This window comes from Ambystoma mexicanum, chromosome 3p (genome assembly GCF_040938575.1).
Source record: "Ambystoma mexicanum isolate Mex_15411 chromosome 3p, UKY_AmexF1_1, whole genome shotgun sequence".
In the NCBI taxonomy this organism is placed as follows: Eukaryota; Metazoa; Chordata; class Amphibia; order Caudata; family Ambystomatidae; genus Ambystoma; species Ambystoma mexicanum.
This window is the reverse complement of record NC_090925.1, coordinates 272,762,432-272,906,610: the sequence shown is the minus strand read 5'-3', so window position 1 is coordinate 272,906,610 and position 144,179 is coordinate 272,762,432. Positions and strand designations below refer to the sequence as shown.

Sequence of the window (144,179 nt, the reverse complement as noted above, 5' to 3'; positions counted from 1 at the left end):
GAAGCGGAAGGCACTCCTGTTAAAGAGGAAAAATGAGCCTGTTTGGAAAAGGAATCAACCGTAACCATAATAGCTGTCTTCCCCTGAGTACGAGGTAGATCTATGATAAAGTCCATTGATAGATTCTCCCAGGGTCGAGAAGGTAAATCGGCTTGCTTAAGAAGTCCTAAAGGTCCCTGTCTGGAAACCTTTGTATTAGCACATACCGAACAGGAGTTAACATATGAGTTAACATCAGCTCTCATAGAAGGCCATGAAAACCTTCTCTCCAATAGTTTGTAGGTGGCCTTTTGACCCCTATGACCAGCTAATGGGAAATCATGACAAAAATGTAGCGCCTTGGCTTGAAGTTGTGAAGAAGGGAGGAAGAGAGCTGAATCATGGAACCATAAACCATCTCTCTCCCGAAGACCTTTAGACATTAGCTTCTGTCTAGTCCATGTCTTGTACTCCTTCCTAACCTTCTGAAGAAAGCAGTTGATCACTGCTATGAATCTTGTGGTAGGTAACATCCTTTCCTTCTCCGTCGGTTTGACTTCCGTCTCTTGATCTTCCGTCCAACTTCTAGAAAGGGCGTCAGCTACTCCATTTTGTGAGCCTGGTATGTATGTAATCTGGAAATCAAAGTTGGAGAAATAGTATGCCAATCTGGCATGACGGGAATTGCGGCATTCCATCTGCTGAAGAACCCGCAGATTCCTGTGGTCTGTGCGAATCAGAAATGGATGTGTGGCCCCTTGTAATACATGTCTCCACTCCTCGCAAGCCTTTTCCATAGCTAGAAGTTCTCGCTCAAGTACAGAATAGTTTTGTTCACTGACTGTAAGAGTTCTTGAGTAGTAGGCAATGGGATGTTCAACTCCTTCATTATCTTCTTGTAATAATACAGCTCCGAGGGCTCCGCCTGAAGCATCGGCTTCCACTATAAAAGATTTTGACTGATCCGGTTGAATCAGTACCGGAGCCGTGATAAATAGTCTCTTGAGGTCCAAAAGGCTGATTGAGCAGAAGGATTCCATTCAAAAACACTTCCTTTCTTGAGAAGCAATGTCAGAGGAAGTACCTTCTCCGAGAAGTGAGGAATGAATCGACGATAGAAATTAGCCAGGCCAAGAAATCTTTGAATATCCTTAGGAGAAGATGGTTCAGGCCACCTGAGAATGGCCTTTACCTTCTCCAGATCCATCCTTATTCCATTAGAGGATAAAATGAAGCAGAGGTACGGTACTTCGGTAGACTCAAATATGCACTTCTCGACCTTAGCGTACAGACGATTGTCCTTGAGTCTCTGCAGTACTTTCTTAACCAGGTTCCGATGTTCAGTTAGAGTGGAAGAGTAGACCAGAATGTCATCTAAGTACACTACTACGGAAGTTCCTAGCATATCAGCGAAAATATGGTCCATGAACCGCTGAAACACCGATGGGGCGTTGACTAATCCAAACGGCATTACACAATACTCGAACAACCCCAACGGTGTTCGGAACATGGTCTTCCATTCATCACCTGCATGGATCCTGAGTAGATGGTAGGCTCTGCGTAGATCAATCTTAGTGAAGATCTTGGAGTCCTTAACAGTTTCAAGAATGTCCCTTATCAATGGCATGGGATAACGATCCCGAACATTAATTCTGTTTAGTTCTCGATAGTCTATACATGGACATAATTCTTTCGTTCCCTTCTTTGCAACGAAGAAAAGCGATGCACCTCCGAAGGATCTTGACTTCCGAATGAGTCCGTTTTGAAGATTGGACTCTAGATATTCCTTCAAGACCGTCTTTTCCTGCTGGGATAACGGATACATCCTACCGAAAGGTAGTGGGACTTCTTCCTTTAGGTCGATCCTGCAGTCTTCAGGTCGGTGAGGTGGGAGGAGTTTGGGAACAACATCTTCGAAAACCTCTTTGTATTCTTGATACTGCACGGGAATGGCAGAAATAGAAACTGTAGACTGATTGATAGAGCATGCCGAGACTTCAACCCGTTGCTCCTTGATGCAATTCCTTCCACAGAAATCTGAGTTAAAACTCAGACGATTAGCACTCCAGTCATTCGAAGGATTGTGAAGTCTTAACCAAGAAATGCCAAGTATTACTGGAAAATGAGCAGCTCTGATAGTGTCAAAGATTATCTCTTCGGTATGATTCTTCATGGTCATCTGTAATGGTACTGTTTCCATGGTAACAGGCCTGACGACAAAGGACGTCCATCAACACCTTCCACAGGAATGGGCTTCCCCTTCTGTCTGAGCGGAATACCCTTGCCTTGTGCCCAAGAAGAGTCTATAAAGTTGCCTGCAGTACCGCAGTCTAACATGGCTAATACTGGAAACGAGACTCCATTAGTAGAGTTCAATGTAACTTGAAATATCATTGGTCGGTTGTCTTCTCATGTGTTAGTGGTGTTGCAAGGGCTTGTGCCACCTTCCCCGTAGTCTCCCTTGCGTAGACTTGGGGTTGCTTGTTTCCCGAACGCCGAGATGGAATCACTGTACAGTCCTTCAACTGATGGTCTGGAGACCCACAATACATGCACAAATTGAGTTCTCTCCTTCGTCTTCTCTCCTTAGTAGACAGAGGCCCTCTGGTTGCACCAATCTGCATTGGTTTCTCTGTAGAAACACGATCCTTAGGTTGTGTACTAGCTTGGGTGTTCCATTGGAGTCCTCGACCCTTCCGTTTCTCTTGGCGTCTCTCCTGCAACCTGAAATCTATCCGGAGTACCAAGGAAACCAGATCGGAAAATGTCTCGGGCCTAGGTCGATGCATTACACCAATGTTCCTAAAAAAAGCAATCCCTCCAAAATACAGCTGAGGATGGTTAAGGCTGTCTAAATACAGAACTCTCAAACTGGACTTTCATATCCAGCAAACTTCAATAAAAGGTAAAATATTTTCTTAGGTGGCATCCCTGACATTATAAAAGAAATGAATATCCTGTGCGAAGAGTTACAATTAGCAGTTTTTTTTTTTTGTTCTCCAGAGATTTCCAGTTGGCATTGCAAGAAGATTTAGGGAATCCTGGAAATGTAATGAATATGATATGGTGAGAAGACCACCGATACAAGTGTAAAAAGCCATACACAGTTGAATATTTGATGATTGATAATCAATAATGCATACACAAGCATTGTTTTCCTTATATTTAATTTTATTTATAATTTTCTAGATGAAATCACAATCACAAATATATGATGTTATCATAGCCCCCTAATGATCCCCATCACTAATGTGGTGAAACACATATAGAGGCAGAGGTATTGAGGCAGCTACGAGACATTTGTGATTTTATGAGGCATGTATGAAATATCTATTATTTTGATGCAAATCATGAGAACCAATAATGAGAAATGTTGATGTAAAACACGATTTGATGCAACTAATGTGCATCCAAGAACCTATATATGGAGAATGTAACTAATAAAACAGAAAATAACCTACTCAAACATAATGCATCTTTTTTTCATCTTAATACATGAGGAATGCACTTATACTAACTAATTGCCAGGTGCAGAAGCACACCCATTTATCTTTCATATATATTGGGCAGACACAATATTTTGGGTTGTGATCTAGCAACAGCACCTTTGTCAAATATTGAGATTATCGCCGAACCCATTAACATATGTTTGCAAATATATTGAAACATAGAGATTATAAATACAGTATCCGAGGACCATGCAAGCACTCTCACTGTGCATCGATCATCACTTTTTCTTCCGAACCCAGGGAAACCAGCCATCCCTTTGTGGATTGGAATGAATATTGAAAGAATGATCTGGGTGCGGTAGAGCATGAAGGAATGATCGCTGAAGAAAGTAAGATTGTCTATTTTATGCTGTGGGTTCAGAGGGTTGGAGGAAGTTCAGGGAAATTCCCCAACCACAATCTGTCAAAGAAGGTGATATGAATGTATATGAGGTCACCGTAAAGCAATTAAAGTGGGTACGTGGAGATCCTACTTTAGAGGAAACATTGGCCAAAGCCAAAACATTTGAAAACACAGTGTTGCATGCAACAGCCATTGGGAACAAGAAGGATGAAGCTAGTAGCAGCAAGTAAATCTCAAATTCGAGGAAACCTAAGAGTGAAGGTGAATGAAATGAAGAGTCAAGCAAGTTCACAACAACATCTCTACAATCTGCAAAGTACACAGAGAGAAGGAAAAAAGCAAAGCAAGTGGACAAAGAAAGGGTTTGATGTTGTAGTTGTAGAAGAGTTGGACTACATGCAAATTCAAGGCCCATTTTGATGCCATTTGCAGCAGAAAGAAAACAGTTGCAGATGTGTAGGAGGACGAGCAATCACATAAAGAATAGATTATGATAATCTGGAAAACTGAAGCATTTGCAGAAATTATGTGTCAAAGTTACATACTGCAATTGAAGTAATTACAGTATCAGTGATGGTAGATAGCCACTAACCCAACTCCATTGTCATGATAAACAAATGGAGAGATTTAGAGAAGTGAAAATGTGCTTATACAAATCAGGCATAAAAAATTATGTTGGTTTCAAAGGTAAATAAATGTATGTTTGTATGTATGTTTATTATCTGTAATGCGCCGGAATACCCTAGGGTAACAAGGCGCAGCAGATACAGGAATTTGCGAAACTTAGTTGCAGACAATAAAATATATACATGGCATATACACAGTAATAATGAAAGAAAAGCAGGGAATATATACATATATAAAGTTAACACATGTATGTACGGTATGTCCGAATGACAAGAGGGAGATGCAGATCATGGCCCAGTATGTTTAGACAGCGGCTTTCTTCAGCCAAGACATAATCTTGGATCGGACATTTTGGTAGGGTAAGTCCATTCTGAGAGTGGGTGGTAGGGAGTGCCACAGTTTAGCCCCTTTCACTGGGAAGCTGTTACCTCCTATGGTGGAGGGTTTGTAGTTGGGGACGGAGAGGCAGTCTCTGTATACTGTCGTTGTCAGTCTCAAGGATGTCTGTCTGTGAAATCTCTTGATCAGGTAGAAAGAGGGCGCGTTATTGAGGGACTTGTGGGTGAGTGAAGCAGTTTTTAGGGAGATTTTATCTATGATAGGGATCCAGTTGTTCTGTTGGCTGTGTACTGTGATGTGGTTTCTTCTGGAGATACCCAGGGCCGTTCTAAGTGCGTTATTCTGGAGAATTTATAGTTTGCTGGTGGTGGCTCTGGAGGACCCAAGATAAAGTGCGTTGCAGTAGTCTAAGCGGGATAGTATGATGGCTCTGGCCAGGGTCAGGCAGCTGGTGTCAGATAGAAAAGGTTTGGCTGCACGGATCAAGTTACATGTGTAAGCCATGGAGGAGGCTAGTGAGTTGGAATCCAGGGAGAAGCCCAGTGTTTTGACTTTTGTCCCACTCTGATAGTGTTGCCATCGATCATGAAGGATGAGTAGGCTGGGCTTAATTTCTTTTGGCTGGCAGTGGTACCCAAGGTGATGAGTTCAGTTTTATCATCATTCAGGCATAGTCCATGAGTGGCCATCCATGCCTGGATGATGATGTAAACCCTATTCACCAAGGCCAAATTCCTTTTCATAATCTCCAGAAAGCGGAAGGAGGATCTTCCGTTAATACCGCTAATAGATTATTTCCATGCCTTGACAGAATTTTGCAACAGGAAAGCAACTATCAAAATTTACATGACAAAGAAAGGTGTGGCCATTCTGTGGTATAGAGAAAAGGATGTTTAAAACATTACACAGAGCCCAATAAAGGAAGAACCAGTGTTAAGCTTGCCAAAAGAGCAAACCACATTCAAGGAAATGTATCCTTCAGTATTCACATTTTCGATTGGTTGCCTTCAAGGATATGCACCTCCAAATCATAAGGAAGGAAAGAACACAAACAATGGCATATGAGTGTTGGAATATTCCCCTAGCGTTAAAAGAGGTGGTAGAGAAGGAATTGGAACATTTAACCAATGAGAAGTTCATAGAACTGATAGAATCTGTGGAGTGAACAACCAAACAATTGATTGCCCTCAAAAATAAAGAGAATAAAAACTAGTGTGTTGACCTTTGTGATTTGAATAAGAACATTTTAGTAGACATTACTGACTGTCATACATCATAGAAATTCTGAATTCTGTAAAATGGGATTGATGTATTTATGCCATAAGATCTCTCAGTGGCCTACCATCAGATCCAATCGACAGAAGAATGTAAACACCTTACATCATTCATAACACCATTTTGGATCTTCAGATACTGCAGGATGCCATTTGGGTTAACACTGGCTGCAGTATTGTTTCAGAGAACCACAAGTCACCTTTTAAAAGGAACTGAATGCACTGTGGTATACCAGGATGATTTTAGAAAATAACGATAAGGGGAAGGTTTAACATGACGTATGGCTGCACATAGTGTTAGACAGAATTTAAAGCAAAGGATTGACTATTGTTTCTTTCAAGTGCACTTTTGGAAACAAGGAAGTGGAATATCTGGATAAGGTCATACATTTGCAGGGCAACAAACTGAAGGAAGAAGTTATGTAGGTGATCAAAGAGGCCCCGTGACCGATGAGTAAGGGTGTTACTTACCGCTCCGTATGCTGATTGGAGCATAGGTAAGACGACCTCGCGGAGGGAGGGAGGGTTTAATAGGTTCGAGTTAATAGGTTCAGCCTCTAGGATTCCAGCTCCCCTGAATTATGTGATTCAGGCTTCCTCTAAAGAGAGGCTCTTTTCTACGATGTACCTCTCTGCCATTTGAGTAAAAACCAGCAGAGATGTCTATCGCCTAAAAGAGCGGGAAAAACATGCACCGCCAATAACCAATGCTGCATACAAAATACAGAATGATTAGAAGCAATAAGGCAATATGGAATTAAACCAGACAATCAGATAATTCTTTAAGTACCTAGACAATTGTTGAGGTGGTGTTGCAAATTAAATGATGAACCTACAAGAAAACCCAAGACTATGAGTATGCACAAGTGGTAATCGCAACCTCACTATGACTGGTACAACACCCAACAGACATGATAAGTGGAATTCCTAAGGATAAATGGAATACCAGTTGAAAAGGAGTACAACGGCAGGTACAAAACAACAAATGGGAAGGTTAGTAGAGGAAGAGTATACCCGGGCGGCACAAGGGTCGCACTAGTGACGGATTGGTGCATACACTGGAAAGCGTCACTTCTAAGCACTCGGTTAGGGTAGAGAAGGCAATTCATTTAATGAGATTGTTCCAGGAATCCACACGAATGAGAAGGACTGATGTAGTTTCAGGTAATGAACAATAAAGGGGAATTGGGACGAGCTTTACCTTGTCTACAACACAAATTACTGCCACGGGTTGAATGAAGGAGATAGAAGCAATCTGTGGCCCGCTGTAGCATCCGCTAAGAATTGCCTAACACAGACGGGCACAACAACAGGCAAAGTTGGCGGGGCACTGTGTAAGGTGCAGCGTGGAAATCCACATTGGAAAGGTAACTCAAATTGCGTAGGGAGGCAAGAGGGAGTACCAAACCAGACAGGGCGAAGGCATGATAGAAATCCAAGGACAGTCCGAGGTCGGCAGCAGGGTTCACAGATCAGGCTGGAGGAAAAGGCAATTGCAATCCAAGGACAGTCCGAAGTCGGCAACCGAGTTCATAAATCAGGCTGGATGAAATGGCAGTGACAATCCAAGAAGACAAAAGGAGGGTCGAAGCACCGGGAAGTCAAGTAATCAAGAGGAAAAGGAAATAAGCACCGGAGCGGGATGGAACCGAAGGAACGTAATGCCACAATTAGCAGCAACAAGCCGCTGAGTTGTTTCGGCTTTTATGATGCGGGGGGTGGGGCCTCCTTACGCGTTCTCTGCACACGGGACATCTCAGCTGATGCGGCGTCCTTTGTTGCACGGCCAGGCCCCATGGCAACCGATACCGAAGCCACACCGAAGTTCTGGAATGCACTTGCCCCTGTATATAGCTACCAGAAAAGGGAGGCACTGCAGGTCTGGGCTGATATGTAACAGCATCCGCCCCCAAAGACACCGTCCACCCCCTGGTGGAATGTAATTCCCTCAAAATCATAGGACAATGCAAATTAGCAAGAGGCTCCCAAGTACGTTCTTCTGGACCAAAACCCTTCCAATCGACCAGATAAAGGATAGTACCCCTGGATACCCTGTAGTCCAGGATGCGAGATACCTCATATTCCTCTTCGCCGTCTACCACAACAGGGGATGGACGCACCGGGAGCCGAGTGGAAGGAACAAAAGGCTTAATGAGGGAAACGTGAAAGACAGGATGTATACGTCAGGCAACGACAACCGGACTGCATCAGGAGTGATGACCTTGTTAATGGAAAAAGGACCCACGAAGCGAGGCAACAACGAGCGTTTAACGGCAATCCATAAATTAAGGGAAGATAACCACACCTTCATACCGGTCTGATGGGCAGGTGCCGGCAAAAGATGTGCATCAGCTGACTTCTTTGCGCGGTCTTGGGCCCTAAGGAGATGACATCGTACATCTTTGTGCACTTGATCCAGATCGCAGACGCAGTCACGAGCATCCGGATTGGAACCTGGCAATAATGGATCAAGCGGCAATCTCCTGGGATGACATCCATAGAGGGCAAAGAATGGAGAAACTCCAGTGGAGGTGTGCATAGAATTATTGTACGCAAATTCGGCTTGTGGCAATGCCGTGAGCCAGGTTTGTTGAAACTGAAGACAGAGACAGCGTAAGTACTGTTCGATAGTGGCATTAACCCTTTCAGTTAGCCCATCTGTTTGCGGACGGTAAGATGACGAGTATCTATCATCGATGCCAAGGGAAGCCGTAAGAGCTTTCCAGAAGCGTGAAGTAAACTGCGTTCCCCTGTCGGAAACAATGGCAGACGGTAACCCAAAATAGCGAAACACATTAGACATGAACAACCTGGCCAGTTCGGGTGCTGAAGGCAATCCGGAGCAAGGGACGAATATAGCATACTTTGTAAAGTAGTCCACTACCACCCAAATTGTGTTGTGTCCTTGAATTTCGGGTAATTCGACAATGAAATCCATCAACACCATCTGCCAGGGTTTATATGGAACCGGTAAGGGATGTAATAAACCTACTGGTTTGGTTCTGGAAGTTTTGCATTGAGTACATATGGCACACATTTTTATGTAGTCTTGTACATCGCGTGTCATGGAAGACCACCAAGCCCAATGTCGTAATGCTTCCAACGTTTTCTGGTTACCTCAATGCGCAGCAACAAGTGAATCATGAGACCACTGGAGGGCTAAAGTGCGATCTTGGCAAGGCAGAATGAAAACACGTCCCGGAATGAACGGTAAATCTTGTACCAGATCCAAGTTCATTTCTGAGATCTCATTTGGATGAGTAGAGGCCCAATCTGTAATAACGGATCGCAAGGAGGGTTGAACAGAACATCCACATACGACCCTGTGTGGTAGAAGTGGCTTATGTTCAGTCTGTATGAGCCATTCACCCACACAAGAGCGAGAGAGAGTGTCAGCTGATACCTGAGCCTTGGCAGGACGATAGGTAATAACAAATTGGTATTGTGAGAAAAACAAATGCCAACGTACCTGCCTGGCAGTGAGACATTTCATGGATTTGAAGGCCAACAAACTCCTATGATCTGAATAAACGGTTACAGGGTGTCGAGCACCAAGAAGATGGTGCCTCCATTCCAAGAAGGCATCCCGGATGGCCAGAAGTTCACATTCTGTAATTGAGTAGTTACTCTCATATGGTGTCAGTTTGCGAGAGAAGTAGGTGATGGGATGTATGTCACCCGAATGAGAGCACTGTTGTGACAAAACAGAACCAACTGCATATCCTGAGACATCCGCTTCTACAAAGAATGGGAGATACGGGTCTGGGTGCATAAGAACAGGAGCAGTAGTGAAAGCAGATTTCAATTGGTCAAATGCCTTCTGTACCTCCGGTGACCATACATATGAGACTTTGGCACTAGTCAGGGAGGTAAGAGGAGCTGACAGATCCGAAAATCCATACACAAAACGCCTGTAAAAATTAGCGAAACACAAGAAAGACTCTAGGGCCTTAACTGACTTGGGTATAGGCCAGTCTAGGATAGCCTTCACTTTGGATTGACTCATCCGAACCCCATGGTTCGTTACATTGTACCCCAAGAACTCCACTTCGGAGGCATGAAAGATGCATTTTTCTGCTCTTACGAATAATTTATGGTCTCGTATGGGTTGAAGCACAGTTTTGACATGTTGGACATGTTCGGAGTGATGCTGTGAGTAAATTAGAATGTCGTCTAAATACACCACGACGTACTGATCCGAAACATCATGGAAAATGTCATTCATGAAGGCCTGAAAAGTGGCAGGGACATTGCAAGGCCCGAAGGGCATCACCAAATATTCATATAGACTGTTATGTGTTTTAAATGCGGTCTTCCATTCGTCCCCCTCTCTCATGCGTACCAAGTTGTACGCTCCTCTAAGGTCTAGTTTCGTAAAGATCTGCGATGAGCCCAACTGATTTAGGAAAACAGAGATCAATGGAAGGGGATATTGGTTCTTTATTGTTACCACGCTCAAGGCGCGGTAATCAATACAGGGACGCAGGTCTCCTTCTTTTTTTGGAACAAAGACGAGAGGAGAAGCGACTGGAGATTTTGAAGAGCATATAAACCCCATAGCAAGTGCCTTACCTATGTACTCCTTGAGTACAGCATCTTCTTTGAGAGTGAGGGAGTACACTCTCCCAGCTGGTATCCTTCCCCACGGTGCAAGATCTATTGGACAATCATAGACCCGATGTGGGGGTAGTGTTTCTGCCAATCCTTTGTCAAATACGTCCATGTATTCTGCATATTGAGATGGTACCGTGGGTGTGGAAGAATTAGCAATCTCCCCAAAATGCATGGAAGGAGAAGCTAGCACTCTAGCCGGACCGTCTTGAGTTATCCGAGCAATGAAGTGCATTGGGTATTACAAATGCTAGATGGGAATTGGATCTGTTTGCGTTGACCAGTCAATGGCAGGGTTGTGGAATTGCAGCCACGGAATACCAAGAATGACTTTATATGCTGCAGCCTTGATAATGACAAAGGATATTTCTTCCGTATGTCCATCCTCAGTACTCATAATTAAAGGAACCGTCTGATGGGTGACCTGGCCAGAAGCAAGAATAGACCCGTCTATGATATTGACAGTTTCAGGATGTTTTTTGCAGAGTAAGGGTATTCCTGACGCAGAGACATAACCTTGATCAATATGATTGCCTGTTGCACCGGAATCTATGATCGATGTAGCTTTTAACGACACTCCCTGGGCTGCGGAAAAATCAACAGGGAGATGAAACAGCTGAACAGGATCCTGCAAATGTGAGTCCAGAGTGAAACATCCCGACGTAGGGACTCCATCTACTGTCAGGATTTGGCGTTTCCCGCCTTATGTTTGGGTTTTTTAGGACACTCGGGTAGCAAATGATCTGAGGCTCCGCAGTACATACACAAGTTGTGTGACCTGCGATATTCCCATTGAGCAGACGTCAGTGGACCCCTAACTGCTCCTATCTGCATGGGTTCAGGGGCAGGTAGGTTTGTGGACGTGGCTTCAGCTGCTGCCGGGGCGAGCAAAGTTGTTCTCTTTTCCCCACGTCTTTCGCCTTGCAGGCATCAATTTGGAGGACTAAATTAAGTAATTCTCCAAATACAGTGGGAACGACTGGAACAGTGGACAAAATGTCCTTCAGTTCATCAGATAGACCTTGATAGAAGAGTGCCGATTTCTTCTCTTCAGGCCAGTCGGTTTCAGCAGCCAACTGATTAAAGCGGGGTAAATAAACCAGTAGGGAGTTATTCCCCTGTCTGTGTTTCAGTAACTCCAGGTCGGTGGCTTGAGTGGTGTATCTCGTATCAAATACTTTACTTATCATGGTAAGAAGGGCATCACAATTATAGAGCACATGACTGTTAGATTCCAACAATGGATTTGCCCATGCGGCTGCAGTACCACCTAGGAGTGATAACACAAACGTAGCCTTAGTGGTGGAAGAAGAAATAGAGGCCGGACGACAGAGGAAGTGCAATTTGCACTGATTGACGAAAGTTCTGTATTGCTTTGGATCACCCAGAAAACGTTCTGGGGGGGGGGGGCAGAGGAAACTGAGTGGTAAGCATTACAGGATCTGGTTCCTGATTGGGAGCTGAAAACCCTGACCCTGAAGCCGTAGGTCCAGTGCCACTGGATTGTGAGGCTGGAGTAGTCACCAAAGACTGAATAGCATCCACCCGCTGACGCAATGCCGCCTGTGCATTGGTCAAATCAGTACGTAGATCCGTGACCATTTGCACTATCTGATTCAAGGCATCGGTTGTCGCTGTAGACATTATGTAGGCTGCTAATTCTGTTACTTACCGCTCCGTATGCTGATTGGAGCATAGGTAAGACGACCTCGCGGAGGGAGGTAGGGTTTAATAGGTTCGAGTTCAGCCTCCAGGATTCCAGCTCCCCTGAATTCTGTGATTCAGGCTTCCTCTAAAGAGGGGCTCTTTTCTATGATGTACCTCTCTGCCGTTTGAGTAAAATCCAGCAGAGATGTCTATCACCTAAAAGAGCGGGCAAAACACGCACCGCCAATAACCAATGCTGCAAATAAAATACAGTATGATTAGAAGCAATAAGGCAATAATGAATTAAACCAGACAATCAGATAATTCTTTAAGTACCTAGACAATGGTTGAGGTAGTGTTGGAAATTAAATTATGAACCTACAAGAAAACCCAAGACTATGAGTATGCACAAGTGGTAACCACAACCTCACTATGACTGGTACAACACCCAACAGACATGATAAGTGGAATTCCTAAGGATAAATGGAATACCAGTTGAAAAGGTGTACAACGGCAGGTACAAAACAACAAATGGGAAGGTTAGTAAATGAAGAGTATACCCGGGCGGCACGAGGGTCGCACTATTGACGGGTTGGTGCATACACTGGAAAGCGTCACTTCTATGCACTCGGTTAGGGTAGAGAAGGCAGTTAATATAATGAGATTATCCAGGAATCCACACGTATGAGAAGGACTGATGCAGTTTCAGGTAATGAACAATAAAGGAGAATTGGGACAAGCTTTACCTTGTCTACAACACACAATACTGCCACGGGTTGAATGAAGGAGATAGAAGCAATCTGTGGCCCACTGTAGCATCTGCTAAGAATTGCCAAACACAGACGTGCACAACCGCAGGCAAAGTTGGCGGGGCACTCTGTAAGTAGCGTGGAAATCCGCGTTGGACAGGTAACTCAAATTGCGTAGGGGGGCAAGAGGGAGTAACCAAACCAGACAGGGCGAAGGCACGATAGAAATCTAAGGACAGTCTGAGGTCGGCAGCAGGGTTCACAGATCAGGCTGGAGGAAAAGGCTATTGCAATCCAAGGACAGTCCGAAGTCGGCAACAGAGTTCATAAATCAGGCTGGAGGAAAATGCAGTGACAATTCAAGAAGACAAAAGGTGGGTCGAAGCACCGGGAAGTCAAGTAATCAAGAGGAAAAGGAAATAAGCACCAGAGCGGGATGGAACCGAAGGAATGAAACGCCACAATTAGCAGCAACAAGCCACTGAGTCGCTTTGGCTTTTAGGGTGCAGGGGGGGCAGGGCCTCCTTACGTGTTCTCTGCGCATGGGATGTCTCAGCTGATACTGCGTCCTCTGCTGCACGGCCAGGCGCCAGGGCAACCGATACCGAAGCCACAACGAAGTCCTGGAACACGCTTGCCCCTGTATATAGCTACCATAAAAGGGAGGCACTGCAGGTCTGGGCTGATATGTAACAAAGGGTTGTTTTTGGGTTTAGCGGAGTACTACAATACATTTGTCAAGAACATTGCAGACATTGCTTTGCCATTGCCAAATTGATAGAGAAAGAAAAATGCGAGAGGGCAGTTGGAAGGATTAAGGAAGAGATTTGCTTGGATGCTGAGCTAAATGGGTTCATAAATGGGGAGCCAATAGTGATAACAGTGAATGCATTTCAAAAGATTAAGGGGAAGTGTTCTCACAAAGAATTAAATGGGTGTTGAGGTCTATAAGTCATGCATCACATTCAATAACTGAGATAGAATCCAGAGACTCAGTGATCGAATGTGAACTGTTGGCATTTATAAAGGGAATGCATAATTTTCGGGATGGCATTTGGAAAAGGCCCTGTGTGGTAAGAATGGGCCAGAAGCCATTGATTGTAGTGTAGTGGAAATTGAAAAACTTCGAATTTTGCGTGCCATACCACTAACTGCGGGGTGGACACATCATCATCATCATTTCTGTCACTTTTGTAAATTGCTACAGATATTTCAATATTTATGGCAAATGGGATAAGTGTTAGGTTTAGGCACTTTGTGTTATTTTGTGTAGAGGCGATACCTTTGTAGATTTGCATGCCCGCAGAAACATAACGATGAAACATTGTCACACGGAAGGCCCCTCCACAATCAGGTGAAGCAGGCGATCAATATGTGCACATGGATTATAGCTGTTTGAATGAGAGAAGATCATAATAGGAATAAAATTCACACAATGGTATACATGTATGGGAAGTTTTTGTTCACATTTATTGTAAGATATTAACTATATGAGGTGTGGTTGCTCTATGTATCAAGGGGTGTTTTCTCAATCATGGAAAATGCCCATCAGCAGTCAGGGAACAGGTTCTGCAAGCTGGTCAATGGGGTGGTTGTGGTCAGTTTGTAGATGGCTCAAGTGCTGGAGGGCAAAAGGAAGATATGATCTCTGGTAAACAGGAGAGTTCATTGTTTTAAAGGATAGGCATGTATGAAACCCACAGGGTTGTTTGAACAGATGGCTTCACCCAGGACACTTACAGAGATCAGTAGTAATACATTTTAGGAGAGTGTTTGTGTTGTCAAAGAGTGGGTGGAATTCATGTGAATAAGAAGGGTCAATAGTCATAAAAATCAGACACCGGACAGGTTTGGGCAATGCGGTTAGCAAACACGAATAGGTTAAAGGAAATCTACGTGTCTTTCTCTCATCTTCATGTGCTTAAGTATTTTTAAGGCAGGTCTGTGTGGGTCGTTAATAGGAATTCTGTTATTTTGTAACTAAGAGGCAAAGCTGCCATGAAATATGGAGAGGTTTTTGGGAAGGGGTGTGTTGAAAATGTAAACCTTTGAATTATAAATATTAGGGGATTGTGTTGTATTGTCTGTGTCCAATGAACTGTGTGGGTTTTAGATTTCTCTGTGCAGGGCAACCAATCATGTTTGAGGGAGGCCTTTGTAACGGCATCTGCAGGAGTGTATTAACTGTTGCAAACTGTACATAATATGTGTTCTTTGTGTGGTTCAGGGACACCAGGGTTAGTATGACTGTTAGATGTCATCTAAGCCCCTTCCCAGCTGTTGTACAATAAACTTGCTTTATGGACAAAAAGTTCACTTACTAATTATAGAGGTGGGCCTAATTTGGGTAAAGGAGTGAAGTTAAAGGTCCACTCTTACAAAAGGATATACCACATTTAGCCCAGTTAAGCTTAAATGTACAATATTTTGATTATAGATTAGAATATGTGCCAGTAGTCCAGAACAGATTTGCTTATTTTCTATCATGAATGCCTATTGGAAGTAGTAAGAATGAGGACATGCAAATGGATGCATTAGAAGTTAATGTGTTCGTAGATTCAGGGTTGGTGATATTCAGGTAAGAGTGGGAAGAAGAATCTATAAAGGATGAAACCTTGCTCAATTTGAGAAATTGAATTATCAATGGGTGGCCAGAAAAGAAACAGCAAGGAGAAGAGTTCTGTCTGTATTGTAAAGCAAGAGAAGGATTGTTGGTGTAAGGCAGGATGCTACTTTGGGGACATATGTTAGCACCACCAGCTGTTGGTGCAGATACCAGGTATGCCAGAATTTGACTGGGGATTCTTCCGACTCTCAAGGGACGAACAACTCCTTCCCAGGAATAATGGAGGACACAGCCAAAGGCAAGTTAGAACTGTGATTTATTACACAAAACATAAAGGGAACATACCGGACCATCACAATTCCTGAGTACATCTCAATTTTCTAAAGTGCGTTTCACATTTATGATGCCATATGTCATCATCATCTGGGTCTCCTCAAAAACCTATCCCCACTACTGATTGGGTGCTGAGAGTAGTAACATGTATAGCTAGCCCATATAGAGGTTATCATACCAGCCCTTGCATGTCAGGTGACTGACCTACCCCGTCCCCAAAAACGATCTATTACATTGTTGCAGGGTCAAAGACTTACCATTGGCCCTTGCCATTTGCCAGCCACCCCATGATTTCTTTCTTGTGGTTGGCTGTATCTGGTCTCTCCAGATGGGACCCAGTTTGGTTCTCAGACCTCTTTGCACCTCTTCAAGGTGATGTAAAATGACAGTGTCTGAAATGTATCTGGTAGTAGACACTGCCTAAGAGAGAGTGCTCCCCTTTGCAACACATGTTTCACTTCTCATCTGGGTTGCTGAGAACGGCTCATCTTTCCACAATGGGTGGATGCTCATTGTCTACTTTGGCTGCATCATGTGGTTGTTGACCACAAACTTGAGCTCTTGTGTCTGCATTTATGAGGATTTATTCAATTTTTTCTGTAGCTGACCACTTTGTCGTCTGTAGTTTGGAATGTGACTGTTTAACTCTGACTCTGGCTATGAGCTCGGCCTGAGCTTCACACAGCCTGAGCCTGCTCCTCTTGTCTGGTGTTCTGTGACTTGAGGCCTTCTGTAATTTTCCTTAGACCTACAATATGATTTCTACATACTCGTGCTGTGCTATGATTCCTATAGATTAGTAATTTGGGGTCCTGCCAGGGTCCATATATACTCCTGTAGTCCCGTAGGATTAATTGTCATAAGCATCTGCAAGCTTGCTCAGAATCTCTTGTTTCCTTGCATTTCTGCGTTACTGCATTTGGCTCATGAGAAAAATAATAAAAGCTTTGACAGTATGCATACGTATCTGTCCTCTATCTACAGAGCTGTGTAAGCATGTTCTTTGTGTATGCAAGTGTGTGTTTGTGTAAACTGTGCATGGCTGCAAGTGTTCTTCGTGGCTAAGACTCCTACATCACGGTATCACTTATGACATCAGCACAGTGGCTTCTCTGCAATTAATCAATACAGTCCATTACAATGTTCCGGTGCACGATCTCCGTCGGGTTCTCTGGATCTGGAAGGCTCTGCACTGGGTAAGGTTGGAATGGCTGTCTGATGGGAAATCACCCTACATATGTGTCAGCCAGTGGTGCGCTTGGGGTTCATCCAAAAAATGATGAGTGACTTTGAGTGTACTTGACTCTTTGGCTCGTCTTCCTCATGGGGATTAGGAGGGGCATTCCTGGGACTCTCACTTTGCAGCGTTCCTGAGAATGAGGTTAACTAAGAAGGCCCAAGATGTACACCCTGGTATCACCACTAAGAAGAGGAATGTAAGAGATAGGCAATGTTGGCCACTGATATATGTGTTAATATAGATGTTGGCCAGGGACTGCTGGGCTAGAAATAATTCAACAAGAGCAGCAAAGTGTAGAAACAAGAAATGACCATGATTCCTCCACCTTCAGAGGTGTGGGAGCATCTACCCTGGCTCCAAGTATCGCTATTCTCTATATGGAGGCTTTTGAAAAACACTGCATCTATAATGATACCAATCCATATAAAGCAAATATACTGCTATGGAGAAGGTACATAGATGATGTGCTTATCATCTGGAGAGGAGAAGAAAATACCGCTAGCAGGTTTTTCGAGTGGATCAACCGACAAAACCAACATCTGAAAATCATGGAAAATTTAAGCAAAGTGGAGATCAACTATCTGGATGTGACTATCAAAGTAAATACAGAGAAGGGAAAACTGTACGTGAAACCATACAAAAAGCCCACGGATCGCAATGCCCTATTACACTATACCAGCTTTCATCCGACACACACACAGGATAATTTACCCTTTGGCCAGTTTCTACGGCTGAAAAAGAACAGTATGAATAATGCAGACTATAAAGATGGAGCCCTGAGACTGAGAAGTGATCTACAGAAGAGAGGCTATCCTACTAGGCTGACGAAAAGGGCCATGAAGGGAGCCGACAATAACAACAGAGAGGCTATTCTGGAACAAAATCCTAGAAGAAAAAACAAAGAGAACATAGTGTTTGTTAACACTTATAGTACCCTGTCTAACAGAATACAGAAGATCGTCCATCGAAATTGGAGAATTCTGGAAAAAGGTAAAGTACCATTACAGAGACCACTGATGGCATTCCGAAGAAGCAGGTCGATAAAAGATCAGATCATGAGAAACGACATTACTAAGCAGATCAAACCACAGTTGACCCTAACAGAAACATGAGGATTGCGGGCTCCAGAAGGACACTATCCATGTGGGTCCTGTGTCTGCTGTCAACAAACCAAAAAAACAACGGAAATTGACTTAGGTCTTAAAAGCCTTTGGAAACAAAAAGTGCTGACGAATTGTAACTCTAGTTTTGTTGTGTATGTGATCTGGTGCCCCTGTAAAAAGATCTACATAGGGAAGACAGAAAGAAAAATCAAAACACGCATCACAGAACACAAAAGCTGCATAAAAAATAGAGCGCATTCTGCTCCCCTAGTGGAACACTTTATAGAGATGGTACATAAAGTGGAAGATTTGAGATGGTCACTAGTATATTTGGTGAAGCAAACAAATGATTCTAATCTTGACAGAAGAAAATTAGCTACAAAAGAGAAAGAATTGATTTTCTTTACAAAAAGCACAGAGCTGGGTCTGAATGAGAAAACAGAGTGATAATTCACTGACCCCTTGAAGACATGGGTGAAACAGTAAGATGGCCCCCGCAGCCGCCAAAATATACCTTCGCTAGGCGAGTGTGGGTGCCGCACAGCCTGGTTTAGAGCGTGGGGTCAGGTTGACAGCGTCTCACCTGGACTGCAGATGAGTGAGTAGGGGGCCGAAGGCAGCCAATGTAAACAAATGCGTTAAAAAGGAGGCGAACAGTGAACGTAGCGTCCCTGGATCACGTGACAAATTTGTCACATGGTCAGAGAAATAGTATATAAAGACGTACAACATAAGGGAATGCAGGCAACCACAAATGGCCAGAGGTGGAGAGAGATGCCAGCTGTGTGAGACAACGTGATACAGCCTGAGACAGACGGGGCAAAAGCTGAAACCGTGGAATCTGGAAAGAGCGGAAAACAAAAAAGAAAAGACACAGGTATGAACATCAAACTGGCGCAGCTAGCGAGGGATGAGAGAGGCTTCAAAAAGAAGATAATCTATAAAGAGTAAGTGCGCTTTGTGTTTGTCTATTGTAGAAAAATAGATACGGAGTACATGGCATAAAGGAAGGATTGGACGACTTTGCTCAAGCCTAAGAGTAGAGAGTAAGACCGCAGAAGCTGCTAGCACACTCTACCATTAGGAACCGGATCTACAATAAGATCAAGTCAGTATGAGAAAATTTAAGATGAAATGATGCAAGAGGGGAACAGCCAATGAAAGATAAATGGCCAAACAATAGAAAAATGGTAAAGATAAATAAGTACTATTTACTTTAAATAGGGGAAGAGCACAGAGATTGTTCCAAGAAAGTATCCGGTAGCCAGCTACCCAGGTCGCCATAACAGAGTAACATGTCTAAAGGTGACAGACCAAGAGGACAATAAAAGAAGAAGTGAATAAGATTGAGGTAATCGGATGAGAATTTATCCTAGATAATTAATAATTGACATCAGTTAATTATCGGGTGAGACCAAACAGATAATAATTTAATTAAATATTGGAAAACCTACCCTGCTTTGGAATTCTTGATAAGTAGCCTGTATTTGTCAGATGGAGGGACGGAGTGTTTTAATGGATGTGTAGAAGGAGCTAGTTAAATAATTTACTCCCGAGTGCCGCTAGTAAAGGCAGTAGGTGATACATAATAGAAATGTAAACCGGGATGTGATTCGAACACTAAAATTTGAATATCCCATTCTTGCTTCCCGTAGTTATCCGTTTGATGGTTGGACATCATGGAATGGACCTCATTGATAGTGGATCCTTAGAAAAAATTCTAAAAGAAGACATACATTATTGTACATCAAAATGAAATGTGGTATCAAAAAGTTTTTACCCCTGAATAATTTCCTAGTGAGTTGTATGAAAGTGTGTAAGGAATGAAACATGTCGGGTATGGTTTGAATGCAGTATGAAAGTAAGCATGGGTGATATGAATACAGAGTGAAATGTTTTATGGACTGGGATGCAGTTCTCTATGAGAGAGGGGAGCAAACAACTGATCCCTATGAAATTTTTATCTCAAAGAAATTGTTAAAGAATGAATTACTACAGGTTATTAGATGTGCATAGTGAAATTGTAAATCATTCAGATATATGTGTGTGTGTTTAACAATTGTATAGAGAAGTCCTACAATTATAGAAAAGTAAATTGTAAAAAAGTGTTTTTATTAACAATGTGTTTAAAAAACAATAAATGAATATTTTTGATACAAACTGGTGTGGTATATGACAATATAATGACTATAAATCATATATAAGAGGTACATCACAAATGGATAGTGGGGAAGCAAGTGACCCTATAAACATAGTGTATTGTTTAATCAAAAGTTTGATGGAGGGCTGTTTATAAGTGGTCGGTAAAAAAGTACCTCCGGTCTCTTCTAGTTTTATTGTGGGAGCATCTAGGCATTGATATACTGGGACTATTCCATTTACTAGGGCCGAGAGTGAAGTTCATTGGGTTAATGGTGGACCATTACTTGAAATGGCCAGAAGCTAAATTGGTGTCCCACACACAGTCAGAAGACATTATTGAATTTTTGTAACAAACTTTTAGATGGGAAGGTTATCCACTAAATATAATCAGTAACAATGGGCCACAATTCAGGAGCAAGGAATTGTCTGAATATGCAAGAAAAAAAGTATTGAGGAGAAAGTGCACAGCAAACTATCACCCAGAAACCAATGGTTTGACAGAATGGTTAAAAAACGTGGTGGTAGAAACATAGAATGAACAAGGAGAAATGGTATGGATGAGTTCATTCACTGGACGAGATGGTTTGGAATATAAGGTCATCTTCAAATAGTATAACAGGGGTGTCTCTTGTTTGATGAGAGGGACACATCCCAGTTTAGTTTGCGCTAAATCCATACTGAGTGAATTCCATATGTATTGTAGTGAAGAGTCAGGAAAGAATGTGCTAGAGAACGTATTGAGGTGTAGGTTTATTAGGAGATTGCCAAACAAGGTTTTTGCTTGTAGATGCATAGGCAGAAGAATTAGAGTGGAATATGTAGTTATGAAAAGGAAGGGCAGGCTAGTGGAAAATGGTATGTCAAACCATTTAGAGCCCTTGGTGGTACCTTCTCTAGTTAGGAAAGATTGGAAGATCTGTTGATATGGAATTTGGATAGGCTTTACCTGTGTATTGGAGCAAAGGCTAGCGGGAATGATGATAACACAAATGGAGGTGATTGGGTCGGGAAAGGAGAATTGGCAAGGTGAAGAGATTGACATCACATCAGACAATTCTGTCTTATCCTTCCTACACCTGTCTGTGCACTTGCACGATCTGAATGTGCCATGCCTTGAAGACATTCTATCTGTTTTCTATTGTTGCCCCTCCTTTCATGGTTGTGCCTTGAAACACGTGTGTGTAGGCGCATTACAAATGAACAATAAATAAAATAAATAAATACATAAATGTTAGAAGTACACCATGCACCTGCTGATGAACAAATGGAAGTGCTGGTGCATTTAAGATGGATCACCAAGCTGCCAGTTTGTGACCCAAAGATTAAGGATGTAGTTGGTAGGATGCTGTTAAATGTATGCATGCATACCTTTCTCTCACTTTGTCCATTTCTATTTTCTATTTTCTATCATCCCTATGCACCTTCTTACCAATATTTCTCAAGTATCATCTTTACACAATGGCCCTCATTACGACCCTGGCGGAAATCGGAAAACGATGGCGGAAATGCAATACCGCCATCGAATAGCGCTCGGTGCGACTATGACCCGTCACCGCAAAGTACGAAGCCATTAGCGACACCGTAGTGAACGCCAACGCCAACTGCACCAAGCACGCACGCGCGCGCCATGCCAAACCGTAAATACCACCATGGCGCAAGGGTACGCTAATTCCGACCCTAGCGGACATGTACCTAACGCCATCAAGCATGGCGGAATGTACCATTCCGCCATGGTGAGAAGTACGGCATCGCGAATCACCCGTAAACGGCCCCACTGAGTGCCTGTACACCGCTCCCTGCCCACAAAGTACAACTCCCCGTAGGTGCAATGAAGTCACAACAACCAGTGAAATGTACAAGTCACCCATGCATGCCAACGAACAAAAGAAACACAAGAGGGGCCAATGGGAGCAGCAGGGCACAGATGGCACGAATACAGAAGCCAATCCAATGGACATGACCACAGTCCCCCCCCCCCGAAACGCACGCAAACACAGGCAACTGTGACCAGCAATATTCCGAAAATCACATCATTCCACCAGTCCACCTGGCTGACCGGCATCTGTTACACAAAACCCAATCCCCCGCCCCTGAGCATGACAACATTCAAACAGTCATATTGGCAGCCCCCATCCCTGACCTCACTGGGCTTCGTAGGCAAACGCGCCCAGTACAGTACCACGCAACTAGACTCCGAAGCTGGAACCCAATGCAGATCTCCTCCCAATACATCGCTCCCCAAATAGGAATATGCCACATCACTTGCAAAGAAGAACGCTACACGGGCCAAATCAGAATAGAAATTTAATGCACAACAAAATCACCAAGCCCATACAGCCATTAGGCCATGAACTCCAAAACACATTTCACCATTGTGGGCTGCATCCGCAAGAAATGACCAGCCACTACATGTGTGACGCCCTGTTCCATCATGGTACACAGAGCCACATCCACGTACGAAAAGGCAACATGGAAGCGCACAGAACCGCAGGGCCGTCCCAATGGGGAGGCACTAGTCCAGCTGAAAGGCCGAAATGTTGCTCCGAGCCACCAGTACTGCGTAAGGGCATGTGGCCCATTGGCGATCGTCCCATAAGATCGTAATGCTGCTCCACTGATTAACACGAAGCAGCAGGTGTCGGGAGTAAAAGCCATCTGCAGGAGTGGCATACAGATGGCAGTGGCAAAAGGGGAGGAGATACCTGTCAACCAAAAGAAAAGAAAAAGAACAGAATGGCAATCAGAACTACATCCGAACAACTCACTTCAATGATCACACTAAATCCACAGCCATATGCATGCTAGCCCACTCCAAAGGATCATCACCACCCCAAAACCACTTGCGACTCATAACCATCTATATCGAGGTGTAAACACCATCACAAACGAGTGTACCTGTGCATGCGTCTGTCAAAACAGAATCCATCAGATGGGAATGTTAACGTGCATGGACACAAGTGGCTGAAGGCGCGTCGAGACAGGGAGGGCTCAACAAGGCCACATAGACGATGGTCCCACTATGGCAGCCCTGCATCACATAGCGCAGGGGAGGCGGATACATTCCAAGAAGCCCTGTTCATGGCAAACTCTGTATCAAATCACCTGCCCATGCATCCATTCATCATTCCCTCATCCCGTAATCAAAACGCCTGTTTCCATACTCACATAACATGTGAAATTTCCATTGAGTCTGTGCGTTATGCAGCCTGCAAAATCCACTGTGCCCCAGCCCGTAATTCCAGTGTTGTGAAGTAACATGTATTTGGGAACGTCCGGCCTCATCGCCCACGTCGCTATTGCGCATCCCAAACTATTCATATCAATCATTGCACCCTCGCCATGGCCCCTGTCTCAAGGACATTGAACAATAGAACGTTATATTTGCAGTCAGACCTGTGGGCATCTCCTCGCCGCTAGCTGAAAACCGAAAGCGCCGCCCTTCGAATTCCTCATTTGCAACATCACGTCGAAGAGGCATCTGTGGCCGTTTGAAATCACTAATTAATCCATCTAGTGCGGCTGTGTGTGAAAATGGCAACTGCCTTCACCCACAAATGGGACGCCCCGCCCGTCGTTGCAACTCGGTACAGTGATGCATGAGGGCCCACCGTTACTCGAGTACTACGTTCCACTGACCCTTCACAAGTCTGTTCGCGACTGCACAGATAGTATGTGAAACAATGGGACCACAGCAGAATGAACATATCAACCAATGTTACACGGCCGTCGGGTACAAATACATGATTGCAATAGCAAGATGCCATTACTCGAATTGCAGCGTTGTGTGCGGGACGTGCTCGGCCAAAGGGGAGAGCAGTTTGCACAGGTGGAATGAATCACCACAGGTGGAGGCCATACAGCCTGAAAACACATAAATTGCACACCCAGTCTCCTCCCACAACCACACCCACTCCGAAATGCTACCGGCAGGACGCGCGATGTTGGCCCTGGGGGACCTGATAGCACTGCAAGTACTCCAACTCCAAGAAGAAGACGAACACCAACTACAACCGGCCGCACGGAGGAGACGCAGGAGGAGGAGGCCAAGGCAGGGCCAGCAAGGGCCGCCAGCACAGCCACGACCACCACGCAGGCAGCCCGCAATCCCACGCCTCCGAGCACATCCGTTCAACCTCACTGATGAGCAGATCCACACCCTCTACCGTTTGGACCGGGACACCATAGCCGCCATTGTGGACATGACACAGGCTGACCTTGTCAGCATGATAGATAGCCCAACCGCCATCCCACCCCTACTGAAGGTGGTGTCTGTACTCCACTTCCTGGCCACAGGCACCTACCAGCACACAGTAGGACAGTTGCATGGCATTTCTCAGCCACTGTTCTCACGGACACTATTGCAAGTGCTCGATGCCCTCCTGAAGCACGCAGACGACTACATCTCTCTACCACGCTCGGAGCAGGAAATTACCAACACAAAAGTGGGATTCCATGCACTTGCCGGCATACCGGGTTGCATTGGTGCCATCGACTGCACCCATGTGGAATTGGTCGTCCCACATGCCATGGAGGCCCAGTACCGCAACCGAAAACAATTTCATTCCCTGAATGTACAAATGGTGTGTGACTCCAACAGGATCATTACACATTGTTGTGCCAGATTCCCTGGATCAACCCATGATTCCATGGTCTTGAGGAACTCTACTATACCACGCTACAAGGAGCGACATGCAGGGAACAGATCCTGGCTACTCGGTGAGTCTCATTTCATGCATGATGATGTGGGGTATGTGATGCGGCAATGACCTGGCAGGAAGGGGGGTGGGGGGTGTGCGTACGTAGCAATGGCATTCCACATCATACGTTTCTCGTCCACATAAAGGTGATGCTGGGTATCCACTGAAGAGATGGCTCCTCACACCAGTCCGGAACCCACGGGACCAGCATGAGGAGGACTACAACCATGCCCACTCACGTACCCGTGTAGTCATTGAACAGGCATTCGGCCTACTGAAGACCCGTTTCCGCTGCCTCAGCAGGTCTGGCGGGGCACTCCTGTACCGCCATGAGAAGGTTGCAAAGATGGTCATGGCATGTGTCATGCTCCACAACATGTGCGTACGTAGAAATGTGCCCATGCCCCCTGACGCAGAACTGCAAGCACCTGATGATGGTCATGATGAGGGTGGGGATGTGGCAGCACCTCAAGGAGTCTGCGAGGCACCGGAGGCCCGTGACATTCGTCAGCATCTCATTGATGCATGCTTCTAGCACTCATGCCTGGTGGCTGATACATGGACACGGGACTCGTGGCACTGTGTGTGTCTGGTACATGCACAATATGGACTGTACGCCTATGATGGCCTAGTACACAAAGATCAATGTCCACACATCTCATTGGTTGATCGTGCACTGTTTATGGCATATGTGATATCATGTTGAACACCCTATCGATCCGCCACCCAAGTGAGCCCAACACACCCCCTCCACCCTCCTACCTCCCCCCCGAACACCAGTGTCCAAAGATGCTCATTGTCAGTGGGCTGTCGCTATTGCAAGCCCCCTCTGCGGGTATCAGGGGCACCCCTGCCTGTGGAGCGCAGGTTCCTCCCAGATCTACGTTGGGGGCTGCCCTGGACGGAACTTGCAACGGATGATGTCTCTGCCTGCTCACGTCCATGCATGTCCCTAAGGGTTTGCGAGAGCTCAGTGAGCACACGGCGCACTGCGGCAAGTTCGGCACATACGTCTTTGGACGTCGCATGCAGTTCCCCCCTCAGGCTCTCGGTGCTTCTCTCCATTTGGACTCTCAGGCTCTCGGTGCTACTCTCCATTTGTGCCCTTAGTGTCTCTGTACCTCTCTCCATTTCTGCCCTAAGTGTCTCAGTTGATGTTTCTATGTCTGCCTTAGTGCCCCCACATTCATCGGCATGGTCCTTGAGGAGCGTGGCCAGTCGCTGCTGTTGCACGATTAACTGGTCGAGGGACTGTTGCCTCTGCTGGGCCATGGCCATTTGCGGGGGTGTCACAGAGGGGCTGTTGACCTCATGTTGCCTTCTACGGGGCTTGTGGGGGATGGCCAGTCGTCGTCTTGTGGGTGCCCCTGCGTGGTATCCTCATGTTGTACGGGATGGGACAGACAGGGGGATTGGGACAGGTCATGGATGGATCTGACTTCGACATCCCCGTTTTCTGTGTCCGAGCATGCTGCCATCAATGGGGTGTCACCTATGGTGCTGCTGCCACCAGAGGCAGTGCCTTCTGTGGCATCCATTGGGGGGACCTGTGGTGGTGGTGGTGTGGGCATGCTGGCTGCTGGGGTGCCTGTTGATGTTCCCTCCTCTGTGCTGCCACCTGATTTGTGCTGCTGCCGTGTCTTGATGCGTGCAGCTGAGGTGGAGGGTCTTTGGCCGTTGGTCTTGGCCCTCTTTGCAGGTGTGCTGGTAGGGGTGTCCTGATGATCGTCGTTTGGATCGGACCCTGTGGTGGAGTAAAGGAGGGCGAGAGTTATTAATGGGTCTGTGGAAATTGGAATGGCATTGTATCACATGCATTGGGGTGGTACCTGAGGGTGATTTGGGTCGGGGCCTTGGAGGTGCTTTCATTTGTGTGTGGAGTGAGGGTGCAGTTGTTTGGCAGCCTGCAGTTAGGGTGTGCCTGCTGCACGTGTAGTGCGTGTTTTAGGGGTTTTTAATTAATTATGTATTTATTGTGGGTTTTAAAGTGCGCTATCAGGCCGATGTGTGTGGACGTTCTCCTGGACATGTGTTTCTGTTGCACTATGTGGACACATGGTACTTCGCATGATTGGACATTGGGGATTTAGCATTGTTTTATCTGGCCCACCTACCTGAATCTTCGGATGTCTGCACTCCTTTCTCCATCCCTCCGACTCCCTCAATGCTCTCCATTCCGATGGTGGAGGCACAGATTTCTTCCCAGGGGGTCAACTTGATGGGTGATTCAGGACCTCCCCCGGTGGCTGTGGCAATGTTGCGGTTGGCAGAGAGTATGCTGCGGACGCGTATCCGCAGGTCGTCCCATCGCTTTCTGCATTGCTGTGGGTTGCGGGGTGCGGTCCCCACCGCACTTACCCGCTGTGCCACCAGAGCCCATATGGCCTTCTTGTTCGCAAGTGACGTCCTGGTCATTTGCGTGGAGAAGACGACGGCTGCATTCTCCTGGAGGGTCTCTGTTAGCACGGTGAGTTCCTCACGGGAGAAGTGGACCTGCCGCTTGCGGTCGCACGCTTTCTTCGCTGCTTTTCCCATTTTTCTTGGTTTCGCTAGGGTGGATGACGGGTTGGGGCGTGTCTCAGGGTAGTGTTTTTGGTGGTTGTGTGGTTTTAGTGGTTTTATAGGTGTACGGCGGGATGTTTCCCGTTCCGGGCCCATGTTTTTACTTCCGTTTCCGTATATTTCCGGTCACCGTACTTTCCGGTAGGCGCACACTGCGGTGACCGCTAAGAGGGGTGGCGGTATTGCACCTAGGGCGCCGTACGGCGGCGGTGTGGGCCGTTTTGGGGTCATTTCCGCCATCGCGGACTTTGCACTTCCGCCATGGCGTGGTGCTCGTGCCCGATGGGTCGGAATGGGCCGCACTTTGCTCCTTCGTGCAATGGCGGAAACGCTATTTCCGCTGTGGCGGTCCGGTCAGTCACTTTCCGCCAGGGTCGTAATGAGGGCCAATGTGTTTATTAATAAGGGGGAAGATGAGTTGAAGTCTCATTTGCAAACTTAGAGTGTTCGTGAAGAAATCTCTGGCAACTAGAATGCTTCTAGGAATATCTCCAACATTTTGTCTAGGTTGTAGAGAATTCAGAATGCAGCTGTGAAATTGTTGCTCAGGTTACACAAATGTGATTATAGGTCACCATGGCTGGCCTTATTGCAATGGCTTACAACTAGACACTGCATCGCCTTCAAGTCTCTAAACCTGTTGCATTAGACATGATATCATCAGAATCTATGTTTTCTGTTAGGCAGAGTTCATTTGTGTCGTTTCCAAGAGGCTCTCTGTCATCATTTTACAAGCCTACTTAAAACTGCCACTTACAGTATGGAAAACATTGAAAGTCATTATATTTTTTAGTCTTGAAGTCTAAACTATGGATTGTCATGTCTGAATCTGTAAGCACAGAGCCCACATGTTTACACTTTCAGAATAATTGAAGACACCTCTCTTTAATGTACCATCTGATTGTGTTTCTTTTTCCCTCCGCTTGATATGACTGAATTCTGCCACAGTGTTATTTCTACAATATCGCCCATATGACCTTGTGGTGAATGTTTGTACATTATAAAAAACTGTTTCTAACATAACATAAGACAACATATTAAATTTACACCAACTGGTAACTCCACCTTTTTCTGTAGAAGTAGATGACTTTTTTTCTAATTTACAAACCACCTCCACCATTGTCTTGGTCCTCCAGATGTTCTTCATCTGGCCTGGCTGCCCTCTAACAGATAAATCAACTCATTCCTCAACCATTTGTGACTTACTGACCCTGAAGGTTTGTTCATCTGGTCCTACACACACTGAAGGCCACACTATGGACAAGATCCTGACATCCACTCTTGTGTATGTTTCATACATCTGCATCAGTCCACTTTGTTGGTCTGATCAATACCTGTGACCATCAGTACTGATAAGACCTGGAGAAGACCAGAGGATTACCCTACTATCACATAGCAGGTTTATCATGGTGTATCCTATGAAGACAGTATTGATTGCCCTGTTTTGGACATCATATGAAGCCAAATGTGTGCACAGCACTCCATGAGTCCCTTTAACCATTTTTATGAAGAACTCAAAAGAACAATGGACATCATTGCACCGGTCATTCACAAGAAAGCCAAGCCTCCCACTAAATTCAATTTCTGATGCTTCTTGAAATAAACCAAGCTATTGAGTGTCATTGGTGCAGAACTAAAGACCCTGTGAAATCCTTCCTCCATGATCGTCGAGCCAAGGCTGCCAACTTCTGTTGAACTGTTTCATATTTATAAAGAGATTACATTCCCTACAGCATCTCAGATTTGGCAAATTGATTGCAATTATTCTTTTTCAAGTAAATAGAAACCAACAATGTGTATATTTATAGCCTGCATAGGTAATTTGCCCCTAAAAGCCCAAAGCTGGAGATGTAAGATATATTTTGGGATTATATCTATTATTTTCTTTGTATTTTATAGTGGTATCTTTGCTATGGTGGTATTTGATGGTATTTGTGGTGTTTGTGGTAAACTTGTTGGGGTATTTCTACAGTGGTGAGACTAATTTCAGAATATTGCCTAATAATAATCTTTACCAGGGTCACTAACAACCACAAATACTGGACTTAATACACCCTGAATAGATGGCTCATGCCCTCTAGTGGTATCTTTTCTTATGTACAATACCACACTATGCCCTTTTGGCTGACAAATGTAAAGCATGCAATTGAAATACTGAACATTCATCCAATCTCTCTAGATAAACAGCTCACTGCAGCTACTTTGCTTTGAAATATTTCTTACCGCACATCTGCATCTATATAAGCATGTCCAATGAAAGGGACTGAATGAGGAATCATATAATGAGGCTAAATTACGTTTTGAATTTGTCCTATCGTAATATAGAATTATGCAAGTTACACATAGTGACAGTTATGGCCACATTATACTTCACAGTGCAAGTAAATTTCTTTTTGCAAAGGCTTTCCTTGCTATATCTGCGCAAAGCCCTGGCAATTGACCTTCTCCTAGTGAAACTTGGTAAGAAAAATACTCTTTAAAACAAAACAGCAAAACTTTGAGAAATACGAACACAGTAGTACATGCAAGTTGAAATTAGAATATTTAATACAGCATCTAAAATGAAGTGAACTACTTAATCTGGGCTACCGAGTATCTTTCACATAACCAGCACCTCACTTAACCTCATATTTGCCTAAATCTGTTGGCGGTATTCCCGACTCAGCTTGGCAGTGAAATCTTCCTCAGCCTTTCTGCCTGACTTGCATAGGGACACCCAGATAAGTATTCCCAAGACTGCAGCTTTTCTAACGATTGTTAACCCAGGAGACAGCTTCAGATTTAGCCTTAGCCCAGCAGAAAGTCAGCTTGCAGCCACGAAACTCTGCTCAGCAACCACAGTTTCTGCCTCCTTCCTCTGTCTGTGCCTATGAGGAATGCCCCTCTACCATGCCTCCCAAACCCTTTTCTATGACACCCCCTTTCAATCACGAGCACCTCCCATTGTCCAGACCTACCCACATCACATGCCTTTTCTCTGTGCCTTCCTTATTGTGCTCACTGCATTGCTGAAGAGAAACATGTTTCATTTTCCGCTTGCTCTTCCTGCTCCAAAACAAAGGTATGTTTTAGCAGAACAGAAATCAGATTTTCCAGCAACCAGACAGCGCAGATTCAGCCTGTACATTTCCCATTTTCAGAGCATTATGCGTTTTCATCAGTCTGCATTCAGCTTATTGCATGAGCTAATGTGCACTAGATGTTATTATGGGAATCCGTTACATGTTAAATGGGGTTGGGTTAATTAGTATGATACATTTAGGTTTGTATTATATTTGGTGCAGTTCAGTTCATTGAAAAAACATCCTGAAGCAAAGTGCTATTTCCAGTATGTTCTCTATGCATTGGCATCTTTTAAATTCTGCCTGAGACTTTCACTCTTGAGTCCAGCAATGAGTTTCACCGCCTGGGCCCCAGTTGAAGTTCAAACCCTCACTAAAATGTGCATGCTGAAATGATGAGTCTAACTGTTGAAATGTAGAGTCATAGTATTGAAATTGAACTCATACTCCTACATAGCTCAATTTCCTTCCTTCGGCCAGTCTCTAAAACCAACCCCATGACAATTGTAATAAAACACAGAGATGGTAGAACCCTACCTGGCCATAACTATAAAGGATAACATTGCAAACCTTGAACCTGCTGTGAAAAACTTGGTTAACAGTTCAATAGAAACATGCATCTTCTTATACATCTTAAAGAAAGCTTGAATCTGTTTTGTACTTAGCCTTAGTCACTGTTAGGTGTGAAATTAGCCTTGGTGCCAAATTGGTTTGACAGAAACTCCTAGGCCTCAGCCTGGATGATTTTTCTTTTGGGGGAAAAAACAGAGCACAATATTCATATCTTTGCATCCCCTCTCCCCACATGTATAATTGTGTTCTTTGCGAGCTACAGTATTATTTCACATTCAGTTTTCCCAATGTCATTTTCTGCAAAAGCAGTTTTAACCAGGTTCTTTTTCTCTCATGTTCATTTCACAAAGTGTGTTTTTTTTTTTCTGCACAGAGCTTCCTTGGCATTTTACTTTCTGAAAGACGTTTTAGAGATCTGGTCAGTTACTGGAAACAGAGATATGCTTGAAAATGGTTTCTTGGTAATTGACACAATGCAAGAAAGAGCATCTTTCCTTTGAAGTACTTTGCGTGTGTTAGTTCATTTCAAAAAGAAAATCCAAGCCTCACAGACTTGAAACAGAATTCTATTGCTTTTCATGGACTTTCTCAGATAAAACAATGCCGTTCTGGGAGGGATGGCCTTATTTGATGGTGTTCAAATGCTATACACAGAAAGGGCTTTGTTTTAATAGAACAAAAATAATCAATGTTAAGAATGAAAGTAGAACCAGAGTTAAGGCTCACTCAGCGTCTTACCAATGCAAATTCTTAAAATGTGACACCTCCCAGTAGGGAGTGAGACTAGGAGAAAGGGTTGCAAGATTAGCAGGGTTTTTAAATAAAGTTGGCATCCAGAGAACTCTGCTGCACTGAGAGCGGTCTGGCAAACAATACAGTTACATGGAATTATAAAGCAAAACAGCATCATTGGTGTCATCACTAACATATGGTACTAAATTAGAACAGGATTGGTTACATAGCTAGGCAACATATAGTAGTGTAGGCACTGCTACTCACGGATAGGCTGCCCATTTGGCGGGAGGATGAGCATCATGAGGCCCAGCTGTCTGTGTCTGGGAGGGGTGAGGGTTAAGTCACAGCGAGGTAGAGTTGATACTAACTAAGCTGGCATGAGAAACTACCACTAGACATATAATAAACAACAATCATTAGTATACCTTTCAGTAAATCTTGAAAACCCATAAATTGCATATACCTGATTATATAATCTTTCATTGCGACTTTTATGGGGCACATGGCTTAGGGGGCTTGTCCCCTGTGATAACCTATGCGAATGGGCGGGTCTTCACACATCAAGGCGAGTGGGGAGTATAATGACATATGTTAGTTTTAGGGCACAATGTACTACGAAAGAGGTCTGGATTTAGTGGGGCACTCTGGGGTGGGTTGCACAGCAGGGTCACACTTCTGTTACATCAAGAGAATACCTTAGGAGGGCACATGGTTACATTGGCAGTAATTTTCCAACAGCAGGGACAAGAGCATATGAGCAGGTTTGTGGAGATGGATGAGCTACAAGGCATGGTTCAGGCCGGTTCACACACAGGACAGTGATTACACAGAAAGGGTGAGATGATACAGTGTATTATGTGTTGCAATTATCCCGGCACATCCGTGAGAAAGGGATCTGTGAAGCTTTAAGACAGTGGAGGAAAAGGTGAAGGCCATGAGTGCACTGTGTGCGGTGCTGCAGTGGGGAGAGAAGCCTTTTCGTAGTATCAGAGTGAGGCCTAGTCCAAAGATGGAGTCGAGGGCACACAAAATGGAAGCCAAGTGTATCCCACAATAGCCACAATTATGCTCATGTTAGCATAAGGGCAGTGGAGGCATCCCCCCGCTAATGCATGAGCAAGTGGTCCAAATCGTGCAGAATGTGCGAGGGGGGTCCAAACGACCCCTCACTCCCACACATTCCCCCCATTCATTACATTTTAAATAACAAACAAATCGTATGGTTATTTTCATTCCGATAGTACTCTGCTTCTTGCACTGCCTCATCCCATGCGGGTGTCCCTTTAATTGGTATCCAAGCCCTACAAACACTTATTAAGCTCTGACCTCTTCTAGCATATTCATCATGTGTACAGGTCATATATATTCCCTCATCCCCATCTAGATCTACCCAGACCTCTCTATACCATTGTAGTTCCCGTGGTTCCTTAATTGTTGTGTGATATGAATTATCCACCCTATCCCCATGGTGACGGTATACTGCCGTCATGCAGTACTTAGAGGGCCCTGACTCTCCAGTTTGGATCTGTGCATCTTTCATAGTTGCTACTGTTGTCGATTTGCCCATTGTTACCATCATCATTGCAGAACTAGGCATTGATTTTGCACATTGCATGCCCACCTGGCACACGCAGAAAAATATTAGCACATAAACGATAAGTGGAACAAAAATGTTCATCATCACTCTGAGCCAAGACAGTATTCAATTAAAAATGTTGTCAAACCAGTTGCTTGGCTCTATTCCTCCTTCCTTCCACATTCTTTCCCCCAAGCTATGCACGGCTGAGAGGAAGTGGGAAAGGGTCCCATTGTCTGCATCTTCAGAAGATACGAATGTACAGCAGACACTCCCGATTTTTCTGCAAACACCGCCGTCCATTGCTGTGAGGAGATCCAGGACGTACAGGTTCTGTATTGTCACTAACCGCAAGGCGCGGAGTTCCACCTTGATCACATCGAATCCCTCTTCAGTGTCGTTGGCCAGTTGGATTAGCTCCCAGCGGACAATCTGCAGCCATTTGGCATTTGCCCACTCCTGGAGTCCTGGCACCAGGAGGGAAGCAAAAAACGTCTCGGAGGAATTGAAGAGTGTATATTTATCTGGAATTTCGGCCAGGAGCTCTGATGATTGGCTGGAAATCTAGTTGGATGACCATCTTTTGCGGGACACTCTGTCCTGCAGCTCGTTTTCAGACATAATGTCGTATGCGGAAGGCTCTGTTGTTGCTAGCTGGGGTGCTGTCGATATGCCAGCCAAACCTCTCCCCCTTGGATATTACTTTCTGGAAACACCATTAATGCCGAATGCAATGTGGCCAGGGCACAGCTGTCCCTCGATGATGGCGGGAGATGCAGGTATACTTGCTTGCCACATACCCAATACGTGTCCATGAGTGCTGCTGTAGCCTTTTTCATTTCTGGGATGATGATTGTTTTGTTACATTGTCTGTTCAAGCCCATTTGTACCTTCTCTTCACCATGGAAACAAAGTTCATGTTCAATTTCTTTCTGTGTTTTGATGGGTTTCTCGAGAGCTGTGACCCACATGAGCTTTGCGATGTGTTGGGACCAGACCGGAGTGCATGTCTTTATGACCCATTGAAAGTTCTCCACAGTGAGACCTCGCAATGCCTCTGTCTTGCACCTGATTGTCTCATCATGCCATTGGTTTTCTCTGAACTGTGTCCGTCTGATAACAATTTTTGTTTCTTTGATGCAAATCACTCCTTGCGGCTTATTCGTGCAGGTTTATTCATTATGCAGCATTTCTATTGTAACTGTGTGTGAATGGACGGTGCTTTGAGTCCTACACAATACGAGATGAACTAAACATTGGGCATCCGACAAGGGCACTTCTTGAGGTATAAGAACTTTAGGTGTGCCGGAGGGTTAAGGAATGAGAGAGCAGACTTAACAGCTCTTATTTGTTGCTTGTTTGGCTGTTGCACTCATGTCTGAGTACCATTTGTTTGATTGATCCGAGGGGAAGGGGTCTTCAATCTCATCTAATCCCAGGCCAAGGTATGCATCGTAGCTTTTATCTCCTGCCCCCCTTTTCTGCCTCCTCTTCCCCCCATGACTATTATCTAACATTTTCACTCTCTGGTACTTTATGGGAAAGACGTTAGCGCACGTTGCATCGCTCAGTTCACTGCAGCTTGCCAAGACTGTGATACTGGGGGGTTTTGGGTGATTGAGGTTAAAGTGCATTACAGTGCCATGTGAGGTAGGTTCTATGGTTGCATGTGAATTTGTGTAGGTTAGGTCAGGCTCACTGAACCAGGAATAAACACCATCATATTTGTTAGTCTCATTATCATTATCGAAACCCATAGCAGCAAGTGGAAAAACATGGGTTTTTACAGTTTTGTTTTTATACAACGTTGTGATATTATCCTTTGAAGAGCCATTATGTGTCCAAATTGTCTTAACTCCAGCCCATATAAGGCTTGATCCCTCTCGTATCAGGTTCACCCCACTTTCCCCCTCTTTCATATCCCAATTATGAAAGTGAAAGTCCAGTACATACCGACGCAAAATAATATCACACAAAACACTATTGCTGCCAATGATAAACTGCACTCGTAGTTGCAATATTTATTCACGCTATTCTCTACCCTATCACTATCTATATTTGAGTCGTTGTTAGTGAGGGTCCTCCTCTCTGTCATATTTTCACCTGAAGGGGCAATATAAAAGTGTTAAGTACACCAGAAAATACATTATGTTTATATACGTTTTTAGATTTTTCCATTGATATTCACACTGCTATTCACATGTATTTACTAATACTTTTCTAGTTACTGTACTTGACCAAAAAAACTTTTTCGGAAGTTATATCGTAACTTTTTTGCTTTTCTACTTTGTATTCCATTAATTTGTATTAAAAGAGCAGCAAAATAATCTGAAAAGGTAAACCAATAGGAGGACAAAGAAAAATAGTAGGAGATAGGAAGGGAGAGATATGCTGTACACTTAATTTTCTTCCCAAACTCTTTTATATACATTGGTCATTTTTGCACACCTTTTTCCTTCATGCACTCTTTTTCCTTAGTTATTTTCATTTTTCCCCTTTTATTTGTCATATTTTTTCTTCTCTAATTTAGGGAGTTGCAGCGTCTTTGCTCTGCTCTTGTTCACTTGGGAGCGTGGTACTATCGTGTGCTCTTCTCACATCTGAGAGATGCACCCAGTACTTCAGTCCCTTCACTTTCACTGCAGTTGGCGTGCAATATATTACTTTGTAGGGGCCATGAAATCGCGGGAGTTCCATCTCCGCACGAAACTTCACACATATACATTTTCTCCTGGCATTCGCTGCCCCGTGGGGCTGTCTTGTGCTGGCATTGATGTATCTGTTTCATTATTCTGTGTGAATGCAGGTGCTATTTGCCTTGCTATACTTCGTACTGCACTTGTCAGTTGGGTGAGGTATTCCTTAAATTAATCATCTAGCACTGTGGCAGCTCTGTGAGCATCTGATGCTCTTCTTACTGGACATAGTGGCATATGTATGCGCCATCCCATCACTATTTCGTGTGGGCTCAAATGATGGTCCTTACTTGGCTGAGTTCTGAGTTGGAACAGTGCTAGGGGTAAGCAATACACCCAGTTCTTTTTAAGTGTGTTGCATAGCTTCAACAGTTTACTTTTGAGTAGGCCGTTGATTTTTTCTACCAATACCGTTTGCTTGCAGGTGGTAAATCAAACATAATTTGTGCTTTACCCCTAACAATGTGCTCACTTCCTTGAAGAGGTCATTTACGAAATGGGTGCCGTTATCTGACCTGATCACATTGCATATGCCCCACCTAGAGAAAACCTCTCATACCAAAAACTTTGCTGCACACTTTGCATCATGGTGGGTGTATGGCCCAGCCTCGACCCACCTGGAGAAGGGGCAGACTATATACAATGAGGCATCTTGCCATGTTACATCTTTCTCCCATATCAGAATAGTCAATATGGAGCTCTCTGAAAGGTCCTACAGGGTGTGGCAGTGTTCCTCGTAATGTCTTGAGGGTCATACCTGAATTGTATGCCTGGCATGTGGTGCATTCTATTGTTCATTTTGATAAGTGCTCCTGTAAATTGGGGACAAACCATTCCTCCTGAATGTCTGCTGCAATATTTTATTTTGTTACATGTGTTGGAAAATGCAGCTGTTGAAATTCTATTTGTAATAATTCTACAGGCATCACTACCTTTCCTGTCATTTCCTGCCACCATATTAAATCTGTGGATGACTGTTTACATCCTATTTTTTCCCATAATTCCCGCTCATCTGAGGCTGCGCATCTTTGTAACTCAATTCTCTGTAGTAAGGGGGTGCAGTTGTGCCCCTCCTCTTGCCCTTCTTGGTTCTGTGTCTTTACAGTTCACTCTAGTGGCTGGAGGACATTAAAGTAAGCTGCTTCTTTTGCGGCTCATCATTTCCTGGGTCCATTTTAGAGGGAATTCTTTCTGTATGATGTCATTAAGTGGGCTGAGGCCCTTTATCATTTTCCAAGCCCCACCCTTGAGATTGCGTCCATGTTGTCGGTGTATGTCTGGCATTTTACCAATGCTACCACTGACGGTTCTGCTAGCTCTTCAATTAAATCATTCAACAGTGCTGCGTGTTGTACAGGTGAACCATCTGCTCTCCTAAACCCTCTTCTTTGTCATCATGACAACCCTGAATCTACCATTGTTGTCACGTATGCCGAGTCAGAATATATTGTCACTGTACATCCTTTGGCTGTATTTAGTATTTGTATTTGTATTTTGTTTATTTGTATAGCGCACAAGGCCCGAGGGCAACCGGGTGCATTATTTAGTTACAGGCAGGTTACATACAGGCACAATAATTTACATTAAAATATACAAAATATACATGGTTACAGACACAATATTTACCTAAAAATATAGAGAATATTCATGATACATTGGCGAAGGTGTACAGGTTACACAGTCTGTGCAAACTATACAGTCAAGATATAATGCAAAGGCGGCCTATGATGCTGATATGAAAGTTCCGGTCAAGGTCATGCCTAGTCAAGGGTGGACAACCAAACATTAGCCTTGCACTTGAAGGCAGGGAATGATGGTTCAGCTCTGAGTGGATTGGGTAGAGTGTTTCAAAGCTTAGCAGCGAGGAATGGGAAGCTGCGACCACCAGATTTTTGGAGGTTGAAGCATGGGATGACAAGGCAATTAGCGTGTGTGCTTCTGAGGGGTCTAGCAGCTGAATCAATTGTGAACCTGTTGGAGATGTACCTGGGGGCTTGGTTCGCGATACTTTTGTGTGTGAGTGCCAGAGCTTTGGGGGAGATTCTTTGGGTAACTGAAAGCCAACTGAGGTTACGTCTGTGTTCTGAGATGTGTGAGGTCCTAGAGATGTGAAGGGCTGCTCTAATAGCATTGTTTTGGGTAATTTGGAGTTTTCTGATATTGCATTGGTTAGTGCCTAAATAGAGGGCATTGCAGTAGTCAACTTTGGATAGGACCAATGTCTAGGCTAGGGTAGTACAATTGGAAGGTGACAGAAAGGGGTAGCACGCTGTGATGAGCTTGCATGTGTAAGATGCATCTGAGGAGACTGCATTGGTTTTTCTAGTTAATGAGAGGGTGGAATCAAGGTACATACCTAGTGTTTTAGTGTCCTTGGTCACTTTGATGGAATTACCATCGATGGTAAAGGACTTGAATGCAGAGTCGAGTTTACTGAGTTTCTGGGGAGAGCCGAGGATGAGGATGACTTGATAAATGGCATTAATAGCTAGGGAGTCAGTTTTGTAATCGCCTGTAATGGGAATAAGTATTTGTGTGTCACCAGCGTAATTAGTGTACGTGATGCCCATGCGGTCCAGTATGTCAAATAAGGGTTTTGTGAAGACATTGTAAAGTGTCGGGGACACGCAAGATCCTTGGGGACTCCACATGTGACAGGGGAAGGTTCTGCAGTGGCGGTGGGGGAGAAGACCCAAATGGATCTGTTGTCCAGGAAGGAGGTGATCCAGGCTGTAGCTTTCTCAGAAAAGTTGGCTGCAGTTTTGAGGTGGTGGCAGAGGATTTGATGGTTGACTAAATCGAATGCTGTGGAAAGGTCTAATAAGAGTAGGTAATGGGTAGTTCTGCAATTAGCGCAATCAACTCTGCTGCTTGTGCTGAGTAGTGTGATGGGAGGCGTTTCTGTACTATAACTTTGTACTCCTCCCCTTCTATTCTTACCACTGCTGCTCCTACATGTTTTTCTCCTGTCTCACTGTCAATTGATGCTGACCCATCCACAAACTATATCTCTCCTTCCTCCAGGGCGTTTTCACTTGCTTTTGGAATATCATCTTCCTCCCCCTCGTAGGTGTCACAATCGTGTTCTTGCATATCTTCTACTGTACAGGGCTCTGTAATGAAAGTAGCAGGGTTCAGACTTTTACATCTCAGTACATGGACATTTGGGCTGGATATTATGATCTCGTAATCTGTTGTTCTTTGTGTTGTGAGTGTTGATTTTGATCTTTCCAGAATGGCAAAGAGTGATTGTTCTGCATACAGTGTCACTGAGCATCCTATTACAATTGTGGCGCTTTTCTCTATCGCAAAAGGCACTGCTGCAAGAGCTTGTTCTCACGCGAAGTGGCCCTGAATCACTGTGTTTAGTGTGCCGCTGTAGTAGGCCAATGGCTTGTGGCCTAGTGATGTCTTTTCTGTAAGCACTGCTGTCATCAGTATTCCATTTGCAGTGTGAAAAGAGGTAGAACTCCCGGTCATAATCGGGGTTCGCTAAAACCTGGGTGTGTGTGATGAGATCTCTTAATTTGAAGTATTGTGTCATCATTTCCTGGGTCCATTTTAGTGGGGCGCTGTTCTTTTGTGCTTATTTCAATGCTTGTAATAACGGGCGTGTGTAGGCTGCATAATCCAGAATCCATGCACTGCAGTAATTACACATGCCGAGAAATTTCTGCATGTCTTTCACTGTCTTGAGGATTATTGCATGGTGGATTGCTGCCGCTCTGTCAGGTATACTTCTTTTACCATTTTTTGAAATCATCTGTCCCAGGTACAACACTTCACCTAGGCAATATTGAAGCGTGCCCTTGTTCACGTTGTACCCTTTTGTGGCTAGTAAATTTAGCAGTGTAATAGAGTCTGCCCTGCAATGTTCCGCACTCTTGCTGCAGATGAACAGATCATCCACATATTGAATTATTGTGCTCTCTAGATCCACATTACCAATGACTGTGTGCAAAATTCTATTGAAGATGCTGTGGCTCTCACAGTACCCTTGTGGCAATCTACAATGTTCATATCTGTTTCTCCCCAGAGTGAAGGCTGTGAGATACTTACAACTGGGGTCAAGTGGCACTGAGAAAAAAGTGTTTTTCAAATGTACAACTGTGAAACAGGTTGCCTCCTTTGGGATGCTACACAAGATGGACGCTGGGTTAGGCACTAGAGGGAATTCTTTCTATATATTAAGTGGGCTGAGGCCTTGTATCATTTCCCAAGCCCCACCCTTGCCTTTTTAATCGGGAAAATTGCTGTGTTACAGGTTGAATTTGATGGCACTATTATACCCTGATGTAATAACGCATTTATAGTTTCTTTTCTTCCCTCCTCTGCTTCCCTTGATAATGGATACTCCTTCACTCTAGGTGGGATTGCACCTGGTTTCAATTTTATTTTATAGGCGTGACCTCTTGGAAAAGGCCTACTTCATGTGGTCCTGTTCTCCATAATTCTGTTATTACTTTTTCCATATCAGCTTTAAATATAGAGGGTGGTGCACTGACACTAGCCATGAGGGGGTTATGTATTTCCCTGTGCTGAATCATTATGTCACATGGTACACTTATCTCCATTATAATTTCTCCATCACTTTCATTGTCAGTAAACAATTCTTCATCAGTTAAATCACGCAAAGCTATGGTTGGGCCTATACACAGCACTGTTCTCCACTCGCATCCATGTGTGTCCAGTCCTATCACCGCAATACGTTTGCTTGACACTTGTACCTCTTCCAAATCAATAGACATTATTGTACCTGGCACAATATCTGAGTTTACAATGGAGCGGAAGACAAAATCCGATGGCACTCTCCATTCCTTGCATGTTGTCTCAGGCACCACTCTAGCATTTACTCATATTCCATAAATGAACATATCAATATCGATGGGCACCCCTCGTACTGCAATTTCATTGGTCATAGTGCTGAACATTAACATGGGTCTTACTGGACATACCCTTGGGGTGGAGCATACTATCCTCCTTTCTGTGAAGGAGATGGTCATATTCAATTTGCTCAGGAGGTCCCTTCCCAACACATTTATTGGTGAGTCTTCATGGTACAGTAGGGGTGCTCGCACCATGATGTCTAAATATTTTGTGTAAGGAACTTTAAAAATAGCCCCAGAGAACCCCTGCATTTCCAAATTTGTTCCCGAGAACGGGAACCGGCCTTCGATGAGGCACGATTTTTCAGCTCCTGAGTCCTCCATAAAGATGAACTGTTTGTTGCCAATCTCTGCACCCACCAGTGGTTCCTCTTCTGCACATAGGGTAGTTGATAGGACTGGACACACAAGTGCTTTCTGTGGGCTGTGCTATTCTGGATATATTTATGTTCTGGGAACTGAAAAGACATTATCCCCCATTACAGCTATGCCGCGAAAAGGCGCCAGCGTGCCGTTTGCAGTTATTGCTAAAATGTTTGTATTCGCATTTCCCATTTTGTTTTGATGTGCTACTTGTTGCTGCATGCCTTGCTGTTGGTGTTGTTGCCTAGATACCATGTTTTGGACACTCTGCTGGAGCTCATTACAATACTGTTCATGTTGTTACAGACCCTAAGGTGACGTGTCACCAATCAAAATACACAATAGTCTACCCTCCTTCCTCAACAATGGCTCACTTTTACAGTAAGCAACTATATCTAACTGATTTCGTGCTATTCAAATTTTGCTTCCTGCAAAGACCGTGAACAGAGCAAAGAGAGAGGAGAAATAATGAACACACGTTTAAAATGAATCTCAGCCTGCCTCATTTTGCACATGGAGAACACATTATAATGTTAAGGAGTTACAATCTTGTTAGTATTTGTTAATTAAGTTAATTAATTAAGTATCTAATGTTTCTCCTGTTATTGAGGAATTTTAGGTGAGAAAAAAAATGGTGTGCTTTTAAACTAAGTATTGATAAAAATGGTGTGCTTTTAACATAGATAGCCTGTCTTCATATACCTGTCCATATGTTACCCTGGCAACACATGGCTTGCTGTACCACATTACAGCAATACTGTGATCCCATGCAGTGGTGCTGCACTCCAAAACACGCTAAATTATACTACAAACCCTCCTTTTTCTGAGAATTTGGCCATGGTCCAAGCCACAATTGGAAGAAACCCAACTTGCTCCCTTTCTTCTTTTAATATGTATGCATATTGGGATATTTATATCTCCCCGTTGTATCTACTAACATGAGCAACATCTTAATTTTCACTGACAAAACAATCAACCATCCTCCCATTCTTAGCACTAGGACAGCTAAACCCACTATAGAGCTTTCCCCCCAGGTTCCCCAATTAAACCTTTCCACTTCTATTATACCCAGGTTACAAACTGTAATATTATTCTTTCTCAGATTCATCTTCACCACATGCTTCTCTTTATGATTCAATAAGAACTCCACATCCGGGTCTATTGGAAATGCATCCCTTTGAAAAAACTCAATATTTTCTACTTGGCTTTCCCAAATGTCATTCGTAACATGAAATAGTTTTAAACCTCCAATTGACACAATTGTGTCCTTTGGAACCTGTAAGTAAAATAAATTATATTTCACCTGTTTGACCACAAATGTTCCATGATTCAAATGAACTACTGTAAAGTTTTTCATACAGGTGCTGACCAACCATTTACCGTTGACCATCTTAGCTTGTGCCAATTCTTCACCCCCCATATTGCTAATAAATACTTCACATCCTTCTGATATACTTGGGTCAGATTTCAAACCACAAATAGCGTCTGTAGCATCAGGAATAAAGGTTTACCTGGGCACATATAATTTTGTTCTTTAAATTTCACACAAGTTTCCAAATTTGGTATCAAGTAAACCTCAGGCTCCCATGACTGAAATGCCACCACTTCTGGAGTCTTAATATTAATAAATGTGTCCTCTTCTCAAAATCCCTTATTGTGTACCCACTTGGTTTGATAAATGAGTTCAGGGGCTACATACGGGATACATAGTAAAAACCCAATTTCCAATCTTTCCAAGTCCACATATAATGGCATTGCATTACCCATTTCAAATGCAATTTTTACCTGTACCACATCAATCTCCCTCCTGGTCAACCTTTCTATCATTTGATGAATAATATCCTGTGAAACGAAGTTCAATGGTATATGTCCTTGAATCAGTTGTAAAATTGCAGTTTGAACTTCTCTCATGCAATTTGTTACCAGTCTATCAACAGGACTCATTATATTCACGATTTCACTCAGTGTTCTGTCATGTTTAATAATCAATTTAGTCGCCCGTTGCATTACATCCGCTTGTTCATTCAATATGATCGCAGTTTCATTTATGAACCTTACTTGTTCATCTAATCACCCTCTAATTCCATCTAAGGTTTTTTGTATTATCTCCAGGTCAACACTCAATTGTTGTGCTTTAGTACGCAGCGTCCCTACTGAAATGGCATTGGCTGTTGACATTGTGGTACCTATTATGGCTCCAATTATAGACATTACCAATGAGACTGCAAGCATCACTGCTCCTCTTTTTCCTCTCCTCTTCTTAATGTCTGCTGAATTCACAAATGTTTTCTCCAATTGCATTAACATATCTCTTATTGACTACTTAGCGTCCTCTTTTCTTAGTTCCAGCCACTCTTTAGTCTGCTCAGCTTTAATTCCAGTATTGTTAAAATGTTTTTCTATCAGAGTATCAGGATTCAATGGTATGTAAATGTTCTGGCAAATCATACTTCTATCACTCATGATGAATCCTGGTGCTTCTTCTACTGCAATACCAGATGCTGTTCCAGGCTCAATGACAACCTGTGCTTGTACAGTTTTGAAGTCTCTCCGAATGTCATCAGAACTATCCATATTGTTGACGTCATCATCAATGCTGATTGCTTTGTAGCCTTGGTCTTCACCCCCTTCCGGGGCTTTTCCGGAATCCGTCCACGTGGACTCCATCATCTCCCATGTCCTCTGGTCCTGTGACCTCCAAGCCAAAATGTTTTAATCAATAGTCTAAATCAAATAGAAAAGAAACAAATTAAGTACATAGCATAATACTAACTTCACCCTTTTGCCAAAAATAAAACATGCTTTGCAAAACATTTTGCCCTTTTCCTCTCGCTTTCTAAAATTAAGCACATGTTAAAGAGAAAACAAACATACATAAAATAGCATTCAACATTTAATATATTTTCATTTTGCAAACCAACTCTACTAATTTCAGCTTCCATTTTTTTATATTTTTTTTTTTACTCTATACATATGTAATAATCAATCACCTCTATTTTATTTCTCTGCTGTTGCTCTCTGACTAAACCCATTTACCTTACCTTCTTTTATGTATTCAAGGGACTTTATCTGTTTCTACAAGCTCAAGTCTTTTAATTTCGTGTCTGGGGTGCCAGGGTTTAATTTGGTTTACATAAACAAACTGTTCTGTTGCTGTTTCACCTTCAGTTTTCAAAATGTTATAAACCACAGGAGAGACCTTATCTATAATTCGAAATGGCCCCTGTCAGGCTGCTAGAAATTTGGAATTTTTCTGTTTACCTTTGTCCAAAATGAAATTTATGCACCTGATCGCCCACACAATATTCTTTCACTGATGCCTTTTTATCATAATATGACTTTGCACTGTCAGCAGCTCTTTCTAGATTTCGCTGTACAAAAGCAAATGCATGTTGTTAATGCTTCCTCAGTTCATCAATGTATTCATGAACTGTGGATGCGCTCACAAGTGTTTGCTCATGTGTTCTGTATAGCAGGTGTTGTGGTAACACCATTTTCCTACCTGTCAAAACCTCATGCGGGCTAACACCTGTTGCTTTGGCAGGAGTTGATCTGATTGCCATTGAAACCAAAGGTAAACGTAAATCCCAGCTGGAACCTGCTTCTGCCACAAATGTCTTTAATATGTCCACAACAGACCTATTGCAGCGTTCAACTCCACCAGAAGAAGCACACACCCAGTATTGGCCATACCTTATTCATTAGAGCACTTGTAAAATGTCTTCCTCTGTCTGAGTTGATTCTTTGTGGTAAGCCAAACCTTGAAAACACATGATTCATCAGTAATGTAGCTGCTTTTTGTGCACTACAATCTGTTGCAGGAATACACTCAATCCATTTCGACATCAAACACACCGCACTCAAAATATAACGGTTCCCCCGGCTCGACCTATTTAAAGGCCCTACATAGTCTATTTGCAAACTGACCATGAAAGAGTTAAGCCTTTTTTCATTAATGGAGCTCTATGCATTGGTGAAGCAGGTTTAAATTGGGCACATACTAGACATCCTCTAGTATATAATTCCACATCTTGGCCAGTAAGCATAATCTTTTAGTATTTCCAATGTTTTTTGTGAACCTCTGTGGCCTGCAGTTATTGCATCATGTGTATGGTGTAGCATTAACCCTCTGAATGAAAGGGGTACCACCCACTGTATCTGTCCTGTTATGGACTCTCTAATCATGAGTCCATCCTGTAGTCTAATTCGTTTTTTATTCTTTCATAGCACCCTCAACTCTTCTTTTCCCATACAATCATTTTCTGTTAGAGGGTTTTGTTCATGATCTATCAAATGGTTATAATAGATTCCCAGGATTCGAGCATCCTTTTGTGCCTCAATTAGATCTTGATCTGGTGTATCATAACTCGACTGTCCCACTGGCTGATCTATCTCCTTTGGTGCTTTAGAACATGTTACTGCATCAATTTGTATTTCACCAAGTAAATGTTCAATAGGTAGCAATTCTCCCATCACAGCCCCAATTTTAGCCAGGTGATCTGCCTTATCATTCCCCTCCTTATCCTCTCCTGGAGTTTTCAAATGCCCACGGATTTTCCTCCAGTATATTGTTAAGCCATTCTCTGACACCAATTTGTCTATGGCTTGTATCATTTTTCTATGTTTAAGTGGCTTTTTTTTGTATGTAATCATGCCTCTCGCTTTCCAGCTGGGTAAATATTCCACAAAGCTATTTCGTGCATAGTCAGAATCAGTCACCAGGACAATTTCACTAAATTTATTATCAACTGCAGTAGCAATTGCTTTACCAATTCTGCTACTTGACTGCTACTTGACGTACCAATTCTGCTACTTGACTGCTCCTAGCTCCAATTCTCATCCCTATACTGGGTACAACTTCACATTTCAACCAGACATTTCCTATTCCTGACACTAATTGTGTATTACTGTCATTTTCAATGTGAAAAGCACAACCATCAACATATACAGTTGGCAAATCCTTGTATGTCTTTTCATCAAAAGCTTTGTGTGGTGATTGCCCAAAATCCTGTAAACTAGATTCCACTTCTACTTCGTTTGATACATGTTCAGCTGCACAGTCATGTAGATCTGCTAAACCCTGAGCAACTGGGCTTTTTTTTATTTTGGCCATATCTCACTTCTACAGGAAAGCCTTGTAATGCTAGCGTCCATGAAGTGATTCTGGACTGTGCTAGGTTACCTGACCTGATTCTTTTACTCTCTAAAAACTGCAATGGTTGATGATTGGTCTCAATAATTACCTTTTCTCCCTGAACAATGGGGCGGAAATGCTGTAGTGCCCACACAGTGGTCAAAAGAGCCTTTTCACATTCACAGAATTTAATTTCAATTTGGGAAAACGCCTTACTTGCATAGGCAATGGTTTTGTGATTCAAATCATGTTTTTGTGATAGCACTGCTGACATACACTGTTCAGAGAAACCTATTTCTATAAAGAAATCCCTATCCTTTATGGGGTATGCCAAACATGGTGCCTTTATAAGACATTCCTTTAATTTAGCCACTGCCTCAGACTGCTCTGTTTCGCATTTCCAGGGTGTATTCAGCTTTAACAGCTTAGATAATGGTTGAGTAATTTCAGCATAATTTTCAATGAACTTCCTGTTATAGCCCGTCATTCCCAATAAACGTTTTACCCCTTTCACATATTTAGGGTCTTTTCGTTTTTGTATAGCCTCCACTTTCTTCTTTTGTGGGTTTAATCCATGTTCAGTCACTTCATGGCCTAGAAAATTCACCTTTTTCTTGCACCATTGTGCCTTTTGTAAAGATACTTTGGTGCCTGCTTTCTGCAATTGGCCAAGAACATGTCTTATTTCATCAAAATGGTTTTTAAAGCTTTCATTTTTTATCAGTACATCATCCACATAAACTATGGTACCTCTTTCCGCTGCATCAGGCATGGCCTTTCTCAAAAATATTCCAAATTCACTCCCACTATTGACATACCCAAATGGAACTCTAACCAATGCGTACTGAGTCTTATCAAATGAAAATGAAAATAAATCCTGTATCTCCTCTGCCAATGGTACGCACCAATATCCAGAGGTGAGATCTAATGTGGTAAACACTTTTGAACCATGTACCTGAGCTAGGCCTGATCAATGAATGGCAGTGGCCATCTGGATACTGGCACTATTTTATTTAACTCCTTCAAATCTGCACATAGCCGCCATTGACCGTATGGCTTCAACACACCTAAAGTAGGTGTGTTGGATGTGCTATGAATGGGCCTGATGATTCCCAGCGACTCCAAATGTTTAATAATCTCTGCCAATGACTCTAAACATGCCAATGTTAATCTATACTGGTGCACAAATACTGGGCTTCTGCTACACCCTTCCGGTAGCGTAGCCACATGTAAATCAGTTAGACCGCAATCATAAGCATCTTTTTCAAATACATCTTTAAACTCCATAAATATCTTCCTCAGTTCATTTCTATCCTCATCGTTGTCACATGCATCCGCTGATAAAATCTGCTCCTCTACCATTTTGGAGAATTGTAGAAAATGTTCTGGTAGGGGAATCTCGGTGCTTTCCTGCAACTGTGTGGCTGTGTCTCTCTGTAAAGCCGCCACTTTTAAATGTTTTGGCATATCAGCTTCCAGTTCAATGTGCTGATTTTCTATTTCTTTTTCATTTAAGTTAAATGTTATGCAATCCTCTTGATGACAGCACTCTGTCTCACTTGAATCAGAAGGGTACACAGAATGAATTCTAAATATTCCTTTGAGCTGAGAATCCAGGTATTCTGGCAATTCACCCTTGGCATCTACATACTTTTCAGGTATATTTCCAATAACCATGTTATTCAGATCTGCAGTATAATGTGATTTTTGTATGGCCATCCCTAATGAGGAGTTTTCCTCTAAATGAATATCTTGACAACCTTTATTATTTACCATAATTTTTACAGACCCTTCACCAATATCTACCAATGGAATGTATTCATAATCGAGGCCTTGCTTTTTTATGGATTCATTCAAGCAGACAAATGCATCAGAATCTTTCAACTGCTGTCCATTTTTGCATTTCAGTGTTATTGCAACCTGTTTGGTGAATGCAGGGATAATAGTATCCTTCCTCAGTTGTAATTCAATTGCATATGGGTCCAGCTGTGCGCAATGATAAGCCCTTCCTTTGTCTTCAAATTCAGGTGCCGGCCAACCTAGGCGTGACCATATCTTTTGATTAAGGAAATCTAACACCATACACATTCTGTGCATTATATCATTGCCCATGTAAAAATCATTCTGTGTTCCACTCACTATCCATACATTATGGTAAATTGTTTTTTGCCCAATGCTAATTTTTAGCATGCATCTTCCTGCAATTCGGTTTTCAAAGTCTGGACTGCCCAAACCAGAGACATATTGGTTTTTAATTCTAAATGTCGGGATCTCCTCCCTCTCCATTATTTTTTGCAACAATTTCTCATTAATGAAACTCTTTTCCTGTTCAAGTGCTAAAGTGCCTTTTATTGTTTTAGAATAGTAATTGATACCAATATGAACCCATGGTTGCTCATCTTCCATGTGAATTTCAGAAAGGGTGGTAATGTGTTTTTCTGAATCTACTTTAGAAGCAGTATTCTGTTTGCATGTCTTCTCTTTTAAATACAAACGTAATGTGTTCTCATCTATGGCAGTCTGCCATTTTTTCCTTGGGTCCAAGTATATTTGTACATATTGTTTCTCATCTTCACTCTGCATTTATCTTGAAACATTAATATAACAGTGACGCTAGGTATGCAACTATTCTGGAGATATACCTCCACTGCATCATTTGTTTTGGCAACGGTGTGACATTCATTTATATTGCTGTTTTGTGATTTTAGTTTTTTAGGTCTCACTGGTTTTTTTGTTAAGGACCACAGTACCCCATTCACCCCATCTATGAGAGCAGACAACCTTTTCAGGCAATCCGTTTCCCATCAGAAATGGAATTTCACAAATGGATGTGACAAATACCTCCTGTTTCATTCTGTGTTTACCTATCTTTATGTCAACCTCAGTAACGCCTATGATAGGGACCTCCTCCCCATTAAAATTATGCACTGGACCTTGACTTTCCTTCACTGTGATCTGATTCTGTGGGGATCTCCCTTCATTGATACTCTTTACCAATTCTTTAGACATAATTGTGGCCTGTGCGCCAGTGTCAATCATTGCAAATGTATTGCATTTTTCTTCTACAGTGATGGGAGCATAATACCTGTCTTCAACGTCCTCTAACACATATAAGAAGTGCAAATTCTTACTGATTTCAGGGCTCACCTTTCTCAGGCCTTTTTCACTTTTGGCTAAGCACATTGGTAAATGGAAAGACATTTTTCCCTCCTTTTTGCCCATTCCTGTGTGAGAGACTTTATTCATTTCCCCATGTTCAGAGGTTTTTTGGAGTGTGGCCACCGTTCGCCCATCCATCCAGGTATCATCAGAGGTCACACTACAACCCTCCAATTGAACATGTGTAACAACATCACTTGGCAATGTGTTGTCTAATTCTGTGCATTTGTGATTATTCAGTATGGTACCAGCCCTTTTAACCTCTTCAAAAAAATGTGGCTCAAAGAATTCTTCAGGTGATTGACTTGTAACCTCCTTTTGAGCATTTCTTTTTTCTGCCTGTGTTTGGTCATTGTTTTGATTGTCCAGGGAAGGAGTTATAGCATCGCCACTTACTCCCTGTTCACTGGTATTCCCCATGCATGAGTCATTTTTCTTAAATCTGTCTCTTTGTTCATTTGGATATTCAGGTTTTCCTATTTCATTTGTACAAATCTTGAATATTTGATTTAGTTCTAGGTTAAACCGTACCTCTCTTTTAGAAGTATTTGCATTTTCTGTTACATGTTCATTTACTGGTATTTTCACTTTTAAATCATTAGGCATCTCAGAGTCATTATGCAAAATTACATCAGAGCAAACTGTCTTTTTGGCACTGCAGGTATGATAAGCACTTAGTCACTTTTCAGAAGCCCCCCGGTCACTGCTATGGCCTTCTGCCCCCTCCTTTGATGACTGTTTTTGTGCTGTACAGAGCTTTACTATTTGCTCAGCTAATATTTTCACTTCGGCTTCGAGACACTGGAATCTTTCCATTTCTCTAGAATCCTCTCTCTGAGGCCTAGATTGATATTGGTTGTTTTCTCCCTGATTGGATCTATTCTTATACCCCTCAGGGGAATGGGTTCTATTGGGATGGTTCCTGAACTCTTGATTCATTTTTGGAGGGGAGAGAAGTGCACTCATCCTTTGGTTGTAGTCCGCTGGTAGGGAATCATTGTACTGATGTGGAGTGTATTTCATGTTTCGCCTCATGTCCTGTCTCTCATGTTGTGGGTACTGGTCCCTATGTTGATTCCCATTGTCAGCAAATCGATCCACATATCGGGGTCTATCCTGATTACTATATATCATGGTATTGGGGTCAAATCTGCTCTGTGTCCCCAATGTCTGATAGGGACCATCATTTGTTTGATCCTGATTTTTTCTCTGGTTATTGTTCATACCTGACATATCAGGCCGATAGCCTGCCCGGGGCCTATCTCCTAAGTACCTGGGCTGATGTAGCTCTCTCTATTACTAGGATGATGTGATTGAAACATTGGTACAGGAAGTGATGATCTTTGTTGATTACCCCTTTGTTCAGGTGTCAAATTATTTTTACCTGGACTTTGAGCAGACTCAAGGGACATTTTGGCCAACCTAATTTCCATCACTGTTGCTGAGGGTTCTTCAGATTTTGGTCTAGTGTCTTTCATTTTATCACTTTCTCTACCCTGACAATAGAGTACTTCATATAGTTTTGTGCTTTGGTGCACAATCCATTCAAGGGACTTGTCACGATCAAATTCACGGACCAATTGGGATATGATGTCTTTCTGTATCCCATAGAAGTAGGCAGTTTTAAACTCATTGGAATTGGGGTCAAAAGATACATCAAAGCGAGAAAATGCTCTTTTTAAGCCTTGTAAAAACTGGCGAGGGGATGTATTAGGCCCAGCAGTGATTGTGTGAGCGACTTTCTTTGCCTCCTGCAATGACTGGAAAGGAGAAAAATGACACCTAATCTCTTTTTCAAACTCTGCCCATGTCATATTCTGCTGTTCATTCAATCCTCTTATGATACTGTCCGTCGGAGCATCTAAAGTTAAATGAAAATACTGCCTGTACTGTTCCTTAGGTATCTGGACGGCTTTAAAAATGTCATGCACCGCTTCTAAGTGATCCCCTATGCAGCAATCACCTCCCTTTTTAAATGGTTTGATCAGGGCTTTAATGGATTTCATTATCTTTATGGGGCTACTTGTTGCAATGCATGGAATTGCACTACTTGGTGACTCAACCCTTGTTCCAGGTGTATGGGATTGGTGGCAGCCCCCAATCAGAGTATCAAATCCCCCAAGGGCGCTGCAACCAAGTTCAGTCACTGGCCCAGTCACTGGGGCACTAGCCCTTTGGGTAGAAATAGAATTCACCTCAACTCCATTGAATGTGATGCCCTGCCGCCTCTCCTGGGACCTGGGAATGCACATTTGCTGTTCCAAATCCTTACACTTTTTAAGGAGCCTGTCTGCTTCGTTTTGCAAATAGTTATTTTCATCACTCATTTTTTTAATAACCTCCTGCATGTCACACATTTGCATTTGGCATTCATTAAATTCTTTATTTCTCTTGTCCCTTTCTTGAAGCATTTTAACCATTTCTTGTTCTGCACTTTGGAGATCACTTTCTTTTTCAAAATGTTCTTTTTGTAAAACTTGCATTTCTGAAACCATCTCATCTTTATCTTGTCTAATGTGGTCCACCAATGCTTTTAAGTGTACCAATTCTTGTTCACTGTCATCAAACTGTTTCTTGCTTTTGGACAATTGAATATCAAAATCTCTGCACTTTAACTGCATATCTTTCTGACATCCTTCTAATTCTGCTCTTAACATTTCCTCTTTCTTACTTGCCCCATCTAAGTCATTTTTTAACCTGTTAATTAGCTGGGTGTCATTTTCTTGCATTCGCAGGGACCGATTCAAAATAAACCAGATCTTGGCACATAGCCTTATCAAACAATCTTTCTCTGCATGTTTATCAGCTGCATTTAATAACCTTAGAAGGCAGACCTGAATTATGCTGCCTTCTGCAAAAATATTGTCTAGTTTTTCTTTCTGCACCTCACCATGAATGGGTCATGCCATTCTGAGGTACTATTCGATGACCAAGTCCCATGTGCAAATAATTTTGCCTGTAAATATTGCACTAGGTCTGAGAATGTAGCTTCCCTTTGAGACATTCTGAAATTCGTTTTTAGTGACACACTGCTATTATGAAATGGGTTCCCTTTAATGTACAGATGGCATTGTGAGACACACTTGCCACGCCCAGTAGGTGCTCTATGATCACTTTCCAGGCCTGCAACGCACCATAAATATGTTGGGTATTTTGTATAAACTTGGGGCTTGGCAGTATTTTCTTACCGCCAAAAACAATGGTAATTTGACAGTGACTATTCCTTGCATTCAGATTGGATTTGGCTTTATAGTGGAATACATTTTGTTGGTGGTATTTTGGTAAGCATAATTTATTTGTTTTATTTGTGGCCCCAACATACAAAACCCCTTTCATTTGTTTAGATTGTTCTTGTGATCTCTAGAGGCCTCCGACTTCTACATTATTCAGAAATACCACATTTTCATATGGAGTGCCACCTATGGCTGTTATCACTAATTATTTACATTAGTGAGACTATGTTTCCATGGAATATTCACAAGATCATGTGGTAGTATCACTAATTTATTTACATTAGTGATACTATGTTTCCATAGGCCTCTCTCTGCTGATTCATATACGCTCAGCAGACTATTGCATTATATTCCACTCAGAAGCCATACACACATACCCTGAGTGGAATCACACACACAACTGTTTATAATGGCTCATGACATTGCTTCATCTGTATAAGAAACTTGGCACATTAAATATCATTCCCTCCCCTACAGAGTACTTTCTTTTCTTTTATAGGCACCAAATGAAGAACAGAAGCAAGAATACTCTCAGGCAGACTGTGTTATCACAATTTCATTTCAAAATGATACATTACCAATCTGGTGAGACAATCCTTTCTGAAATAAACATAAGAGAAACAATTGCAATAATACCACAAATTTGTTTTTACATTTTTCAACAAGCAAAAGAGAGATTATATCTTGTGTCTGGCAACTTCATAAAGTGGCAGTTAAACACAGAAGAATTCCCTATCGCTACACTGCCTGTCTAATAGTAGATCATTCATCCGGCAGTCACAGCAATCTCACTCCATTTGTATATTTACCATCTATTTGTAGCTTTTCAGCACGCAAAATCCCCTGGCTTGTCGTCTTTGAGCAGTGACCCAGGGCTCTCTTTTTGTTCTTTCTTTAAAGCACCCAGCGAGAACATGCAGTTCAATCTGCAATCTGCAGTTCTCAAGCCGGTGCCAAGTGACTAGGAAACCCCAGTCTCTTAAGGTCAGTGGTCCAGCTCCTCACAGCAGCAGAACAAAGGTGACCTCACTGCAACTCCGCAAAATGTCTTCTCCCTCTCCTTCTCCCCGAGCTGCTTCAAGAAACATCTGTTACAGCCCCTAAGGTGACGTGTCACTAATCAAAATACACAATAGTCTACCCTCCTTCCTCAACAATGGCTCACCTTTACAGTAAGCAACTGAATCTAACTGATTTCCTGCTATTCGAATTTTGCTTCCTGCAAAGACCGTGAACAGAGCAAAGAGAGAGGAGAAAAAAAATGTGAACACACGTTTAAAATGAATCTCAGCCTGCGCATTTTGTACATGGAAAACACATTATAATGTTAAGGAGTTAAAATCGTGTTAGTATTTGTTAACTAAGTTAATTAATTATGTATCTAATTTTTCTCCTGTAATTGAGGCATTTCAGGTGAGAAAAAAAATGGTGTGCTCTTAAACTAAGTATTGAGAAAAATGGTGTGCTTTTAACATAGATAGCCTGTCTTCATATACCTGTCCATATGTTATCCTGGCAACACATGGCTTGCTGTACCACATTACAGCAATACTGTGATCCCATGCAGTGGCGCTGCACTCCAAAACAAGCTAAATTATACTACACAGGAAACACCCTCTTCCCCATCTCAGAAATCAAAAAATGTTGAGGGTAACAGGAAAGATCCCTTGCCAGATCTCAGTAATCAAATTATTTTAAGGGTACTGTTGGATTTTATACTTCTTGGTTACTACCGTCATCTGCAAGCATATACCAAAATGTGCTTATCACTTGTTTGCTAAAGCATGCCTCTAAACATGGGGAATCAGCTTGCAATCTTGCCCTTTTATCCAAGTCCTCTCTGGATGCAATTGTTAGATTTCCTATAGAGTGGTGTACACTCATTTTCCCAGAGACGGTAAAATGTCCCCAAATTTTACCCTCTCTGCATCACCAAGAATAAATAAACCACACAAGAAAGAGACCAGCACTGTGCTAATTTTTTATCATGTACTTTGTATGCAGTCTCATCTCAGCACACAATTTTCGCAATGGAAAAAGTAAATGTGATGTTACAAACTGGATGTGACATTTGCAAAAATAAAAACCGCACGTTATAACCTCACATTTTACATTGGAGTGAACGCATTCTCTATTTTTCAAACCAAAATATCGATGCGAACATGCTTCAAAGGCGCCCCTCACCCCGCAATAAAGTTATTTTCTCTCTTGGTAATTCGACTTTGACTTCGCCATTTGGCTGGAAACACATAGCTATCTGTAACATTGAAATATATTAGAAATCTTGGCAAGCTTATATTGCTGACAAACACACATGTTGAACCACATCGGGACTCACACTTGACTATTTCCCTACTCCTCATAGTCACACATTCAAATCTCAGGTAAATCAATTTTGGGTCATTTGCATATTTACCAAATGTATGGATTCTATCTTGCCCTCCTACCAAACTAAACTAAACATTTGTGTATTTTCTATCCCTAGGTAGCGCTGATGGTCTGCTTATCTAGGGTGAGGGGATCAATATAGAAGCTTGCCCTCACACTTGTCTAATCAAGATAATACATTTTTTTGGTAAAAAACACGTGTCACATTAACATGTCATCTGCTTTACAAGTGAAATATTTTCAATGTTATTTATTTTCTATGTGAAGCAGATATTTAGAAGGTCTGCTAAAATTGTTGCCAAACTTACTGTGTTTGCTCTGAAACTAGCTACTATCATCCCCATATTTGAAGAAAGAAATCAAACAGACTACAGCATTCTGCACTCTGTTTAAATGTGATAGTTGACACTTTGGAAGTCCAATATATAATGCATTGCCATTACCCAGCTTTGAATTAATAAGAGAACCAGCAAGAGTGAAACTGTTGTCTTTGTACACATATAACATAATTAATACATGCAAGTGTCATTTTTAGAATACAGATTAGGCCAATTCACCAATCTGGTAATTCATATAAAGGTCCGCTTGGTAATAGATGCTCACATTATTTTGAACTTTCTGACAGACATAGAAGGGAGGATGAATAGTAGGGGAGAGGGACAGACTTGTGTTGAACTGTGAAGTCTATTTTTTGGACCTAGGAGTGGGACCTCTGTTTTGCTGGGATTCAGTTGGAGGTCATTCTTCAACATTCAATGTTCCACTGGATCTAGGTAGCCAGGGATGTTTGTTAGATCAGAATCAGGACCTTTAACATTAAAATACACTTGTGTGCCATCTGCGTATGACAGATACAGGAGCCTAAACTTGGCGAAGATAAAAAGAGATGGTCTCATATAAGTAATACAAAGCAGATGATAGCAGTGTGCCCTGTGGTACTCCACATTTTACACACACTTTCAAAGGCAAGAATACACCTAGTCTAACTTGTAGAAAACTGCCCTTTACAAAGGAATTAAACCAACCCATAGCATTATTTGGCCCACCCACTATATTTGTTAAATGAAAGAGGATGATATCATGACTACTGTAAATATTCCATGCATCAGTAATGTATTGAACTCCCACTGTTCAACATTATAGAGAATATCATCCCAGACCAGTAATAAGGAAAGTATTCAAACATAGTTTTGGGCACAATTCATAATTAAATCATCCATCAGAGAATTAAGTTGCACACATTGTTGAAGCTGGCCAATTACTATTTGCTTGAGTAACTTAGAAAACCAGGGAAGACCAGCTACTGGACAAAGATTGCTGAGGATCTAGAGGAGTGGCGCTATCACTGATTCTTATAAGGATTTGGATCAGAAAGGGATTTGTTAATAAAGTCTACCTTAAAGTTAACAATGAATACTGTGAACTGTTTTGCTACCATGGTTGGAAGATCATTATTAGAATGACATGTAGGGCAAATATCTCTAACCAGTGGAAGAATATCTGAAAGCTATTAGAAGCTATTAGTTCAAGCACTATCACTGTCCGTTGCCCTCTTTGATTTATAGTGATTTTTTTCCAATGACATTTTTTTGAATGCCATTATCTTGAAAATATTTAGTCGAAAAAAAAATTCAAATGTTTTTTTTTTTTTTTTAATGGGGGGTTCCCCCACAAACTCCCGTTTTTTTAAACCCTTTTTTTTACTTACAAAACCCCCAAAAAATGTATTAAATAAAAAAAATAATACATTCGAAAAAAAATGTTTTCGACTAAATGTTTTTGAGATAATTGCATTTAGAAAAAATGCATTCAAAAAATGACCGGAATGACCGGATCCCGCCCTCTGCATCATCACTAAACGACATGCAGAAGCCAGAGCCCTTGAGATCATGGACTGGAAAACGAATTCCACTGCACTGAGAAGGTGTGAATGGGAACGTGCCCACTGCACCACTGTGCACACATGCTCTGTACTACTATCTGTTTTAGTAAAGGTGCATCCATTTTTAGGGAGCTGTGTCTGTTGAACTTATTTGGGAATTTATAATTTCATCTGCGTCATTCTCAGGCCACCTTTGTCACAGCTGTTCTACATAAATGCATTGACCTTGTAAAATTAGATTTAGCTAGTATTAGGGATACCAAAGAAACTTCCAATAACTTCATTTCGACTCCCATTAATGATAAGAGCTGTCCCAGACAGACAGAAGTGGAACCAAATCATAGCACATACACAACCCAATGCACAGAATGATGGTTGGGTTTTACAAAAATCCGACCAATGTTCTTGTGGACTTTAAGTACATTCGGTGTAGTGCTACCCTTCCTAAAATAACAGTGCTTTTAATAGCTTGAGGGCCTATTGAATCATGAAACCTTTACTTCTTGTAAGTCTAAATCAAAATGTAATTTAAAATCTAAAACGTATCCCAATATTAGTAATTTTAACTTAAGTAAATTACCTGATAGGGCAGTATAAGGATCTGCCACTGCTCTTATTTATACTAGGTCTCATCACTGCCCTGCAGTTGAAAATGTCAACCTTATTCAAGATCATCAATTAGAGATTTTAGCCATCACAGAAACGTGGACACAGAAACACTTGGGACCAGCCGGCTCCTTATCTCTCCCTCCAGGTTTCTCTATCATATCTGAAAATAGAGATACTGGCATAAGAGGTGGTGTGGCATTATTGTCAGACCTTTTGTATCTATCCTTGAATAACCTAAGTTTGTCATTCAAGATTGTGAAAATCCCAGTGTTTTATGTTGCAAACATTCATTTCTTATTGCCCACCTATTTTTAGGTACCGATTTCACTACAGAATGCCTCTAAACACTGTTACCGACTATGCATAAATCTGGAACAAATAATAGTCATGGCTGATTTCAATCTTGGATTTAATGACCTGATAGAAACCTGAAGGTGTCTCACCCACTAGTCCCTGGGGATCTATCACCCAGGTGGCCAGGACATGGCCATCGCTATTGGAACAAGTTCCTTGGGTGGACCACTGCGGTAAGATCAGCTGGATGAGGGCTTTGGGGAGTGGCAATGGGACATCAAAGGTTGAGACGCGGTATCCCCTTCCCTGTAACACATTTCCCCATCCTACCAGATAGGTCAGATTACCGAACCTTTGCACCGGTGCAAGTGCAAGTTTAAGCATTATTAGCACTAGTAAATGTTTCACCTATTTTAAAAATTATGGGACATAGTAGAAAACCTTTGCACCATGGCAAGTGCAGTTGGGCATGTTATAAGCACCAGGGCAAAAATTGCCCTAGTGCATAAAAACATACATTTTAAATGCATTTTTTTCTCCAGGGTAAACTTTGCACTGGTGCTAATACCAATCCGTAGTAGCATAGAAAACTTTCCCCTGCTGCAAGCGTGTTCAAAATATTTATTGTTTGCGCAAGGGCCATTTTTTCCCTGGTGCTTATAACGTGCCGAATTACACTTGTCACTTTGAAAAAGGTTTTCTTATGTGTTGCAGTGTTTTTAAAAATAGGGCAAACTTTGCCCTAGTGCTAATACCATGCAAACTTGCACTTGCACTGGTCCAACGTTTTTGGAATCTGGCCCCAGGAATTCTGTACATATCTGTATGCTTCTCAGCCATCAGCATTTTTGTAGGTACAATAATGACTTGAAGAGATGAACCCCTTAAGTGCCTTAAATACTTGCCTAAGAAAAGTAGAAAGACAATGGAGAACAAATTGTTCTCCACGTATTAAACATTTTACTCAAAGCGCTATGACAGCAATATAAACACACTATCACTATACTAAACAAGTGAACAAAATCACCTGGTCTAGATGTGTCAGTGAATTTCATAGGTTTTTTTTAGTGCAACTTAACCATAATGTTCCTTTAACAAAATATATATATATATATATATATATATATATATATATATATTCAGTGAAAAAACTTTACTTAACTTTACATTTTTGCAAGGTTTGGTGAGGATTCGTCCGGGGGGCAAGGTTATAAACCGCAGAAATGTGCTCTTACTATGAGTTGAGCAAATTAACCATAACTACACGGCTGCTATATATTACAGGGCCTGTGGTAGCAGTCCTGTAGTTCTGGTTAATTTGCCCAACTCATAGAAAGAGCACATTTCTGTGGCTTATAACTTTGACCCCCTTTGCCCCACAGATGAATCCTCACCAAAATTTGCAAAAAAGTATATAGCCCCCTCAGAATGATTTTCTAAAGTTTGACACAGTTTCGTCCAGGGGGGGCCATAGATATGGGTGGGTCTGAAAATGTGTGGGAATCCTCATAGAAGCAATGGAAAAAAAAGGTTTGCCCGCACCTACAGCCCAAACTGCTGGATGGATTTTCATCAAATTTGCGCCAGAAGCGGCAGCTTGGTCCTGTAAGCATACTTTTGTAAACTTGGTGTAAATTTATCCAGTAGTTTTTTTAAATTTTTTATGGCCAAATAGTAGGTAAAAATAAATTTGTGAAATCTTGGTCCGGTTCGCAGAGTCATTTCCTGATTCAGAGTCTGTGGATGTTCTGGACCAATCAGAGAGCCAGGTGAAGTTTGCGGACATCATATTTGCTCGCTGATTGGTCAGTCAAAAACATGAGGTGCATCAAAAAAAGGCCAGGACCCTGACAATCTGGCTGCTGGCCATGACCACGAAGGACCAAAAATGGGGTGAAAATGGGGATGGTCACCAGGGTCCAGCTACGTGGTAAAGTTTTTCAGAATTCATCATCATCATAAAAGTTTATTCGGAAACAAATTATCCATAAACCATTAACAGAATAAAAATGCATACATTACAAAAGTCAATTCAACGTATTAAAAAAATATCTAGAGTATAAATTTACAAACAATACATACAGATTTAAAATGTGCATGTGTGTGTAAATCAGGTAATATCCACAATGAGCAGCCAAACAATTCACACAATTAAAATTTCAGAGTTCAATCAAATTCTGTGTCACGGTTTTGGATCTCCGATACCAGGCCCGTCTCAAATAATCCACCATACCCCAGGCCACTGGAATCGTAGCTGCCAACAGCAAATAACATAAGGCAGGCTTAGCCTGAAACATGCCGGCCGATCTGAGTAGTGGCAAAAGTGTTCTCCGTCTTAAGTCTATAAAATGTGGGCAGAACAATACAAAGTGTAGGAGATCCTCCGCCGGCCACTGACAAAAGGGGCAAGCTGTAGGTTGCACACTATCTGTCCAGCTTTTAGTTCGTGCCCCTAACCATAAGCAATCAAACCGTGCTCGAGTCAAAGCCCAGCGGTCTACAGGATTATCACTATGGAGTAGATATGGCTCTATAGCATCTGTTGTTGCATACACAATATGCCTTCTGTTTGCACCAATGCTTAAGGCAGCAGACTCCCTATTTGCCACCAAGATGGTTTTGAACAGTTGCTTTGTGCCCTGACCATACAAGGGGTCAAAATATTTGGTGGGCAAACTAGATTGGCGCCGTTTAACTGTCTGATGCATTTCTGAATATACCTGAGCCATGGGATTTTCTTTACTGCTGAGCTGCTTAGGAGGGCTCTTAAAATCTTATGTGAGAGAATTGCTTTATGATTTGCCCATAATGCCAACCAATGCGAGACCGGAGCCAATAACCACTCATCAGCAATATGGGGGCATCCTAGTTCCAAATGTGTCCCATAGTTTGAGGCAGACTGCGGCAATCCAAGAAGTTTTTTAAGGAAGGCATTCTCTACGTTTTCAATTTTTTGGATCCTTTCCATGCCCCACAGTGCAGCCCCGTAGTTAGTAGCAGTTTTTGTTTGAGCCCTGTATACTTCTAAGATAAGTTTAATTGGGCGCCCCACACAGTTATGTTGAAAGCATGTTTCTGGAAACATGTCACGTGTTTTATTTTTCCAAAGTGTCACTGTAGCACAATGACTAGTGATATAAATGTGGTGTCTTGGTAATGGGCCTGGCCGTCGGCAAATGCGCATGTATACTCTGATTTGCTTATTGGGGAATGCAGCATTGTCGAAGCCCATGCCCTATGGATTGGGAGACTGGCCATGGATGCAAGCATGAGCACTGCCAATTAGTCACATTATTAGGGTATAGTGGACAGTGAGTTAGGATGCAGGGTAGATGCAGTGAATAATAGGGGTGGTTTGGTGGGCTGTGGTCATGGTTGTACCTTATGTTATAATTAAACAATGATTTACATACCGAGCATGCACTGCTGATAACAACAGACATAAGTATGTGTTGCAAATGATAGGTTTTTAAATGAGGTTTATAGTTCCTTGATATATATGGAAAGAGGAATTTTTCATAACTTATACACAGTGATGTAAGATCATGAAATATTTTCACTTATAAAAACCTATTAAATTGACAGAAAGAATCTCCAATGTGAAGTCTGAATCTAAAGAAATGTTTGCAATACTCAAGGAACTCGCCACCCCACCTACCAACACTCAGGAAACCGTGAAAGACGAATCCTGATGCAATAACATTCAAACTGCCATGCTCCAAAATAGAAACACCCTGCAAGATAAAATCAACTCCCACCTTAATGCCCTACCCAAAGCCAACCTGCCCACTACCACTGAGCCCCACTCCTCTAACACAGGCACGAAGTCCATCTCCTTCAGAGAAGTAACTGAAGCAGAAGTCATAGCTATTGTGAAACATATCAAGCCCTCCTCATGCAAAGGTGATATCTGCACTGCTGCCCTGAGAGACTTGCCCCATTTCTCACAGCTTTTATAAATGTCTCACTCTCCTTGGGCATCATATCCCTCACCGTCAAGGAGGCCTCGGTTTGTCATATTCTCAAAAAAACATCCCTTGATCCAGACTCACCAAACAACTACAGGCCCATCACCACCGTCCCTTCTTGCTCACGATCTTAGACAAAGCTGTCTACTTTCAAATCCAACACTTCATGGAAGAAAACTACATCTTGTGTAAGAGGCAATCGGGCTTCCGCCCACGTCACGGGACCGAGACCACCCTTCTCGACCTGAAAATTCAACTTCAGGAAACAGCTCCTGCTCCTAGACCTGTCTGCAGATTGTGCTCTTGTTGATCACAAGACCCTCTGCAGACACCTACGAGATGCAGCACACTTCTACCAGGAAGCCACAACCTGGATTTGCTCCTTCCTCAAAGGGAGAATGATGAGAGTATTCACAGATCACGCCTCTGCGACCCCGACCCCCTTTCACTGTGGAGTGCCACAAGGATCATGCACCTCGCCCACACTGTGCAACATCTTTACTCCACCACGCTTCAATGACCTCGACAATCACGGCGTAGCATATACCAACTATGCTGATGATACGCAAGTGCTACTCCCCCTCTCCGGCTCCTATGAACAGGACGCTCCCACAGTCAACAACATCTAGGCCATCATCCAGGCCTGGATGGCGGCTAATGGTCTATGCGGGTCATTACGAGGTTGGAGGTAAGTAACTGTCCTTACCGGCATGGAGCAAATACCGTGTCCGTGTAGCTAAGAGCCGGCTAATAGAGGCCTGTTACGACTTCGCGGGCATGAGCTTTGCGCCATGCCGGTAACGACCTTACCGGCATTCTGTAAAAGTCCAGAAAAAGGCCCTTAGCGGCACCATTTAAAGTGCAGATTGCACTACCGGCATGATTCAAGACGGCATTAGCGGTCACTGCTATTAGCGGTCACTGGTATTAGCGGTGACCGCTAATAACGGTCACCGTAAATAAGTGGAACCGAAAGTAGCATCATTGCACAGGAACGGGAAAGAGCACAGCAGCCATCTTGAAAAACACAATCCATTGTTATCCTCAGCAGCCAGGACCTGTAGTACATTGCTGTGTGCCAAAATCCATCCACTACAACACTACAATTCCCAAGGCTGTGAAAAAGTGCTCACGGAGACCCTGGCAGAGAATGTCGATGTCGTGTTCCCCCAGAGCCTGAAGAGGGAGGCTGTCATCCAAAAAAAGGAGATATGGGCACTGCTGGCAGAAAAAGTAGGCACGGTTGGCAACACCCCCCGCACAACCAAGGACTGCAGGAAGAGGTGGGATGACTTGCGCCTGGAGTCCGCAACATCCTCTCGGCAAACAGGAGCCAGGCCATGGCAACTGGTGGAGGTGCAAGCTCTCCCATAAAGTTGTCCCGGTGGGAGGACATATGTGCAAGCCTGATTGGCATGGAGGCCATTAAAGGCATGGGAGACATGGAGTGTGGGGCCACCTCATCGGTGGAAGGAGGTGAGTGTCCTAAGAAAACACTGTAACGCAGAGTCTGATGATATTCCAAAAATATGTCTGTCCAAAGAGGCAAGCCATGGCCCCTACACACACATCCCCAGCATAGCTGTTGTATGCTGCACAGACACATGCAGATGCCTGCAGCAAGGCAATGCCATACCTCACACAAACCACACTAAGATGTTAATGGCATAAGTCACACTACATGCAGGCCACAACAAACATTCATGTCACATAGCATACGTCTGCCCCAACATGAGTGACCCCGATGGATCCCTGCATTACCCACCCATATAGCAAGCAATGTGATCATCCAAACTCAACTGCCTATTAACCTCTATTGTGTAGATGAGCAATAATACAAATGCATGCATGATGCTTCTCAAACCATCACTCATGCCGTCCCTCTCTTCGACCCCCCCACAGACTCAGACCATGACAGCGAGGCCCGGGACTCACCCCCACTGCCAACCACACCCCGGAAGAGGGCCCGGTATTAGGACAGGCCTTCAACCTTGAAAGCCCAACACAAGCTTTGCCATGCTCCGCAGAGGGAACCACCTCCGGATGCCACAGCACTGGTGCCGCCAAGGGCTTTCGACACAGAATACACAACTCCAGTCACACAGGCAGAGGACACAGCTGAAGCTGCTCCCTCTGCAGTGTCCAGTTCAGTCAGGAAGGCGGCAGCCACAGCACCCCTGGCTGAGGGCGAGGCGCAGGAAGAGGTGTGGGTGCCCATGGAGGACGACTCCTCCGACCTGCCTTGCACACCAAGTCCGGCACCATCCGCCCAGCTGACATCGCTAGACTCAGACCACGCCACCACCCCGGAGCAGTCTGGGGGGGAGTACAACCAAGGGGCCATGAGTCCCATAGGGGAGCCAATAGTAAATGTGCATGACACCCAAGCACCCTCCACCTCCACAGGTATACCGGTGGGGGCGCAGCGGCAGGAGGAGCTGACTACCCTTGTGCGACAATTTGTAGATGACAATGCCCAAGCAAGGCAGGAGTGGCGTGAAAACAACTCCTCTCGGGGCAAGATCATTGCCGAGAGCACAACTAGACTGTGCAAGGAGGTATCATCCCTGCGGCAGGTCCTTAGCCGCATCGCTGATGCAATGGAGGCTGAGCGTCCGGCACCCCAAATGGAGAAGGCAGCCACCCCGTCGTCGTCGAGCTCAACACAGACTAGCCGACTACACAGGTCGGCGTGCACCCTGCGCCGCCCGGACATGCCGCCAACAGGGAGTGGCAGGAAGTAGAATGGCCAGCCTGGTGAAGGCAATAGATACTTGTTTGGACATGTGTGGGGGAGTTTGGGGGTAGAGGGAGAGGGATGAGGGTGTATTGGGGAGTTGTGGGGGAAGGGGAGGGGGTGAGGGTTTGTTGGGGGTTAGTGCACTTCATCTTCATTGTAAATGTCAATACACCCGTTGTGTAAAAAAAAGCATCTTGAGTGGACATTCATCATTGCACATGTGTCATTTATTGATATACAGTGCATAGTGTACATGTACTCCCACACCCAGTGCCCTCTGTCAAACTATCATGTCACCCTCTGCAACCATGTGTGTCAGAAATATTGTGCTATCACTGACTGACGCACCTGACGTCCCTCCTGTGTATCGGCACCGCGATGATGTGCAGCCACATCTTCTTCATCCCCTTCATCATCACCAGGTGGTAGCAGTTCAATGTCAGGGGGCAGGGGCACATTCCGTCGGATACACATATTGTGCAGCCTTACACATGCCATGATGATCTTGGCCACCTTCTCATGCCTGTAGAGGAGTGCCCCACCCGACCGGCTAAGGCAGCGGAACCGTGCCTTCAACAGGCCAAAGGTCTGCTCAATGACCACACGGGTATGGGTGTGGAAATGATTTTAGTCCTCCTCATGCCTGTTCTGTGGGTTTCCGACAGGGGTGAGGAGCCATGGCTTCAAGGGATAGCCACTGTCAACTGCATGGGAGGCAAAAAAGGTATATGTCAGTCGAATCATGATTGACAGCTGTACTTGTCACACATGCCTGCAGATTATCGTTGGTCACATGCACATGTCCCTGTTTGTATGCATGCCATTTTCAGGCCCTCAATGTGTCCTGTGCATGGACTAATGGTATGGGTTGAATCTTCAAGATGGTACACAGTGTGCACTGCTGTCTTGTTGCACATGCATACAGCTGTGTTCTTGGCTAATTTGTGATGTGTTGTGTTCTGTAGGAATTGCTGACTGGGAGCATTGGCAGAAGGCTCTGAAATGTTAGGAATTCAGCACTGATTTTTCCCATGGTGACATGGTGCATTCCTGTGGTTGTAGCGGCCCTGTGACAGACAGTGGATTCCCTTGGTGGTTTTGTTCAATGCACTCACATGGATGCTTGTCCTGTGTGGTGATTTGCTGGAGACAGCAACATAGTGCATATTCACTGCATGGTGCTGGATGGTGTTATGGAGGGTGAGGTCCGCTGATGAGTGGTGCACGTGTAGTGGGATGTGGGGGGGTTTACTGTTTGTCATGTTGTGATAGGTGTCGACCTTACTTCATTCCTATGGGATTTTGATGTCATGTTCTGTTTGGGATGCTTTGGGGCACAGTGTTTTGTGATGTGCACATCGTGCTGTCACATCAACATTGACACCATGGTGGTGTGTGCATCTCTCCCCCCAATTCAGTGCCATATGCCTGTCATGCAACTTACCAAGCAGCCAGGCACGTTGTCCAGCATGCCGCTCCGTGTAGGTGGTAGCATGGAGTTCCGCAGGACCATAGAGTCATGAGTTGATCCTGCTAGGCCCTGAAGACCCTCGCGTATGGAAACAAGGCACAATCACCATACACCCAGTAATACGACAGACACGAGGTTCGATTTCCAAGTACTAGGGTTTATTGCAAAGCAAATATTTCTCAGTCGCCCGACTGTGTCTAACGTCTCGCAACGTGTGATCACCCAGACCTCGTGAGACGAAAGAGAGTGAACATTCTACAGCAGTATCATATATATAAAAAGACAATCACACAATCTCTTTGTGACACATCAAAACCGCCCATAATGTATCTTCTTGAGCTAGGGTTCGATAATTGACAATTATGACAAATATGACACATCATGACACGTTTCTTTCTTAATCTATATTACTTGGTTTATCAACAGTTGCAATTTGCAGTAAGCAGACATAGTTCTTTGTTATGAAGAACACAAAGCACTTGTTTAGTGAGGAAGCTGTTTCGTAGGAGGGACACATTCCAAAGCATGCTATCTTCTGGTATCTATTCGTGAACTAGGGATCAGCCTAATCTAAAGAGGGCCCCAAAAGGGGGGTCGCTAAGAAAGTATAATTCATGCTTCAACTGCCTGTTTCTTCAATTTCAGCGAAACCGCCTGGCACCTGGCTTGGTGATTAAATGCCTCTCTGCCCGCCTTCAATGACTTGTGAGGGAGGAAAACAGCGTATTTCTGTACTGTTTGGCATTTCTGTCTGGGCCGGTCTCCAAACATGTAACTTGTGGCCTTGCTTCGTGCATGAGCAGAATGAAATAAAATACATTTTTGCAAAGCATTTGAACAGAAAGGCAAAGCGAGCAAATGGCGGGTCTTACACAAAATGGACGCTCTATGGTTATGCTGACAATTCTTTATTGGCGATGTAGGGTATATGATGCGATTGGCCTTCGGCCAACATAATATACCTTCTATGCTTTGGTAGGGTAATTTCTAGACTCACAATCCGGGATATCGGGCACAATAATGTTTGAGGATCTTGCTGGCGTCACATACCATCTGCACATTGATGGAGTGGTATTGATTGCGGTTGCAGTACACCACCTCCATGGCATGCGGGACCACCAACTCCATGTGGGTGCAGTCGAGGGCACCTATACAATTTGGCATGCCTGCCAGTGCATGGAAGCCAACTTTTGGATCAAGAATCTCCTGGGGAGTCCGTGGTAGGGATATGTAGTCCCTTGTGTGCTTGAGGAGGGCATCCAGCACTTGGTTAAGGATGCGAGAAAATAAGGGTTGTGATATGCCTTGCATGTGCCCCACTGTGTGCTGGGAGGTGCCTGTGGCAAGGAAGTGGAGCACTGACACTACCTTGAGTAGAGGGGGGATGGCGGTGCGTATTTCGATGAGGCTGACAATGTCGTTGTGTATCATGTCCACGATGGTGGTGATGGTGTCCCAGTCCAGACGGTACAGGGTGTGGATCTGCTCAGGGGTTAGGTTGAATGGACTGGCTCTGATGCGAGGGATTGGGGGCTGCCTGCGTGGTACAACTGGCTGCACTGGTGGGGCATGCTGGGCCTGTCTCACCCTGCTTCTCCTCCTGTGCATCCTCTTTGGTGCCTGCTGTTGTTGTTGTTGTTGTTGTAGCTGGTGTTCCAATGCAAGCATGTCCTCCAGCCCCAGTGTTGCTACTACTAGTGGAATCATGTTGGTGTGGGAAGGGGTGTGGTGTTTGAGTGTGCTCCTTTTGTGCTGGCTCAGACTCCATTGCCTCCACCTGTGCTGATTGCGTGCACCTGTGGCAGTTGGGAACACTGCACATAGCATTTAACAGTTGATTTTCGATGCCAGTATTACCAAAATGCCGGTATCCCCAACTAGCGCCTTCATAATGCCGGTATATGCATGTCCGCCTGACTTGTGATGTCCACCGATTTCTGGCATGTCGGTATTGATGGTATGATGGGCCGTTTGCCTGCGCACTTGCTACTATTAGCGGCACTGTTATTTACGGTGCCGCTAATACCGGGTACTTAGGTCAGAATAGCACGGAGCGGAATGTGATGCTGGTAATCCTTTACCAGCATCCTTTTTCCATTACCTCCAACCTCGTAATGATCCCCTATGTCTCAATGGAGAAAAACAACGAAATCCTACTGGTAGGCTCCAAACAAATCCCTAACAAACTTAACAACCAATACATATCATTCATAATTGACAACACTAAAATCTCACTTCAGCTGCTACTAAAATACTAAGGGCATACCTAGATTCCACCCTATCTATGACATGGCAAGTCAACACCATCTCCTCCTCAGCTGCTCTTACCATCAAGGTTATAAATGCCGTCAAACCCTACCTCTCTTCCAAAAATTGCCTCTCCATAGCTAGACACACCATTGGAGAGAAGTTGAAACATTGCAACGTCCTTCTTCTAGGCACATCTGCCAAAAACATGAACGAATTGCAAACTACCAAAACAATGCTCTCTGAGCAGCCTTAAGCATCCCCAAAAGAGAGCACATCTCTCAAGCCAGACTTGACACCCACTGTGTCCCTGTCAAAGATCGTATTCTCTTTAAAACCCTCTCCATCACACACCATCACACACACACGTGCCTCTCACACACAGCTCCCCCCTACCTTTCTGAAACCATTCACCAGGCCACCTCAGACAGACCTAAGAGGTCACAGCACTTCAACCAGCTGGCTGTCCCAACCTTCAAAAGATCCAAAGCAGGAGGTTCTCGCTTTCCCGCATCCTAACTCCCAAGAGCTGGAATGCACTACCTCAATATCTAATGAAAGAGTCTTCTCTCTCTGCCTTCCAGAGCGCTCAAAACAAAGCTTTTCAACTAACCAGGCCCAAAGCAATGTTCAGCCACCTTGCTTGAACTCCAGACCAGTGTGATGTGTTATTTCTGTATCAACCCTGTACACTTGCATTACCTTGTAAATGTTACTATCACTGCCTGATTGTACCTACGCCTATCTGTACCATACCACTGTACTATGTATTAAGCAAGTTACCTGTAACAGCAACATGATGCCCCAGGGCCGTATGCATGCTTTATAAATTCAAATAAATAAATAAAACTTTGTTTAAGGGACCTTACCATTAAGATGCATCCCACCTTTGGGACTCCTCTTCTCCAGTAGTTAGCCAGTGGCATCCCACCTTGGTATCGCATGGCACTTTCCTCCGGGATTCTCATGAGCACTTGTCCATCCGTACTGACCCTTTTATTTATCCACTTCTCTCACTGCACAATGCATATGTCCATGTATAGGAGCACTGTGTACATTTAATTTGTATAAGTAAGGGAAATGCTGATGCAAACAGTTTGTAGAAGATTGTTAAGTGGTGGTTGGTGTGTGCAAGATGAATATGTTCATAGGGTTATATGTGCAGTTTTTGGAAGTGATTTGTGGATGGATGTGTGACTGTTTGAAAGCAGGCATTGTGGGAGTGTTACAAATATAAAATTTAAAAAGGGTAGAAGGACTGCCCTGTGCGATGGTGTCCATGTGCCATCCAGGTCTTTTAATGATCCATGGCTCGGAAAGGAGACTGTGGCGACTGCACATAGTTATAAAGGTCCCTCCATCAATGGAATTTGTGATGTCATCTTTGATGTCCTGGGTGTCAGTCTTAGCAGTGTACGTTGGTGGCGCGAGATATGGTTGCTTATCTTACCTTAACTGGCAAATTTCTGGTTTTTTTTGGTTTTACTTGTAACCATAACTTCACTTTAACAGGTTTTTCATTGAATTTCATAGGTTTTTATTAGTTTAACTTAACCATAACACCCCGTTAACAAACTTTTTTCATTGAATCTACTTTTCTCAGTAAAGTACATAGAAGCAATAAGATTTTCCAACATTTCCATTTGCATTTTGTGTTATGCCAATGGAAATATTGTGGTGTGTATCCCCTATTTCAGGGAATGGAAAGGTGGATACCGGCCTAGCAGCCCAAGTTATCACCCAAGCGAAGCGAAGGTGGATAGCAAATTCACCAGACCATTATCCCCCCATTCCAGCTCATGCAATAGGGGATGAAGGCCATTAGCACCCTAGGTTACCAATCTGGAAACCTGGGGTGCAAAAAAAAAATCTTCTTCCTACACCGGGACTGTGTCCCGGTGTAGGAAGGAAAATCCGTTTCCAAGATGTCCACCATGCAAATGGAAGGCGAGGTTCCGTGGGCCCGTCTTTGCTTTCCATGGCAGTCTGCATAAGGTGAATAGAGAACCCTATGACCATATTACCAGGAGTAGATTTGTCTTCCCTTTGAAACCTATCGCAATCTCGTTTAACTTTACCATAAAGTCAATCCCAGGTGGACATGGCCACTTTAACCCCATGTGTTGTCCCTCATGGTCATGGTCAGAAACCAGATTGTCTGGGTCATGACCTTATTCCATGACCCGGACAATCTGGCCACTGCCCATGGCCAAAGGCTACACCTCAGTCACCAAAGGTAGATCACTAATTTTTGTACCTACATTATGACACTTGTCAAAAAATAAAACATGGACACATTTGCAAAACCATGCTTTCAAGTCCTTCCCAATGTTCCTTACACAAGTTTGCTGGAAATCCACCCACGTAAAAAATGTTCAAAAGTGTCAAATGTATGCACATACAACAGTCATATAACCTAGACCCCATGTGACAAAATACATTCTGACTTTACGAAAACATTTATATCTAGATCAATAATTTTTTTTACAAACCTTTGTGTAGATTTCTCAAAGGGCACCACATGTATAAGCCTTTACAATATTTTGGAGACCCCCCTAATTTTGCCACCTCTTGACAAAATCCCACCAAACTTTACAAAAACATTTATATATAGATCTATTATCAGTTTCCCAAAGTAAGTATAGATTTGTCAAAATACACCTCTTTTATAAGCCTGTACATTATTTTGGGACCCCTCCTCTAATTTTGCGCCCTATTTACAGAATCCCACCAAACTTTGCAAAGTCATTCGGAATTAGGATTTAATTGCAAAATTTCATGCAGTTTCATTAAAGGAGTAGTGCGCTCAAAAATATTATTGTCCCAAGCATTCGGGCATGTCTATTTAAGCATATGTTGATCAACCATAAAAATGTTTCCTATGAACCTTACTGTGGTTTTCCTCACTTTTACATATGCAAAATTAGGTAGTAGGGCGAGGCCATTTTGTGCTAAACTTATCCGTTGCCACATCCCCCTAAATTCAAGTGTCCTTTTGGCACTAACTCATAGTCCGCACCCCTGAAGCTGACATCACCATTCTTTGCAATATTCTCCGCCTATATCTGTGACGCTACTGTGCAAAGTAGACAAACGCAGCCAATCATCATCTACGTCCAGACGTCAGTTGATGCAAAACCCGGAATAGCAACACACAACCTTTCACAGCATAGCGTGTCCCAATTCTGAATAAAAAACACTATCTTTAAAGGAAACCACAATACTCTGCAATTTCAAATGTGCTTTTATTTCACAATAAACGCTCTGAGAAAATCAGCAGATTACCATATTCAAGTAAATGTTTTGTTGCTTTCTTTGTTCTCAATACAGAAATGTTTATTGTGAAACACACAGTGTTACTTTGGGTATAAGCTCATTTGATGGTGGCACTGTGATTCGCAAGGCCTTGGAATCAGCTTGTTGGTACACCGCTGCCGATAACCATATTCAACAACATTTTTTGTTGCTTTCTTTGTTCTCCATACAGAAATGTTTATCGTAAGTCACACAGTGTTCCTTTGGGTATAAGCTCATTGGATGGAGGCACTGTGATTCACAAGGCTTCGGCATCAGCGTGTTGCTACACCACCGTAAACGATGCCAAGGTACTCCTTATTGCTGGTACCGCAAAAGGGCATATGGGCCGTGGGTGATCATTCTAAAAGAGCGTTATGCTCATCCAACCATTGAGGTGTATCATCAACTGCCGGCTGAAGAAGCCATCAATTGGTATCTGGAAATTATGAGATTCGCAGTAGGGCAGGATGTGGCTGTGTAGAAAACATAACAGAAATGTGTCTCAGTAGCCGTTCTTAATTCTATTCTAATCGATCTATTACATATGCACTGTGTGAAAACTAAGGATGAACACAAACAAGAAACAATGCAAACACAGAGAAAACAACGTGCAATGTTGGCATCAACTCTGTGATTGAGAGGTTAGTGCTTGCAGTGTGTTAAGCTCGCAATAGGAGGCTGATGCAGAAGTTGACTGAAGAACTTGAATAACACATAGAGAGCATTTTAACGTAACATTAGCCTAGAATTAGGCATTAGTGGAACCTGTGCTACCACTTACGTGGACCCCATGCATTTTGGTGCTGGACATCCGACGTGCCATGGGACAAATACAAGTACACACCGATTGTTTTTGAATCTGCTCACCAATTACAAATTAATTGATCCATTATATATGCACCATTTGACAACTAAGAATGAACACAAACAAGAAACAATGCAAACACAGAGAAAACCATGTTCAATGTTGACGTCAACTATATGATGGAGAGGTTAGTGTTATGCAGTGTGTTAAGCTCTCAATGGGAGGCCGATGCGGAAAGTGACTGAAGAATTTGAATAACACATAAACAGCATTTTAACGTAACATTAGCCTTGAATTTGGCATTGGTGGAACCTACGCTAACACTGACGTGGACTCCATGCATTTCGGTGCTGGACAGCCCACGTGCCATGGGACACGTACAAGTACATACCGGCTGTTTTTGAGTCTGCTCACCAATTACAAATTTGTCTACTTTAAAACTTACATAATAATTGGCATTTACATTCTCTTCGAGTAAGTCTTGTCAGATCAACGATTTTTCATCAAACGAAATGAAACGTTACTTGTCCAGTTTCAGAATGCTGACCCTTATCATATGTGACATTTTTACATACCTCATTCCATTCTTTTTTTTTCCTTACGAATATTCCCTTTATTTCCAAGGACAGAAAACAATACAGACTTATGCCTAGCTTGATTTTCGTAAATGGAAGCAACAAATTCCCTCAGCAGGACGCAAGGGAGTAGACAGCTCAAGGCATTGGCCTTCAGGGCCACTGCAGCAATTCCCCAGTGCACCACTGTAGAATTAGGAATACTTATTAAAAACAAACAAATCGTTTGCTTGCATTCAGCAATGCAGCAGGAGATTTCCAGAGATTTACTGATTTTATGAAAACACTCAGAATTCATAATCCACCTGTCAACTGAGCGTGTCTCTAGATTCCAGCTAGCGAACACCGCACTAAGTGACCAGCAACAGCCCCCTTGTTTGCAAATGCTGGGCACAATGAACAGTGACTGCCCCCCACCTTTTTCCTGCAGTGCTTATGTCAGACTACCTATTTGTCACTGCTGGTCCACCACAAAGTGTTGTAATGCAAACAGTGTATTGGTTTTGCTTCCAGTCATAAGATCTCTGAAAAGCAGTACCCCTGTACTTCCCAAGCCTGCAATCATTTGGAAATGGAATGTGTTTGATATAATGTTTTACAGGTTGGCAGAGTTATCAGTGCACACAGAGGGCGCCAACAACCCCCACATTTGCAAATGCTGCACGCAACGAACAGTGACTGCCCCCCACCTTTTTCCTGCAGCACCTATGTCAGATTACCTATTTGTCACGACTGGTCCACCTTTTTTGTGTCCTGCAGCCATATCCCATCCCATCCCATCCTCATGACCCTTCAACTCCTCAGAGATTATTTGAAAAGTTTGACAAGTGCAATGTCGTGTTTTTTAGAATGTTTTTACTGCAATGTCCGCGGACCAAGATGGCAGGCGTTTCCAAAAATCGGACGCATTTTTGCACTTTTCACCATCAAATCATCGGGCGCGTCCGATGTCTGCAGACACCACGTTGCCTTCTCAGCCAATCGGAGTCCTGTCCGCGGAGCGAACAGGGAAGTGTGCCCGCGGAGCGGACATAGATATCACTAATGTCTTGGTACTTACTTTTTGGTTGTTTTTAAAAGAAAATACTGGACAGTTTTCCACCAAATTTACAAAAGCACGCTTTTGGGACCAAGCCGCTGTTCCTGCCGCAAATTGGATGAAAATCTGTCCATATGTTTGGACTGTAGGCGTGTGCAACATTTTTATCCATTCAGTCTATGGGAAAAAAAGAAATGCCCCCCCCCCCTTGGCCAAACCTAACCAAACTTAGCAAATAAATTCAGAGTGGGCCATATACATTCTTTACAAAGTTTGGTGAGGATTCATCCAGGGGGAGCGAAGTTATAAGGCACCCAAAAAGTGCTCTTCCTATGGGTTTAGCAACTGAACCATAACTACATGTCCGCTACTGCAATATATTCAATATTCAATGAAAAAACTTAGTTAAGGGGATGTTATGGTTAGGTTGCACTAACAAAAACCTATGCAATTCAATGGAAAAAACATTGTTAAAGGGACATTATAGTTATAGGTAAAACCGAAAAACATCTGAAATTCACCAGTTATGGTAAGTTAAGCAACCATAACTTGCGCCGCCACCGTGCACTGCTAATACTAACACTGAGGACATCAAAGATGACATCACAAATGACGGAGAACCCATCCCCATGTTCCCCGCAGGTACCATTAGTTGCACTGACAGGGGGAGAGAAGCAGCTCAGGATGATAATCAGGAACCACTGGGAACCGGTCGGGCTAGCAACAATGGGGGATATCTGGCGTGAGGGGTCTATTATAGAGTTTGAGATGCTGGGTGAGGAGACTGGGTTACACACAGGGCAGTATATTACGTACCACAGAATGGTGCAAAGAATTAAAAGAACATGGCCTGAAATGGTACTGGAGGAAGAACCAGATGCTACCATAGATATAATGCATGATATAACTGAGGGGGGTCATGAAATTTCTAGAATATATGAGATGATGATGTCTAAAGTTGGGAAGGAGGTAACACAATTGAGGCAAGACTGGGAAGCGGAAGTAGGAGCCCCGATGGAGGTCGGGATGTGGGAACGAGCCCAGGGGTACCATAAGAAGGTGTTGATGAATGCAAGGTTAAAGCAGATACAGCTGCATGTCACGCATAGGGCGTATATGACAACCTAGAGGATATCTAGGTTTGAAAATGCAGGACGGCAGGCATGCCCAAAATGTGATGAGGTGAAGGCGGGTATGGTACATATGTTTTGGTCATGCCCGGTTATTGAGCGATTCTGGAGTGAGGTTGCACATAAACTAGCGGAGAAGGGGGTGAAGTTTGTGGTGGACACGGTGTGGGCCTGCTTGTTGGGGGGGTTCCCCAGATCACAGAAACTTAAACATGTGGACAAATTAAAAGATCTAGCATATGTGCTTGCAAAGAGGAGGATTGCAATGGGGTGGAAGACATGCCACAAACCACAAGTAGAGGTGTGGTGGAAAGATCTGCAGAAATGGGCGGAGGCAGAAACCATGGTATGGCAAGAAGCGCGCTGTGCAGGGGGGGAGGAGGAGACCAAGACCTGATGGCCTCGAAAGCATTAATAGCAGAGTTGTTTGGGTCAAGACAAGACCCGACAGAACCCATGGAAGGAGAGATCCCACCACAAGATGCAAGAACGGAAAGGGGGCAGAAATAGGCTCGGAATGGGGGGTGGGATAAGGGAAGCAGCGCTCAGAACTAAGTAATGTGCAATTGATCTGTTGATATATGCACTGCATGTTTGGTTTGTGTTTGTTTGCAAAACTAATAAAATTGTTTTAAAAAGAAATTACATCACAAATGGCATTGATGACATCACTGATGCCCCAAATACACTGCTGTTAGAAATGCACTATGCACTTTATTCAATGCTTTGCTAGTAAGTACAGAATCGGAATAACCTACAACTGCATTTGCACTTAATGTATGCACTAGGCACTTTATCTAAGGCTTCTATAGCAAGCACAGAATCCATTTCGATAACTAAGATATAAATGCAATGCTGTGGTTCGTCAGCACTGTACAAAAAGTGGGGCATGACTGACGAGAGAATTATTACACATTAATGCCTCATCCAGCTGAAGCATCTTAGTATTATGTATTACATATATGTGCAGATGCAATATCGATGCAATGATGCTGCCATCTCACTCCTCTAAGAAATACGGACTGCCTTGAATTTGCCACCTCCAGAACTATGGGTTAGTTCCCTCCTTATGGACTCACTTCTACTGCCTTTGACTATCACTGTTCTTTCTGCTTGTTGCTCCCATGTTGTCATTCTGCTGCGCAGTGCTTCCTAAAACCCTTTGCTAACATCCGATTCCAAGATTGAAAAAGTCAAATCTTGCTGTTTTTGCTTTGTGCTAAAAAGTCAAATCTTGCTGTTTTTGCTTTGTACTAAAAAGTCAAATCTTTCTGTTTTTGCTTTGTGCTAAAAAGTCAAATCTTGCTGTTTTTGCTTTGTGCTAAAAAGTCAAATCTTGCTGTTTTGCTTTGTGCTACAAAGTCATATCTTGCTGCCCATTGAGAAATTCTCTGTATTTTGCTTGTATACTGTTTCTTCTCTGTAACTTGCCAGCCCAGTGACCTCACCACTCTCTTTTGTCTCACACCTACTTGCCTTAGCCCCCCCAGTATCTCCATCCTCTCCTTACTTCCACCCCAATGGCAATTTCTGTTTCTCCTATCTTCTCCAACTGCTTCTCCATTGACTATCCTTCCCTTCTCACTAAGGCTGGTAGGAAGAAGTTCAAAAAGGATATATTGGCCTTTAATCCTGGTCTTCCTATCACCGACACCTACTCCAATGCTTCCGCCAGACAGACCCTTACCGACATCCTCTTTGTCGTTCCTTCGCCAGATCGATGGACTCCTCATATGGGCTCTGTGCTCTGCCCTATCTCCTCCTCTCCCATTAATGGTGGCACTCGCTGGGAAGTTCTCATGGCTTCCTTCGACTCCTCTAAAGTCATCATTAATGTCTACCTAAATGGCACTGTCATGGTCCAAGGCCCTCAGGCCAATCTCCTCCTCTTTGATAGGCGCTTCCCTCGCCTCATCAATTTCCTTTCATCTCCTGCTGTTCCCTCCTCTCCCCCCTTGGCCACCTTGCCCTCGCTCTCCTCCTCCTCCTCTGCCCCTCCAAGGGCTCTTTCTCCCCCACAGGGCGTACCTCTGATCTGTACCCCTCCCCGGAAGGTCTTTAAGGCTGGCAAACTTCTTCATATTGCCACTCTCAACTCTCGCTCTGCCGTCAAACACTCCTCTGACATCTGCCACCTCCTTGAAGAACTAGACCTTGATGTGCTTGGTCTTACTGAGACATGGTTCACGGCCAGCTCAGTGACGAGCTTTGACACTCTCCTCCCTGATGGCTACAAGATCCTCTCAGCACCCAGATCCTCCCGGTCTGGTGGGGGGGAGGGGGTAGCCCTGATTCCTGAGTGGATTCCTGCCTCTATCATTCCCACTCAGACCTACTTCTCTTTTGAATGCCTTGTCTGTAGGCTTTCTCTCTCGCCTACCCATTCTCTTACTGTGGTTACCATCTACCGGCATCCTGGTCAAATCACCTAATTTCTCTCTGAGTGGGCAGACCTCTCCTCCTCCCTCCTGGCCTCTACCACTCAACTCCTCCTCCGCGGTGACCTAAATATAAATGTATACTCTCCTTGCTCCTCCTCTGTACTCTTCCGTGACCTCTGCGACTCCCTCTCCCTGTCCATCCTCCCCTCTGGCCCGACTCACTCTGCAGGGCACAAACTCGATGTCTTGATCTCCTCTGACCTCCCCCTCTCTATCCCTCTGACCACTCCTCTCTCCTGGAGCGATCACTCCCTCCTCTCATCTCATCTCTCCCCCTCTTCCCCCCAAGCCAAGCCTACCCCAACACTGCCACCTACCTTCTCGGACATCCGGCCCATGAAGCGTGTGTCAGTTGAGGCTTTTGCTGCCACTTTCTCTCCCTCCCTCCACCTTTGGCTGTCTCTCATCCTGATACAGCCCTGTTTCTGCTCTACTCTTCAATCTCTGATACACTTGATGCTCTTGCCCCTGTTATGAGGATCCGTTTGAAGTCCAAAGCCAAGTGCAATTCCTGGTATGACTCTGACCTAGCTACACTTAAACGTAAGTGAAGGGCAGCTGAGAGGAAATGGAGGACTTCCTGTTCATCCTCTGACAAACTGGCCTGCCGCCTGCTACAAAGGCAATACCGACTCTCTGCCCTCACCAAGAAGAGAGTCCACATTCAAGCTCGTGTCTCTGCGGCATCTAACAACTCGGCCAAACTCTTTAAAATCTGCAAGGAGCTGGCCAACCCTGCTGAAGTGTCTACCCCTCCTGTTGCCTCCCAGGCTCTTTGCAATGCCCTTGCCTCTCACTTCATTTCAAAAACCCAGGACATCCTGTCCACCCTCTCCACCCACACTCCTCCTCTTCCCTCTCCATCTGTGCTTGCTGACCCTTCTTTAGACACCCTCCCACCATCCTTCTCGTCCTTTCCTCTTTTCACCCCTGACGAGGTTGCTAGACTAGTCCGATCTATGAAAGCCTCTTCAAAACAGGTTCATCCCTGTTCCTCTGAAACCATCAAGGACCACATTGACACCCTCGCTCCGGCCCTTGCTGATTTTTGCAACCACTCCTTTGCCTCTGGATCTTTCCCCTCTCCTCTGAAGCACTCCTTTGGGCATCCTCTTGTAAAGACACCCACAGCTGATCCTTCTTGTCCAGCTAACTATCGCCCAATTTCCATTACTCCCTTTCTTGGCAAACTCCTGGAAAAATTGGCCATCTCTCAGCTTAACCTACATTCCAATTCTGTTGGCTGTCTCCATGACCACCAGTCTGGCTTCAGAGCTGCCAGAAGCATGGAAACTTCTCTCCTAAACATCCGTGAAGATCTGCTCATCAACCTTGACTCTAACATTCCATCTGTCCTCATCCTCCTCGATCTCTCTTCTGCTTTCGACACGGTCAACCATACCATCCTGGCCAATCGTCTTCGTGAAAACCTGGGTATCACTGATCAGACTCTGGCCTGGCTGACCTCTTTCCTCTCAGATCGACCCTCCCAGGTAGAACTTGGTTCCTTCCTTTCATCTATCTTCCTCTCTACCTGTGGTGTTCCCCAGGGGTCTAACCTCTCGCTCTGGCTTTTCAACCAATACCTGGCAACTCTCGTCCACTGCATTGCCATTTTCTGCTCAAATTTCCAGTGCTACGCTGACGACACTCAACTCATTTTCAAGCTGCCCTCTGCCACCTCCTCTCCCTCTCTGATTGCCTAACTGCCATTCAAGATTGGTGTGCCGCCAATGATCTTTGTCTGAATGCCAGCAAGACGGAGATCCTCCTCATCGGCACACCTTCACCATCCTTTCCCCTCACTCTCTGGCCGGCCTCCCTTGGCCCTCCTCCTACCCCCCATCTGCGAGGCTAAGAACCTCGGGGTCATCTTTGACTCCACCCTTTCCTTCTCCGGCCACATCTCTGAGGTCTCTAAAAAGTCAAATTTCCGACTGCACCTCCTCAGAGGTACTCTGCCTTTCCGCTCCTTCCCCCAGAAGCTCATGGTATCTCAAGCTCTAGTTCTCTCTAGCTTGGACTATTTTAACAGCCTCTTTCTAAATCTACCTGCCTCTACTCTCCGCCCTCTGCAACTAATCCAGAACAGGACTGCGAGACTTGTCCTTGGCCTCAAGCCCTGGGATCGTATCTCTCCAGCTCTGAAATCTCTCCACTGGCTCCCAGTGGATGCAAGGATTAAATTCAAAGCTCTCTGCATTGTCCACAAGGCTTTCTGGGGCCTGGGTCCAAAATACCTTAAGCTATCCCTCCGCAAATACCTCCCCTCTCGAGCTCTTCGCTCCTCTACCTCCAACTCACTCAGGGTCAGTCGTTTTTCTAAGGAACGAGCTGGGGGTACATCTCTGTCTTCGGCTGGGGCCTCCCTCTGGAACAGCCTCCCTGCCACTCTAAAACTTGAGGAGAACCATCTTCGGTTCCGGAAGCACCTCAAGACCTTCCTCTTTACTTCTGCTTTCGCTCCCCCTCTCCCCGGCTGATCTGTTCTCTCTTGGCACCGTGCACCTGGCCTCCCTCTGTCTTTTGGGCCCAAGTACCTGCTCATCCTGCCACCCTCCCGCACTGCCTCTGGGCCACCCCTTGCACTGGGGTCTGTATCTGTACCCATACAGCCCCCCCTTTTTTTCTTCCTGCACTTATCAGACCTACCCTGTCTGCTGCCTTAAACCTAGCACTTGCAAATTGCTGGCTGCATTACCACTGTTTGTTGCCTTTATTATTTATTTATTGTTATTTATCTGTTTCTTTTCTGCTTCGCACTTTCCACCTCTCCCCCCTTCCATGCACTTTTCCCCTCCCCCCTCTCCCATGCACTTGCGCGTTCTCAATGTCACTGGGCCTAGTAAGATCGCTGTTTTGTTCTCCCATGTTCCCCTCCCTTGCTTTGTCGCGCTCTGAAACACTTATGTACGAGCGCGATAAAAATAAAATATCAATCAATCAATCAATATACCAAGATATCCATATGACATTTTACATTTAACCGTCTAATTTTGAATTGTTAAATACTGCAACGGTAAATTATGTTCAAATGCCATGCTTCTCTACAGGAATGACTCCTAGATATATGATCACGGCAAAATCTATGCAAAAGCAGTTGTTGCCGTAAGAAACTACAGGCACAAATTGAAATAGAGTAAACAGTGCAGAAAAGTTTTAGTATTGGGAATATTGAGTCATAAATGGAATTGATGCACACAATTTAATTGTAACATATACCGATTTGACAGCCCAATGGAAAATGGCTGAAACAACTTGGAAGGGTAATAGTACTCTTTTCACTTTCTACTATTTTGCACTCACTCGGTGTATTAAAGGTTGACCAGTGGAAACCGGAGTTACTGTGAAAAAGCCATGTGACAGTGGTGAATCACGTCAGTTGCTTGCACTCAGCTGGATTTCACAATTTTGGGCAAGATGAAAGATTTTAAGAATTTTTTGTGTGTGTGGCCCATTTAACGACCGATATGGCGAATGGGAGTTGTAGTGCTTTAATAAGCCTGTCTAACAAAGTTGCTTGCTGCAATGGAGTGCCGTCCACACAGAGGTAGCCCCTCCTTTTCCAACATGCTAGCCCTGCATGTACGGTTGACATCACATTGGCAGAGTCACTATACAACATCTCTTCCTGCCCTTTGTGATTCTTGAGCGTGACAATGAGGTACCAATTCTGCTGCTTGTGTTGGAAAGTTTTTTGGCTTCTTACAGCCATATCCCATCCCATCCTCATCACCCCTCACCACCCCAGAGATTGTTTGATAAGTTTGACAGATGCAATGTTGTGTTTTTTAATATGTTTTACCGTAATTTTCATGGACACCGGCCGATGTCTGCGAATCCAACATGGTGGGCGTTTCCAAAAATCTGACGCACCTTTTCACCATCCAATCAGTGGGCGCGTCCAATGTCCTCGGACATCACATCGCCCTCTAGGCCAATCGGATTCCCATCCGCGGAACGAACAGGGAAGTGAATCTGCGGGCCAAACCCATATATCACACATTTTTTTTAACCTACTTTTAACCCATTTTTAAGAAAAGTATGGGACGGATTTACACCAAATTTACAAAAGCACCCTTTCAGGACCAAGCCGCCACTCCTGGTAAACATCTTGTGAACATCCGTTCAGCGATTTGGACTGTATTCGTGAGCAAAGTTTGTTTCCATTGCATCTATGGAAAAAATCAAATGTGGGACCCCCCTATAAGCTTGCCCCCTTTGATGAAACCTCACCAAACTTGCCAAAGACATTCAGACGGGGCCATCTACTTTTTTTGCATAGTGTGGTAAGGAATCGTCAAGGGGGAGCAAAGTTATAAGCCGCTCAAAAAAGTGCTCTTCCTATGAGTTGAGCAATTTAACCATAACTACACGGCCTCTACCGCAGGCACTGTAATATATGTGGTGTACAAAGTTGCCTCATTTATTTTCATATATATACATATAGATAGAGAAAGAGAGAGGGAGAGAGAGAGTCTTTTGTTCGTGGTGTAAAGACACATTTTGTATGCTTTCTACCCAATCAGGTAAAGTCGTTACATTCAAGAAAAACACTGACCCCTGTCATCTGCCGTCCCATGAGGCAGGAAGACCCTTGCTGTTCTCCAAGGCTAATTACAAAGCAATTTGTTCAATTTACATACGAGCCAGCGGGGTGAACCGGGCTGCAGAGTGGCAATCAAGGAATACCCCCATCATGCTCCACGTACCAATCTTCCTATGCAGGTGCTCAGGGTTTTTGAAGGGGTTCTTTTAATGAGCTGCCAGCTCCTGTCCGCAGGGATCTTCCACGTGGCTTCTTTCATTAGTGTTCGTCGAAAGGTCCTGGGTAAACAACAGGTGCATGTTTTGTCTATATTTCATCATCCTATTTAAGATCTTTTTTGATCCCTTTGTTAATTAAAATAGGATCATCTTGACCCAACGATTATAAATAGCTAACACTCTGTTCCTAGAAGCATGGGCGTAATTGTAAGGGGGACAAGGGTTTTGTCCCCCCCCTAACATTTGTGACACACCATTTTGCCCTACTCATTTGGCAGGGGCCCCTTTTATTTAGATATCATGTCACCCCAACATTTTCAGCAAAGTTTCTCCACTGCCTTGAAGGACTTCAAAGGGCAGATACAGAATGCATTGTCATTTGGAACGCCCAAAGAGTAGAGCGCAGGTCTCCATGCCTGTCCTGCCACTCACCCCACGCTCACACAGAATAACCACGATGTAAATAGCTCCCACTTACATTATCAGGCCGATTCATGGAATCAACGTGCGCCGAAAAAACGGCGCACGCGTGCGAAAACGTGCGATTCGCAGTGAAATAGCGAAAATCGCAGTGCAAGTGCGATTATCGCAGTGCAAATACGATTATCACACAGAAAACATCGCACATCTATTCATGGAAGTCCGTGCATGCGCAAAATGTGGGATGTGCGCTGAAAAAGTGCACGGCGCACGCTGCCGCACAGGTCACCGAACGCCGTGCGATAAGGCCACAGCGAATTCGCACATAGCGCGGCGCACATAACAAAAGTAGGCGTAACACGGGGCGTCACACGCAGAATGGGGAACAACTCGTGAAAATGTGGGCGTCACGGGGGAAGTACAGGAGGCAAGTGCGCAGAACGCCCACACGCTCGCCTACAACACATATTCATGGAATCGAATAGGGAAAAACAGCGCACGGCCAAAGACGCGCACAGGCCCATACATGTCTGCCACACAAAAGCAGGCGGTAGCATCCCTGCGCAGGAACAAAATGTGCGCCAGAGAAGGCCCACACGCGATCGGGCCTGGGGGAGCGTGTGCGTGTATTCCAGGGGTGCACAAGAAGTTCCACACGCGATTTGCCTGGGCGCGTGTATTTCAGGGGTGCGCGAGAAGTTCCACACGTGATTTGCCTGGGCGCGGGTATTTCAGGGGTGCGCGAGAAGTTCCACACGCGATTGGCCTGGGCGCGTGTATTTCAGGGGTGCGCGAGAAGTTCCACACGCGATCGGGCCTGGGGGAGCGTGTGCGTGTATTTCTGAGGTGTGCGAGAAGTCCCACACGCGATTTGCCTGGGCACGTGTATTTCAGGGGTGCGCGAGAAGTTTCACACGCGATTGGCCTGGGCGCATGTATTTCAGGGCTGCGCGAAAAGTTCCACACGCGATCGGGCCTGGGGGAGCATGTGCATGTATTACTGAGGTGCGCGAGAAGTTCCACACGCGATTTGCCTGGGCGCGTGTATTTCATGGGTGCGCGACAAGTTTCACACGCGATTGGCCTGGGCGCCTGTATTTCAGAGGTGCGCGAGAAGTTCCACACGCGATTGGCCTGTGCGTGTGTATTTCAGGTGTGCGCGAGAAGTTTCACTCGTGATTGGCCTGGGCGCGTGTATTTCAGGGGTGCGCGAGAAGTTTCACACGCGATTGGCCTGGGCACGTGTATTTCAGAGGTGCGCGAGAAGTTCCAAACGCGATTGGCCTGGGCGCGTGTATTTCAGAGGTGTGCGAGAAGTTCCACACGCGATTGGCCTGTGCGTGTGTATTTCAGGTGTGCGCGAGAAGTTTCACACGTGATTGGCCTGGGCGCGTGTATTTCAGGGGTGCGCAAGAAGTTTCACACGCGATTGGCCTGGACACGTGTATTTCAGAGTTGCGCGAGAAGTTCCAAACGCGATTGGCCTGGGCGCGTGTATTTCAGGGGTGCGCGAGAAGTTTCACACGCGATTGGGCCTGGGGGAGCGTGTGCGTGTATTCCAGACGTGCGCGAGAAGTTCCACACGCGATTGGCCTGGGCGCGTGTATTTCAGGCGTGCGCGAGAAGTTCCACACGCGATTGGCCTGGGCATGTGTATTTCAGGGGTGCGCGAGAAGTTTCACACGCAATTGGCCTGGGCGCGTGTATTTCAGAGGTGCGCGAGAAGTTCCACACGCGATTGGCCTGGGCGCGTGTATTTCAGGGTTGCGTGAGAAGTTTCACACGCGATTGGCCTGGGCGCGTGTATTTCAGAGGTGCGCGAGAAGTTCCACGTGCGATTGGCCTGTGTACGCGATTCCATTGGACCAAAGGCCCTGACAGCGCAGGCGCATCTGTGACGTGACACGTGCGGGCATGTCCCTGTACCCGGGGGAATGTTACAAGACCAAAAACTGCATGTCCGAGTGTCAGCCCGCGTAATTGGAGGATAGTGCCTCAGTGCGTATACGCGGAAGTGACGTTGGATGTGTGGTGCGGTTTAAAAGGTGCATGTAGTACGTCATTTCCTTGTACGTGCGTCCCGTGGAGAGCGAGTGGGTGAAATCTGTACTTCTTGTCGGTTCACACGCGATTTACTTCACAGCGTTTCTAGTTCGTACTCCCTGTTACCTCTGTCAGTATTTTTCTGATTTTCTCTTCGACCTGTTTCCTCAAACAGCGTTGACTTCTCCTTTTGTCCTGTCTCCTCAGACACTGTACAATTCTTCTTTTGGCGGGGGTGTTGCCAACGCACACACGTGCGTATTTTTCACGCTCTTTTCCCAGGCAGACGGTGCACGTATTTACCAACTGTGCTAGCCCCGTGTGTAGCGTACCCCTTCAGAGGTCATTGTAGGCTGCGTGTGACACGCATACATTCATTTTTGTGTTTCTGGGTGCCACAGCGTAGTGCAGGTTCCTTTTCCCACGCACGTGGACTACGAGGGGTCGCGTGCACGTCATTTTCTGTTTTAGGGGTGCCTGTGCGTTGCGTGACCCGTCATCTTTCCCCAGGGGTTCCATACAGCCTTGCTAGAGCACTTGGGTATGAATTCCATCTAGTACCCTACCCCTTTGACCCCCAATTGCCCAGGACAATTGTCCACTGCAACTCCCATACGCACAACTCCATCAGTGCCATGGCTGGGAGGCGAGCAAGTGGTAAGGGTGGCAAAGGTGGCCGAGCCTCAAGAGGTGGGTGTGGTGGGCGCGGTAGGGGACGTGGCCAGGATTTGCAGACTCCCCCTAGCCCCCCACGTGTGGAGGACCAGTCAGGGACACACATCCCCCCCCATGGTTGAGGGAAACGTGGCTGACACCATCCCTGCTCAGCCCTTGTTGGACCAGCCCGTTGTGGCACCTGACCTAGCACAGGGTGACTCCCAGGCTGACTTCCAGGTCGCCAAGTCTAGGCCACGGGTGGCGGCGCAAGCCAGTGTCACCAGGCCACGTGGTAGAGGGGAAGCCATGTCATCTGCTGCCCTGAGTAGGCGGGGTGGGGAGGCTGCAGGGGCAGCAGCAGCTCTGTCCACCCCAGATCTGACTCCCCCAGCAAGGACAGTGTTGGTCCCGGTACATCAGACTGAGGTTCCCCCTGCCATCATCACACTTCAGCTAATGCCTGCAGAAAGTCATGTGGTCAGTGTGCCATCGCACACTACTACTACACAGTCCACCGGTGCTCCTGCCCCTAGTGTCCAGAGCGGCGTAGGGCACTCCGGATCCCCACCACCCACAAAAAGAAAGAGGAAGAGTGCTCGTCCAGTACAGGCTGATGACCCCGACACGGCTACACGGTCCGGCACGCCAAGGAAGCCTAGCTTCAATGATGCCGAACTGGATGCACTTGTGCAGTATGTGTCCGAACATGACGCCGAAATGTTGGTAACTTCAGGGTGTAGGATTACACCTGCTCGACGTCAGGCACACTGGCAGTCCATCGCGGACAGCTTAAGTGCCCTTGGGTTTTTGAGGCGCACAGCTGTTGAGTGCTACAAGCGCTGGAACGACCTTAAGCGTAGGGCTAAGAAAAAGCTGGCCTCAAGTCATGCCGCAACTCTGGTGACTGGAGGTGGGTCTCCACAAGAGGACATAGAACTCACTCTACATGAGCATGTTGCTGGGACCTACGTCACAGAGGAGCAGATCCAAGGTGTGGGAGAACTGCCAGATTACGTGGCATTGACGGTGAGTGCACATGCATGTGTGTGTGATCCATGTGTATGTTGTTTGTGGGAGGGGTTCTGGTTGAGTGCCAGGTCAGGGTGTGTGTGCCTGAGTGTTTTGGCCCACCCATGTGCTTCATCCAATGCATTCGGCGCCCCGGAATTTGGGTATTACAGTATCCCTTCTGGCCACAGTAGGCGTTTTGCACTACATCGCGCCAGTTGCCCTTGAAGTGGCATCTTGCTACAACATTGTTCCGTATTTAGCTGTGTTCATTCAGGCTGATTGTAGGAATTCACCTGGTTCTACTGTGCATCACTCTGCCCTATTGTCACATATATGACATGCCTATGGTACATGCCATCTGTGTGATGGCATGTGTCATGTATGTGTATTGGACATGCCACTCACAGGCCAATGTGTGATGGCACTGCTAGCCAGCACGCAGCTGATGTATTGCTCTCCCATCTTGGTGTCATCAGTGTCTGACGTTTTCCTCCCCTTCCAACTCATGGCCAGTGCATGCATGGGAGGGTAATAGTCATGTGGGACATGTGTAAATCAAGTACTGGTACTGTAGCTTGTCTCGCCTAATAGCGTGCCATGGTGCTAATGCCTGTTCCCATTTTTTGTCTTTCATGTTTTTGCAGAGGATGACGCACCTGATGCTGTTGAGGGAGAGGAGATGGTGCAGGCCCAGGAGGGATCTGAAGCACGACCAGGCACCAGTGGGGGACGTGGTTTGGTGGTGGGGGAGAACCCTCTCTTGCTGCAGGCTATACTGTCCAGGGGTGTCCCTGGCTGCACCTCCCCAGAACTCTTTTCAGGTGTTGATTCGGATGAGGCCTATGTGGATTCGCAGGTATATGTTCATGGAAGGGATGCTGTTCTGTCCGACCCACCTGCACCAGGGGTAGAGCCCACTATGGGGATGTCAGTGTTGGTAGGTGCGCCTGTGGTGGTTACGGATGCAGGGCCACACTCCGCAACATCTGATCCTGTTCTTGGGCCAGCAGTTCAAAGGGCAAATGCAGTCCTGCAGCCTCAGGCAGTGCCGACACAGCAAGGCGCAGTTCGCCTTGCCCCAGACAGGTGTGGTGCCTGCCAACGCGGTGGCCTACCGCCACCAGGCAATACCGCATGGGAGCAATCCATTTACGGTATGGCCAACCAACAGGCAGCATCATCAGAAATGATTGCTCAAGCCATGGAGAGGGTGGCCACTTCCATTGTCCCCCCAGAAAGGCAGATGGAGCTACTACAGCAGGCAACAGACTCCATTTGCCAATCAATCAGGGAGGACATGTTGGCGTCCAACAGGGACAGACAGGCGGCTCTGGACAATCTGAGGGAATCAATTTCTATAGATGCCCAGGGACAGAGGGAAGCCCTGAGGCGAGAGGTCCGGCACCTCAGGCAGACTCTTGTGGGCCTTGAGGCTTCCACTGTCACCAGGACGGAACAGCTGCTGGAGCGTGTCACCCGTACGCTCTCAGCAGAGATGCAGGCAACTCGGGCGGAGGTCCGGGCAACATGTGGGTTTTGCATGGGGATCTCCGCACCATATCCCTCCAGAACGAGACCTTCCAGACCCGCATGCTTGCTGCCATGGAGGACCAAACTAGGGCTTTGCGTGGGCTGCTTCCCATAGCACCACCACCTCCTGTGGCAGCAGCAGCAGAGGTTGAGGAGAGCGAATCCAGCAGTGATTCTCCCACTATTTAGTAGCCGTGCAGGCCATGAGCCCAAGGAGGTGTTTTGTTTCGCAACATTCACGCAGGTGGCTGTTGGTGGGCACCCTGTCCTCGGACCTCCTGGGTGGCCTCCCCCACCCCCTCTGGCCCACACATGGCCATTTTTGATTTTTGATTTTTGATTTTTTGTTGCAGTGTGTTGCCTTGTGTGGCTCCCGTGGGCATCCACTGTATTCCGGCTGGGCACATGCAGGCTTGTCCTGAGTTTGGGTTAGATGCTTGGGTTCGTGAGACACACACCCCTCCTGCTTCCCGTTTCCATGGGCTTGCAAAGGGTATGCCCAAGTGACAGTGAATTACACAGTGACGTTGGACTCCCATGAGCTGTGTGGGCAGTCTGTAGTCAATACTGTGTATACATTCCTAGTGCATATTGTTGTTGTGTTGTGCACTGCATGGTGTATTGATGTGTGCTTGTGCATCCATGTCTCCCTCCTAATTCGCAGGTTCATTCCTCATGTCTTCACAAGGCTGTCCACTTTGGAGATGGAGCTCATGTTGTGAGCAGTGGACTCCCAGATGTGCGTGGCAACAACACTGTACAGTTGGAGGTGGTGGATGTGCTGGCATTCTCATGTTGTAAGACTACGTATCCTTTGCCTTAGTACTGTCATGTTTATGCTATGTCGATTGTATTGTGGTAAGTATTTGGTCATGTGTGTTGTTGTTTCTACATTTATGTGGGCATATTGTGTGTGGCCAGTTTCCATTAGGGACACTGTACTTTGTGACACGTGTCATGTTTGGGGGATGACTTTGTTTGCTCTCACATGGTGTGTTGGGTGGCGGTGCTGGGGAGGGGTTGGGTGACATGGCACTGTTGTCATGTTGTGTCTTGCAAGGGGGTAATGATTTTAGCAGCATAGAAGTGTGTCTTTTGAACACAGCATTGGTGGTGTTTGTGTAGGAAGAAAAGCACACAATGGAACACTTCCAGATGTACAATCTCAGGCTGGTATGGTTGTGACAGTTGACTGTCCATTGACACATCATAATTGTCAGTTACAATCATCATTGATTGTCAGCTGGTATGTGCCAGGGCTGTGTGCACTCCACAGGGGTGTGATTTTATGTGAAGTAATTAGCCACGAGCTGCGTACGGGATGCCTCACCCCGTGCCCTTTCCCCTCCCATGCGCAGTGGGCATGCATGTGGTTGGGGATGTGGGGGCACCACCATGTCCACGGCCAGGCCCCGGCGTGTTGCAACGTTGTGCAGGACACATACTGCCACTATAATCCTGCACACTACTGGGGGAGCGTATAACAGCTGTCCGCCAGAACGGTCAAGGGAACGGAAGCGTGACTTGAGCACTCCGAATGTGCGCTCCACGATGCCCCGGGTTGCAATGTGGGCTGTGTTGTATCTTACCTGGGGTGGCGTGGTGGAGTTCCGAATTGGCGTCATGATGTGGGTGCTGAGAGGGTAGGCACTGTCCCCTGGGGAGGTGGTGATGGGTATCATCAGTGGGGTTGTGACATTACTCAGTATCTGACATGCATGCATGCGCAGTGGCATTTATACTCACCGAGCAGCCATGTATCGCCATGCCGCCCAGCTTCTATGTCCCGGTTTAGGGTAGACATTCTGTAGATGAAACTGTCATGGGTGGAGCCTGGATAGTTGGCGTATACTGAGGTGATGATTCCCTTGGCATCACATACTACCTGGGCGTTGATGGAATGCCATTGCTTGCGGTTTCTATAGATGTGCTCAGTTGCCCTGGGGGGACGTAGAGCCAAATGGGTGCAATCAATGGCACCTAGCACTTTGGGGAATTGTGCCACCCTGTAGAAATCCTGGGCAACAGCCTGCCTTTCTGCAGGTGTTCTTGGCAGGTATATGTGCCTGCGGACTGATGGGCGTGCAGTGATGATGGACAAGACCTGGTGTAGGCAGCGTGACTGCGTGGCCTGTGACACCCCCCCCCCACTATGGCACTTGTCCGCTGAAATGATCCAGTGGCCAGGAAGTGCAGTACATTGAGGACCTTCTCCAGGGGGCTGAGTGCTTGGGAGCACAGGGTGGTTGATGTGAGGTCATCCTCCCACTCACTGACCAGGTCGAGTATTATGTGAGGTGGAAACCTGTACCTCCCATACACATGGTCATCAGGCATCCCAAAAAGGCTGGTTCTGGGTGTAAAAATTCTGGCCCGGACTATCCTCCTCCTCCACCTGTGGTATCCCACGGCCACTGCTGCTAGGAACGGTATGTTCATCCTGGCGTCTGAGCTTGTTTGTGTTTTGCGTGCACTTTTATGCTGTGCGGGTGGACGTACGCCTACTTCCTGCTGGCGTACATGTTTCCGGATTGGCCACGTTTGTTTCCATGAATACGTGTTGTAGGCGAGCGTGTAAGACTTCCCGCGCAGCCCTGGAATACCCGCACCCAGCCCAATAGCGTGTGGAACTTCTCACGCACCCCTGAAATACACGCACATGCTCCCCCAGGCCCGATCGCGTGTGGAACTTCTCGCGCACCTCTGAACTACACGCGCCCAGTCCAATCGCGTGTGGAACTTCTCGCGCACCCCTGGAATACACGCACACGCTCCCCCAGGCCCGATCGCGTGTGGAACTTCTCGCGCACCTCTGAACTACACGCGCCCAGGCCAATCACGTCTGGAACTTCTCGCGCACCCCTGAAATACACGCACACGCTCCCCCAGCCCCGATCGCGTGTGGGACTTCTCGCGCACCTCTGAACTACACGCGCCCAGGCCAATCGCGTGTGGGACTTCTCGCGCACCCCTGAAATACATGCACACACTCCCCCAGGCCCGATCGCATGTGGAACTTCTCGCGCACCTCTGAACTACACGCGTCCAGGCCAATCGCGTGTGGAACTTCTCACGCACCCCTGAAATACACGCACACGCTCCCCCAGGCCCGATCGTGTGTGGGACTTCTCGCGCACCTCTGAACTACACGCACCCAGGCCAATCGCGTGTGGAACTTCTCGCGCACCCCTGAAATACACGCGTGTTCCCGAAACCCATAATACGCGTTCCCCGCTTTGCGTTTGCTGTTTGCCAGTCCGGTAAACTGGTACAGGGTTGGCACGGCCCTTTGCGATGGTTTTGCGATCTTGATGGCTTTTCCTTGCGCAAGGGCGTTCTTGGGGGCATAACTGGCGCTGCTGCAGGGTCGCTGCGCCACTCTGCGCCACGTCTGCTTTTGGAGGCGAGAATCCATGAATACGCTGTGCGCGGAAATTGATTTTATCGCACGCGGCTGGCGCAGACATTCGCACGGGCACGCTGTGTGCCAGCCGCGTGCAACACTTTTGAGAGGAATTACATGAATTGGCCTGTTAGTGTATTCATCTTAGTATTTAATAGATGTCCGGAAAAGAGGAAATTTATATTGTGTTTCCATTCTTCGGAAGTAGGGACCCAGGAGAATTATTTGTTGCGCCTTGAAACACGTGTGTTTAGGCGTGTTATACATTCCATATGATATCATATCATAAGGGGTCTCCCTTCCTTGGAGCTACATGTCCTTATCGTTTATACCTGCCACCCTGAATCTTTCTTCCCCAGCACCTTGAGACTTGTCCCATGGACCGCTGCAGGCAGTGTGCGATCCCGCTTCACTAGCATGGAGAAAGGTGAAATGCACTCATTGGGTTTGGGGACCTCTCAAGTTGTCTAGGAAGGTTGTGCACACGTGGACTCAACTCAAACATGGTTCTTGCGATAACGTTTTATGAGGTCATACTTACCTTCTAGAAACTGTTGGTGTTTAAGAAGCTGCTAGAACTCTCCCAGCTAAACCGTACAGATGGTAGACGTTTGCCTTGACAAAGGCCTCATACTGCGACAATATCTCCTTTCTGAAAGAATATTAATAACCTTTTTTGTGATGGTAACGCCTGGCTCTCACGTGATCATTTATTTTAAAAGGGCTTTTATTTCTCCAAAGGTTATTTTAAACACACAGCACAAGAAACATTCTCTCTTCCCCTTGCAGTTTCTACTGATAAGCCCTCTCTCTTCCCTGGCTCTCTTCCCACAGAGGCAGAACCAGCCGTTTTAACCCCTGCAAATTACCCTGGGGTGCATTACATCGTGTTTAGCACTTCCGTGAAATTGCACAAGAGGACAAAACATTTTCAAATCGGCCTTGGCTCCACCTTTATGGAAAACGTTTAGCAAAAATGTCTAGGTCTGTTCGTAGTCTGTATAATGTGGACCCAGGAGCTCGGGGCTCAAAAGGTTGCACACAAAGGTGCGCAGTACGGTGCCCCGGGCTTCCAGGGCCGCACTGTCCTGACAGCAAAAGGAGGAGGGGGGCTGGCACCTGGAGGCCGGAGCCCGCAGAAGGTAAGTGGGGTGTGAGTGGGAGCTGGTGGAGGGGGTCGCAGGGTGGCGCATAGCATCCAGAGGTTTGGGGGGGGACCCCCGACAAGGAAGGGAAGAGGGCCATGCACAAAAGGGTGTGTGTAGAACCCAGAACGCGCCGGAATGGTACCCTAATATATAAAATGGCAGCAAAATTCACCTGAAAATGATACAAACACACATGAAGAAAATTTTAAAACGAGAAAGATACACCAATATGCTCTCATTAACCCATTACTTCCCAAAATCTGCATTTCATCACAGAAAAAGTACCCGGAACGGGCCGGAATGGTTCCCCTATACATGGAAAGGCAGCAAAACTCAACTGAAAATGGTGCAAACACTCATGAAGAACTTTTTGAAATGAGAAAGGTACACCAATATGCTGACATTAACCCATTACTGCCCAAAATCTACATTTTATAATGAAAAAGTACCCAGAACGGGCTGGTACGGCACCATAACATATAAAAAGGCAGCGAAACTCAACTGAAAATTATGCAAACACACATGAAGAACATTTTGAAATTAGAAAGGTACACCAATATGCTTTCATTAACCCAATTATTGCCAAAAATCTACATTTTATCAAGTAGAAGTACCCGGAACAGGCCTGAACGGTACCATAACATACAAAAATGCAGCAAAGCCCACCTGGAAATGCTGAAAACATGCATGAAGAATATTTGGAAATGAGGAAGGTTGAACACTATGCTGTCATTAACCCATTACTGCCCAGAATCTACATTTTAACATGAATAAGTACCCAGAACTGACCGGCAAAGTACTTTAATATATACAAAGGCAACAAAACTCACATGATAATGATGGAAACACACATGAAGAACATTTTGGAAAGAGGAAGGTTGAACAATGTTCCTACATTAACCCAATACTGCCCAAAGTCTACATTTTATCAGGAAAAAGTACTGGAACAGGCCGGAACGGTCCAGACCTGTAACATAACATATTAAAAGGCATCCAGACCCACCTCAAAATGCTGCAAACATGCATGAAGAACATTTGGAAATGAGGAAGGTTGAACACTATACTGCCATTAAACCATCACTGTAAAAAAAAAATTACAATTTATCAAGAAAAAGTACCCAGAACGGGCCGGAATGCTATCCTACTATATAAAACGACAGCAAAAAGCACCTGAAAATGATGCAAACACACATGAAGAACATTTTGAAATGAGAAAGGTACACCAATATGCTGTCATTAACCCATTACTGTCCAAAATCTGCATTTTATCACGAAAAAGTATACGGAACGGGCTAGAGCGGTTTCCTTATATATGGAAAGGCAGCAAAACTCAACTTAAAATGATGAAAACACACATGAAGAACATTTTGAAATGAGAAAGGTACAACAATATGCTCTCATTAATGCATTACTGCCCAAAATCTGCATTTTATCAAGGAAAAATACACGGAACCGGCCAAAACGCTACCCTAACATATGGAAAGGGAGAAAAACTCAACTGAAAATGATGCAAACACACATAAAGAACATTTTGAAATGAGAAAGGTGAAACAAAATGCTACCATTAACACAAGACTGCCCAAAATCTACATTTTATAACGAAAAGTAACCGGAACGTGCTGGACCGGCACCATAACATATAAAAAGGCAGCGAAACTCAACGGAAAATGATGCAAACACACATGAAGAACATTTTGAAATTAGAAAGGTACACCAATATGCTTTCATTAACCCATTACCACCAAAAATCTACATTTTGTCATGAAGAGGTACCCGGAACAGGCCAGAATGGTACAATAACATGTAAAAAGGCAGAAAAGCCCACCTGTAAATGCTGCAAACATGCATGAAGAACATTTGGAAATGAGGAAGGTTGAACATTAACCCATTACTGCACACAATTTACATTTTTATCATTTTAGAACAAGGAACGGGCCAGAACGCTATCCTACTATATAAAACGGCAGCAAAACTTACCTGGAAATGATGCAAACACACATGAAGAACATTTGGAAATGAGAAAGGTGAAGTGATGCCTGTCATTAACCCATTACTCACGAATATGGTCTATAGTGATTTGTCTGCCAGTACCTGGATATATGGAGTAGAACTTGCAAATTAAAGGTATGAGGATATGCAAGACTTTCCTCTTCTCTTCCTCTTTCTCTCTCCTTCTCCCTTGCATGCCTCCTTCCTCCTCGCTCCTGCTTACCTCCTTTTTTCTCATGCCCAACCTGCTCTATCAGCTGACTGGTCACCTGTGCACCTTTAGAGCCTAACAGGTACCAGGCCCCCCCACCAGTCCTGCACTTGCCTCCGGGTCTCCGCACTCTGCCTTGCTCTACTGCACTCAGAATACGTTCCATGAGAGTAGCACCCACCCTGCACTTAATTCTGGCACTTTCTTGACAGGGACACATTTGTCCCTGCCCCCTCCCTTGCACTTCTGTCTGCGCACTTGCATGACTTTGCTGCACTAGACTTAGCATGTTTGTCTGTCATGTCCTCCTCTATCTCCCCTCCCTAGCTGGCTCCCCTCCCATATGTCGACCCACCTTTTTGTCTTGTTATGTCCCCCCATATGCCAGTTATTGCTGTTAGATCATTCCGATTCTTCAAGGCATTAGAATGATGATGATATCCCCTTGTTCCATTTCTGCCTTGAAGCACTTCCCGTGTGTATATGTGCTTTACAAATAAACAATTACAATTGCATACACTGGTCATGCCTCCCTAACAGATACGTACAAAGTACTGCAAGAACATGTCAATTTCCTGATTTATACACAGAGTATTGCATTCAACCTTGTGACATTCACGTCACAGACCATGGAACATGTAGATGATGGGCCAAACACTTTGAGGCATGGCCAGTAACCCACTCAGACACACATTCCGCAGCATACAACCACATTCAACACAATGGTAAAATTATTAAAAAAAACAGGTATTGCCATGGCAAACAAATATATAATCACACAATATCCCATAAACCTTATGAAACAATTAATTAATCTTTCTGAACACAAAACTACCATTCCCAACCATAAAATAAGCCCCCACAAATACAAATAATTATACCTTGCCCTCTTCCTCAAGATGTGCAATTGTCTTGGCCACTGCCAACTTGACCTCCAGATCGGCCACTGCAAGTCGGGATTCTCTTGCCATGTGGGGGTGCTCTAGGGCCTCCCCCCTTAATACATCAAGGTCTCGGGCAGCCTCGAGTGAATTCTCCATGATGGAGGCCTGATCGAGGCCTGGTCCTGGCAATGGCCATGCTGCCCCTCCTCTTGCTGCTGCCTCATCTGTGAACACACAGCTAGAACCTGTGTGTGCACCCACTGTCCCACCTCCTGCCTTTCTTCCCTGATGATGTCACAAATATGTTTTACCCTCCTATCTGCCTTAAGTTGGATTTCATGCCTTCTCTGACAGGAAAACTCTTGCTTCCTGGCAATCCTTAGATGCTGGTTAGCCCTGTACCTCCTCCTCCCTTCCGTCCTTGAACGCCTCCTCATCTGACTCTGTACGGACCTCCACCTCCAACAGGGACAAATGCACTCCCAAAGTGGCAATGGCGGGATAGCACTAGAGGACCCACAGCTGATGTTAGGTAGGACTGCCCAACTTGGGGTAGTCTGTGACACAGATGTGAAGGTGAAAGAGGGGGCAATCGTTGTGGCGTGTCCGAAGAATCACACTCAGTCAATGCTGCATACATTGAGCATTTCCAACTTCCTGTGATGATGTGCACCCTGCTGTTGACTTGCAAGTACAGCATCATGGAGAGCATTGGTCCTATGCAATGCACCGACCAGCAGTGACAGAACTTTGGCCTGGATGGTCTCTTATGCAAATCAAATTTGCTTTGTCTGGTGGAGGGATCAAGGAAAATGTGTAGCCCTGCAGTTAATGATCCTCGGTCAAGGGGCTGTGCTGGCACCTCCAAGGTGTCCTGCACACTCTTCTGTCTCAAGCCCATGTCTGCAGCATGCACATCCCACTTGGATCCTTCACCAGACACAGTGGGCAGGCCTTCCACGTCTTTGATCTCCCCTTCCACACATTTACCACAATTGAGCTCTGTGGCTCCTCTCTATCTAGACATGTCCTCATCCCACTGCTGCCGGGGTGTAAACAACCTTGATATTCCCAATGTTCTCACCTTCAGCAGCTGTGCCATCCATGGAGTCACCAGTCCCAGTCACATGCCCCTCCACAGAGCTTGGTGTCATGGGGAATGCATGGGGTCTATGGTGCCATCTGGAAACCTTGTCCAATGCCTCCTCAGGGGAAAGTTCCTCTTCAGATGCTTGAGACACTGCAAAGGAAGAACACAGGAACACCATCACTGTAGGAACATGTATACACTTGTCCATAGCAAATAGTGATATGGTCATGCAGACATCAATGCACACAACATGTGTACATGTTTGTGGACACTGATGCATGTCTCATATGCATGTGTGCAGGGACAGTGTAATTCGAAGGGCACAAAGCAACATAGCCATTTGAACTCCAATACGTGGACTCATGTTTGTCCATCTTGCTTTGAGCATCCTGAAAAATATCGGATAACCGTATGAAATACATATATATTTGCAAAGAGTCACTGTCAGGGGCTAGAATTGTGACCCCTTCATCACACATCCACTAAATATCACCATGTTCCCTGCAACCCTGAACACGTGGCTTGCTTCTTGACCTTTAAGAATAATACATGGCCATAACAAGGGCGAAAGACATGTCTTTCTGACATGGGCATCTCAAAGTACAGATAGGCATCCCTGCATGGTATCTACTTGTTGGTCAATCAACACTCCAGTGACATTCACCTCCCACAGCCCCCCATGGCTTGCATCCCTCACAGTGGTATGCACATATTATTATTATTATTATTATTATTATTATTATTATTATTATTATATACCCTCCCACTGCCACTCAAGTCTATCTCCAACCATTTGGCTTTTAGGAAAGCCCTCAAAACTACTCTATTCTAACTCTCTGACTATTACTGTTCCTCTTGTTTGATAGCTTCCTCACCAGCGCCATGATGCCCCCGGGCGACCGTGCGCTCTACAAGTTCAGGTAATAATAATAATAATAATAAGTATGCACATATGAGGCAACAACATGCCCTTGCTCTCTTCACTTGCAGAATCATCACACAGCTTCATGTGAACATCTCTGATGGACATGATATGCACACAGATTATGCCAAGAACGACATGAATACATGCCTTTGACATTTGACAGAGGTTGTATTCACTACTTGACCAGATGTATGATCGCCTTGTTTAGCACCCAGAAGGCCTATGTGTTTTTTACCTTTCTTGTAGTTTGCTTAGTCACCAAACATCATACATGTTTGACACATTCCCATTATTGGTAGATGTAGAATCGCTCCTTCCCCTTTCTTGCCATCTCATCCATGCCATAGTGACATTATATGACCTAGTTCACTCTGTGTACCTATAAGCAACTTGAATCTGGGATTGCAGGTCAAGGGCCTGGGCATGAAGCACTGGGTAGACCTTCTCCAGAATCTGGAACTTAAGTGGTGTAACCATTTGTCGTTCATGTGAATTAATTTCATGGCTGTGTCATGCCTCAATGGTAGCCCTTGCTGTCATCTGGCTCTGGATCCTCCTGTCTTTCTTCACATTGTACACATGATGCACTGCCACCCCCTCCACATTAATGGCAGCTTTAATTCGCTCCCAGATCCTTCTATGAGCTTGGGCACCAAACTACTTCTCATCACTAAAGAGGGACTCATAATTCAACAGCAGAGAAGTTGACAGCCCTCAGACGCGCCACCTTGCTGAGGTCAGATAATATTCCAGCCATTGGAGAGTTGAGGCTGGTAGGGCGGACAGTGGGTCCTGAGTGTTTTCTACTGAGGAGCTGTGATGGTCAGATGGAGGTGTTGGTGTCCAGATGTGACCTACAAGGTGGGCTGAGGGAGATGATGGTAGACTGGTGCAGTGTGCTCGAACAGCAGCTGACAGGCTGTGGTGGTCCAATAGTCACTCTGGGACAGGGATGGTGGCCAGCTACACATGACAGACCACCAGGCAGCAAGAGTTGTCTTTCAGAGAAGACAGACAGAGGCAACAGATGATTAAAGGATGACAAGCAAGACATAGGTGGGCTCAAGGAGCATGCAATGAGGCAGCCGGCAGAGGAAAGGCCCGTGGTGTGTCATTTCTGCAAGGCACGCTTTATTCGCCACCATGCAGAGTTTTAATGCACTGTTCAGATATGAAAAGGACGTGCATATGTGGATTATGTTTACATGGCCCAATCACAGTGGACCTGAGCACTACTTTTCACCATGCGAAAGACTGTGCGTGAGAGGGGACATCCACGAAAAGAGACAGGACTGCTAAGGAAACATAGTTTCATAAATGAGTGGCTGGTCATCCTCACACATTCTGCTGAGGAGCATTATTTAGACTTCTATACTGTGGCTGGAAGGACCCTCTCTGTTACAGAGCATGTGCACCTAAGGCAGCAAGTAACAGATAACATAAATGCTTGTGGAGTGGAAAATCCTAATTCCAAGGTGGCACATAAGCACATGGGAGATCATAGCAGAAGAATCAAGCACAATTTTGGGAGGAAAGTGCAATGGGTCAAGGAAACTGCCAGGGGACCTCCCCCAGACAGAGTAGCTGACCCCCGATTGAAGAGATAATCAGTGGCCTAATTTTGAGTGAGCAGATCCTCAGCGTGAGAGGAACAGACACCTATTTGGCCTCATCTGGTGATTGACACACCTGCACGACTACAATGATAATGATTGTTATGAATATAGCACTTACACCAAAGTGCTGTACATAGAACATATTTACACACTTTAATCATCCCAAGCAACGTTGGTACTTATTTATCAACCTCAAAAGGATGAAAGGCTGAGCTGGCCATGCCGGGATTCGAATCTGCGACCTGCAGATCACACATAGATCACAGCACCGAGCACTCAACCCTGTCTTTGCTGTTGGTCATTTCTTCTGTTTCAGCAATTGTTCAGTGCATATACTGCATGTGTGCGCGTGGCCAGCATACTGCACAGGAGGAGGAGGCCCAGTGACTGCAGACATGATGCCTCACCGAGATTCTTTCACATATGAAATTAATGCCATTGGTTGAACGCTGCCCCGTTGTTGTGTTAACCTTGATGGTAGTGTTTAGGATGTTTACAGGTATGCTTTTGTCTTATGGGTGCCAAGTGTCTGTGTGGTTTTACCAACAGGTGTGTACATTTGATCTGTATTTGTTTTGTTTTACAAAGACTGGGCATGCACTTATCAACCTCCTTTTAAGTGCTGTGTCCTATGCCAGGGAAATGGCTCTGAATAGCCACCTACAGCCATAGCTGTCCATGTTCTGTGCTGTAGAGCTCCACAGATTCATGACTAAACGGTTATGTTAGTGTGATGTGTGTGTATGTGAAATGTATTGCTATGACACAAGCTGTGTGGCATGGTGAATTGTTGGTTGCTGTGCATCGTGTCTTGATATATGGGTGTTTCTGATGTGTGTGAATGCAGGTTTTCTTCTTGTTATTGCCGCAAAGTTGTATTGGTATTTTCTTTTTATATTTTATTTTGATTTGCAGAGCGCTTCTCGCCAAAGTGCTTAACAATAAGAAAATAAACAGTGCAATTCCAGGGTTTAAAATTGAGGGGTGATGGGAGCTGTTTAACTCGTGCAGCTACTTTTGGGTCCCTAGGCCAACACAAACACAACTATGTGAATGTTACTTGTGTATTTGGGACAATCTATAAATAAACATTAGGACACATCTATACGACATTAAAAGCACATGGCGTCATAAATAATGGACATAATGCTGTGTGTATCTTATGTGGAGAAACATTTGCGGAACGCGGCGTGCTAGCTGCTGGTTCCCAAGCGGTAGCTCCTAGTCACTGGTAAATGCTCGATACCCAGAAGCTGCTTTTAGCTTCAACTTATCAAACCTTTATTTTGATCCCTGCAATTAAAATAGTAAAATGACAGAAAAAAACAAAATATACAAAGAAAGTGAATGGGCCTTAAAGCCAGAGCGAAACAGAGAGTGCAAAGAAAGCGAGCAGAGATGGGGTGATAGCATTGCATGTGCTCCATGTGTGCTCTTCCTCTTTTGAGGAATCAGTACCCCCACAGGTTTTAGGTGACATGTCTGTAAACATCTGTGTATCATGGGTCGGGAGGATAGGTCAGGGTCAATGAGTTTGTCTTGGAAGCAAGACAACACAGAGCAACAAAAGATGAATGAATTAATGAATTCTAGGAGGCACAGCAGGCCAGCCTTCTAGCAGTGGTCCACCAGGGAATTTCCATCCTCACAATCATGAGCGGGAGATGCAGTTCTTGGTGTTATTTAAGGCAGTGGAGCATTTGCAGCTGTTACTAAATAAGCATTGTCAAAACCAACAGTTTTGGCTTTTGTCTAGTCATCGGAGAGTCATCTGACAGGCAATTTCATAATGGTACTACCTGCCCGCAAGGTGATAGAAGCTGAAAACTAGTGCACGTACCTGGACATACGATACATGTGCCTTGGAAATGCCTACCTAATACCTATACATAAGCCAACACTGTCGGCTTTGCCAATGCTTGTTTTTACAGGGTCTTCGGTAATATGATATGCATACTGCGTATGAAGTGGCTGAATGCGCAATTTGATAAGGCACATTTAAAACACTACACATGCATTTATAGCTGTAATTAAGCCACTATCTACTGAAGAATGCTTTAAGATAACACTGGCGGGCACTTAGAGAACAATGTTCGATGTTAGTTCTTGATAACTTTAGCTTAAAGAGTTCCCAGAAGGATGCGTTTTGGTTGGGGAGGAGCAGGTAGTGGGTAGACATGGCCAGTGGGATTAACATGGCCATGGAAAGTCGATCGATCGGCAAATAACCAAATAACACCCACAAAGCCATGTGCATGTCCCTCCTCACAGCCCATCTCCATTCTAGCTGCACATCAATGCAATAGATTTGGCTTATAAGTGGCACTTTAATGCCAGCTAACAGCCAAAGCTAAAAAGAAATCCATTATGGCTTGCACACAAAAGATATTTATGTACAATGTGTGGCGAATAAAGGGTACTCTCCTTTTATTCCTTAATACGCTTACATTTGTTAAATCGGATGTATGGGAAATAGTAGATCCACAACATTAAAAAGCAAGTGCATCCTATTTTGATACTGGGGAGTCCCCAGGTCTGCATCACCCGAAGACATTACTGCTCGTTCTGTCAATGTATCTCCACCTCGACCAAACCATTGCATCATGGGATAGGAAATAAGCTTCCCCTATAAGGGCCTGCAATATGCAGCAGCTCCCTGCATGCACCTTCCAGGAAGCCAAATCACAGCCTGTCCAAGAGCGGTTCTGACATGTTAAGCCTTCAGGGCTTCGCAGATGCAATTCACTGTAATCACGTTAGCCTTTCAGATTAATAACACAGAATGAACTGCGCCTCTCCAATTCTCCAGATACTCCGCAAATCAATGCAAACAAGCAACGCAGCAGCTGGGCCACCAGAATGCAACGCTAATTGAATTCCATTCACAGACCGTGCCATTTGCAGCTGGCGTCGCCTACGCTGGTTCAGCTGCAGATTCAGCTGCAGGTTCTTAATACTTCACTGTAGTTCTGTGTTTCTGGCAGCAGGTCGGATGATGTCACACGTAACGGGTCAAATCATCACTAGGGAATAGTGCTGAGGTGAGGTGAAGGTTTCAATGTCTCACTCTTGTGGTTTTGCATTTTATCGTGATACTTTGATAGAATTGTTCACCTGTTTCCCTTTTTTTTAAATTCCAAATGTCACCCAGATAGATATTCAATCCTGGGTCCACTTTACATAAATATCCCAAATAAACAATATATTAATGATTGCAGTTTTTGTTTTATCTAGCACTTTACATCGCCTCAGCCTATGGTAATCGCTTTAATTAATATGGGGCTCATTTTGGAAGTCCCCACAATTTGACGATGGGGACCAGTTAAGTGTACACTTCTGCAGGTTCCCAAAATGTCCTCATTTGCTCGGGGGAGTGCAAAAGGGAAGGCACAAAGTGACATAGGCGCATGTATGCTGCGCTTTTGCACTCCGCGATGCAAATTGACAAAACACTGCCTACCTTGCATGCATGACAGGCAGCGTTTACAATGGATCGTATGAAGACTGCCTGCTTTTTGCTGCTGCAAAAAGCCTGCAGGCTCCCTAGGAATCCCCATCATCTGTGCAGGCATGAAAAGCCATGCTGGCGTAAATGCTGGAGTATATGTATGGCGGAGAGGAAGGGAGCAGAGGAAACTAAAGTTATGGTCCACCCATTCTCCGTCATGCCAATATTTAAAAATAAGCTGTGAAGTAAGACGCAGAAGAAAAAAAAGCCCTAGACAATGCATTAACACATTTTTTTTACGTTATGTCTCATTGAAAATGAATCCCGACATGTTATGCATGGGATGTATCGACTTCAGACGGATGAAGTGCTGAGTCAGCCATATCGACATTTCTAATGATTTAAATTGTCAATGTTGAATGCACTAGGTACAGAAGAATCAGGAATGTGGTTGGATGAGAGATTGAGGTTTTCTCTGAGACAAGACTTAGACCTAAAACATCTCCCATTTTCATGCCACCATATGGAATAGACTGTGATTCACAGAACGTTCAGGAAGCATCAAGAACAGCTTTAGCCTTCAACATGAAAGTAACTGTATTTTTCACAGTATTTTGCCTGTAAAAAGGAGAACAACCCTGCCCGTCTCTGTGCGATTCCACTGAGCCCTGATGAAACGTCATCTCCCTCATTGGTGGATCCGGGGGCAGCGATATTGACCAAATGGACGACAGAGTCCATTAAAAGTGTGAGTCTCGATAGGGCCTTTTCTAGACATGGGATCCCTGAGCAGCCCGATGTCAAGGACCAAGATCCATATCAAGTATCAAGACTCTGTACCCTTTTTCTTATAACTCCTGATTGGTGAGTTTTAAAACCGCTCTCATTCCCCACCTGCACTCAACAAGCCTACCTCGATTCCTGTTTTCTACCAAAAACCTCCCTCCAAATGAAAGTTGATGTTTCAAGTCAACTCTATGTAACTTCTAAGGTGTCATTAGCAGAGATGTTCGAGGCCACCACGTTGGCCCTATAAACATATATACCGGGCCCATCATAAGGGGGTACCAACATAGAATTTCAGCTAGGGTGGCATCGCTCCTTGCAACAGCACTGCTTCAAACATCCTGCACACCTCAAACCTTCTTTGACCATATGTGTATCAGTGTCTGGATGCCAGGAGTGTTCCTCAACAGAAAGTTTCTACAAGAAACCTCTTCCACTCCAACTGTTTTCCACTGGTTGTCCATCATGCCATTTACCTTTACAAAAAAACGAATTCCTATCAAAAACATCCATCCTCCCAACTTGATAACAACTGGCCTAAAAAAAAACACCCAACCGACTGCTAAAATCATCTGGGTCCCAACCACCTATTCCGCTAGCAACGTCTTCATCATCAAGATAGAAATAATCAGATACGGTATCAATGTATCATAACTGGTGTACCCCAGCAATTTTACCTCGCGCAACACAAGCTTGTGCAGTCTTCACAACCCTCACGCACAAGAATATTGGTGATACACTCTCACTAGTAAAGCCTACCGCATGCAAGGACGACATCCTTCCCTCTGCCATCGTGAAACTGTTCTTAGGATCCACCCATTTCCCCTTCCTCCTGTTTGTTGGCAGACTCATCGACAAGTCATGGGCTAACCAACTCTACATTTGTTTTTAACCACTATGGCCTGTTCCTTGACTTCCGTTCTGGATTTAAGGCTATATGCAGGACACAGACCGCCTCCATCAAGGTTACATATACATCTTCCTTGAACTTTTCTGCTGCGTTTGACACTGTCGACCATTGCTCCTTTACAAGCCTGCACACCGATAGAATGGGCTTCTGAGGCACATTTCTCAAATGGTTCACCTCCTATCACTTGAACATATACCAAGGAGTCCAGATGGGTTACTTTAGGTCCCATTCCCACCACATCAATTGCAAAGTCCCACAGGGATCCATACATTCACCAGTGATCTTCAACCTCAATATGCTCCAATAGTCCTGCAGTTCAGGAAGGAGCACAAAGCCCGGTCCTTCAAGGCATATCTAATTAACATTTAGCACCTGCTACTCCTAACTATATACCACCCCTATAGCAAGGGATATGCATGCTGCTAAAACCTGTAACCTCTGCTTACACTGACCTCTGTGAACTCCAAATTACTTGTACATTGTCCCCCTGCTTCCTTGCTCGGTTTGTGATACGAAAGTACACATATATATTCAAATATTCTTTTCTACCACAAAACTCTCACCATAAAGCTCTGTGTAACCCGATTAACCTCTTGTTATGGTGAAGTGCAAGTAGGGTCTTCTGGCCTGGCTCATGATGTGGCACACTGCCTAACCTCCAGTCTCTTCAAAGGTGACATCATTGTGGATATGGCCTCTATGACTGCCATCTACCAAGAAGAGAATGAATGTGGTTAAGTGTATCTGACCCAAAATGCTCCTGATTGTAGAAGTAGAGGGAGACTAACGTCAGCACCTGTAGGTGCACTAAAGTCAGTGTGTCCGCTGCCATTACCGATGACTGGAGGTAACTCAAACATCATGAGAACCAATGGAAGATGTACTGATGTTGGAAGACCACACCTATAGGTCGGTTAATATATCCTGGTATAGCTCTGAATTTAAGTTTATGTTTCATGTCCCTTTAACCTGTGGAAGGGCCACTTGGCATAGAGCATGGCTGTGTGGGAGCTTGTCCTGTCTCACTGTGATTTTTTGGATTAAAATAAGTTGCTGTTTACCCTCCTGCAGACCTGGCAACCTACACAAAACCAAGCCAAGATGATGAATGGAAACAGCACAAGACGTCATTCTGTTTTTTCTGAAGCCCAGCCTGGGCACCTTTCCTAATGCGCAGGTTGCGGATGCCAGCAGTAGGATGCCCATCAGTGGTTCTGAGCCAGAACGGATGCTACATCAAAGTCACCGGAAAACGAAGCAGGTGCAGCTCCAGCGTTGAGCTGATTGACTGTCAGATGGTTATACATGGATGGCGCTCGCACTCAACTCGGAACCTGTCTGAGACTGGCATTGGCAGAGAACGTCCGGCAGACAGATCGGTTTTGCTGGCAAGTGTTTATGGTGAACATAGAGGCGCTGGCAGCACCACGCATGCGCATCATGGAGGTGAAATCAGGACTGGATATGTTCTAAAGGCAGATATTCCTGTGGACAACATGATGATCCAATCCACGTGCGTTAGAACATCAGGGGACAGATGACAGACACCGTGCACCGTTGGGAGTGCAAAGTCGCACTGCATTAGCACTTGGGCAAACTAAGTGCTCCTTAGATCAAAAAACACTGGGGCCATATTCGAAAACCTTTGCACCAAAAAGTGTGCCATTTGTCATGATAGTGCAGTAAATTATCCTTCTGACAAAAAAGCATGCACTCTCAATGCATTTTTGAAGCAAGGTCAAGTTTGCCCTACTGTTGATACCATCCCGTATTAGTGAGCACCAGGGCAAACTTCGTCCTTGAGCAAAAATACTTTGAAAGTGCATGTATTTTTCAGTAGGGTCATTCTGGACTAGGACCATCTCATATACCATGTAAAACGGCACTTGTCAGAGTGCAGATGTTTTCGAATATGGCCCCAATGTGTTTTGTAGTCTGTGACACACTTTGCTCTAGTGCTAATAGGCTGAAACCGTGCACCCATGCAATGTTTCTGTGATCTGGCCCAGAATGCTTTCAGACAATCGGATGCAGACTTTAGTGAAACTTCGAGTTGGGCATGTGAAATGCCTCTGGGACTGGCACGGCCGATTATGCATTTCGGCTTTGGCCCCTTTTGGTTGGGGGAGTCGTGAGTGAAGGGTTGGCATCTTGCTCTCCCAGTACACAAGGTAGCGGCTGTCTTTGCTGTCTTTGCTATGGCATATTTTGCAAGGAGGCTGGTGCCCGTGATATCTAGGGGCTAGTGAGAAGATTATATCGGGTTCCTTGTTTAGGAATAGAATCTAATGTAAACAAATATATATATTTCTCCGTTTGGACACATTTTATTTCTTCCAAATTGTAGTTTTATTCTCGCTTTGTTTTTAGTTGCTGTTTGATTTTCATATTGTGTTCTTTGGATTATATTGGATTGCTTATCATTCCAATACATTTCTTTTTTTGTTTCCATTTTAACCATTGACTTGCAAATTTCAAATTGCCTTTGACTTGTATTGCAACACAGATCCTGCACAAGACCATGTGCATTCCCATTGTTGATAGATCCATGAGAATGCGTAGCTGTTACGGGCGAATATATACAACAAATGGATAATTAACTCAAATCCAAAATGTGCCTCTCCAGAATAAAATTGAAGTTGTATTTTCTGGGGGTATGGGGCAGGCAAACCTGCTACTACAGGGGAACTCCCCACCACAAGTATCTGACAAGTAGTCAGATGGAGGGAGCATGATATGCCAGGGGCGTCATTTCACCAAAATGCCAGGGGTAGCAGAAGTGACATCATTCGACCCTTGACCCTATTAGGACATAACAGGAAGTGATGTCATTTGACCCCACCCGAAGTGATATCGCGGGAAGCAATGGAACACGACCTTTCACCCATTGACAAAACAGGAAGTGGCATCACATAGCATTGTACACTACGGAAAATATGGTTATAATGTCACTATAATGTGATGTACATTTCATACAAGAATGGATTGCCATATTTATCGTTAAGATCAGTGTGTATAGGCCCATATTACCAAACTACTGTGAATGCAAGCAGACTTCCATGGCCAAATAATAACGATGTGTTATTATATAGCACTTACGCTTAAGTGCTTTATATAGAAAAAATATACACCCAATATCACCCAACCTGTGCTGGTACTCATTTATCGACCTCAGAAGGATGAAAGGCTAAGTTGAGGCATTTAAGAACAGACTAAATCAATGACTCACCCCCTGAAGTGTGCCTTAAATAAACCTTTCATGAGTCTAGCAATTATTGTATAGAATTCCAGAAAGACAAATTATTTCGTATTCCTACTCTTTCTTATTTAGGGTCAGTGCTGAAAGTGTTCGACTTGTGGCACTCTTTTTAAGGGGCCTGGACAAGAAAGCCAGCCACTCCAGAAGTAAAGAGCCGCATGGTGCTGGCCACAGCCCAGCAGCTTGCATAAAGAAAAAGAAAAAAATATCTTTTTTTGTTGTTTTTTAGTTTTTTTTTAGAGGTTGCAAGGGAGACCACAGACGTTGCAAAGGAGAACTCAGAGGTCGCAGTTGCGACCTCTGGTGACCCCTAAATGACATCCATGTGATACGCCGAATACGGGTCTCAGTGGGCAAATTCTCGACCACAGGGATCTGTATTTGACATCACAGGCACTTAATCATATCCTGGCTGATCCACATAGCCCTTGATCCTTCTGACGTCAATAACATACCTAACATTGAGTTGAGTAGCACAATATACATCTTTTATTGCTGTATAGTGCCAAAATAACCTCTTGGAGTCCGTGGTGTGCTCTACAAACACACACGTTGTGTGATGTACATATTTCTAAAAAAAACACACTACAAGGCACATTTCCTGAGTCATATTCAGATGCACAGTGCAGGTTGGATTTAGGAAAGCTTCTTGCGCTGTGAAGCAGGCAGGGATGATTTAACATGTATGAGGATAATTAAGGATACTATTTACCATTATTGCCCAGTGCGTACTCTCAGGTTGAGGTCACTCCATCACATACGGTGATTCTCACTGCAGATTATGTTCCCAAAGTGCAGCATATAACCTGCTATTCATGGAATTAATACCATTGTATTTGGAACCTTGTCACCCAAACAGTGCACTGCCGCTGAAGCAACCCCATGACCCAAGAGCGTCTTGACTCTTACTAAGCTGCTCAAACACCAGCAGCCTAAGGCCAACCTCCCCAATTCAGTTTCATTGTTTTAATTGAGATTGCTCTACTCTGCAACCTGTGCCTTGCCCGATGTTCTGGATTACGGTTTCCATAATCCCTCGTCATTGACTCTGCCAGCTGGGTCAGATAGGAGTCCAAAACATCTGGAGAGCCAAAAGATTGAATATCCCTGATCTATTGCCAATTCTCTTCCGTTTCCAACTCCCTCCCAATCCCCCTCCTACTTGAACAAGTTCCGATGAAACTAAGATGTTTGCCGAATACTCTGCTGTTTGGATCTGCCTTGAGTTACGTAAATATGTATGTTTATACCTCAAAGAAGTGGTCTTGTTGTGCCTTTTTTGGTTGTAGTTCTTTCTATTACCCCAAGTAAATCATTTGTATACTATCGTCCCAATATCCATTATTTATTTGGCACCAGTAAACTTTGGGTACTGCGTCATGTTTTACCATCTTTCTCAACCACCTAAGAACTTCATCAGGTTCTGTGATTTGTGTGTGTGCAATAAAATGCATCACGAGGCCCTGCTCAATCCATTATAACATAAGTTCTCCTTTACGTTTGTGCTGGAAATATACCCCTAGTTGGCTTTAGTTTACATCAATACAAACATGAAGACTTTCTCTTTCGCATGGACAGGGAGAACATTTGCATAATTTGCCAATATGTAATTCTCCGGGGGCACTTACCTGCTCTGAACACCCCTGCAGGAGACACCTCCACCCCACTGGAGAGACAACACCAGGCGTAACTTCTATAGAGGGTTCTTCTGGTAGGTGGCAAGTCACATTAACTAAACAAAGAAAAACAAAAAGTCTGCTATATGTTTTAATCTTCTGATGCCCCCTATGTATGGATGCTGAAGGTAGGGCAGGTCACTCGAAACCGGAAACACAGAAGAACACTTTTTTTGGCGTCTGATTATATTGAAAATATCTTTTGTTGGAATTGAATGAAAGATTAAGTTCGATTTTGAAGTCTATTTTTACTGATTTACACTACAATAACTTAATGACATTTACAGAATTAAAATATTGATCCACAACTGCATTATTATTGATTATCAATGTTACATATATAGAATTATGTAATTTGTAATTCAGACATTGTGTTTATGCTCATATTTTGAAAGCTTAGGTCTAAAGTATCCAGTAAACTGTATGTAATTTGCAAGTGTGAGCAACTTTAGTCTCTTATCTAATAGGCTGTAAAAATCAGGGTGGAATCTCATCCTAATGTGAGTATCACCCTGCTTCTGCATGCTTCATGTGGAGTATTAAAACATGTATACAAAACCCACTAGTGAACACACAGACGCCGCCTAATACTACCTGTCTAAGTATGCAACCAAACCACAATCTTACTGTTCAGTGATCTGACCAGTCCCAAATTTAATGGAAAAGTATACTGTATGGATTCACAGGGTGTCTCAAATGGATTGAAAATGACCTATAAAAGACAAAAGAATTTAGCCTACTGAGTTCCTAAAGGGTACAACATTGGGCTTATGAATTGAACATCAAGATGCCTCTGCCATGTAGAGTGTGTTTTGTGGTTTATCAAGTCCAGGAAGGACACTTGTATGGTGCATGTAGAGCCAGCACAAGGCGGGGAAATAGTCCACTGCAGAGGAAGCATCTGTAAGAAACAGTGCAGATAGATCAAAAAATGAATCCTGCCATCAAAAAGGTGTGTTCTCAATTGTTTTTCCTTGTAAACACACCTATAATACCTACACCTCTCAGACTCTCCTGGCTGACTTCCAAGATCTCTGCACGAGAAGTGATGGGAGGAGGAATGCGGGTTGGGGGGATGGTCATCTAATCTTCAGCTAGGGAAGATCTATCATGAACTAGTTAATCTATTAAATAATGTACTCATCTAAACAAAACATTGTACTGGAGTGTTGTTATTAATACAGGAACCCAATCATACATAAACATAGGCATTGGTTGCAGCATGCACCAAGTACAATATTTTTCATCTTGTACTTTTGGATAGTAAAATAGTAATGCTACCCTATGAGAGTAATGTTAAACATGTAATAACTAGCTAACAATTCAAGACTTACTACACAATTGTGCTAGTACACACAATATATATGAAGACCCACACTGCATACAAATCAGAGGCACATACAGGGAAACTAAAGTAAGGAAGAAAGAAACAGCATCACCAGAAAATGTTAATAATATTAAAGTTCATCTTCATGTATACAAATGAATTGTGTGGTTGAGGCTTGCTTATTGCCCTGTGTATGTGCACAATGAGCTTAGACCAAACCCTAAGGAAAGTACTTAAAAAACATATGACAAGGTTTACGTCTATATATATATATACATAGCAATTTTGAAATGTAATATTCTGACTGTCAGTGATAAAAAAAAACATATCCTAGATATGTCAGTGAACAGAAACAAGAGGCCCAGATATGTGATGTCATCAGTGACGTCAATGACATTTGTGATTTCATGCTTGATGTCCTGGGTGTTAGTTTTAGCAGTGCACGGTGGTAGAGTAAGTTATGGTTGCCTGGCTTGCCATAATTGACATATTTCTGATGTTTTTCGATTTTACTTTTAACCATAACATCCCTTTAACAACCTTTTTTCACTGAATTTCATAGAATTTTATTTGCACAACTTAGCCATAACGTCTCTTTAACAATGTTTTTTCGGTGAATTTCATGAGTTTTTACCAGTGCATGCAAATTTCCTACAACTTGCTAATGTCATACTTACCCCTATATAGCAACATTTCTGTCCAATTTACAAAGTTTCACCTTAAAGCTCTGCCATTAGCCACCTTCTTGCATCATTTTTAAAACTTGTATATATTTTTTGCAACTTTTTCCACTGTTTTTGTGTTCGTCGACATCCTCGAATGTCTGACATCATCTTGGACTTTCTGGTCAGTGTCACATGTCCAACCATGTGTGTGCTCCATGATGAGGTGTCTACGAACGCATCTGCACTTCACGATCTGGTCCATGATTCATGGACAGTTCGTGACTGCATTTTCTGCTGATCTAGGAGTTTACAAGCTTAAAATGTACCCTTGCACAGCTCTTAAACCTATTTTTACTCATTATCCATTAACAATCTAGTAAAGAGCATAACTTGGAAGAATATTAGCAAAACTGCCATTTATCTTAAATATGGCATTAAAAGGTTGCCATCCCTCCTCCCCAAGAGCCACCACCACCACCTGCTGGAGTACTGACACAACAACAAAAGCACAGCACGTCCAAAACAGTGAAGAGGAGCAAGAAGATGAGGTAGAGGAAGTGCCTACCTCTAGCACCCCGAGAGAATCATGGGTGTGGCCGTTCTTTACCACTGTTGGGAATGTACCAAAAGCAAAGCTACCAAAGTGAAATGCACTGAGTGCAACGTTGTACTCAGTCACAGACTACCTGGACAGTACTCCTATGGGACTACCTCCATGCGCCGCCACACACAATCCCACCACTGCAATGCTCTCAGAAAGGTTGTTCCTTTCTTAGCAAGTAGTACGCTGTCTTCCTCCACCTCATCTTCCCCAGCCAGTACTGTAACCACACAGCCTACTTCTGTGGGATACAAAATCCCACCAGCTACCTTGCAAGCAATAAAAGAGGCTGTTGAGCCATATCTTTCGAAGACAACAGACCACTGTATATACTGCAACACACCACTTTGCGGGGGGAGCAGTTTCAAAGTGCTGTTGAAGCTGTAATCAAGGAGCATGAGAAACATTGCCCCCTACTTTAGATGTAAAACATGCACAACATCTTCCCCTGCCCACCTGCACCTCCATATTACAGCTTGGTGCCTCTTCCCTCATTTCTCTCCCCACCTTACGTTCTAACCTCTTCAGCAACAAAAAAATAATAATAATAATAATCAAAGAAGGGTTCTTTTAGAAACCACCTTTCACAGTTCAAAAATAGAACTAAACAAAATCTTATAAACTCCATCTACTTCATATTTCTCAGTAAAGAACATAGACTTGATAAGATTTTCCAACATTTCCATTAGCATTATGTGTTATGCTAATGGGAATAATGTGGCATTCATCCCCTGCTCCAGGAACTGTAGCATGAAGGCCACTAGCACCCTGGGCTGCCAAAGCGGTAACCTGGGGTGCTAAAAAAAAGATTTTTCTTCTTACACCGGGACGCACGAGGCGTCCCTGCCACTAGCTCATCTCCATAGATGATTCAGCTCACTCCATGAGATTTGTGTGATACATTCAGACCTCCATCAAAATCACTTCTGCAACCATGGGCTACAATAATCCCACTCCGTTCTCAAACCCATAGCATCAACAGCCCTTTTGCGATTCAACGCCCTGGTTAAGTGTACCCTTGCCTTCCTGTTTCCCAGGACATCACATGCTGGGAAGCTGTCATGCTGGGGGAGGTATGTCCAGACCTCAAGAAGGAGAGGCACAGTCTTTTAGTCTTTGCCCTGCAGGCTGGAAGGGTCCAGGGTGTCTGACCAGAATACATACAATCCTTCCACAGCTGGCATGGGCTCTCAGTGTTACCACATGTATGATATAAATCAGATATGGCTGCTTATATTTATGTGAAGTACTATCCACCATACCCTAAACCCAAGGATGGCTTTATGTTTAAAGATTAAACCACCACCTGAACAGTCATTCCTCAAACTATGTTAATTGGAAGAGAGGTGCAGACCTTACATGCAGCCTCTGCACTGAAGTGTCTTGGCTGCCACAGAAGCTGTCAAAGGGGCACATGTGATCTCTGAATGTGTTCTGTTCCGGTGGACAGCATGCACTACAAATCAGGAGGCTGACACTACAAATCAGGAGGCTGAAGCATCAGTTCACATGTCACTATGCTTTTGGCATGGAGCTTATAAAAGGGGATCTGGTTATCAGATCATCCACTCTGAGATGGAAATACCTACATAATGTTATTAATACACCCTTGCCAGATGGCAATTCGTACACAAACCCCATCCCTAGGTTTGACAAATTGATTCACAGATTTGGTGCTGCCAAATTCATGAGTACGTTCGACCTCCTGGCAGAATCCTGGCAGGTTGGCCCAACTGATCAAGTAAAAGGTAGGGTTAGCCCTTTCCACTCCAATTCACTGTCATGTCCTTTTGGTTAAAACATTGCCCCTGCTTCCTTTCACAGGATGTAGACCAGGTACTCTCAGGACGAGAGGACGTCAACGTTCTTACTTAGGTGGCATTGCAGTGTTCAGTCATGCCAGGGAAGACTATATATCCCATATGAAAAAGCAACTAAATGTAATCAAGCTGTCATGGCATCAGGGGTGTCATTCAGGGGTCGACAGGAGTCACACCTGCGACCCCTGAGGTCTCCCTGCTACCCCTAAACATAAAAATAAAAGAAATTGGTCTGATTGGTTTCCGTGTGCCTGCAGGACAAGTGAGGTGTTACTGTGGGATGCCACATCATGTTTGGCTTGTCTCTGGGAAAGATGTTTCATGGAGTGGGTGTAGCCCCTTTCTAAGTAAACTATCTTATGGGGTTCGCAGGGCTTCTCTATATGCCCACAGATGTTATTTTCTTTTTATTTTATGTCTCGCTTGATGGTATGTATTTCTCATTGTTTGAATTTTGGAATTCCCAAAAAATGTAATGCTGAAAATCAGTTGATGGGAAATGAGATGGACATTGCCTTGTTGAATACGGGTTATGGAGGACAAGCCAGCAGAACAGGTGGGACCCTTTGCCAAATGCCCTTTTCCTGACAAAGATGGGCTGAAAACCCCCTTTCCTTTTTATGATGGAGTCCCCGTTCCGTGGGGTTGGATTGTCCAATGAAGTCATTCGGATTAGGGCATCCCAGGGGCAAAGTGGGTCTTGATCCAGCATGGATTCTGTGTAAGCCTAGTGTTGGCACTGATCCTTGTCTTCACTGCTCCATAGCAGTTGTGCGGTGGCAGAAGAGTGTAAAGAGCTATTAACTTTCTCCCAAGTTCTGGTCACGTGGTACTGGATTAACCAATGAGAGCCTTAAGAACATGCTGCATGCTGAGGTGAGCTGGCACCTGATTAGTCATGGATGCTGCTGTAGCTGGGCTTGGAGACTGTGGCTGGTCTCTGCAGTCCCCATTTAAGTGTTGCAGAGGCACCAAAGGGCTCCATACCTTCTCCCAAGCCCTAGTCACGTGGGAGTGGGCTGACCAATGAAGGCCTTTAGAGGATGGCTAATTGACTTTCAAATATTCAAGATTCACACAGTGTTTACAGGCGGTAACCCACAGCTGTTTGTGGGTCACTTTCTTATAGGTTTCAAGAAAGACTTGCAAATAAAGTGAACATCTTCCAGAAAACTTTAAAAGAAGAACATTTGACATCTTTGCTGATAAGAGCTCTGAAAAAAATATATAGTGCTGCTATCACGAATTAGCACTGCGTAATGCATGATGTGTGTGCATGCCTTACTCACGCTTTTGTGGCCCTCTAAACCTTTGTTCAGTAGGAAACCGTGTGCGATTAAAAGGAGCTTGCTCTTGAAAATGTCAGCCGCCACCATGCGGCATGCTTGAGGCCTTTACATATGAAGGCGGACGGGCCCCACGCAGGCACGAGCGAATGTACGCGCTTCCGGAGCTAGCCTTTTATACTGTTTTAGAGCACCCCACCGTCCCATTTTCAAGCTCCTGTTGTTCCTTGTCATCCGGGCACTCGAGCTGCATCAAGGGCAGGGACACGGGCGGGGGAAGGCTATCTCCAGCAAGAGCATCTTCGAAGTGGATGAGGCCTTTGCGAGCTTTAATGGTTGGTGATCTTTGCAGAAAAGGGAATTTCCCGTGGTGACCAAGGCCCCCAGCTGTGCGTCTGTAAGTGCAGACGCGCAGAGGTGACAAAGACGCTTCAAAACGCTCTCTCAGAACAATGGCCCTCGGGTTGGAGTGGTGGGAACCATGACAATGCAGGAAATGCCAGTGAGCCATCGATTTAAACTTGGAAGTGGAAGGTTCTGAATTGTGCCCGCCCATCTGAAGGTCAAATCATCGCCCGCAGAGAGACAGGAAACAGCCCAGATACAGACAAACAAATGATGCATGTTTAAATGAGGACCGACTAAAAAAATTAAACATGTCAAAACTGCTGCCCTCTCCAAAAGTACCGTCCCGCCATTAAAATACTAAAAGTGCTTACCGTAAAGGCAACGTGTCATCAAGGGTATACCTCACACACAGAGCCGGCCTTAGGAGGGGCGAGCCTGGCGACTGCCCGGGGCACCACGCCTCCCAGGGCGCCATAAACCCCCACCATGCCAGCTCGGGGGAGTCTTTCAAGGGCTCCCCCGTGCTGGTGTTGTGGGAGATGGCGTGGCAGGCAGCACTTTTCTGTTAAAAGTGCCCACCACCGTGGGTGCCTGTAACAGCAAAAAGGCACCATTGGCCCCCCCACCACGCCAGCTCGGGGGAGTCTTTCAAGGGCTCCCCCGAGCTGGCGTAATGGCATAAGGCATGGCAGACACCTCATTGTCATTGAATGTACCCGCGGCGGCGGGCTCATTCAATGACAATGGGGTGCTAACGCGCCCTATTCATTTCATTACCTCCTCACCAGAGCAAGGAGGTTTAAGAAAAAAAAAAGAAAAAAAAAGTGACCCCTCCTGGCCCCGCCCCCTTCCGCTCCGCCCCCTGTTACCCAGGGGCGTGCAAAGGGCGAGGGGGGGCACCAATTCGCCCAGGGCGCTGCTGCCCTCAAGGCCGGTGTAACGTCACTTTTTGCTATGTGTCAAAAAATCCTATCTTGCTGACTGAGCATGCGTGCACATGCTCAGTCATTACTTAACGGATAGGATTTTTTGACACCAGGAATGTGGTGTGTCTGTCATTCTGGGGTGCCAGGGGTGCAGTTTTGTTAACTTTATCTGAGCCAGGCTGACTAAAATAACAGAACAGAGTGAAGCCGGGTCTGGAGCGAGTCCAAAAGAGCCGGAAAGAGCACAAACCCATCGGACGGAACAAATATGAACCCAGAGGACACTAGTATTGTGTGGCGGTTGTCCCATTTGACCGCTTTTTATTACACAATCATTTTTCCTTGAATGTTTCATGAATATTTGAGGCTCTGGGACGCATAACGTGATTACCTGAAGATCACACGGTTTGGTCAAGTACTACAGTTGAACTCGGTTTTCCTCGCTTAACAAACACACCCACATAAACGCACACTAAACAACAACCATGGGTGAAGCTACACGCTGAACACTGCTGTCTCCGTGGCATGACTTTGAAGTTCTGCATACAATCAACTCGCGCCCATTCATCTTACAAACCTTCTGATAAGTGGTTGAAGAAGAGTTGGTGTTCTGAGCATTCTGGGGGATGTAGTCCAGCAGGGAAGATACAGGGGGGCGGCGGGTGTAGTCCAGCAGGGAAGATACAGGCACAGAGCTCTCCGCAAAAACAGAACGGAAAGTTTAAGAAGCGATTTAATAAAAAAGTTTCAACCCCCAGTCAAACCGGTTTGTCAACACCCGCAACTAAGGAACACATGGCAGCTTATCAAGTAGAGAACGACGCTCATTAAAGACGTTTGTAAGGCAGGTAGGCTGCCAGAAGGCGTAATGTTATTGCTACGAATACACCAGAACACCAGAAAGGAGCTTTATAGCTAGATTGAGAGTGAATATATATCTCCACAAATGGAAACATCAAGCAATGCCCGCATGAAATAACCCGGCACGATTAGGCTACGAGGGCAGAGCACTTCTGTGGTTTTTACGCAGACATAATAATAAGAAGAAGAAGAATGCCAGCAGACTTGCATGCGAGTTTCCACTGGACAGTGCTGCCATGCCTTCACTGGGTGATGTATAACTAACAGTCCTTTAAGTAATCCGCCAAACTTTGGGCATTACGTGCCACCCTAACCACTGGTTGGACAATCGAAGAACTCTAAAACAACTCCTGAAAACCACAATTTCTAGGATTGTGGCCCCTCCACCAGCATCCCAACAGCTGACAGAAGTGAAGGCTAGTGTGCTTTAGTAACGGAAAGCAGAATGTAGCGGCTTGACACTTTTCATGTGGTTTATAGTGCTGCATAGAGGGGCGGCCAGTGAATATCTCCTGCCAGGTATCTTGAATCGGACAAGCTACAGCCCTCAAAAATGTCTTTTTGCAAATTTTTGATTTTTCTTAAACAAGATTTAAGTAGTTACTAAAAAATAGTTTAAAGGATAGGAGGAAGACCATTCAAAGATGTGGTGGGTAACCAGTGACAAAATCTTTACCAGGAGCAAGATTAGGGTGGTGAGAGGGGGTCAGAGTCGGAGGTGCAAGGGGTAATCCCACTCCTAGGAAGGTTAGTAAGTAAGTAGATAAGTGGTAGAAGGGATTACACCCAAAAACAAAGGGCTTCATTTAGAGGTCAGTGGTAGTGGTGGAACGTGCCCGGTTTAACCACTCTGCATGATTCCGAGGTGAATACCGCAGGTGGAATCACTGCAATGCATTACGTAATGCATGTGGTAAGGGAGGCATAAACCCGAAAATCCATTTTTAAAAATGTCCCTCGAAACCACACACCCACATAAACGCACACTACACAACCACGGGTGACGCATAAACCCGAAAATACATTTTTATAAAAATGTCCCTCGAAACCCTGAGTTTTATGGACTGATGCTTTTTCAACACCTCTCGCCATCCGAACACTGCCACTAAATGTTCTGGTCCGTTCAACTGTGGGGACAGCCCACCCAACACCCCCCCCTTCATTCAAGTTCATTTTCCATGACTTGAACAGAGCGACATGGCTTCATTTAAAAAAATGTTTTAACATGGAAAAGCCCCATTGAAAACATTAGTGAAAAATCAGGCCCACTGACGTTTCAGCCTTTTAAATGAGAAAGCCTGAGACAGGTTCACTTATGCAGAGATTACTCCCACATGAGCCCAACGAGCTATTTTAGCCGCCACATCGACGATCATACCACTCAGAAACGTGCTTCCCAGCAGAGGGAGGCCCAACTCACAGAGACGCCCACTTGTGGTGTCGGTTTCGACGTTGTGGCGCTTCATAATTCACAATAATCCTCCAAAAGTGAATCGCGTGAACTCGGGGGTAAATGTTGCAGGGAGGTGGGTGGTGGAGGTGTGTGTGTGTGTGACCAGCAATATAGCCTTGTACAGATTACATAAATGTAACACTTAATGCACGCGCTAAAAAAAGACACCTAATAAACTTCACAGACATAACACGCAATAAACACATACTTAACACAACGCACATGCACATAGTACACAATAAGCACAAACACAACTCGGGTAAACATGCACACAAAATACATAATGGACACAAACGCAAGAGTTTTCCAGGACAACGTGCATATGTCAATGTGCGTATAGCGCTGCGAGTACCCATCAGCAGTAGACATGTTCACAAGTTATGACACTTTGGGGGACATTTCAATGCATACAATGAGCTCCTAAAATAGCTGTTCGCACCGCCTGACTCTGGAGGCTCCTTTCGAGGAAAGCTGGAGACCAAGTGGCACCTGTGGGTACTGAGCAGGTAGGTACCTGGCCCCCACCATACGTGGTAGTTTTTTTTTCCTTTTTCTTTCTCTCTCTCTCCCTCTGACCCCTCTTTCCCCCATTCACTATTTACCTTTACGTCAGCCTCTCTCTTTCTTTCTCTGTCAAGGTCTCACACCTTCCCTCCCCTCCCCCCTTCCCATCTCCAGCCCCCAAGGACCTAGGGGGGACCCCCACCAGCTGTGGGGATCCACTGGCTCTGGGGGAAGGGGTGCAGGCAGCTGCAAAGGGAAGGGGCACCTGGCATACTGGGGCAAGGTGTGAGGGGCTATCCAAAGGGAAGACTGGATGGTGGGAGGCAGGGAAATGCTTATATGGACAGGTTTGGGGAGTAGTAGCCCTCTTTGTTTGCTGACTTGGACGGCAAAAGGTGTAGAGTCCCTGTGTAGTGCTGCTGCTGCCTTTTCAGGTAAATTGGTCCTTAACTAACTTACATTTGGTTTTATTTGCCATTTGGCTTACCTATGGCAACTTCTTCTAAAGTCACTTCATTGGTGCCTCCAACTATCAAAGACTGGTGATGCTCATTGAAATGTCCTTTTCTGTGAAGTCACTTCTGTTGGTGCAATCCATATGCACATTTTGAGGTTTTCATGTATTTTGCCCCAGAGCGCCTGGACAGAGTTCTAAAAGAGGAGTTTCCTGCATCTGTAATGGTCCTGGGGTTTTATTATTTTTGTTATGTTTCCAAAAAGTAGATTTGGACGGGGTTGGGCGGTTTGGGAGCATGAATGAGATTGTATGATATATGATATGGCATTCATAACGCGCCTATACAGAAGTGCTTCAAGGCGCAACGAGGCAAGGGAGGGGAAACAGAGGGAAGACAGAGACAACGATCCTACTAGGCCAGGTGGCATTCAGATCGTGCAAGTGTAGGGGAGGGGGCAAGGGGAGAAGTGCGGGAGGAAAGGGGAGGGGGCAGTGCAGTACATAGGATAACAGTAAAATAAATAAAGACAATAAATAAATGTGCGGCCAGCTTGTGGCAAGTGCAAGGGTGAGCGCAGACAACAGGTGTCAAGTGCTGGTAGTGGGACTGTAGGGATACAGAAAACAGTCCCCAAGTGAAGGGGTTGCCAGGAAGGCAGAGCAGGTGGGCGACTGGCGAGGGAGCGGACCCAGGCCCGAGATTAGAGGGTGGCCAGGTAACCAGTGCAGTTTCGGTTTCAGCCAAGAAGTCAGCAGGGGAGAGGAGGAGAAAAGGCAGAAGCAAAGAGAAAGGTTTTGAGGTGCTTCCGGAACCAGAGATGATTCTCATCAAGTTTCAGGGAGGCAGGGAGGCTGTTCCAAAGGCAGGCCCCAGCGAAGAAAGATCTACCACCAATTCGTTGCTTGGAGAAGCGAGTGACCCTGAGGGAGTTGGAGGCGGATGAGCGAAGAGCTCGAGAAGGAAGATATTTAGGAAGAGAGAGTTGAAGATATTGAGGCCCCAGAAGACTGTGTGGACAATGCAGAGGGTTTTGAACTTAATCCTCGCAGCCACTGGGAGCCAGTGCAGAGATTTCAGCCCTGGAGAGATATGATCCCTGGGCTTGAGGCCAAGGACAAGTCTCACAGTCCTGTTTTGGATTGTTGCAGAGGGCAGAGAGTAGAGGCAGGCAGATTTAGAAAGAGACTGTTTCAGTAGTCCAGCCTAGAGAGAACCAGAGCTCTGGAGACAGTGACCTTCTGGGGGAAGGAGAGGAAAGGAAGAATACCTCTGAGGAGGTGCAATTGATAGTGTGACTTTTTAGAGATGTCAGAGATGTGAGGAGAGAAGGAAAGTGTGACATCGAAGATGACCTCAAGGTTTTTAGCCTTACAGGTGGGAGCAGGAAGAGGGCCAAGAGAGGCCAGCCAGAGAGTGACAGGAAAGGAGGAAGCAGGTGTGCCAATGAGGAGAATCTCTGTCTTTCTGGCATAAAGGCAGAGTTCATTGGTGGCACACCACTCCTGGATGGCAGACAGACAGTCAGAGATGAGAGAAGGAGGAGAGGTGGCTGAAGGGAGCCTGAAAATGAGGTGAGTGTCATCCACATAGCACTGAAAATTGGGGCAGAGAGCAGCAATGTGGTGGGCAAGAAGTGCCAGGTATTGGTTGAACAGCTAGGGAGAGAGGTTAGACCGCTGGGGAACAACAGAGGTAGAGATAGAGATAGATGAGAGGAAGGACCCAAGTTGGACCTGGGAGGGTCGATTGGAGAGGAAGAAGTTCAGCCAACTCAGGGCCTGATCAGTGATACCCAGGCTATCACAGAGACGGTTGAGCAGGATGGCATGGTTGAACATGTCAAAGGCAGAAGAGAGATCAAGTAAGATAAGGACACAGGGGGTGTTGGAATCATGGTCGGAGAGCAGATCTTCACAGATTTTCAGGAGAGCAGTTTCCGTGCTTCTGGCATCTCTGAAGCCAGACTGATGGTCATGGAGACAACCAACAGATTCAGAGTGAAGATTGAGCTGGGAGATGGCCAGCCTTTCCAGGAGCCTGCCCAGGAAAGGAGTGATGGAGATTGGACGATAGTTAGCTGGGCAGGAAGGGTAGGTAGAAGGTTTCTTAAAAAGGGGGTGCACAAGGGAGTGCTTCAGTGGGGAGGGGAAGACTCCAGCGGTGAAGGAGTGGTTGCAGAAATCAGCCACAGCTGGAGCCAAGGTGTCAATGTGGTCCTTGAGGTTTTGGAGGAACAGGGGTGAACCTGTTTTGACGAGACTTTCATAGATTGGACTTGTCTAGAAACCTTGTCTGAGGAGAACAGGGGAAATGCAGAGAAGGAGGGAGGAGAGGTGGCCGAAGAAGTTCCAGAGGAAGAGCAGGGAGTAGAGGGAGGAGGGGGAGAGGAAGAGAGAGAGGACAGGATGTCCTGAATTTTAGAGATGAAATGTGAATCCAGGGCCATGCAGAGGGCCTGGGAGGGGACAGGAGAGGTAGAGACTGCAGCAGGATTGGCCAGATACTTGCAGAGAGTTTGGCCGAGCTGTTAGATGCCGCGGAGATGCAGGCTTGGATGAGGGCTCTCTTCTTGGTGTGGACAGAGAGCCGGTATTGCCTTTGGAGCAGGTGGCATGCCAGTTTGTCAGAGGATGTACTGGAAGCACGCCATTTCCTCTCAGCCACTTTGCACTTGCATATAAAGGTGACGAGGTCTGAGTCGTACCAAGAATTACACTTGGCTTTGGGCTTCAAGTGGATCCTCATGACGGGTGCAAGAACGTGGAGAGCAGATATAGCAGAATGGACCATGGAAAGGGCTGTATCAGGGTGCGAGTCAGCCAAGGGGGGTGGGTGATCAAGTGGCAGCGAAAACCTCAACTGACACACATGTCATGGGTCAGATAACCAAGAAGTTAGGTGGCAGTGCTGGAATTGTCTTGGCCTGAGGGGTAGAGAGGGTGAGATTAGTGGAAAGGAGAAAGTGATCACTCCAGGAGAGAGGGATTGAAAGGGGAAGGTTTGAAGAGATCAGACCATCCAGAGTGTGCCCTGCAGAGTGAGTCAGGCTAGAGGGGAGAATAGAGAGTGAGAGAGAGTGCAGAGTTCACGGAAAAGTCCAGTGGAAGGACAGGAAGCATGGATGTTGAAGTCTCCAAGTAGGAGTTGAGTGGTTGAGACCTGGAAGGAAGAGGAGAGGTCCACCCACTCGGAGAGGAAGGAAGAAATCTGACCAGGTTGCTGATAGATGGTAGCCACAGTAAGGGAATGGCCAGGAGAGAAAGAGAGCCTGCAGATGAGGAGTAGGCCTCCGTAGGAATGACAGAGGCAGGAATCCACTCTGGGAAGATAAGGGCTACACCCCCTCCGGAGCGGTTGGATCTGGGCGCAGAGGGGATCTTGTGGCCATCAGGGAGGAGAGTGTCAAAGCTCGTGACAGAGCTGGCTTTGAACCATGTCCTGGTGAGACTGAGGACATCGAGGTAAAGTTCCTCCAGGAGGTGGCAGATGTCCAAGGAGTGTTTGACAGCTGAGCAAGAGTTTAGAGTGGCAATATGGAGACGGTTGGTGTCCTTGAAGGACTATCAGGGGGCTACCAGTCATTTGGTCGACAACCAAATGGTCGAATGACCATTTGGTCAACACCAAATGGTCGAAATCCAAATAGTCGAATTCTTTTTTTTTTTTTTACATTTTTTTTATCCCCCCTTTTTATCCCCCCTTTTTATATATTAATTTTTTTTAACCAAACAAAACCAAAAAAAAAATATAAATAAATAAAAAAAAATCAACCATTGTTTTTTCGACCATTTGGTTTCGACCAAATGGTCATTCGATCTTTTTTTTTCGACCAAATGAGCGGACACCCTATCAGGGAGGGGTATAAATCAGAGGTACGCCCTGCGGAGGTGTAGAAGCAGCCCGAGGGGGGGTGGGCAGAAGAGGAAGGAGGAGAGGGCAAGGTAGCCAAGGAGGAGACATCAGGGGGAGGTGAGGAAGCCGTGGAGGGGAGAGAGGGGACCTCAGGAGAGAAAGGAAATTGATGAGGCGCGGGAAGTGTCTATCAAAGAGGAGAAGGTTGGCTTGAGGGCCTTGCACCAAGACGGTACCGTTTGAGTAAGCTTCAAGGGGAAGGGGTGCCTGGCAAATGGGAGAGTGTGATAAAAGGGAGGGCATGCTGGGGTGAAGAGGATGGCAGGAGCCAGAAGGACATTGGCTGAATACTGGGCAAGGTGTGAGGGGCTGTCCAGAGGCAAGGCTGGATAGTGGGAGGCAGGGAAATGCTTATATGGCCAGGTTTGGGGAGTAGTAGCCCTCTTTGTTTGCTGACTTGAACGGTGAAAGGTGTAGAGTCCCTGAGTAGTACGGCTGCTGCCTTTCCAGGTAAGTTTGTTCTTAAATAACTTACATTTGCTTTTGTTTCCTATTTTGCTTACTTATGGCAACTTATTCAAAAGTCACTTCCTTTGTTGGAATTGTGCTGTAGAAAGACCAGGGCATGTTGCTTCTGTGATGTTTGTGTGTACCCCCACCCATCCCAGCCCCTCTTGCTCCCCAGGAAGCTCTTTTTACTGTGACCATAAGATGGCCAGAGAGAAAACGCTGCCATTAGTGGACCTCTGCTGCACCAGTCTGTATGCAGACATTCCCACATCGGCCTCTAAGCCCTTGTGTATGTTTCTCCATGCCCCCCCTGGGCTCTTTCACACATGCGCGCATGCTTGCATCCATCTGCTCACTCCCCTCCCCGCCCCCACTGCAATACATGCCCAGGTTTCTTCCCTCATTTTCCGGATTCAGAGAAAGCGTTGATGTTTAACCTGCTTAGGTCGATAAATGAGCCCCATACTCTGTTGATAATGAGCAGCGCACAGAAGCCTGTAGCGCTATGTAACTGCAAAAATGAATACTAAATAAAGTTTGCAGTGCGTGCGCATGCTCAGTCATGACTTATAATTAAATAGTGGGGGCAGGCACGCCAAAATAGCAGAGGCATCTTTGCACAGAGGAAAGCAGTAGGGGCAGGGGATGGGGCGCTTAGGGCAGTGTCTACACACCTCAGCCATTTTACACCAGCCCAGGGAGTGGGTGAGGGGGTGCCCCCGCCTTAGATCTTGTTTGATGTGGTCAAGGCTCAGTGCTGCCCAGATGAGCCATCTCCCCCAGCAGTAAAATGAGGCAGGCAGGGCAAAGCATGCTGATGTCAGGGAGAAGGGAGGGTGCGCCTGGCGTTCCACAAGACCCTCATTCATGGGGGTTCTGGGCTGGGCCGGGGATCGAGGATCAAAAGTCAGAGAAGCAGGGCCCTTTTGTTGTAGGGGCGATTTTCTCACACCCCAGTCTATATTTACACACTAATCGGCTTTCCTCACTTTGCCATTAACATGCCCACCCCCATTAATAAATTACCTGCAAATAAAATGCCTCTTTGAAGAAAGCACATCAGTGTTTGGGCTGCCGTAAGAGGGCACTCTGCACCCCACCCACGTGTGACAGCATACTGCTGGGAACTCACAAGGTCTCAGTCCCAGACTCTTTAAGCAATGTCCCCATCTCTCTATAGGCTGCTACTTCCTAAAGCGCCTTGAACATTGCCTTCTCGGCACACACACGCTGGCTGGGCATTCGGAAACCTCCACCGAGCTCCGTGAGGAGCTTGCACTGGGAGAGGTTTCAATCCACTTGGGTATGTCATCAAAATGAAAAAAGAGGCTTTCCATAACCTCTTACTCCACTTACCCCACTTTCCTGGTACAAGGGCAAATGCCTACTGTTGGTAGGATTTTCTCACGGGTAGGAAAAAATGACAAGTCATGCTGTCAGATTGTCCTACCCTGTCACTTTTCCTACCCCTGGGTGGGTTGCCCAATGCCTGCTGTCGGTAGGATTTTCTGACGGGTAGGACAAAATGACAGGTCAGGCTGTCAGATTTTCCTACTCCGTCCCTTTTTACTACCCCTGGGTGGGTTTCCCAATTCGTGCTGTTGGTAGGATTTTCTGACAGGTTGGAAAAAATGACAGGTCAGGCTGTCAGATTTTTCTACCCCGTCACCTTTTCTTTCTCCTGGGTGGCTTGCCCAATTCCTGCTCTCGGTAGGATTTTCTGATGGGTAGCAAAAAATGACAGGTCTGGCTGTCAGATTTTCCTACCCCGTCACTTTTTCCTACCCCTGGGTGGGTTTCCTAATTCCTGCTGTCGGTAGGATTTTCTGACGGGTAGCAAATACTGACAGGTCATGCTGTCAGATTTTCCTACCCCGTCACTTTTTCCTACCCCTGGGTGGCTTGCCCAATGCCTGCTCCCGGCAGGATTTTCTGATGGGTAAGAAAAAAAGACAGGTCAGGCTTGTCAGATTTTCCTACCCCGTCACTTTTTCCTACCCCTGGGTGGGTTTCCCAATGTCTGCTCTCTGTAGGATTTTCTGACGGGCAGGAAAAAATGACAGGTCAGGCTGTCAGATTTCCTACCCCGTCACTTTTTCCTACCCCTGGGTGGCTTGCCCAATGCCTACCCTCGGTAGGAGTTTCTGACGGGTAGGAAAACATGACAGGTCAGGCTGTCAGATTTTCCTACCACGTCACTTTTTCCTACCCCTGGGTGGGTTGCCCAATGCCTGTTCTTGGTAGGATTTTCTGACGGGTAGCAAAAAATGACAGGTCACGCTGTCAGATTTTCCTACCCTGTCACTTTTTCCTACCCCTGGGTGGGTTTCCCAATTCCTGCTGTTGGTAGGATTTTCTGACGGGTTGGAAAAAATGACAGGTCAGGCTGTCAGATTTTTCTACCCCGTCACTTTTTCCTACCCCTGGGTGGCTTGCCCAATGCCTGCTTTTGGCAGGATTTTATGACGGGTAGGAAAAGATGACAGGTCAGGCTTGTCAGATTTTCCTACCCTGTCACTTTTTCCTACACCTGGGTGGGTTTCCCAATTCCAGCTGTCGGCAGGATTTTCTAATGGGTAGGAAAAAATGACAGGTCCGGCTGTCAGATTTTCCTACCCCGTCACTTTTTCCTACCCCTGGGTGGGTTTCCCAATTCCTGCTGTTGTTAGGATTTTCTGACGGGTAGGAAAAAATAACAGGTCAGGCTGTCATATTTTCCTAGCCCGTCACTTTTTCCTAACCCTGGGTGGCTTGCAAAATGCCTGCTCTCGGCATGATTTTCTGATGAGTGGGAAAAAATGACTGGTCAGGATTGTCAGATTTTCCTACCCCGTCACTTTTTCCTACCCCTGGGTGGGTTTCCCAATGCCTGCTCTCGGTAGGATTTTCTGACAGGTAGGAACAAATGACAGGTCAGGCTGTCAGATTTCCCTAACTGTCACTTTTTCCTACCCCTGGGTGGCTTGGCCAATGCCTACTCTCGGTAGGATTTTCTGACGGGTAGGAAAACATGACAGGTCATGCTTTCAGATTTTCTTACCATGTCGCTTTTACCTACCCCTGGGTGGGTTGCCCAATGCTTGCTCTTGGTAGGATTTTCTGACGGGTAGCAAAAAATGACAGGTCAGGCTGTCAGATTTTCCTACCCCGTCACTTTTTCCTACCCCTGGGTAGGTTGCCCAATGCCTGCTCTTGGAAGGATTTTTTGACGGGTAGGAAAAAATGACAGGTCAGGCTGTCAGATTTTCCTACCCCGTCACTTTTTCCTACCCCTGGGTAAGTTTCCCAATGCCTGCTCTCGGTAGGATTTTCTGACGGGTATGAAAAAATGACAGGTCAGGTTGTCAGATTTCCTACCCTGTCACTTTTTCCTACCTCTGGGTGGGTTGCCCAATGCCTGCTCTCGGTAGGATTTTCTGACGGGTACGAAAAAATGACATGTCAGGCTGTCAGATTTTCCTACCCTGTCACTTTTTCCTACCCCTGTGTGAGTTTCCCAATACCTGCTCTCGGTAGGATTTTCTGACGGGTAGGAAAAAATGACAGATCAGGCTGTCAGATTTTCCCACCCTCTCACTTTCTCCTACCTCTGGGTGGGTTGCCCAATGCCTGCTCTCGGTAGGATTTTCTGACGGGTACGAAAAAATGACAGGACAGGCTGTCAGATTTTCCTACCCCGTCACTTTTTCCTACACCTGGGTAGGTTGCCCAATGCCTGCTCTTGGTAGAATTTTTTGACGGGTAGGAAAATTTGACAGGTCATGCTGTCAGATTTTCCTACCCTGTCACTTGTTCCTACCTCTGGGTGGGTTGCCCAATGCCTGCTCTTGGTAGGATTTTCTGACGGGTACGAAAAAATGACATGTCAGGCTGTCAGATTTTCCTACCCTGTCACTTTTTCCTACCCCTGGGTGAGTTTCCCAATGCCTGCTCTCGGTAAGATTTTCTGACAGGTAGAAAAAATGACAGATCAGGCTGTCAGATTTTCCCACCCTCTCACTTTTTCCTACCTCTGGGTGGGTTGCTCAATGCCTGCTCTCGGTAGGATTTTCTGACGGGGACAAAAAAAATGACATGTCAGGCTGTCAGATTTTCCTACCCTGTCACTTTTTCCTACCCCTGGGTGAGTTTCCCAATGCCTGCTCTCGGTAGGATTTTCTGATGGGTACGAAAAATGACAGATCAGGCTGTCAGATTTTCCCACCCTCTCACTTTTTCCTACCTCTGGGTGGGTTGCTCAATGCCTGCTCTCGGTAGGATTTTCTGACGGGTAGCAAAAAATGACAGGTCAGGCTGTCAGATTTTCCTACCCCGTCACTTTTTCCTACCCCTGGGTAGGTTGCCCAATGCCTGCTCTTGGTAGGATTTTTTGACGGGTAGGAAAAAGTGACAGGTTAGGCTGTCAGATTTTCCTACCCCGTCACTTTTTCCTACCCCTGGGTAAGTTTCCCAATGCCTTCTCTCGGTAGGATTTTCTGATGGGTAGGAAAAATTGACAGGTCAGGCTGTCAGATTTCTTACCCTGTCACTTTTTCCTACCTCTGGGTGGGTTGCCCAATGCCTGCTCTCGGTAGGATTTTCTGATGGGTACGAAAAAATGACATGTCAGGCTGTCAGATTTTCCTACCCTGTCACTTTTTCCTACCCCTGGGTGAGTTTCCCAATGCCTGCTCTCGGTAGGATTTTCTGACGGGTAGGAAAAAATGACCGATCAGGCTGTCAGATTTTCCCACCCTCTCACTTTTTCCTACCTCTGGGTGGGTTGCTCAATGCCTGCTCTCAGTAGGATTTTCTGACGGGTTTGAAAAAATGACAGGTCATGCTGTCAGATTTTCCTACCCTGTCACTTTTTCCTACCCATGGGTGACTTGCCCAATGCCTGCTCTCGGTAGGATTTTCTGACGGGTAGCAAAAAATGACATTACACCGGCCCTGCAGTCACACACATACTTCTTCCCACCACGCCTTTTCCTCCAGATTTCTGAAAACTGTACGCCTTACCACACACACGTGCATTTCCTGTACTCGCCTCTTAGTAACTCAAGGGCACAGCACATTCACCTCCACACTTCCAACACCACACTTTTCTTGTATTTTTCTTGTGTCTTTCCCACACATAACAGTCAGCTTTGTACCTGTGCAGGGTTCCAAAATGGAACTGACACGGGTTTGCTGAAAGGCGCACCACAACTAGGAGGCCATATTGTTTTAAATCAGTCAAGTCATGGCCATACACATTAATACAAACACTGAACACTTCAAACACTCACTGTTCAGTAAACACAACTCTCCAACGTGTGGGGCAGGTTTCTGTGCACACGTTGATGTTGAAGCTTTGTGTTCAGCAAACAGCTGCACATAATGATACAGGGAAAGATTCGACGACGGCCATCGACCACCCTTAGACATTCCTACACCAATAAGATTCATTCCTCTGACACCAATCACGCTCATAAGGCATGTCACCCACGTACCATAACAGTTTTCAGAAATAGGTGAGGGTGAACTGGTTCTTCTAAAACTCAAAACAGCCAACTGGCCACCGAACGATGTTGGGACATGTTAAAACTTTCTTGGTGCTGGGCAGTGCTATGTGATCCTCGGAGAGAAAGGGAGGGGAGCAAGGGTGGAATGTGGACATAAAGAGGCTGGTAGCCGCCCCCAAAAGTGGCCATGGATTTTGTTTTGTCACCTAACGTTTGGACAAGTTAACAACATAATTCACTTTTGGGGGAGTTAAATCACCCCTAATCAGCACACACAAGCTTTCAGGGACTGATGTGAACAATCAAATCGCTAAGCCACACCCCTACGAAGCAAAGCGACCCCTCATACTCAATGTTCATATGCACATAAATAGGCTTGAGCCACAGCACTGATTTGATTGTTTGACTTATAAGTGGGCTTTCCCCATGGTGCAGCCGAAAGTAGCAACAGTAAATCATTTGATGGAAACACCTGGGCGTCTCCTGCATACATTGCAGAGTGTTCCGTGCTAAGCATCCCCACTCATGCATTGCACCATGTAAGGCGCTCAGCACAAAAACACACATCCTATCCCCATTCACCCAACAGGAAAGAAGGAAATATTACAATTCATTTCACATCACAACAGCATGCAAACCGGCAGACACAGACACAGACACACACACACACACACACACACATAGACACACACACACACACACACACACACAGACACACACACACACACACACATCATTTCAATCCCAATACATTTGCTTAAAAGGACAACCATAAAAACGGAGGCTTTGAGTCTGCACAAGTAGGGACATAGAAACATATATGGTTTTTCGCAGAAAGTTGAGTCATATCAATGCATATAACACATTACATATGCAGTCAATGCATATAACACATTACATATGCAGTGTAAAGTCTTTTGTATACATATGAGAAATGAAGCAGTCTCATGGTCTTTTTTTGTAATTGGTTATTTGAAACGCGCTTCATACCCGGAGGTTTTTCAACGCAGACCCAGGGATCGAACCTGTGTTGCTCCACAACATTTTGCTTCCAAGGCGAGCACTTTGCCCCTGAGCTATCCTCCCAAGGATTTACGCAGACTTGCCCCCCGCATCCACATTTGTCCTACTAATGCTCAGCTTATTACCTCAGCTTGCAAGCTCTTCCGAACCGATCTGCCCCTGTGCTTCCTCTGCATATTCACAATGCCAGTCTTTCCCACTCCTGGTGCCTTTCCACTGTTGCTTCCTTCTCACAGAAATCAAAAACATCTGAATAAATCGAAGTATTAAGCAGCTCTCTAGATACCTACTAGACATAGAAGTGTGTACAAGGGTAAACCCAAAACCCAATATGTAAAATATCTCCATACAGAGGGTGAATGAACATTGTCGGAAAAGTGAGTTAATTACATGAAAACATCCAGAAAACGTTAGTCAGCTGCGTTAAGCTAAAAACAAACAATTCCTTACTGTGCTCAGCAAAGTTACAATTGTTATACACAAAATTTGATAATTTACACACATACCAGTTACAACGTCATCCCCATTGTCTAACTCTATACAAAGACATTTAATCATTCCCTAAATTCTCTAATCACATTGGACACATTTACTAAGCATAATTCCGTTTCGACCTGGACTCATTCTAATTGGTCATGACATCCTGAAATATATTTAGATTATTAACTCAAAACAACTCAACATTTGACTTGCCCCATTTGTCAGAGATACTTTATCCCAGTATGGGATGTCCATGGCCTTGATAAGATTTCCTAAACTAGAGGGAGGAGAGAAAACAGTGACCGTTTGTTTTGATCACTCAACAACCTCCTTATTGCCCCAGACAAGCTTGCATCCCAAACTGTTCCTTCTGCATTCCTTAGCCTCACCTCATTGCAACTTCCACCTTAAATTGTATGTCCTACCTAACAACATCCTGGTTATCTTCCTTGGAATCCAGATGGAACCATAAATCCATGATCAAACTATGCCCACGGGTATCCGTTTCATGTATTTATTACCTAACCCCAATTCAAAACCCTGCAACGTAACTGGACCCAACTGGTCATTCCAAAACAAAGTTCTGTGTTCTCAGTTAGTTTGTCCCTAATACCTATACATCTATCTGGCCTTAAAAACACAGCCTAATAGCAATTCATTCTGTCCTTGCCTGCAGAGACAATGTGGCCTGCTACAGCCTGCTTGACATGGTTCATCACCTCACCCACTCTTGACTTGGTCATCCAAACGTCATTGGGCTAAGAAAGATTCAGCTGCTGCAAACCAGAAACTCTGCAGCCTAAATCAGACTGCAATCTTCAACTGCTAATGGTCAAATGTTGCAATTCATAACACCATGATATTCTAACTGCAGATTCAACCTAAGTCATCTCATGTCCTCACATGTTCAATTCATAAGATTACTGCTTCTCTGTTGACAAACCCCTTCTCTTGCAAGCACAGAGCCTCTTCTCTTGCAAGCACAGAGCTTCTCGAACTTCACTCTAGGTGCTACTATAGAGGTGGAGACAAGTACCCCCACCAAAAGCCCATCCCCCATGTTTCTTATATATTGGGAGCCAGAGTGTGAGACATGTTCAATACCAGTTAGATTACCAATAACAAAGAGAATCCCGGAAGTAAGATTCCCATTGAGAAAACCATGTACATGCATACACGACAATATGATGGCCATTTGAATGAAATCCCGGCAGAAGTGTGAAAACCTAGCAAAAGAGAAGATTGATGACGTCATAAAGAATAGAGCTTATGGACCCAGTAGCGATGCAGAGACGAGAGAACATAAACATTCTATAGGCACTCTGAAGAGGAGATGTCAAAGATGAACCACATTTCGGGCTCGAGATGTAGATGTTCTTGCTAACAGAAATGATGTTGAAGATATCAAGGTGTTATACAATTGTACAGAAGCAGTAATGGAAGTAGGCAAAGTATTCTTAAAGGCCAGTAGTATGTAGTGAATAGATTGCAGTGATGCACCAATGTATATGCATAGGAAACATATGAACTATGGATGATTCCACAAAGCACTTTAGCAGAGCTAGATCCAGTGAAAAGTAATGTTTTCAGTGTGTCACAGTTAGAAATCGAAAATTGAAATCGAAAAAGTAACCATGGAGGTGAACCTGGGAGGGCTTGGCTGGCTCAACACCAAGTCAGGGCACATGCATCGACACCTGCAATCACACTCACACAAACACACACACACGCATGCATGCACACAAACACACACACACAGATGCACATGCACAAAACCCAGAGGTGGATTTAGCAGGTAGCCAAAGTGCAGATGCCAACAGACACGCACCGCCAATGTCCTGCCAAGACTCGCTCAACTCAAAGATTAAAACATGCCAGTGCCACCACTCCTTCATCACACACCAAACATCTCCCATCCATCTCCACACCTCTCAAATTGTCCTTGCATTTGTGTCAGACACTCTGGCAACGGAAGGGCTGAACTCCATCTATTCAAACATAACCCATAGCCTGAATAGGAAGTAGCAGGAACTCCTAAAATTGGACTGAAGCTCTCTGTTCTGGAGGTGTCTGGACCAAGTGCTGTGTGCTTAGACAGGGGAGAGCAAAGATACGGATTCTCTGCAGCAGTGGATTCAGTTTCCATAACTGAGAGAAGTAGCAACTCATCATGGGCACCACTAGTCTTGAACCAAAACTGCTAAAAATGACAGGCCTGCTGCTATCCCGTAAGAATTTAGCACCATTTATAAACAAAGAAGATAATTCTTCTGAGCTCATCAAGATACACAGATTATCCCGTAATGCATCACTGGGGGCTGGACATGTCATTGCGAGTCACCAAGCCTGAAACCTGTTAGGTATCTGAAACAAAGATTGATCTACTTTCATTAGCGCCCGGGCAGAGGGAGCCTGCCAATCAGATGGCTAGGAACTCAGACTTGAACCACTGTTCCAAGCTTCCTGACGGCCGACTCCCCCTGCTGCCATCTCCACCCACGCTCCATCACATTTTTTTTGTATCCCGTACTCTTCTAATTACCTACTTCCCTTCTCCTCCCGTAGGCCGCCATGGAAAGGGAAGAGAAGCTCTGTATGGAGCCGTACCTTCCTTTTTCATGGTGGCCATCTTGGAAAAGGATTTTCCTTCCTATAGCGGGATGCCGCATGCGTCCGGTTGTAGGACGCAAAATCTTTTTTTTTCTTACACCCCGGGTTACCGCTTTGGTAACCCAGGGTGCTAATGTCCAGGTTACCGCTTTGGTAACCCAAGTTGTTAATGTCCATCGTCCCCCGTTCTGGCCCCTGGAACGGGGATGAACACCACATTTTTAAATGGCTAGCTCACATTCCTTCTCAAGTGTACTGCAATGTTGGCACTGCTACGTCATCCTACACCCTTACATATACGAAATGAATTACAAGGTTACCTTGCATAAAAAACTCACATCGCAAATATTCAACAAAGTGAAAAAGGTGCATTTTATAGAACAGTTCTTCCAAACCATGCAATATTTTAAGATTATTTCCCCGATGTAATTGTGCAAATTCTATCAGGCACTGCTTCTGTGAGGATAAGGTGAGGATAAGGCACTGATATAGACTTGTCTATTAAGCATCCATTGCTCCAGTGTAGCACACAACTTTCATATGGGCAAATCCATTATTTGCACATATGAAAGGCTCCAGGATACTCTTGGTAATGGCATCTGAAGTATTTCAATAAATCATGTGCTCTCTAAAGAAATGTGTAAATCCTATGGCATTTTAGCTCAATGATCATAAAATGTATGTCATTAAAGGCACCACATGTGCTTTCTATGTTGAAAAATCAGTGGCAGAGAAATCTGTTCTGAACCCTCCATGGTTTCTGGCGGGCTTACAGTGCTTGCTTGCCGGGACACATTTTGAGAAAACATGTATACCATACGAAGATAAAAAAAATCACCAGACTCCACCAAGTTATCTGTCTGAGCTTGACACCCCGGCTCTAGATGCAATGCATGGCTTTCAACATGGGAACTGCAGTTTGAGCTTTGATAACGATTACACTGTTCATTTGTCACTTGCCAAATAGCTGCGGACTTATGGATTCCATGAATGTCAAATACATGATGAATTGCACAATTGGGTCGGGATGAAGCATAGCATTAACTGAAAAATACTGAGGATGAAACAAATTGCTGCAAACATTTGAACACATCTTCGCCTGGAGATGGGAGTGGTTAGCTCACAAAAGTCATGCAGTGAATTCCTAGATAGCAGCATGCCCCATGTCAGGGAGAAGGTTTTCCATTCCTTTTCCCTTTCCCTAGATAGCAGCATGCCCCGTGTCAGGGAGAAGGTATCCCTAGATAGCAGCATGCCGCGTGTCAGGGAGAAGGTATTCCATTCCTTTTCCCTTTCCCTAGATAGCAGCATGCCCCGTGTCAGGGAGAAGGTATTCCATTCCTTTTCCCTTTCCCTAGATAGCAGCATGCCCCGTGTCAGGGAGAAGGTTTTCCATTCCTTTTCCCTTTCCCTAGATAGCAGCATGCCCCGTGTCAGGGAGAAGGTATTCCATTCCTTTTCCCTTTCCCTAGATAGCAGCATGCCCCGTGTCAGGGAGAAGGTTTTCCATTCCTTTTCCTTTTCCATAGATAACAGCATGCCCCGTGTCAGAGTGACGGTCCCGGGAGGATAGCTCAGCGGCAACGGGTTTGCCTTGGCAGCAATACGATACAAAGCAACACAGGTTCAACAATACAAAGCAACACAGGTTCAATCCCCGGGTCCGTGCTTAGAAACCTCTGGGTATTTAAACGCATTATAAATACGCAACTAAGAAAAAGAAAAAAAAGACAATTACGCAACTAAAAAACAAACAATTCCTATAACAACGCCTCGATGCCCGTGGGCTGTGTGAGCGCTTTAAAAGTGGCAAAAAAAGGTATTCTTTTCCTTTTCCCTAGATAGCAGCACGCCCCATGTCACGGAGAGGTAGTCCATTCCTTTTCCTGTTTCCTAGATCGCAGCATGCCCCATGTCAGGGAGAAGGTTTCCATTCCTCATCCTTTTTCCTAGATTGCAGCATGTCCCATGTCAGGGAGAAAGTATTCCATTCCTCATCCTATTTCCTAGATAACAGCATGCCCCATGTCAGGGAGAAGGTACTCCATTCCTCATCCTTTTTCTAAGATAGCAGCATGCCAGGGAAAAGGTACTCCATTCCTCATCCTTTTCCCTAGATAGCAGCATGCCCCGTGTCAGGGAGAAGGTGTTCCTTTCCTTTTCCCTAGATAGCAGCATGCCCCGTGTCAGGGAGAAGGTATTCCATTCCTTTTCCTTTTTCCTAGATAGCAGCATGCCCCATGTCATGTAGAAGGATTTCCATCCCTATGCTTTTCCCTACATAGCAGCATGCCCCATGTCAGGGAGAAGGTATTCCATTCTTTTTCATGTTTCCTAGATCGCAGCATGCCCCATGTCAGTGAGAAGGTATTCCATTCATTTTCCCTAGATAGTAGCATGCCCCATGCCACGGAGAAGGTATTCCATTCCTCATCCTTTTTTCCTAGATAGCAGCATGCCCCGTGTCACGGAGAGGTAGTCCATTCCTTTTCCTGTTTCCTAGATCGCAGCATGCCCCATGTCAGGGAGAAGGTATTCTATTCTTCATCCTATTTCCTAGATCGCAGCATGCCCCATGTGAGTGAGAAGGTATTCCATTCCTTTTCCCTAGATAGTAGCATGCCCCATGCCAGGGAGAAGGTATTCCATTCCTCATCCTTTTTTCCTAGATAGCAGCATGCCCCATGTCACGGGGAGGTAGTCCATTCCTTTTACTGTTTCCTAGATCGAAGCATGTTCCATGTCAGGGAGAAGGTATTCCATTCGTCATCTTTTTTCCTAGATAGCAGCATGTCCCATGCCAGGGAGAAGGTATTCCATTCCTCATCCTTTTTCCTAGATAGCAGCATGCCCCATGTCAGGGAGAAGGTACTCCATTCCTCATCCTTTTTCTTAGATAGCAGCATGCCCCATGTCAGGGAAAAGGTAATCCATTCCTCATCCTTTTCCCTATATAGCAGCATGCCCCGTGTCAGGGAGAAGGTATTCCTTTCCTTTTCCCTAGATAGCAGCATGCCCCGTGTCAGGGAGAAGGTATTCCATTCCTTTTCCGTTTTCCTAGATAGCAGCATGTCCTGTGTCAGGGAGAAGGTATTCCATTCCTTTTCCTTTTTCCTAGATAGCAGCATGCCCCATGTCATGTAGAAGGATTTCCATCCCTATCCTTTTCCCTACATAGCAGCATGCCCCATGTCAGGGAGAAGGTATTCCATTCTTCTTCATGTTTCCTAGATCGCAGCATGCCCCATGTCAGTGAGAAGGTATTCCATTCATTTTCCCTAGATAGTAGCATGCCCCATGCCACGGAGAAGGTATTCCATTGCTCATCCTTTTTTCCTAGATAGCAGCATGCCCCATGTCACAGAGAGGTAGTCCATTCCTTTTCCTGTTTACTAGATCGCAGCATGCCCCATGTCAGGGAGAAGGTATTCTATTCCTCATCCTTTTTCCTAGATAGCAGCATGTCCCATGTCAGGGAGAAGGTATTCCATTCCTCATCCTTTTTCCTAGATAGCAGCATGCCCCATGTCAGGGAGAAGGTATTCCATTCCTCATCCTTTTTCCTAGATAGCAGCATGCCCCATGTCAGGGAGAAGGTACTCCATTTATCATTATTTTCCCTACATAGCAGCATGCCCCATGTCAGGGAGAAGGTATTCCATTCTTTTTCCTGTTTCCTAGATCGCAGCATGCCCCATGTCAGTGAGAAGGTATTCCATTCCTTTTCCCTAGATAGTAGCATGCCCCATGCCAGGGAGAAGGTATTCCATTCCTCATCCTTTTTTCCTAGATAGCAGCATGCCCCATGTCACGGGGAGGTAGTCCATTCCTTTTCCTGTTTCCTAGATCGCAGCATGCCCCATGTCAGGGAGAAGGTTTCCATTCCTCATCCTTTTTCCTAGATTGCAGCATGTCCCATGTCAGGGAGAAAGTATTCCATTCCTCATCCTTTTTCCTAGATAACAGCATGCCCCATGTCAGGGAGAAGGTACTCCATTCCTCATCCTTTTTCTAAGAGAGCAGCATGCCCCATGCCAGGGAAAAGGTACTCCATTCCTCATCCATTTCCCTAGATAGCAGCATGCCCCGTGTCAGGGAGAAGGTGTTCCTTTCCTTTTCCCTAGATAGCAGCATGCCCCGTGTCAGGGAGAAGGTATTCCATTCCTTTTCCTTTTTAATAGATAGCAGCATGCCCCGTGTCAGGGAGAAGGTATTCCATTCCTTTTCCTTTTTCCTAGATAGCAGCATGCCCCATGTCATGTAGAAGGATTTCCATCCCTATCCTTTTCCCTACATAGCAGCATGCCCCATGTCAGGGAGAAGGTATTCCATTCTTTTTCATGTTTCCTAGATCGCAGCATGCCCCATGTCAGTGAGTAGGTATTCCATTCATTTTCCCAAGATAATAGCATGCCCCATGCCACGGAGAAGGTATTCCATTCCTCATCCTTTTTTCCTAGATAGCAGCATGCCCCATGTCACGGAGAGGTAGTCCATTCCTTTTCCTGTTTCCTAGATCGCAGCATGCCCCATGTCAGGGAGAAGGTATTCTATTCTTCATCCTATTTACTAGATCGCAGCATGCCCCATGTGAGTGAGAAGGTATTCCATTCCTTTCCCCTAGATAGTAGCATGCCCCATGCCAGGGAGAAGGTATTCCATTCCTCATCCTTTTTTCCTAGATAGCAGCATGCCCCATGTCACGGGGAGGTAGTCCAATCATTTTACTGTTTCCTAGATCGAAGCATGTTCCATGTCAGGGAGAAGGTATTCCATTTGTCATCCTTTTTCCTAGATAGCAGCATGTCCCATGTCAGGGAGAAGGTATTCCATTCCTCATCCTTTTTCCTAGATAGCAGCATGCCCCATGTCAGGGAGAAGGTACTTCATTCCTCATCCTTTTTCTTAGATAGCAGCATGCCCCATGTCAGGGAGAAAGTACTCCATTACTCATCCTTTTTCCTAGATAGCAGCATGCCCCATGTCAGGGAGATGGTACTCCATTCCTCATCCTTTTCCCTATATAGCAGCATTCCCCGTGTCAGGGAGAAGGTATTCCTTCCCTTTTCCCTAGATAGCAGCATGCCCCGTGTCAGGGAGAAGGTATTCCATTCCTTTTCCTTTTTCCTAGATAGCAGCATGTTCCGTGTCAGGGAGAAGGTATTCCATTCCTTTTCCTTTTTCCTAGATAGCAGCATGACCCATGTCATGTAGAAGGATTTCCATCCCTATCCTTTTCCCTACATAGCAGCATGCCCCATGTCAGGGAGAAGGTATTCCATTCTTTTTCATGTTTCCTAGATCGCAGCATGCCCCATGTCAGTGAGAAGGTATTGCATTCATTTTCCCTAGATAGTAGCATGCCCCATGCCACGGAGAAGGTATTCCATTGCTCATCCTTTTTTCCTAGATAGCAGCATGCCCCATGTCACAGAGAGGTAGTCCATTCCTTTTCCTGTTTCCTAGATCGCAGCATGCCCCATGTCAGGGAGAAGGTATTCTATTCCTCATCCTTTTTCCTAGATAGCAGCATGCCCCGTGTCAGGGAGAAGGTATTCCATTCCTTTTCCTTTTTCCTAGATAGCAGCATGTTCCGTGTCAGGGAGAAGGTATTCCATTCCTTTTCCTTTTTCCTAGATAGCAGCATGACCCATGTCATGTAGAAGGATTTCCATCCCTATCCTTTTCCCTACATAGCAGCATGCCCCATGTCAGGGAGAAGGTATTCCATTCTTTTTCATGTTTCCTAGATCGCAGCATGCCCCATGTCAGTGAGAAGGTATTGCATTCATTTTCCCTAGATAGTAGCATGCCCCATGCCACGGAGAAGGTATTCCATTGCTCATCCTTTTTTCCTAGATAGCAGCATGCCCCATGTCACAGAGAGGTAGTCCATTCCTTTTCCTGTTTCCTACATAGCAGCATGCCCCATGTCAGGGAGAAGGTATTCCATTCTTTTTCCTGTTTCCTAGATCGCAGCATGCCCCATGTCAGTGAGAAGGTATTCCATTCCTTTTCCCTAGATAGTAGCATGCCCCATGCCAGGGAGAAGGTATTCCATTCCTCATCCTTTTTTCCTAGATAGCAGCATGCCCCATGTCACGGGGAGGTAGTCCATTCCTTTTCCTGTTTCCTAGATCGCAGCATGCCCCATGTCAGGGAGAAGGTTTCCATTCCTCATCCTTTTTCCTAGATTGCAGCATGTCCCATGTCAGGGAGAAAGTATTCCATTCCTCATCCTTTTTCCTAGATAACAGCATGCCCCATGTCAGGGAGAAGGTACTCCATTCCTCATCCTTTTTCTAAGAGAGCAGCATGCCCCATGCCAGGGAAAAGGTACTCCATTCCTCATCCATTTCCCTAGATAGCAGCATGCCCCGTGTCAGGGAGAAGGTGTTCCTTTCCTTTTCCCTAGATAGCAGCATGCCCCGTGTCAGGGAGAAGGTATTCCATTCCTTTTCCTTTTTAATAGATAGCAGCATGCCCCGTGTCAGGGAGAAGGTATTCCATTCCTTTTCCTTTTTCCTAGATAGCAGCATGCCCCATGTCATGTAGAAGGATTTCCATCCCTATCCTTTTCCCTACATAGCAGCATGCCCCATGTCAGGGAGAAGGTATTCCATTCTTTTTCATGTTTCCTAGATCGCAGCATGCCCCATGTCAGTGAGTAGGTATTCCATTCATTTTCCCAAGATAATAGCATGCCCCATGCCACGGAGAAGGTATTCCATTCCTCATCCTTTTTTCCTAGATAGCAGCATGCCCCATGTCACGGAGAGGTAGTCCATTCCTTTTCCTGTTTCCTAGATCGCAGCATGCCCCATGTCAGGGAGAAGGTATTCTATTCTTCATCCTATTTACTAGATCGCAGCATGCCCCATGTGAGTGAGAAGGTATTCCATTCCTTTCCCCTAGATAGTAGCATGCCCCATGCCAGGGAGAAGGTATTCCATTCCTCATCCTTTTTTCCTAGATAGCAGCATGCCCCATGTCACGGGGAGGTAGTCCAATCATTTTACTGTTTCCTAGATCGAAGCATGTTCCATGTCAGGGAGAAGGTATTCCATTTGTCATCCTTTTTCCTAGATAGCAGCATGTCCCATGTCAGGGAGAAGGTATTCCATTCCTCATCCTTTTTCCTAGATAGCAGCATGCCCCATGTCAGGGAGAAGGTACTTCATTCCTCATCCTTTTTCTTAGATAGCAGCATGCCCCATGTCAGGGAGAAAGTACTCCATTACTCATCCTTTTTCCTAGATAGCAGCATGCCCCATGTCAGGGAGATGGTACTCCATTCCTCATCCTTTTCCCTATATAGCAGCATTCCCCGTGTCAGGGAGAAGGTATTCCTTCCCTTTTCCCTAGATAGCAGCATGCCCCGTGTCAGGGAGAAGGTATTCCATTCCTTTTCCTTTTTCCTAGATAGCAGCATGTTCCGTGTCAGGGAGAAGGTATTCCATTCCTTTTCCTTTTTCCTAGATAGCAGCATGACCCATGTCATGTAGAAGGATTTCCATCCCTATCCTTTTCCCTACATAGCAGCATGCCCCATGTCAGGGAGAAGGTATTCCATTCTTTTTCATGTTTCCTAGATCGCAGCATGCCCCATGTCAGTGAGAAGGTATTGCATTCATTTTCCCTAGATAGTAGCATGCCCCATGCCACGGAGAAGGTATTCCATTGCTCATCCTTTTTTCCTAGATAGCAGCATGCCCCATGTCACAGAGAGGTAGTCCATTCCTTTTCCTGTTTCCTAGATCGCAGCATGCCCCATGTCAGGGAGAAGGTATTCTATTCCTCATCCTTTTTCCTAGATAGCAGCATGTCCCATGTCAGGGAGAAGATATTGCATTCCTCATCCTTTTTCCTAGATAGCAGCATGCCCCATGTCAGGGAGAAGGTACTCCATTTATCATCATTTTCCCTACATAGCAGCATGCCCCATGTCAGGGAGAAGGTATTCCATTCTTTTTCCTGTTTCCTAGATCGCAGCATGCCCCATGTCAGTGAGAAGGTATTCCATTCCTTTTCCCTAGATAGTAGCATGCCCCATGCCAGGAAGAAGGTATTCCATTCCTCATCCTTTTTTCCTAGATAGCAGCAGGCCCCATGTCACGGGGAGGTAGTCCATTCCTTTTACTGTTTCCTAGATCGAAGCATGCCCCATGTCAGGGAGAAGGTATTCCATTCGTCATCCTTTTTCCTAGATAGCAGCATGTCCCATGTCAGGGAGAAGGTATTCCATTCCTCATCATTTTTCCTAGAAAGCAGCATGCCCCATGTCAGGGAGAAGGTACTCCATTCCTCATCCTTTTTCTTAGATAGCAGCATGCCCCATGTCAGGGAGAAAGTACTCCATTACTCATCCTTTTTCCTAGATAGCAGCATGCCCCATGTTAGGGAGAAGGTACTCCATTCCTCATCCTTTTCCCTATATAGCAGCATGCCCCGTGTCAGGGAGAAGGAATTCCTTTCCTTTTCCCTAGATAGCAGCATGCCCCATGTCAGGGAGAAGGTATTCCATTCCTTTTCCTTTTTCCTAGATAGCAGCATGTCCCGTGTCAGGGAGAAGGTATTCCATTCCTTTTCCTTTTTCCTAGATAGCAGCATGCCCCATGTCATGTAGAAGGATTTCCATCCCTATCCTTTTCCCTACATAGCAGCATGCCCCATGTCAGGGAGAAGGTATTCCATTCTTTTTCATGTTTCCTAGATCGCAGCATGCCCCATGTCAGTGAGAAGGTATTCCATTCATTTTCCCTAGATAGTAGCATGCCCCATGCCACGGAGAAGGTATTCCATTGCTCATCCTTTTTTCCTAGATAGCAGCATGCCCCATGTCACAGAGAGGTAGTCCATTCCTTTTCCTGTTTCCTAGATCGCAGCATGCCCCATGTCAGGGAGAAGGTATTCTATTCCTCATCCTTTTTCCTAGACAGCAGCATGTCCCATGTCAGGGAGAAGGTATTCCATTCCTCATCCTTTTTCCTAGATAGCAGCATGCCCCATGTCAGGGAGAAGGTACTCCATTTATCATCATTTTCCCTACATAGCAGCATGCCCCATGTCAGGGAGAAGGTATTCCATTCTTTTTCCTGTTTCCTAGATCGCAGCATGCCCCATGTCAGTGAGAAGGTATTCCATTCCTTTTCCCTAGATAGTAGCATGCCCCATGCCAGGGAGAAGGTATTCCATTCCTCATCCTTTTTTCCTAGATAGCAGCATGCCCCATGTCACGGGGAGGTAGTCCATTCCTTTTCCTGTTTCCTAGATCGCAGCATGCCCCATGTCAGGGAGACGGTATTCATTCGTCATCCTTTTTCCTAGATAGCAGCATGTCCCATGTCAGGGAGAAGGTATTCCATTCCTCATACTTTTTCCTAGATAGCAGCATGCCCCATGTCAGGGAGAAGGTACTCCATTCCTCATCCTTTTTCTTAGATAGCAGCATGCCCCATGTCAGGGAGAAAGTACTCCATTACTCATCCTTTTTCCTAGATAGCTGCATGCCCCATGTCAGGGAGAAAGTACTCCATTCCTCATCCTTTTCCCTATATAGCAGCATGCCCCGTGTCAGGGAGAAGGTATTCCTTTCCTTTTCCCTAGATAGCAGCATGCCCCGTGTCAGGGAGAAGGTATTCCATTCCTTTTCCTTTTTCCTAGATAGCAGCATGCCCCGTGTCAGGGAGAAGGTATTCCATTCCTTTTCCTTTTTCCTAGATAGCATCATGCCCCGTGTCAGGGAGAAGGTATTCAATTAATTTTCCTGTTTCCCAGATAGCAGCATGCCCCATGTCAGGGAGAAGGTATTCCATTGCTTTTCCTTTTTCCTAGATAGCAGCATGCCCCATGTCAGGAAGAAGGTATTCGATTCCTTTTCCCTAGATAGCAGAATGTCCCATGTCAGGGAGAAGGTACTCCATTCTTAATCCTTTTTCCGAGATAGCAGCATGCCCCATGTCAGGGTGAAGGTATTCCTTTCATTTTCCCTAGATAGCAGCATGCCCCGTGTCAGGGAGAAGGTATTCCCTTCCTTTTCCGTAGATAGCAGCATGCCCCGTGTCAGGGAGAAGGTATTCCATTCCTTTTCCTTTTTCCTAGATAGCAGCGTGCCCCATGTCAGGGAGAAGGTATTCCATTCCTTTTCCTTTTTCCTAGATAGCAGCATGCCC

At 45.1% G+C, this 144,179-nt stretch overlaps 1 long non-coding RNA gene across 1 annotated transcript; it reads right to left on the bottom strand.

The window, feature by feature from the left end:
* Positions 1–72,008: 72,008 nt before the first annotated feature.
* On the bottom strand, positions 72,009–117,488 carry LOC138579527 (uncharacterized). The gene is made up of 3 exons (XR_011304040.1): positions 117,348–117,488; positions 97,172–97,327; positions 72,009–72,507 (listed from the first exon to the last, which is right to left on the bottom strand). It is a non-coding gene; the product is annotated as an uncharacterized lncRNA (long non-coding RNA).
* Positions 117,489–144,179: the final 26,691 nt, after the last annotated feature.